The sequence below is a fragment of the Girardinichthys multiradiatus genome, chromosome 3 (genome assembly GCF_021462225.1).
Source record: "Girardinichthys multiradiatus isolate DD_20200921_A chromosome 3, DD_fGirMul_XY1, whole genome shotgun sequence".
NCBI classification, from domain to species: domain Eukaryota; kingdom Metazoa; phylum Chordata; class Actinopteri; order Cyprinodontiformes; family Goodeidae; genus Girardinichthys; species Girardinichthys multiradiatus.
Window position 1 is genome coordinate 40,563,513 of NC_061796.1, and position 144,179 is coordinate 40,707,691.

The window sequence follows — 144,179 nt, forward strand, 5'->3', positions numbered from 1 at the left end:
TCTGCCATCCATAAAGATGTTACGTTGACATGCAAGTGCGCCCTTTCATGGAGATGGTATTACCTGATGGCCGTGGCCTCTTTGGGAAGGATAATGCAATCTGTTACAAAAATGGTTCAGGACTGGTTGAGAAGAAGCTCGAACTTCCAGGTCAGGAAGTACCTGCTGCTGACATATGATGCCAGGTGCCACAGCATTCCTTCAGAGGTCTAGTGACAGTACATACACTATTAGGCAGTTGGTCATAATGTTATGCCTGATCAGTGTACATGGCAAGACATGAAGCAATGTGACAGCAGCATTGGTTTCACTTTGTGTTGCCTGGCAATATTGCATGATTGGCCGACTGGTTGTGCTTGTAGATGCTATTTGTAGGAGACATGCAATAAAGGTTAAATTGTGTAAGCAAATTAGCTAAACTTAGACGGGAATATTTAGCTCAATTCTTATGCAAGTCACAACTAAGTTAAGCTTAAATGTAGCCTAGATGTTGAAATCATGACTGATGCCTACTGGGGTGAGAAATGTCAGGAAACAACCCAAAGAAAAAGAAAAAACCATAATGCTCAGTATTTTTTTCCTTTTCTGTGTAATTTTTTATTGAAACAAACAAATAGAAATTAAGAGTCCACTGCAACTATCAGACACAAAAGTCCAAAACGTCTAACCTAGTTGGAAAAAATATTCACATTCATTTAGATCAGAGAAACAGAAATCAGCTCACTGTGATGTCCTCCTTTCAACTGCAACAATCACTGGTTTCCTGCCAGAGAGCCTAGTGAGCTGAAATTCCCACCAATGCCTGCTGGCACATCAAAAAGCCGGTGGTAATTTCTAACTTGGTTAATAATAGAAGAGGAAGTGATCTGATCCCGAACTCTCAGATCTGAGCTTCATCTTTTTCATGTCAGCCCCCAACCCCCTCAGGTTCAGCCCTGAGTTAATGTTGTTTCTTGCTGTACACTCATCACATAATCATTGTGAAACTCTGGGGGATTCGCAGTCTAGATGGTTGGCAGAACATTTAGAAAACACAGTAAGTGCACGTCATTAAAATCATATTTTCTCTAAAACAGCAAATCCGTATTTAGGGGGAGATATTCAGAGCTGCTGCTGCTGCTGATTCCTGTCGTTTAGATCTGGCACCAAGACAGACGTAATGATGCCAAATAGGACGTCTGAACCTGCATCAAACAGCATTTGATTTATGTTTTCAGACATTTCAGTGTGACTCCAAGACGAGCACCATATCATGATTTATAAGTGTCAATGAGTTGGACAGTCACAGTTTAACGTGCAATAACAAAAATTTATATTTTAAACTACAAATCTGTCAGATACTTAGAACTACATTGATTTGGAGACAGGTCAGTTTGCAGCACCGGTGGAGCAGAACTTATAATTTATATTAGCCATTCACTGTGGTCCCCAAACTCACCTGTGTATGAATTAGTCAGAGCAGCCTATCTGAGATCACAGAGATGAGGACAGATTAGAATTAATCCATTATGGGTATAATTTGATGTTTGCTACTGGGCTTTAATGACCATGTTGTTTATAATAGTCACCGGGCTCACTGTTGTCGACTGATGATTTCACTCATGGCTGCACAGCGCCATCATCTGGATGATCGAGTACACGCCCAAACATTGCTGATGACCTGATAAAATCAGGAGAATAATATGGTATTTGATGACTTTCTTGTTGGATTTACATATACAGTGCAGGCCACACTCATTGATAAAGGCAGTAAAAAGTTCAAAATTAAATTAAGGTTTGGTTCCCATAGCATAATCTCACACTGTAAATTTTTGAAAAATCTTTTTTATGCATTTATTGAGTAGGGAATACCAATTCAATTTTAAGAAATGGCTTTTAACCATATTAACTGTGGCATAATTACTGCTACACTTGCTGTTAATACTTTGTATCTCATTTTGCCAACAGGACAACATTTAGTTTTTTCAAACATTTCACAAGGGTGGAGCATGCAGAGAGGGGAATCTTTGACCATTCTTCTTTACACAATCCTACTAGCTCACCCAAAGTCCTGGATCCTCTCTTATAGTCTATTCTTCAGTGAATTGTATTTTTGGATAGGATTTAGGCATATTGACAGAGATGGCCATGGAAGAAGGTTGATTTTGTGTATAATGAACCCTTTCTGTGTTGTTTGGTATAATGTGGATCATTATCCTGCTGAAAGACCAGATGATGACCCTTTTTTTAGTTTTCTGGTAGAGTTCACAGGTTTTCTATTTAAAATCTCCTGGTATTTCAAAGAGTTTATAATGTCATACACTCAATAACATTGTTCCTATGGCCTTTTGAAAATCAACAGGTCCACAGCAGGCCCATTAGGCATGTTTTATCCGCATCAAGGAATATGTCTTTGTTATTTTAAGGTATTTGGTTACAGTTAATTGTAAAGTATATGATGAATCTAATGCATTGGTTACAATTTCTACATTTGACTTAATTTATTTACTTTTACATTTAGTCATATTTATATTCAACAAATGCATCTTCATGTTTTCCTTTTTTTTTTTTTTACATTTTATCTACCTTTCTTTAACATTTAACATTGAAAAGTATAGTCTTTCATGCCAGCTGACCATGCTAACGTTGTGCCAGAGTCACTGTAAAGTCAAACATCCACACTGCAGCTGTTCCTGGAATAAGAGACATTGGGTGTTTTTTTTTACCCTGAGAATGACATCAGCAGTTTTTTCAGCTCTCACAAAGTGAACTTTTATGCATAAAATCACCAAATACAGTGTTTTCGTAGTAATATTAATTTTTTTTTAGAAATGTATACAGTACCTATGCTCCACAGTATCAATGCCCCACCATTATAGGTTGTACAGCCTATAATGGCTGAGGTTAATGTATTTCATCTTTTACGACACTTTTACACATTTTGAGACCTATGTGATCATTTCCAAAAGTCTAACGTTTTTATTGGGCAGAAAAAAACATCCATCCAGCTGCTGTAAAAGTGCAGCAGCTTGACAGAAAGCTAGCCAGTTCACAGGGTTCCTTTAACCACTTGTGTTGGCCGGAGTCGGTAAAAAAAACGCAATTACAGCTGTCATCCATCACAAGCCTGAGTACATATTGTTGGGACCACAGCCATGGTTACAACATGAAAGGCCATTACAGACTTTCCTGGAACTGTCAAAATAAATTGCATTAACCTACTTCCGGCACAACCAGGAATCGGGGTAACTGCGGAGTTCCTGTCCAAATAAAAGCACCACTCTTGCTACATCCTGCCTCTTCCATCCGGACTCCACTGCGAGGCTGACTGGAGAGACAGCACGCTAATGTCTCTTTGCTGGCAAACAGACATAACTCTTGAACTGGATCCAAGGGTGTCATACGATCATAAAGTTAAGTTCGGATGAATTGCTGTATGTGTATCCGGTATTCATTCAAGAACGGGAATAATTCAGGTACAAGCGTTGCCTGATTTTCTCTCTGAGGCCTGCAGAAGCAAACTGTGTTCCAGAGAATTCCCTGCAGAGACGCTGTCTCTACGAAGCCGAGTGGAGCGGTTTTCCCAGTATGAAGGAAGGACACCGGCACCGCATCACCGTGGATACAGTAACTGTGCAGTTGGTTGGTGGACAGAGCGAGCCGTCTTTCACCCACAGCTACGGAGATTAGCTGAAGCTAACCCTTTGTTCACAGAGCTTTCTTCAAACATCGTCATCGCCCGGACAACTCCTCCTCAACACAATTCAAACGAGGTTACGGTTTGGGCAGAGAAAGATTTAGGATGAAATGCTCTGAACGTTTTACATTTTATGAAGTTTGGTTTTGTTTGTGTTGAACTCAGTTATCTTGGTGCTAGCAGGCTATCTGCTCACCACGTGCTCAGTTTTGTGTTCTGTGTGTGTGTTTTTAAAGTTAAGACAAACTTTATTTAAAGGGTGATTTTAAACACAGAAGATTGATCATAATGTGCCGTCCGCGCTTATGCATTTCAACCCTTTTATTAACGGTATTTTAAAGTGTGTGTTTGATTCTGGTGCTAAGCTATAAGCTTCTTTTGTTACCTTTAACTACTAACAAGTAAGAACACGTGCTTGCTGCTAAAGAATATTTACCCAGAAAGGTTGTTAGTTTTCAATCCAATGAATAATATTTTCCTGAACATCATTTTGCTAGACTTGACAACTAAGTAAACACCATTAAGCCCATTTCTCCAGAAAGATTTGGCTTTTTTCCAAAATATTTCCTTTATAATATTTCTTCAAATATTATTTTAATAAAAAAAGGCAGCTAATGAGACACTGTTGAGAATTAGTCATCCAGAAGGTCGGTTTTATTCAGCAGATCATTATTTAAAATATTATTTTATTAAAATAATATTTTATCTGATCTTGCATTGTGAATGGTTGTCTAGAGGTATGCTGATTATTGCCTAAGTTGGTTCCAAGACTAACTTAACTTCATTTCCAGATTCTTCAAGATAATCCTTGGTTCACAAACATAAATAACATTGCATGGTAATGTTGCATCACTCTTTTGGTCATCTTTAATCCACTTGTTTATATTGTACATAGCTTATTAGTCTTCGTTATTCTTTAATTCTGCTTGGTAGTTTAGTTGGATTGTTTTAGCATAGTAAAGAGTTTGTTGATTGAAATATGTTTGACTTTGAGTTGAGTTATTTTTGTTTGTTAATAAAGTCTTGTATTTTAAGAAATTGTGTGAATTCATTCCATGTGTGTGCAGAGTTTATGCTGTTCAATAATGTCAGAGCTTTGCTCACTCTTTTCGATCTTGTCCTGATGCCACCGCCTTACTGGGCTGGTATTCACAGGACAACCCTTAACAGACTGAAATATTATTTGTAAAATATTAAATTATTAATATTAAATATTAAATAATATTTTCCGACTCATAGTCACAACAATATCAATACATTGTTTTGTCTAAAAACCAAGATATGACTGGGCATTTTATATTTCAGTGGAAGCAGAGCAATATACTATAACAATGCAAAGCCCAGCACCAGTCAGTGCAGCTGGTGTTTAGCACTGTGTACAATGCCATTTACTTCTGCCCACTAAACATTGTTTTACATGTGGTAGTATTATTTTAATCACCCCTACAATAAATACTCATATGTATTCATCTTAAAAACGCCAAACACACTCACGTGGAGGACAGCGGCTGTCATGCCCTCAATGCTAGCACGTTGGCATTGAAAATGTCAACAGCAGAAGCAGTTTGCTGCAAAAACAACATAAGCCTCACCTTTTCATAGCATCAACACCCATCTCTACGTGAGTTTAAATCATTTTGAGAAACTGGTTAGGAGAAACCACGCCTCCTCTATCAATATTAAGTGTTAAATAGGCTGACGTCCCACTCCTTGAACCGCCACCTTAACGTGGTGGAAGGGTTTGAGTGCTCAAATGATCCTAGAGGCTTTGTTGTCTGGGGCCTAAATGCCCCTGGTAGGGTCTCCCATGGCAAACAGGCTCTAGGTGATGGGTCAGACAAAGAGTGGTTCAAGAATCCCTCATGAAGACCAAAATATCGAGGCACGTGACGTCGCCCGGTACGGCGGAGCCGGGGTCCCACCCTGGAGCCAGGCCTGGGGTCGGGACTCGTCGGAGAGCGCCTGGTGGCCGGGTTGCTCCTCGCGGGACCCGGCCGGGCCACCCCGAACGAGAAACGCGAGGCCATCCCCCAGTGGGCCCACCACCTGCAGGGGGAACCGGGAGGGACCGGTGCAAAGAGGATTGGGTGGCGGACAAAGGTGGAGACCTCAGCGGCCCGATCCCCGGATGCTTAGGCTGGCTCTAGGGATGTGGAATGTCACCTCGCTGGGGGGGAAGGAGCCTGAGCTTGTGCGGGAGGTCGAGAGATATCGACTAGAAATAGTCGGGCTCGCCTCCACGCACAGCGTGGGCTCTGGAACCCATCTCCTTGATAGGGGTTGGACTCTCTTCTACTCTGGAGTGGCCCACGGGGAGAGGCGGCGGGCTGGTGTGGGTTTGCTTGTTGCCCCCCAGCTCAGCCGTCTCATGTTGGGGTTTACCCCAGTGGATGAGAGGGTCGTATCCCTGCGCCTTCGGGTTGGGAAGAGGTCTCTGACTATCATTTCAGCCTACGGGCCGAGTGGTAGTGCAGAGTACCCGGCCTTCTTGGCATCCCTGTCGGGGGTGCTGGATAGTGCCCCTCCCGGGGACTCCATTATTCTGCTGGGGGACTTCAACGCCCACGTGGGGAACGACAGTGACACCTGGAGAGGCGTGATTGGGAGGAATGGCCTCCCCGATCTGAATCCGATTGGTGTTTTGTTATTGGACTTCTGTGCTAGTCACGGATTGTCCATAACGAACACCATGTTCAAACATAAGGGTGTCCATCAGTGCGCTTGGCACCAGAACACCCTAGGCCGGAGGTCGATGATCGACTTTGTTGTCATATCATCAGACCTTCGGCCGCATGTTTTGGACACTCGGGTGAAGAGAGGGGCTGAGCTGTCCACTGATCACCACCTGGTGGTGAGTTGGATCCATTGGAGGAGGAGAAAGCCGGACAGACTTGGCAGGCCCAAAGCGCATAGTGAGGGTCTGCTGGGAACGCCTGGTGGAGCCCTCGGACAGGAATGTATCCAACTCCCACCTCTGGGAAAGCTTCGACCAGATCCCGGGGGATGTTGGAGACATAGAGTCCGAGTGGACCATGTTATCCGCATCTATTGTCGATGCTGCTGCCCGTAGCTGCGGCCGTAAGGTCTGCGGTGCCTGTCGCGGCGGCAATCCCAGAACCCGGTGGTGGACACAGGCAGTAAGGGATGCTGTCAAGCTGAAGAAGGAGTCCTATCGGCTGTGGTTGGCTTGTGGGACTCCTGAGGCGGCTGACGGGTACCTTGAGGACAAGCGTGCTGTGGCCCGGGATGTGGAAGAGGCAAAAACCCGGGCCTGGGAGGAATTCGGTGAGGCCATGGAGAAGGACTACCGGTTGGCCTCGAAGCGATTCTGGCAAACCGTCCGGCGCCTCAGGAGGGGGAAGCAGTGCTTTGCCAACACTGTTTATAGTGGGGGTGGCGAGCTGCTGACCTCGACTGAGGACATTATCGGGCGGTGGAAGGAGTACTTCGAGGATCTCCTCAATCCTGCCATCACGCATTCCATGGTGGAAACAGAGGCTGGGGACTCAGGGCTGGACTCTTTCATCACCTAGGCTGAAGTCACCGAGGTGGTTAAAAAGCTCCGCGGTGGCAAGGCTTCGGGGGTGGATGAGATCCGCCCTGAGTACCTCAAGTCTCTGGATGTTGTAGGGCTGTCATGGTTGACACGCCTCTTCAACATTGCGTGGTGGTCGGGGACAGTGCCTCTGGACTGGCAGACTGGGGTGGTGGTGTGTTCCAACTACAGGGGGATCACACTCCTCAGCCTCCCTGGTAAGGCCTACGCCAGGGTATTGGAGAGGAGAGTCCGACCGATAGTCGAACCTCGGCTTCAGGAGGAGCAGTGTGGTTTTCGTCCGTGGAACACTGGACCAGCTCTATACCCTCTACAGGGTGCTCGAGGGTTCATGGGAGTTGGCCCAACCGGTTCACATGTGTTTTGTGGACCTGGAGAAGGCATTCGACTGTGTCCCTCGTGATGCCCTGTGGGGGCTGCTCCAGGAGTATGGAATCAGGTCCCTTTATTAGGGGCCATCCAGTCCCTGTACAAGCGGAGCAGGAGTTTGGTCCGCATTGCCGACACTAAGTCGGACCTGTTCCCGGTGCATGTTGGACTCCGGCAGGGCTGCCCTTTGTCCTGTTCATAACTTTTATGGACAGGATTTCTAGACGCAGCCAAGGGCCGGAGGGGGTCTGGTTTGGGGACCGGTGGATTTCGTCTCTTCTTTTTGCAGATGACGTGGTCCTGCTGGCCCCCTCTAGCCAAGACCTACAGCGTGCGCTGTGGCGGTTCGCAGCCGAGTGTGAAGCGGCTCCTCCAAGTCCGAGGCCATGGTACTCGACCGGAAAAGGGTGGCTTGTCCTCTTCAGGTTGGAGGGGAGTTCCTGCCTCAAGTGGAGAAGTTTAAGTATCCTGGGGTCTTGTTCACGAGTGAGGGAAGAATGGAGCGGGAGATCGACAGACGGATCGGTGCGGCTGCCACAGTAATGGGGGCACTGTGCCGGTCCGTTGTGGTGAAGAGAGAGCTGAGCTGAAAAGCGAAGCTCTCAATTTACCGGTTGGTCTATGTTCCTACCCTCACCTATGGCCATGAACTTTGGGTCATGACCGAAAGAACGAGATCCCGGATACAAGCGGCTGAAATGAGCTTCCTCCGTAGGGTGGCCGGGCACTCCCTTAGAGATAGGGTGAGGAGCTCTACCATCCGGGAAGGGCTCGGCGTAGAGCCGCTGCTCCTCCACATCGAGAGGAGCCAGTTGAGGTGGCTCGGGCATCTATACCGGATGCCTCCTGGACGCCTTCCTCGGGAGGTGTTCCAGGCACGTCCCACCGGGAGGAGGTCCAGGGGACGGTCCAGGACACGCTGGAGGGACTATGTCTCTCGGCTGGCCTGGGAATGCCTTGGGCTCCCCCTGGAGGAGCTGGAGGAGGTGTCTGGAAAGAGGGACGTCTGGGCGTCTCTGCTGAGTCTGCTGCCCCCGCGACCCGGTCCCGGATAAGCGAAAAATGACGAGTACGAGTACGAGCAGGCTGACGTCCAGCAGCAGAGTCCCAACACAACTCTTGAGTCACCATAGTCCTCACAGCGGCAGTATTTGTAATTCCGGTTGGTATATACTTAGTGAGTCTGGAGCAGGCAGCTACCTTTTCTGTATGGCTGATCGTTTTGCTCCATTGTCTGCGGTACGTCTGGGGCAAAAGTGAAAGGGCACCAAAAAGAATGTGTGACTTGTAGAGCAGCCTTTATGACTCGCAGTACCAGATTTGTCCAGCTGTATTCAAAGATTTGTGTTTGAGTTAAGGAAAAAAATATGATAAAAAAATTGTTTGTGGAAAGATGTTAATGCAGGAATGTGAATTTGTTTTGCACCATTTGCTTTCGATCAGAACTGTGTATGTAAGGTTGTTGATGTGTGACTGAAAGAATACAATTTGCACACTTGTACTTAAGAATCTGAAGAGGTGTTACTGTTGTTACTGATTTGTTTCTAATTCTAGAAAAAAATCTAGAATTACAAAACTCCTGTAGCATTTCTCTCTGAGACTTAAAGTTCAAAGTTACAATGTACAAATACTTATGCCCCAGATTCACCTTCATACCTTTGTGTCAAATCATATTTATACCACAGATAAACAGGAAGCCATTGGTTATTAACAAGAATAACCTATAAACTCTAATCAATTAAAAAATTAAATCACACAAAGGGAGTAAGTACCAATACTTGTTGCACCTGTAATTTTTTTTGGAAACAAATTAATTAACTACTAATTAGCAATTAATTTCCTCCACAAATAAATGTACTCAAAATAAAAGTTGGATTTTTCACAATTCTTCAGTGAGGGATTATGCTCCTGCAATTAAAGATGAATTAAGCTGTGTATGTACGTGTGTTTTATTTATTTATTTATTTTTTGCCTTTCACTTTCTGCTTTATTCTGCAGGTTTAGAAATGTTTTTCACAATTACTCCTTAGTAGACAAATTAATCAAATAATAGGGTAGATCAGATTAAGAGTAACAATGGAAGCGCTTGTTGCAAAGATTCCTTAAGACAAACCCTGATTCTGGCTGACTGACTGTCAGCTGACTCGGATTTTCAGGAACTGCAACTACCCTCATGCAGAATGCAGTCCGGTTTATTACAAACAGCACAAAGTAACCAAACATGGCCTGAGGAATATTTGGAATTCCATGCCTGCTAACTTTAACATGAAACTGCTACTGCTCTCAGTAGTTTGACTTCATAAAGCCAGCTTATTGGTACTTTACAATTTAAGATTGATATCGGTCTAAATTTTAAACTTGCCCCAGTTCTCATCAGAAATTATTTTTATCAGCCCTTTATTTTTGGCGATTTGTTTTACATGAATGTGTGTTTACGGTCAGTCAACATGTAGGGGCACTTTGCTTTTAAATGTCACTTTAAATGATAAAATTCAGCTAAAGTCCCACTGCATTCTTCTATAGTTTACAGTGTTCATGTATATTTAGACAATATTAAATACTGGTAATTATCACAATTTTCCATACCCGTAAATTTACAATTCACTGCATTTCAGAGGCAATTATTGGACCAGTTACATTTAATGCTCACCTGTGGTTCATTAGAGCACACTGTAAATGAAGGGGTCAATTCAGGGGATGTTTGGATAAAAATGATCTATGCTCTGTCTATATGTCCATGTACTATGCAATTAATCATGCACATTGATTATAAATGGAAAAACTAAATTGTCTGTCTAAAGAAAACTAGTGCTATGCATCAAGTTGAATTTTTTCATCCTCTACATTCATACTGAGGCATTATGACATGTATGCCTCTATCTTATCCAATATTCTGACTTTTAAATATACAACTATGGGCTAAAGTTTGGCAGTGACCTTCTGGACCTAATCCTGAATGATTCTTTGAGCTGATCACAGCTTTTGTTGGCTTCTGTTTCTCCACCTTTTTTTTAACAAACTGACAACAGGTTCTCAAGATCCTGGGAGTTTATTTGCCAAAGGTTGAACATTTCAAAGCAACAGTGCTCCATCAAGCTGGAAAATATGCAGATAATCACCAAATTGGTCCTAGATTGCTGAACTTTAATCCCATTCTTTAAATATGAGCATTTTGGGGCAGAACTGGGAAGAATCCCACTCCCAAGGATGGACTGTATCCTTGTGCTTTGCTTTCAGTAGAAAACAGAACCCATCTCAGGACCAATGCTTTTGCAGAACTCAGTTATTGTACTTGCCTTTCCATCAAGGTGATAATTTAAGTCGATGTTTTTCAATGACAACTCGTTTCTTTTTTAATGCTTCTTCTAACCACAAGGCAGGTAACCAAGTCTCACTGTGCATGGAAATTTACCCAAAATCTCTTTCTGCTGATGATGAGCAAGCTCTGTATTGGTGTCATAATACTTATGCAACACACTTCTCAGGAGAAGGCCCGTCCTGGATCTTGCAGGACTCTCTTGGATATTCTGAAGGCTCCTTTGCTGCAGCTGAACGTCTCGCCTTGAAGTCTTTGATCAGGAAAATATCTTATTTGTTGTTTTTAGTAAATGTTTCCTGCATGTGAGGAAATGTTGATGGAAATTTTGATGCAAATCAGTGATGGTTGCAGTTTTCTTTGGTGGTAAAAGAATATAACAGAAACAGAAATATCCTTTATTGTCCCACAGTGGATTTTGTCAGCAGCATTTCACAGGCATCTAAATTAACAGTTTCTGATCATGAACACTTTATATTATAACAATCCCAGATGCATGATGTGCAGCATAAAATGTAATGCCAGCTCAACATAATGTCAAGATTAAAGCCTTTTGCACAAGCCTTGGTGGAATGTGCAAAAAATAAACAAACAAATAAATAAATAAAGCTAATACTGAAATAAATGTAAAAAAAAAAAAAGAAAACTGAACCCAGAAAACTGCACAAGTATAAATATATGCAAAGCAAAATTTTTGGAAGCAGTGATAGAAACATTTAATCTCTCTTTAAGGCTAGCGTTTGTGGGTTTATCCCTTCCCCTGCAGTACAGCTCTGAAAACTTTAGTTCATGGCCACCAGTTGGATGGACCTCACCCCGGTCTGTATAAATTGTGCTTTGACTGGATAATCGGCTTCCAAATAGTGCATAAAACGTCCCGCAGGTAAAACCTAAACAATGAGCACAGAGATGACCAGGAAGCTGCCATGCAAATGTCCTCTACTGTTATTCCTGCTTGCAGAGCTGTGGAGGTTGAACTCCCCTGATGGAGTAAGTTCTGAGCTTCTCTGGAGGATCCAGCTTATACTGGAAGTCCAGTATACGCTTTGTGAAAAAATACTGTGCTGGGTTCAAATATGAAAATAAGCAGGCATCAGACATGGATCAGCTTCCATTACCTTTTACTTCTATCTTGTTCTTCTTCTCCCCTTCCCAACATAGAGCATCTTCCAACATACAAAGTCAGAGCTCCCCCTTATGGGCTTTTCATGTAATAGCACAACACAACATTTTCCTTTTTCCTGAAGCAATTTCTTACATGTTGCATTTACACTGCAAAACTCACTGCAGAAAACTAAGTTTGTATTTCAATGAACCAACAGTAATATGAAAAGTACACGAACCGTTAATCATCATAGTAAGAACTATTTGTTTTACTGTTGTTGTGGAATTTTCTTATCAAAGTGGGTAGAAGTTGACTCATAACAAGAGAAAATCCGGACTTTGTCTTTATAAGTTTTATTCAAAGGCATTCAGCATTTGAAGACCCTGACACTGAGGTTAGTCAGTGAAACAGAGCCCCGATCAACATTTACACACAGTATTTATACTAGAACATGACAGTGTCATCTCAACTTCAAAGAGTCTGTTTTATGACCCCAGACCTTTCTCGAGTTCAGAGGTGACAAAGTTATCTGGGAACCCATCTGTCCTTCCCAACACATCATCCTAACTGTGGGTTTTAACCATTAAACTTCTGATAATGGCTTTTACAGCTTACTCCCTAACACAGATGTTCACAGAAGTGAGGTAACCCAAAGGTCACACACTTTGGAACACTTAATAAAAGAATTTCCATCACACTGTATCGTACATTAGCAGAACAGTAGTACCTCTTTACTGGTCTTAAAGAACACTTATGTCAGTCTTAGTATCAGTGGTTTTCACTTTATCTTACAAAACCTGTTAACCATCTTGGTGCATTTCTAGATCTCTGACTTCTTCTAAGTGCAGCAGTCGATTCATTAATGTTTCCAGGAAGTACAAAGGTATCAAATACAGTGTCATTGTTTTCGTCTGAATCTGTTAAGTCTTGTTTTGGAAAGTGTGCAAGTTTTGAAGCATTCCACTTGCGTCCATCGTTTAGCATGTAAGTGTTTTGTCCAACTTTCTTCATGACAGTCCGTGGTTCCGTAAATCTTGAAGATCCTTTGGGAATGTCACCCACTTTGACTGTTGGTGTTTTAGCTCTCATTTTCTTGTCTGTATATGCCTTCATTTTATTTTGCTTTTGTTTCAAGCTCTTTTTGATTTCAGCATGTGTTTTGCTTTTAATGCTACTGGAAGTATGTTCAACTTGGTGCACATTTTCCTATTTCTCAGTAGCTCAAATGGGGTTACTCCAGTTGTTGCATGAGGAGTAGCTCGGTAGTTGTGTAGGAATTCTGTTACAGCTTCTTTCCATGAGTTCTGACTTCTTTCAGAGGTCTGTATATAGTCCTTAAGTACTCTGTTAAATCTCTCTACAGCAACATTTGCTTTAGGGTAGTATACATTGGACTTTAAGTGCTGTATTTCTCTCTCCCTCAGAAAAGTGCGTAATGCATGAGAAGTAAACTGAGAACTATTATCTGAGACAAGGTACAGTACAGACCAAAAGTTTGGACACACCTTCTCATTCAAAGAGTTTTCTTTATTTTCATGACTATGAATATTGTAGCTTCACACTGAAGGCATCAAAACTATGAATTAACACATGTGGAATTATATACTGAACAAAAAAGTGTGAAACAACTGAAAATATGTCTTATATTCTAGGTTCTTCAAAGTAGCCACCTTTTGCTTTGATTACTGCTCCGCACACTCTTGACATTCTGTTGATGAGCTTCAAGAAGTAGTCATCTGAAATGGTTTTCACTTCACAGGTGTGCCCTGTCAGGTGTAATAAGGAGGATTTCAAGCCTCATAAATGGGGTTGGGGCCATCAGTTGTGTTGTGCAGGAGGTGGATACAGTACACAGCTGATAGTCCTACTAAATAGACTGTTAGAATTTGTATTATGGCAAGAAAAAAGCAGCTAAGTAAAGAAAAAACGAGTGGCCATCATTACTTTAAGAAATGAAGGTCTGTCAGTCCGAACAACTGGGAAACCTTTGAAAGTGTCCCCAAGTGCAGTCGCAAAAACCATCAAATGCTACAAAGAAACTGGCTCACATGAGGACCGCCCCAGGAAAGGAAGACCAAGAGTCACCTCTGCTGCGGACGATAAGTTAATCCGAGTCACCGGCCTCAGAAATCGCAAGTTAACAGCAGCTCAGATTAGAGAACAGGTCAATGCCACACAGAGTTCTAGCATCAGACACATCTCTAGAACAACTGTTAAGAGTCGACTGTGAATCAGGCCTTCATGGTAAAATAGCTTCTACGAAACCACTGCTGAGGACAGGCAATGAGCACAAGAAACTTGTTTGGGTTAAAGAACACAAGGAATGGACATTAGACCAGTGGAAATCTGTGCTTTGGTCTGATGAGTCCAAGTTTGAGATCTTTGGTTCCAACCACCGTGTCTTTGTGCAGTGCAGAAGAGGTGAACGGATGGACTCTACATGCCTGGTTCCCACCGTGAAGCATGGAGGAGGAAGTGTGATGGTGTGGGGGTGCTTTGCTGGTGACACAGTTGGGGATGTAATCAAAATTGAAGGCATACTAAACCAGCATGGCTACCACAGCATGTGCAAAAAGAGGCTCCAAAAAACAGACAAGACACAGAGCTGAAGCAGGGCAGATATGGGAGGGGTGCGGGAGACAGAGAAAAAGCGTCCACCTCCACCGAGAGCAGGAAAAGAAGATGACCTGGCCTCCACAGTAACCGGACATGAACCCAATCGAGATGGTTTGGGGTGAGCCGGACCGCAGAGTGAAGGCAAAAGGGCCAACAAGTGCTAAGCATCTCTGGGAACTCCTTCAAGACTGTTGGAAAACCATTTCAGGTGACTACCTCTTGAAGCTCATCAACAGAATGCCAAGAGTGTGCGGAGCAGTAATCAAAGCAAAAGGTGGCTACTTTGAAGAACCTAGAATATAAGACATATTTTCAGTTGTTTCACACTTTTTTGTTCAGTATATAATTCCACATGGTATGATTCATAGTTTTGATGCCTTCAGTGTGAAGCTACAATATTCATACTCATGAAAATAAAGAAAACTCTTTGAATGAGAAGGTGTGTCCAAACCTTTGGTCTGTACTGTACATCGGATTACCTTCCCTACTGAACACAGTGGCTAAAAAGCGAATAACATCTGTAGTGACAGTAGAGGTGAATGCAACCACAGGCCATTTGCTGTAGTGATCTGTAAGAACAATAGCATAGCGGCAATCCCATGCAGCATTGTCAAATGGACCCGTAATGTCAGTCAGTCAGTCATTTTCTACCGCTTATTCCATAGTGTGTCGCGGGGAAGCTGGTGCCTAACCCGTAATGTCTATCGCAATTTTTTCCCATGGTTTGCTGGGCAATTCAACTGGTGTAAGTGAAGCAGGAGTAGTTATGGCTATCTTATCACTGAACTGGCAGTTAACACAAGAAGCAATGACAGAATGTACACGTTTGTCCAATTGTGGCCACCAGAACAGTTCACGCAGTCTCTGCTTGGTACGGACTATGCCTTGGTGTCCCTCATGTGCCAAGTAAACCACTCTGGCACGTAATGAAACAGGAACAAATAGTTGATCTGTCCCTCTCAATATCAGTGAGCCATGAACTGACATCTCATGTCGTACCTGAAAGTATGGAACAAGGTTCTCAGGCAGACCTTGTTTGCATTTGGGCCAACCTTTTTGAATATGGTTGCACAGTGGTGACAGTTCTGGGCAGGTTTCACTGGCAGACGTGAACTCTGGAAGAGAAATGGCACATAGTGATTCTCTGAAAACAGCTGCAATCATGTCAGGTTCCTCTGTTGCTTCATTTGCAGCAGCTATTGGCAATCTGGACAGGCAGTCAGCAGTGACGTTTTGGTGTCCTGGACGGTATGTGACATCATATGTGAAGCAGAGCAGTCGAGCAGACCATCTGGCGATCCTCAGTCCAGCACGGCGAGAACCTGTAGAAGCAAGTAAGGTCGTAAGTGCCTGATGATCTGTACGAAGGACAAAGTGATGACCCCCCAGAGGCAGGTTCTCCACCTTTCCACATCCCAAAAGTAGGCAAGAGCTTCAGGTTCAACCGTAGAGTACTTGTGCTCAGCAGAAGAGAGTGTTCTAGACGCAAAAGCGACAACTCTCTCATTTTGATCTGAATGCAACTGAGTTAAAACTGCACCCAGTCCATAATCCAAGGCATCAGTAGTGACATAGATTGGTAACTCAGGGTCATGCAGAGCTAAGGCAGGACTATTGACTATCAGTTCTTTAAGCAAGGTAAAGCTAGATTGTGCTTCTGTTGTTATTTGAAGTTTAAATCTGTGGAGTCTCTGAGCACTGCACGTAGTGGTTCAATGACAGTCACAAAGTCTGGAATGAACTTATTGTACCACAATGCAAGACCAAGGAAAGATCTCAGAGAAGACGTATCGTGTGGAGCTGGATCATGAATCACAGCAGTGATCCTGTCCTGGTCCTGTTGAAGACCTTCTTTTGAAATGGTGTGACCCAGATACTTGAGTGAAGATTGATTGAACTTGCATTTATGCATATTTAGTCCAGCATCAGTCAGGGCTTGGAGAACTCTCCGCACGTTTTCATCATGTTCTCTTTGTGTAGCGCCATAGCAGATGATGTCATCCAGGTATGCTTGTACGCCTGGCAAATCTGCAAGGATGATTGAGATCATTTTTTTAAAGGCAGACGGGGCAGAAGCTAAGCCAAATGGAACTCTCCAGAAACAAAAAAGTGTCCATCATGAGTAATAAATGCAGTAATATCACGACGGTAGGCAGAGGCTAAATCAATTGTGGAAAAAACAGTAGCCCCACGTAGATTCAAGAATAATTCGTCCATGTGTGGTAATGGATGGCAATCAGCAACAATGACTTTATTTGGCTCCCTTAAATCAACACACATGCATGGTTTTCCACCGTCTCTTCTTTGTGTCACGACTATGGGAGAAACCCAAGGAGAAGCATCAATCCTTTCAATAATGCCCTTATCCTGGAGATCTTTGAGCTCCTCTGAAACAGCTCGTCTTACTGAAAATTGAATTCTCCTGAGTTTTTGTTGAACTGGAACAGCATTTGGCAATATATGTAGTTTATGAACGAAGTTTTTAGCATAGCCTACTTCCTGAACTGACATTTCTGGGGCACTTTCAGGTACACTCTTTGGTACAGCTGGTTGAACTGTAAAAGTAGGAGGAGTAATAGTAGTAACGATTTTTCATCCTTCAAGTTTCATTTGTAATGCTTGAAACAAATCTAAGCCAAGGAGAGCAGCACCTGACTCAACCACAACTAGAGTGCCTGCAGTAGAATAATTATCATGAGAAACTGTAGCTTTTAAGCACCCTTTTACAGCAATTTTCTCTTTCGCATAGGTGACAAGAGCAAATGTAGGTTCAGTTAGTGCACATTCTGAAAAGTAGGTGTGGTAAATATTCTCTCTGGCATAATGGACATGAATGAGCCTGTATCCACAATCAGCTCAACATCTTTGCATTGTCCCTTAACAATCACTTGAACTGTGCAGAGGACCTTGTCTTGTACAGTACTGTTCATGTAAAGAACTGTGGGCTCATTAATAACCACTTCACGTACTGCCTTTTGCGTTAAACGACATACTCGTGAAAAATGTCCAACTTTACCACACTTATTGCAGGTCATTTTAGCAGCAGGACATGTAGGGTTGTTAGCAAGGTGGTTGGAAGATCCACAGCGAAAGCAGGAACGGCGGTCACTTGCAGCTTGAATCGTGGCAGAAGCAGAATCCGGCGGCATCTTCTTCGTGTCCCAGCGGTGGCTTTACTTTGATTGTTTTTGTATGGCCCTCACTGGAGCGGAAGAGCCAGCAGCAGAAGCATCAGACAGAACGTTAGCATCTCTTAATCCACTTGCAATTTTCAACGCTAATGTAGTAGCTTTAGCAAGTGTTAGGTCCAGTTCAAGTAATAGCCTGTCTCTTATGCGAGCATTAGCAACACGCTCAATCAGCTGATCACATAGCATTTGTTCCTCCATGTTGCCAAAATCACATGTAGCGGCCAACTCCCGTAAAGAAGCCAAGAATTGATTTACCGTTTCATCCGGTCTGTGCGCTCTTTGTCGAAACTTGTGACATTCAGCAATGACGTTCACCTTTGGCACAAAATGTTCTTTTAAGGCAGAAATAGCAGCAGCAAACGTATTTCTCCGGTATTCGGCAGGGTGTAGAAACGCCTTTGGCCCTCCGTTCCCAGAGCATGAAGTAGAACCGCTTTCTGGCGTCAGGCCAGCCATCCCCCGACGCAGCTATAACCAACATGTAGTTTTCGAACATTTTTAACCATGTTGTAAATGGTATCGCTGGTTCCCCCAGGCATGGCATGAATGGAGCAGGTAAAGGCACAGAAATAGACATCCTCATTGCCAATGTTGAGGTGTGCTGCGTTCAAATATGAAAATAAGCAGGCATCAGACATAGATCAGCTTCCATTACCCTTTACATCTACCTTGTTCTTCTTCTCCCCTTCTCAACATAGAGCATCTTCCAACATACACAGTCAGAGCTCCCCCTTATGGGCTTTTCATGTAATAGCACAACACAACACATGTCTAGGGAGGTCCGCTGTTCGGATGGAGAGCATGTTCATGCATGCCCAGCATAGCAGCTGTTTGGCGATGTATAACAGCTAAGCTGATCGCATGCCCCATTGTCAGTTTATGTAGGCTGCTGCAACTCTGTTGTCCGAGTGGATTAGAACATGCTGATCACGCAAGAGAGGAGCAAAATGCTGTGTTACCTTCGACACAGTAAGGAGCTCCTGCACATTTATGTGGAGAGAAGTGTGATCTGGCCACTTTCCTCCTACTCCCTGGGACAGACACATCCCTCCACATACTGCGCATGATGCCAGTGTCCTCATCTGCACAGCTGGTAGCTCACTGGATTGCGTTAATAAAAGCAAGTCGTCCAGATAAAAGAGGATTGAGGATTCGGCGCACTGATGGGAGTGATCAGTGAGCCTAGCTTTGATCTGATTGCTGGTGCATGTATTTAATTGAATGCCTATTTATTTATTGAGCATTTATTTATTGAGTATATAGTCTTAATTAGGGCAGGATTGGTCCTCCATACTCTGATTCCTTTAACTTAAATGGAGCGAGAAGAATAGCAGCATCACCATCCGCCTGTGCCCCGCATGTCAGACAAGCTACATTATGGGATATGACCTGCATGCCATCTGCGAGGTCTGCCTCGGACCTGACCACGCAGGTCTGACCCTATCCCTGCAAACCTTCTGCCCTTCCTGGAGATGCCTCGCTCTGGAGGAGAAGCATGGGTGGCTTTCCATCTTCTCCCACTAGAAGGGGAATTTCCCATAGCGGACCGCTATCCGCTAGACAAAGCGTTAGATATCTTTGATGCTAGGAATCGGGTAATTGCGCCTCTGAGGCAGGAACTGGTAGCACCTCTGCTCCCCCTCCTCCAGACAGAGGAACTGGCGATAGATGCACAATCAGCCTTATCTAGTGCCACCTGATGTAGGCAAGCACCCCACTCCTGGCAATGGGCTGCCGCACATCATAGCAAAGCTAGCTAGGACTAAAGATGTCCTTGTCTCTGTGCCGCAAGGCCTGCCTCCCACAGATGGCCTTCCGGGCAAATTCGCCCTGGTGTATCTCAGCCGACGAAACCTGGTCTGGCTCCGCTTACTGGCGGTAACAGCATACCTGGGAGGGCGGCCAAGCCCCTGCAGCCGAAGACGCCAGTCACCCACACATTATGAGGGTGGAGTTCCTCTCGGATCAGGGCTTCCCTCTGGTTCCTACACTGGAGCCCTGCCTGACCGCAGTGTTTGGGGTCAGGTCGGCCGCACGTCAGAAGACGGCTCGTACTTCAGCGATTCCTCCGATGGTGTCCGAACTCAAGGGTGTCCGACCTCTTAAGGTAAGCTGCTAATAGACTGGAGGAAATTGAACGCTGTGAAGAGGTCGGACACCGAACGTCTGCCTGCCGAGTTCGCGATGGCTAAACAACGGCTTTTGGTTGGGAAAAGCCATGCAGATTCGAGTTATGCAGCCTGTAGGCAGAAATTGCACATGAAGACACAGCCCCTCCTCATTCGCATAATGAGACAGAAATCTAGACAGAAAAGGATAACTCCACTAGTGACTGCCTTAAAGGGCTGCGCCTGCGCCTATACTCAGAATATAGGGTTATTATACGTAACCAGCGCTCTGAATGCAGGTTTTTCAGGCTAATAATACTCTCCATCCACATGCTTCAACATGTGGCAGTCTGTATTAACATGAGTGTTTCGTTTTTAATGAAAATATTAATGTCACAGTATATGATTCGCATTAAACAACTGTTGTAGACCGAGACCAATAAGAGGCTCCGCTGCTCTGTTCTGTCCAATCAGGAGAGGAGAGGGGCGTTCCTGGCTTCATTCTGCTCTGTTGCGTGAGCCGCAACAAACACTGAGCATTTATTTACGGCCGATGGGAAACACGTCGGGATAAAACTCATCAAAGGTAAGACCTTACCTAATATATGCAGAAGTATTTGTCTGTGTAGTTTCTATTTATTCATATTTAATGGTCTGGATGAGACGCTAATCTTGCGCGATATGCGTCGTCGAGCAAACCGTTTAATGTAAATGTTAGCGAGCGATTAACGCCTCTGACGAAGTGAGTCTGTTTCTTCTAAATGTGGCGAAATAAACCCAATGCATTACCAATCGCGTTTAATGGTGAGAATAAAGCAGTTTTAGCTGTTTTTCTGACCGATGTGATGTGTTCTTTGTTTGCTCCAGCAGCAGCGGCATGGCGGAGGCCTTTTTCGTTTGTTTTAATATCCAAACAGCACAGAAGAGACACAGCAGTCTGTTTCTAGCATTTATTAATAGATATGTTGGGTTGCTCGTAGTTTAAACCCTGCTGAGCTCAGCTAATGAGGATAATGAAGGCTGTTGTTGCCGAATGATCAACACACAAAAAGACTAAACCTATTTAACTATTGGCTGTAACCTGGTTTACAGCCTTATCTGCCAAATAGAAATGGTCTAAAGTCCAGGGCCGTGTCCACAACGTTTGCAAAGGGTGGGCAGTTAAGGGCAATTATATAATATAATCTTGAGGTGGCACACCAAAGCCATAACGGACTCGTAGGAGTTTTAATGGTGACGGGGTGATACTGGAAATTTACTTGCAATAAAAAGAAGATCCTTAGTTTTTATAGTTTTTATTTTCCTGTAATAATCTGCAAGTTTTCAAGTACATGTATACCAAAAATTACTTCAGCTTATTTGAAGTAATAAAACGTCAATTTTTACCCCAGATAATATTTTGTTCTTTCTTTTAAGTGTTGACCCATATTTGTGATGTTATCATTTGACGGTGGGGCCAGGAGTGGAATGACACATTTTAAATTGTCACTATAAAGGGGACAAAAAGGAAAGTATGCAAATAAGCGTTTCAGGTCAGTGGGTGAGCTATAAATGTAAAGATGCAACTGCTAGAGCCACAAATAACCCTTAAAGTAAAAAGTAAACAGCTTACACAATATTATATATGCAATATTTATAAAACACAATAAAAGTTCAATTCAGTTTAGCTTATTTATGTAGCACCATCTCACAAGAACTTTATCTGTCTAAAGAACATTGTTCCTGAAGTGTTGCAGTTCATTTAGCTGGAAGTTTGCAAACCAAGATGCTGCCATATTGTTTTTAGGGAGAAGAGACTTTCTTCTTAGACCCGTTTGGACAAGCCAAAGTTGTTTGGTCTTTTTCTAACCGTCCTGTCATGAACTTCAGCATTTAACATGCTAACTGAGCCAGGTCTTAAATGGAGCTTGGATTTATTGGAGCATTGTTCGGTATTCTCTTAGGGTGAATTTGCTGGGACTTGCTGTTGAAAAGTCATTGAAATGCATTTCATTAGCGACACCTTGGCTGACTTTCTTCCTGTCTTAAATCTGGTAAAGCCAGTTTTGTTGTTCCTGGCTAATGTTGACAACGTGGAACCTATGGAGCTAAATTGGGGCCATAAAGTTTGTTCAACAGAAAAAAAATGTGAACCTGAAAAATAAGTTTGTTCAAAAGTAAAAAATTTGAACCTGAAAAATTATTTTGAACCTGCCCCCAAAAAATGTGAAAAGTGGAAAAAAAGTTTTGCAACTGAAAAAAAAAAAAAACAGAAGTGAAACTGGGGGGAAAAAAAAGTTCAAAACTACTTTTCAGATTCAAGATTTTTTTTTCGAACTTGCAGATTAATTTTTTTTTTTTAGCTTCAAACTTCTGGCCCTGTTTTGGGGTGGGGAACGGGTCTCAGATCACGGGGGTGCGAAATCATGACTGACAGCTCAACACGGCGGCTGAACAACATGTTCCCAGCTGTTTCATTCAGTTTTCACATTTTTTGGGGGGAGGTTCAAAATAATTTTTAAGGTTCAAATGTTTTTCTTTTGAACAAACTTTTATTTTTTAGGTTTACATTTTTTTTTGTTTGAACAGACTTTATGGCCCCAATTTAGCTCCATAGAAACCGCAGTGTTTTGTACACTCGTGGTTAGATTTAAAGTATTTTTAAACCTGGTTCACGACCAGGTCATTGTTGCGCCCTGATGAATAAAGTCTTGAAATGAAAGAGCACACTTTTCTGGGAAAATATGTCAAGCAGAAATGAATATAGTGTAGTTGCTTAAAGTTTGCAAATTATTGATCAGTGGGGAAACAATGACCACCAAGAAATTCCCCAGTCAGTAAAAACAAACTGATTGGGACCTAGCTGATTAAAATAACAAAGACATGTACCTTGTACTGTGTTCAATGCATGCAATGCAAACCAAAGAATACTGATGAAGCCAGATGGGATGCGTGTTGAGAACATACACTCCCACCAACAGAAGCTTACTATTAATAAAGGGCAGTTATTTATGGATTAATTATCCCTGTTAACAGATTAGCTACTGTGGAGGGAGTGCAAAACAATAAAAATACTCACACAATAAAGAAATATATGGTGTTATAATGAGATTTGTGTTTAGTGGTACAAAGTATCATTTCATTTGAACCAGCTGCAACTTCTTCTCCTGGGAAATATTTCCTGGACTCTGTCCAGGGTCCAATTTCACATTCAAATGGTTCCCTGGCATGTTGTTAGTCAGCAATCATGCTCTTCTGTGTCAGTTCCTCTTGCTCCATGTTATCGTTTCTGTTTCTCCAGCAGCAGCAGCAGCCATGGGCAAGGCCCAGTCACACTTGGCCAAGAACAAAGACGAGAGTCATGATGCGTTGACGACTGCTGGCGAGTTCAGAGACAGTCACACGGACGAGGATGGGAAGCACGGAGATGTGTCTCAGTTCCCATATGTGGAGTTTACCGGACGGGACAGCGTCACGTGCCCGACATGCCAGGGTACTGGTAGAATCCCTCGAGGTAAACACTGAGTTTTATAGAAGTCTAGATTTATTACATATTTAAAGTCTGCCTAAGGAGCTGAGTCATTAAAGCCCCAACAGTTACGACAGTTTTATATCAGAAACGCTGACTCTCAGGCTTTATTCAGAGGTTTGTCATTTTAAATGTATGCAAATGCATTTCAGTGGCAAATTAAATTTGAAGCAGCATCATTTTTATATTGTGTAGCTATATTCAGCACGAAGGCCTTGACCAGCAACTCCTAAATTGGATAGTGCACACTTGTGTAATCTTGTGCAGCAAAGTGCTGGTGTCTGCAAGTTAGAGTCTCAGATACTACGTGTATGGATGCATGCTAAGGTTTACATGTTATGTTTACTTTTTCTCTTTTCCTTTTTTCTGAATGAGAAACCGTACTGATTCGGATCTGAACTCACTATTTATCTTTGTACTAGGGTTCATCTTTAAATAATCTGCTAGAGGGAATTTAATTGCATTTGCCAGGCCCAAACATTTTTATATTCTATACTTATGTGGAAATGGTAGTCAAGAGTGGTTATGAGGATGACTCAAGCACTTAAAATTGGCTTTAATCAATCTCAAGTGTGTATTTTAACTTTTAAAAAGAGCTTTTCCTCAAGATAAAGTATTTAAGTCTAGGGGTTCAGTTGTCATCATTTTCAGTGTCTTGAGTAAAAAGTCGGTGCCATGGAGGGTTCGGTGTGAACTTCATTGTTTACCAGTGTGTCTCCTGTGTGCAGGAGGATCTTTTCTGAAATGTTGTCAGAGAACAATTTAAACCTTTCAGCTGGAGTTACGTTCACTGTTGCTCCCACATGCATGGTTACTGCATTATATCACATTGTAACTGTCAACAAATCATTATTCTTGTCAGCCCAGGTTAAAATACAAAGGATGAAAACATTTCATCCATTAGGTGCTTTTTGCTTAAAGATTTAATTATGAACAATGATGATTAAATCAACAGAGAAACTCAGATGCAAATAAACAACAACAAACTTTGTTAAAGGTTGAGAATTTGTCTGAAAGGATCTGAAGGGTTACATGTAACTTTGTGCAGACAACAAACATGCCCCTTACACATTTCTTAGGATATAAAGATAAAGTTATCTTTTTTCCTACTCAATCTGTTGCAGGACACCCAGTCACTTTTTTTGTTTGTTCAACAGGTCAGGAGAACCAGCTGGTGGCTCTGATCCCGTACAGCGACCAAAGGCTCAGGCCGAGCAGGACGTACGTCTGCACTTTGTCCTCATTTTATGGATTAGCTGTTTTAGCTAACAGTCTGAACACAAACAAGCTCAGCAGCTGCAGTAGGAAAGGCTTTAAAGCTATCAGCTGGTTTCAGGTTCCCACTTATTTTCCCTCCTCTTCTGCAGAAAGCTGTATGTCACCATATCTGTGGCCCTCTGCCTGTTGCTTTCTGGCCTCGCTGTCTTCTTCCTGTTCCCTCGGTCCATTGATGTCACCTATGTTGGGGTGAAGTCATCCTATGTTTCCTATGATCAGCAGCAGCGGATTGTCTATCTCACTATTACGGTAAGAATGACCTTGTCGATCTTACAGTACAATCGTGAGGCTGCTGCAGATAATATTCTTGCATTGACACATTAGTTTCAGGCTTGTTGAGCTCATCAAAGCTTTTAAACATTGATGTTTTTTCATTCAAACTCTCTACAAATCTAACAGCAGAACTCATGCTGACAGAAAAAAGCAACTACATGATGAACACTAGGTGGTGTAACGGTGCATGTATTCATACCGCACTCAGCAATGTACAAGCAGTAAGACAAAGAATACGATCATTGCAAGTGACCACCATCCTTCAGAAAAGCGCTTATAAAGATGTTTTGTTAAGTGCCTCAGCAGAAAATGAGTAAATTAGGCTATCTAAAGCACTCCACACCAAACTAATGCAAGCATGTTTGGTAATAATTACACACATGATAAAGCAACTAATAAAGTTTCTTATAAAGCATTAAATACACCAACAGGCACCACAATAGAACTAAGTTCTTAATAAGTACCACCTGGTGTTAAATGCACCCCAGGTCAATGAGTGTCCATTTCTTAGCTTTTACATTATATTTTCTTGTTGCGAGAAGTTTTTTAGAGATTGCACTGGCTGTTTTGCTTGAAGATAATTTTGTCCTTATTTCCTAAAATGGAAGATATTTCAATTTTGGAATTTAACAAATAACTTGTATGATATTGTTTAGTCCAAACTGAATGAAAACCTTTGAATCCTTTTTTTAATTTTAAAGCTTATACTTCAGTATTATTATTCAACTTAGCATTTGTTTATTGTTTTATTGCCATACTCGTACCAAACCATGTCCTTAAACATCACGTACCCAACTAATTTATGTGTACTGTTAACATTTAATAAAAACTGTTGTCAGTGTATGGTCGGTAATGGATTTAGAATTTAAAAGAAAAAATGTACGTAATGTTTACCTCATAAGATTACAATGTCAAAATACTGTTTGCTGTGTGAAAAGTTCCACCAACAAACGTTATGGCAAAATTAGCTTTTAAAGCGGTGTTTTATATAACTCTAGTGCAAAGCTTTTGTTAAACCCTACTTTTTTAATTTTATTTCACTAGAATCTCTTCCATCTTCCCAACAGAACACTCTGAACATCACTAACAACAACTACTATGCCATATCTGTGACCAACATAACGGCACAAGTGCAGTTCTCCAAGACGGTGATAGGCAAGACTAAGTTCAACAACACCACGGTGATTATGCCTCTGGATGAACGGCAGGTAGGTTCCACATGAAGAGCTACACTTAGTGCTACGTCGAAACCGGACCTAACGTTTCTTCTGCCTGGATTGGATACAAATAGTGATGGGATTTATTGTTCTATGAAGGGAACCAAATCTTCAGGAGCCGTTCACTTTAAAGAGCCGTTAAAATGTTCAATTTTTTAAAATGTATATATTTTTAAGAACAGGCCCTCTAATATAATATTAAATACATACATTTTGGGAAACCTGGCATATGTTGGTGAAATTTACAAAAAAGTTCAACCATCTGTATTAAGTGAGATTAATATTTGTGTTTAAAAGGTTCAAAATATCCAAGGTACAAAATGAATATGTTCTTTATTTATATATTTTCATAAAATTGAGTATAATATATCAGAATATCAAACACCAATGTAGTTCTTTACTACAAGTGTTGTGCGCAATAATAGTATTTTAGTACTAATTGTAATATAGAAATAGTAAAGTGCAAAAAGTAACAAAGTAGATGCAATAAAAGTTCATTTGAGAAACAGAAATCACCAACTGCACCATTAAATATAATGATTAAGGCAACACACTAATGGTACACAACACTTAACTGGGAAGATTAACCAAATAAAAAATGCAGTATCTTGCTTAAAGGTTTTTTCTGTTTCACCTTGTTATCATCTGGAAAGTTTGCGTTGAGATAGAAGAGTTTCTTCCTCCTCCTCCCCTCCTCTCTTGCAGTGAGGTCACACAGCGCCACACGTGTCTGCCGCCATGACACATATGGCGAAAACTAACAGTGAGCAATGAGCATGCTCTCTGTATGCTCATACCACCCCTCCTTTTCTGTTTCTGTATTTAGTCACCTAAGTAATAAATATATGATTTAAAGTGAAATTGAAAAAAGCAGGGAGTGCAGTGCATGCAGAGCATTATAAGCAAGCAAAGTAGTAACTCATTGCAAGTTATAATAAACACTTGATTGCAGTTGTTGTCGCCAAGGGTGGCCCAACCAGTTATTAGGTTTAGGGGGCAATCACCTTTACACACAGGGCCAGGTGGGTTTGGATTTTTTCCTCCCATAATAACAAAAACATTGACTTATATTTAAATGTGTTTGATGATCTGAAACTGTTAAGTGTGACAAACATGGGGAAAAAAAAATCAGAATTCAGGAAGGGGGCAAACACTTTTTTACATCACTACAACTTGTGTTTTACAGCTTGATTACACAGTTCCCACCACCATCGCAGATGAGATGAGCTACATGTTGTAAGTAACCGTACCTTTTTAAATATTTAAAAATTTTTTATACATATGTTTCATACTAAGTTGTTTTTTTTCCCTCCTCAGTGATTACTGCACCTTGCCAACTATTAAAGTCCACAACATAGTGCTCATGATGCAGTAAGTATGGTTTAATTTGAATTTCTTCTGATAGTTATCATTACTTTGAGGCATCTCTTGGAGCCTCATTAGTCAGTGAACAAGCCCCTGTTTTTCTCCTCCACTCTGACATTGTTTCACCCACACATGTTGAAGAGCTGCCTGGAGCAAACACTGCTCTCTGCCGTGGAACCAGAGCCCAGAGACTTTTCTGTTCCTTGCTAATTTATCAACGCTGACATGCAAACTGACTGTAACTTTATCAAAGCAAACGTTTCTCCAGAGTTTAATTAGCTCAGCTAATTTATTCTGCTCACAGTCCTGTAGCTGGTTTCTACCATGATATCATATTGAAATGCTGTGAAAATGAAGGAATGAAGCAGAGAAGACCAGAACGTCTTCTGCTGCGTTTGTTTGTTTCGCATTTAAACCATGAAACTCATTCGGACAACTTGTTTAAAAATGTTGTTTAATGGATTTAACAAGATGAAAAATAATGGATTCATCCATCCCTCTGAAAACACACTTTTACTGCATTAGACTTTCCAATCTGCATGTCTTTTATTAGGCAAATTGTTTGCATAGTGCATAAAGAGATTAACATAAAATGAATAAATATAAGTAATTTCTAACTCTGAATAGGTTTTTGGAGTGCTATGGAACTGCTGTTTTTCTTAATGGAATAAGGCTGCTGCGACTAGTCATTTCATTTTTAGGATTTTGTTTTTTTTACAATTTCTAATCTTTTCAACTAAACTTTAAAAACTTTCTTTGCATGTGCAAAGAATGAGCAGCATCAGAGATTCAAGTTCGGTTTCAGTCTCTCTTCGGCTCAGTCCAAACCAGTGATAGTGGAGATACCGAGCTGGGTTATAAAAGCTGAAAGGGTTTGAAGTTAGAAGCTAGATGAAGTTTGGGCTAGATGACCAGGAACCTGTGGTCCGACCACTCTCCACAGCAGCAGAACTGACTAACTTTTTTAATTTTTAAACTACTGAATGCACTTGATGATTTCAGACACATTGTTTGATCATTTTTATACTAAATAAACTTTTAGACAACCTGCGCCCACGTTTGATTTAACGCTGTGCCTTGTGCATCCAATCATCAGGTTTTTTGTCTCCTTGTTTTTAGTGCTTTTACCTGTGTAGGTAATAAGTCAAATGTAAACAAGGCAAACTTAGAATTATATACAGCTAATCGATGCAATTAATATGAAATGTTTCAATCTCTATTAATATATTTTTAAATACTTGAGGTTTAATAGAAAACTTTTTTTTACCTTTTGAATTGTTCTCATGAGTCTAATCTTATTTAATATTTACAACATGCTGACTATTCTGACTGTTTATTTACTATTCATTTAATAATAGGGGCATCATTTTGTTGATGGTTGTCATGTTGGAGATGGGACTTTATACCTACTAGCTTTTTTCTTTGAGTTCTTTGAGGAAAATGAGTTGCATACATTTGTTGAAAAACTAGTTGAAAGATAAATCCTAAAAATTGTCCTTAGTGGCTGCATAGAATAGAATTGGATTCAGGTACTTTTCTGATTTCGACATCCAATGGTATCGTCCATCCATCCATTGTAAAATATTTGTCTTTGATTCACAATTAATTTTCTGTATTTATACTTTAAAACTGTCTGAAAAATGGTGTTGTTTTTTTATTACAAAAAGTAGGAAGCCTAGCTATTGAACCGTCATTAGAAATAAGCTGGTTTTGAAAACAGTTTTGAACTCCAAAAACATTTCATTTGCCAAAGTGATTTTAATTTCACCTGTGTACCACAAGAGGGAGCTCACACACCACTGGTTGAGAACTACTGACATAAGACAATTAAGCAAGCCTAAACTTGAAGACCGGTTCATCAGTCTCCACTAGTAGATGACCGTTTTTCACTTCACCATCTGTTTTTGTTTCAGGGTGACGGTAACGACGTCATACTTCGGTCACGCGGAGCAGGTCTCTCAGGAAATGTACCAGTACGTGGACTGTGGGGGGAACACAACCTCCATGCACGGGCATGTGCAGGTCTACCAATAAAAGGGACAACCCTGAAAGTCTCCATCAACATCCTCTACATATGAACACAAAGCTCAGCGAAAATGGATTAATGTTTCTCTTAAAATGCTCCAAAAGGTTTTACCTCCTTTTTATTCCTTCACAATCACTTCCTTCACGGTATTTGGCAGAAAACGCTTTGAGGTTTCCCCAACCAGACTACAGACAGACTAACCAGTTGAAGGAAGGCGTTCCTGACATCGCTCCTCCATGCTAAACATCCTGGAAAGCAATAGATTTGATGCACTTTAGTTTTACCTTTATCTAGGAGAAAGTAATGAGTGTTTCAGAAGAGTTATACCCTAACCCTCTAATTATAAACCACTTTCTCTGTCAGTAAGGTCAGACAGAAAACAACTGAGCACTTCTCGACTGCATTCCTTCACATAGGTAACCTTTTTTTTGTTGTATTATTTCTCATTTATGGACTTTTGGTGTGAATTAGTGCAATAGTAACAACAGCTATCTCGTGTCATTATGTGCTTTTCTCCGTTATCAGACACCATTAAGAGAAATGTAAAGACTTTTAAGCTAAACTTATTTTATGTAATGATTAAAAAGAAGAATAAGTGTGTAAAAGGGAAGATATTAAGATCCAAACCAACAGCGGAGCATTACAGAAATCTAAAAATACAGTTATGTGTAAATGTTTGTGCTCTCTTTCATTTATTATTATTATTTTTTTTAAAGATCCAATCCGAATTAACCTTGTGCCCATTTAATGGGATCTTTGTGGGGAGTGGTGTCATTTGCAGCAATGTTTGCTTATTTTTTTTAATCCACTCTGCACTGTGTAACTTTAATACTCCATTACGAGTTCCTCCTGTTTGTTCTTATCCTTTTTTTTCCCCCCACTTTATTACTTTCATATATTGTGTTCTGAAATTATTTGCTTTTTCAACTAAAAAAAGTTTTTTTCCATCTAACTTGGCTTGTGATCATCCAGGTTTATTGTTTAAACCTTAATGGGACTTTTCTGACAATTTTTACACCCTAAACCTAACTCTTCTTCTTCATGATAACAACATAGATGTGCATAGTTTTTAACATCAGAATTTTGGTTTTTGTGGCTTTCATGCATGAAGTTGAAAATAAAATTATAACTCAATTCTACAAGTTTCTTTGTGTTATTGTGGGGGAATTGGGTTGTAATTGTTTTTCCGGGTGCCACTGGGTGGCGCCAAGTCCATGCTGCTGTGACTGCACATTAGTAAACATTGGATCCTGTAAATATGCCACATTTAGCCAGTAAATAGACATAGTCGAAGACAATGTTTGGGCAATGATGTCCTCACTGGAAGCTATGGTGTTTCCAGCTGTAATAAAAAATGTGTACCAATTTTGATAAATATTCATATAGTAATGGTGAATTTGACAAGCTGCACAAATTTAAAACGGCTGTTATGGACAGATCTGCTTATCTGCTTTAATAGCTTAAAACCCCATATCCATATTACTAGAGGTTCAAAAATGACTGCTCTGAAAAATCTGTCAAATAGAGGTACAAAAGTAGCTTCTGTCAAGCAGAAGTGGATGAGCATGCTTAATGGTGTATTACTATGAGACAAAGCTATTTTTTACAAATAAGTCTCAGGTTAACCAGTCCAGTAAGTCTACAGATTAATTACAAAGATTGTGGTTTCATTTTGTCGCTTGTTTAATAAAAAAGTTCCACGTCTGAACATCAGGAATCTTGCATTCTCTCATGTTTTTGCTTTTCTAACTACAGGTCCTTCTCAAAAAATTAGCATATTGTGATAAAGTTCATTATTTTCCATAATGTCATGATGAAAATTTAACATTCATATATTTTAGATTCATTGCACACTAACTGAAATATTTCAGGTCTTTTATTGTCTTAATACGGATGATTTTGGCATACAGCTCATAGAAACCCAAAATTCCTATCTCACAAAATTAGCATATCATTAAAAGGGTCTCTAAACGAGCTATGAACCTAATCATCTGAATCAACGAGTTAACTCTAAACACCTGCAAAAGATTCCTGAGGCCTTTAAAATTCCCAGCCTGGTTCATCACTCAAAACCCCAATCATGGGTAAGACTGCCGACCTGACTGCTGTCCAGAAGGCCACTATTGACACCCTCAAGCAAGAGGGTAAGACACAGAAAGAAATTTCTGAACGAATAGGCTGTTCCCAGAGTGCTGTATCAAGGCACCTCAGTGGGAAGTCTGTGGGAAGGAAAAAGTGTGGCAGAAAACGCTGCACAACGAGAAGAGGTGACCGGACCCTGAGGAAGATTGTGGAGAAGGGCCGATTCTAGACCTTGGGGGACCTGCGGAAGCAGTGGACTGAGTCTGGAGTAGAAACATCCAGAGCCACCGTGAACAGGTGTGTGCAGGAAATGGGCTACAGGTGCCGTATTCCCCAGGTCAAGCCACTTTTGAACCAGAAACAGCGGCAGAAGCGCCTGACCTGGGCTACAGAGAAGCAGCACTGGACTGTTGCTCAGTGGTCCAAAGTACTTTTTTCAGATGAAAGCAAATTCAGCATGTCATTCGGAAATCAAGGTGCCAGAGTCTGGAGGAAGACTGGGGAGAAGGAAATGCCAAAATGCCAGAAGTCCAGTGTCAAGTACCCACAGTCAGTGATGGTCTGGGGTGCCGTGTCAGCTGCTGGTGTTGGTCCACTGTGTTTTATCAAGGGCAGGGTCAATGCAGCTAGCTATCAGGAGATTTTGGAGCACTTCATGCTTCCATCTGCTAAAAAGCTTTATGGAGATGAAGATTTCATTTTTCAGCACGACCTGGCACCTGCTCACAGTGCCAAAACCACTGGTAAATGGTTTACTGACCATGGTATCACTGTGCTCAATTGGCCTGCCAACTCTCCTGACCTGAACCCCATAGAGAATCTGTGGGATATTGTGAAGAGAACGTTGAGAGACTCAAGACCCAACACTCTGGATGAGCTAAAGGCCGCTATCGAAGCATCCTGGGCCTCCATAAGACCTCAGCAGTGCCACAGGCTGATTGCCTCCATGCCACGCCGCATTGAAGCAGTCATTTCTGCAAAAGGATTCCCGACCAAGTATTGAGTGCATAACTGTACATGATTATTTGAAGGTTGATGTTTTTTGTATTAAAACACTTTTCTTTTATTGGTCGGATGAAATATGCTAATTTTGTGAGATAGGAATTTTGGGTTTTCATGAGCTGTATGCCAAAATCATCCGTATTAAGACAATAAAAGACCTAAAATATTTCAGTTAGTGTGCAATGAATCTAAAATATATGAATGTTAAATTTTCATCATGACATTATGGAAAATAATGAACTTTATCACAATATGCTAATTTTTTGAGAAGGACCTGTATATTCTATATTCTGTGCCAGTGATAAATGTGCTCTGGTTCTCCTTAACCTTCTAAAAACAGTCTCCAGAGGATCTTGGTATGTTCACATCTGTTCAAATCATCAAAACGCCAGTTCGCCTTCTGCCTGGGACCCAGGTCAGCAGTCAGATCCGGAGCCCCACTAGAGTATATGTGTCAAAGAAGAAAAATATGCTAAGTGAAATTATACATTCTTTTAGTAAAAGATTAATCCTTTATTCATCCCTCTACATTATGTTGCAGAATGGATGGTGTTCTGTTTGTTCCCTCCATGTGGTGAAGGCTTAAAGATGTGCTGGGTTTTGAGACAACTCACATTTCAGATTTTGTTTCTATATATATATATATATATATGTAAATATATATATATATATATATGTATATATATATATATATATATATATATATATATATATGCAAATATATATATATATGCATATATATATATATATATATATATATATATATATATATATATATATATATACATATATATATATATATATATATATATATATATATATATATATATATATATATATATATATATATATGTATATATATATATATATATATATATATATATATATATGCAAATATATATATATGCATATATATATATATATATATATATATATATATATATATATATATATATATATATATATATATATATATATATATATATATATATATATATATATATATGTATATATATATATATATATATATATATATATGCATATATATATATATTTGCATATATATATATATATATATATATGTAAATATATATATATGTAAATTGCCAGCTGGAGCAGATGCCTACATCCTCTCTAGACTTATGTTATTGTCATTAGAACAGACCTTCCTCCAACTTCCATAGTTCATACATATATCCAGCATTTCTCTTTAACAACCTAAAAGGAAATGACTTTTCCACATGTGCTCTTCCTGAACCAGCAGCAACATGTTGGTGGAAATCCAAACACAGATGCCTTTTTACCTACTAGTAGTTTTGCTTGAAACTGTAGCAACTTTGAATTTGCAGTTAAGATAGGTTTTCTCTTGAGGGTTAATCAAACTAGGAAACAAAATGTCATATTGTTCAAATCTGTCCATTAGTTTCCTGTAAATTCTGGCATATATCTGGAAAGAAACTGATTGTTTTTTTGTTTTTTTTTGCTGTAAAAAAAAGCTGTAAAATGAAACTCTTCAACAGAAAACTGTTTTTTGTGCACAGCATTGTAACTTACTGCAGCAGCATTAAAGCTTGTTATTTCCCACTCCTTCCTATAAATATCCTATAGAAATTCAGATTCAAATTCAATTTTGTTCCATCTCGGGCAATTTCAACCTCCCAATAATTAAAAGAATGTGGCATTACAATTTGCACAGGCCCTAATGACCATTAGTAGTCATTGTAATTTTTAAAGCAGCAGAAAGGTTTAAAATGTTCAGACTATGATTCTGTGACACACCAGGTTTAGGTTTTCCAGTTGCAAGTTCCTGTATCTGTTGCCCTCAGTGACCGTGCTTACTGAAGTTGGCATTAGCAGCCATTAACAACATATTTCTCAGCATTTCGTGCATTCGAACAATGTAGAAACATGCTCACTAATAAGAGAATATAAACAGAAGTACATTTTCTACTATTTCAATGACACAAATCATCAGAAGTGTAAATAAACAATGTTTTTGCAGCTATAACTGTTTATACACTCACCTGGCCCGTTTATTAGGTACACCTGTCCAACTGCCCGTTAACGCAAATTTCTAATCAGCAAATCGCATGGCAGCAACTCAATAAATTTAGGCATGTAGACATGGTTCAAGACGATCTGCTGCAGTTCAAACCGAGCATCAGAATGGGGAAGAAAGGTAATTTAAGTGACTTTGAACGTGGCATGGTTGTTGGTGCCAGACGGGCTGGTCTGAGTATTTCAGAAACTGCTGATCTACTGGGATTTTCACGCACTACCATCTCTAGGGTTTACAGAGAATGGTCCGAAAAAGTTAAAATATCCACTGAGCGGCAGTTCTGTGGTCGCAAATGCCCTGTTGATGCCAGAGGTCAGAGGAGAATGGCCAGACTGGTTCGAGCTGATAGAAAGGCAACAGTAACTCAAATAACCACTCATTACAACCAAGGCATGCAGAAGAGCATCTCTGAACCCATAACACATCGAACCTTGAGGTGGATGGGCTACAGCAGCAGAAGACCACACGGAGTGCCACTCCTGTCAGCTAAGAACAGGAAACTGAGGCTACAATTTTCAGCTGTACAAAATAAAATAGCTGTACAATTGCATTAATAAATAGCAGAATGAAGAAAAATATTTTCCATTGTAGGATATTTCAAAAATATTCCTTTACATTCTTATATTTTGAGAGAGGCCTGTCTTATTTCCTGCCAGAAACAAACCATGTGGTTGAATGAAAATAAATTTAAATCTAAATTTGCTAGCGGCATGAATAATTTGGGATTAACTGTAAATACTCAGTGGTATTTCTCCTTGCCTGCCACATATGCCTGCCCATTTGACCCCATATCTCACCACACGTCAGCAGGTAACAGGTCAGCACACCAGCCATAACAATATGTACAAACCCACTGTAATGATACATTATGCACTCTACAACAAAGCCAATGACCTAATTTAGTAAAATGTTCATTATTAAATGGAATGCTGCATTTTAAATGTTGTAATTAATGACATACCTTGGTGTTATGGTTTACTTGATATTGGACCCCAGAATGCAGACGAGCAGGCAGCGTGATGGTAAGTGAAAAAAAAGGTTTAGTAACAAAAACTCACACTCAGCAGGTGGCAGGAACAAAACAAACGGGCAGGCAAGACAGGCATGATCAAAAAGACAAGACTTGGTTTGAGAACAAGACATGAGCATGAGAAATGTCTCCGCGACGACTAACAGAACAGGTGTGAATATATGGCGTGAAAACTAGGTGGAGTAAGGAGACAGATTTACTTGAAGCAGGTGAACTGAATAAACTTAATTAACAGAACAAAACGTGACTGGAGCAAAACAGAGACTCTTGAAACACAAACTAGAAAAACATGAAGCAAAAGCACAACCAGATCCGAAAACCAAACTTGACAAAACATAAACAAGACGACAAAACAAAAGCATGACCAGGAAAATAAACAGAAACATGATTCAAAACTTGAACAGTGAAAAACATAAGGAAAAAACCTGAAACCAAAAACCAAACAACCCCAAATCATGACACCTTGGTTCCTGTTTGCTGTTTAGAGCACCTTATTTTGAACTAATGGAGATGGTATAGGCTGCACTGCTGGTTGAGGCATGGCGGGGCTAACTAGTTCCACTTGACCCAATGTCAGTCTGCTTGTCTGATGATCATGCTTGGCAGTTCTGGTGGATGATGTACAGCAGGAATATATAGATGGTTCTTGAAAATCAAATATGGTCCTTCCAGTCTTCATGAATTACTTAATGTGTTTTTATTTCTTGATTTATCCAGAAACTTGTGCAGTTTTAACACTTATGGCTCAGGGGAGTTTCTCTGGCTGTGAAGAATAGAGAAAAACTCATCAGATGTACGCTTTATCATTCTGCTTCATCTGTGGATTTCACAAATGAGCAGAGAGTAATTTAGATCAATATTATGCCAGACTTTCTGGGATTTATCAAAAAGGTTTTTTGGAATTTGACAGTTTTTAATTTTTTTAACTGAAATTTGAAATAAAAAAACGACGTGCAACCAATAAGCAGAACCCGAGAGTAGCCCGTTGTCTTAAAGAAATGAAAAAGAGTCTCTAAGAACTCACCGTAATTTGACGTCTTCTACGGCAGGTAAAGGAACTATTACTGATATCTTCACAGAATCTCCCTTCAGAATATCTGAACTAACCCTTTACAGCAGGGTTTCTCCAGATCCAGCCCCTGAGAGCCGCTGTGCCCCTGTAACCTCCTCCAACACACCTGATTCGGGTGTTTTAAGGCAGGGATAAATCTAAATATGGTTGAATAGCGGCTCATGTGGCAGCCATATTGGATTTTGACGTTGGGGTTTGCAAGAAACCCGTCTTTCCCGCTCGGAATTGTAACTTCAGAGGACTTTTAGTTTATTTTTCCAACTTAGACATTTTGACTTCTGAATAAAAGTGAGGCACACAAATAAACATCTATAAACCAAACTGTAGCTTATTTGTTGTTAATTACTTCTTACAGTAATACAGATGGAGATAACGACAATGGCTTCTAATAATATCTACCAAGCCTATTATAGTTTCCTCTTACTGTCCATCTTCCCACCAACCTAACATGTCATCATGGTCAGCCAGCCCCTCTGAAGGCGCGCTCTCCCCGCCCAGACTGCAGTCTGCCGGCCCGCTTAGACTAAAGCCTCTCTGTGTGAAAGAGCCGGAGCGTCGCGGAGAAGTCTCCGTCCACCGCTCCGTCGCTCCATTTTCTGCAGCCAAACAAACGAATAAAACCAACCATGAGCTTTTTTGTTCATAAATCTGCGTTTTCTCTTTTTAGCTTCTTGCTCGCTCTTGCCGGTGTTTGTTCTGGAGGTTCGGACGCGCCGCGGGGAGTCGCGGTCGGGTTCGTTTTCGATCTCAAAGCGAAGTGCGACCCGCCGTGCGAACACGGAGGAGTCTGCATCCGAAACAACACCTGTTTCTGCTCCAAGGGGTACGAAGGAGAGACGTGCCAGTACGGTGAGGCGGCAAACAGCGCACTTTGGTTCGGACATGTTGGAAGAGCCGTTTGGTTCGGCTTGGTAACGTTTCTGCATCTAGGAAAACATTGATTTTGTTTTTGTTTGTTTTTTTGGCAAATTTGTTGAGTCATCTTTTTAGCCTATGTAAACCAGTTTTGCTTTAAATTAATAAGGCTGTTATTCATTTTAGTTGAGACTGAAATAGTTTAATTGCGCTTTACCCTTTCTATTCTCAAATGATGGGTTGAACAGAGCTCTGGCAATTGTTCAAAATTTGGCATATTGTTTTATAACCTAACCCTGCTTTAAACTTGCCCATGACTTCCTCCCTGACCTGTCAGCTGTTGTTTGGTCTTCATGATGCCGTTTGGTAACTCAACCTGTGAGGCCTTCAGCTGCATTTATACTGACAAGTGAACTCGACTAATTAGATGACCTCTGACACGATCGTTTTCATTGGTGATGTTTTGGGGTATCACAATAAAGGGGGGGTGAGTGCAGGTGTATGCCACACTTTTCAGACCACCATCTGTTCTATCACATAAAATCACAAACATCGAAGTTTGTGGCTGTAAAATGACAAGTTGTAGGTGAAGTTTATGAGGTATCAATGAGAAAAATCTTCGTGAAGCAGAAAATAGCCCTTTAGCACCAATACACTGAAACTAAAGACCTACTTGTTGTAGACGTGTTGTGCAGTAGATGAACAATTAAAGAATGGGTCAGGTTTTTGTTTTTTTTCTTTGTTTCTTAAAGACATGACTTGCAGATGCTGTTCATCTGCTGTAAATAGTTTCTGGGCCTTCATCCTCTTTTTTTTTTTCCTTACACAAAGCATTTATACTTTTAGTCTTTTATGTATTTTACAATTGAAAACAGCCAAAGTCCAAAGAAAACGTAGAAAAATCTTCAGATAACCTGAAGAACTATTGTTCAAAACTGCTTTTAAAAGTCTAGCTCATTTATTCTAACCCAATATAATTCATTGACTTATTGTTTAAGACCGTCTCAAATTCAGAATAGATATATTGAAAAGGATTAATGATTAATGGTTCTGTTGCAGCCAACTGTTTTCCCAAATGTAAAAATGGTGGAGCGTGTCTTCGTCCAGGAAAATGCAGGTGCCTGCCAGGCTATGAAGGAAGATACTGTCACAAAGGTTAGAGGGTTTAAACTACCTGTCCATCCATCCATCCATCCATCCATCCATCCATCCATCCAGTTGGTGATATACAGAAGCTCTCAAAGTGTTCACGCTAACTGTTAACATGCCAGGTATTTATCATTTAATTCAAGAAATGTGTCTTTCCACAGTGACGTGTGCCGGTGGATGTTGGAACGGAGGGGAATGCACCGCCGTCAACGGAGTGGCCAAATGCATCTGCCCTTCCAGCTGGACTGGATCAAAATGCCAGGATGGTGCGTTTTATGGCTGCATCTAATCATGTGATTAACACAGAAAGGTCAAAGCTGCCACATAGAGCTGCTCCATCTGCTATTTTCAAGGCTTTCCCACATCCAAGCTGACATCTGAAGCTACACTCAAACATGTAATGGTGGTGAAGATGTCTTTGGAAGTTAACTTTAGCACTCAGAAAAGGCAAAATGTTAATTTCTTGCAAAGAGCTCAAAGAAAACTAGATAAAGTTTTTCATAAGAAGTGTAAACAAGGACTCTGTGTGAGTTTAAAAAAAAGAAAATCCCCTCCACAGCTTGCAAAATATCTGAGTCCATTACACTTTAAAATCTGCAAAACGAACAAGTGGTACAAACTCTAGAAAATACATTGATCGTCATTGTGTTGCTCTACTTGAATGAATAGAACTAAACCAACAAATAGCATTGAGTCTTCTTCTACAGGTTGTTTCACCACAGATGATGCAGTAAAGGTTCAGTTGGAGAAATTTAACGTGAAATTTTGTTTTCTTTATAGTATAATATAATATAGTAACTGTGCTGTTTCTATCCTCGTTTCCCTCCTTTTACTTTTCTTTTTTTTAGTAAAGATATTTTTGTGGCCCTAGTGGTCTTTTTTTTTTAAGTAAGCAGACAGGAACTGGAGAGGGGGAAGACCTGCAGCACAGCTCTCTGGGGCCAGAACTCAAACCCGGGACAGCTGCGTTGAGGACTGAAGCCTCACTAAATGTGTTGCGTTCTTTGCCGCTACCCGATGACCCCTTCTTTCACTCTTCTTCAACACTTTGGTTTGTTTGTGGGTTTTTTCTCCGAACAGCAATTTGTCCCCAAGGCTGCAGGAATGGGGGGAACTGTGTGTCTCCAGGAATCTGCAGCTGTCCAGAGGGATGGGTCGGTGGTGCGTGCCACACTGGTGAGTTCAACACACTTGCATAAAGCGTTCACCCTCTATATCTTCTTCTGCATTAAATTCTCATCACTTCTTCTTTTTTTGTGGTCTTTTCAGCCCAGTTCATTTCCAGACTTGACATTTTTCTTCCTTTTTGAGTCAAGCTGCTGGGTTTATGGTGTCAGCCAAGCTTATCTCAGCCTCTTGAGATTATACAGAAAAAACTAACACATTTGCTTTTGTTTCCATTGTCTCGGCTTCAGCCGTCTGCAGTCAGACCTGCCTGAACGGAGGGAAGTGCATTTCTCCCAACAAATGCCGCTGTCGGCCGCTTTTCTCCGGTCCTCGCTGTGAGGAGAGGAAAAAATCCCACTAATCATTTCCAGACTCCACTGCACGAATTATTCATTTGTGACTCAAACGTTGTTCTGTGTATCGTTTTTTTTACATTTCTGGAAAATATGCATTACATTTTTTTATAAATCAAATGGTTGTGCTTTGTTTTGTAAAAATACTGTAATTTGTCATTAAATAATAAAAACTAATGGTGTCAAGCATTTATTTAGCACACAGACAAAAGCAGTAAGTCTGGTGCATATGATTTCCAAAACATTTATGGAGCTTGTAATTAGAATTTCAGCTATCTCTGCTGTTGATGTAAATAATTGCAACATATTTATGTCAGTGTCTTTATGTCTATTAATGATGCCTTCTGTAGGAATCAGCCAAAATCAAGGTAAAAAAATTATCAAGAATTTTGGTAAAAGGTAAATCAAGACATTTTCATGTCAAAAAATCTTAAAACTAACATTGTATTTAAATTCAGTCCTCGAATAGTTGCTGAAAGTCAATGTTTGTAAATTGTAAAATTTTATAATTCTAAACAATTAAAACCTCACATAATGGCTTTCCCCCCAAATGATTTGATAGGGAACTGGAAAAAGAAAATCCTATAAAATGTAAAATAGAGGACATGCGACTTGTCAACGCCTCATTGCAAAAAAAGACTTGGCTTCAAACTCCTGCATCATGTTGTTTATTAGTTAAAGGTTTAGTTAAAAACGAATAGCTATTGATATTCACCAAATAGATTTGTTTTTCTGTTGGATTGTACAGGTCATTCAGCATGTCAAATTAAGAAAAGGTTGACATTTTGACAGGGGTGTGTACATATCCACTGTACATATACATCTGAGGAAGTGAAATGCAGGCACAAAAACACAAATGCAACAAATCTTGTCCCTCAGTCAGAGTTTAAATGTGGACGTGTAAGTACATGTTGCTCTCTATCGTACACTGAGACAAACACTTAAAAACACAGAATTTGGAGCGTTCCTCTTGTTTTGTCATCATAATTCTCCTTGTTTTCTCATACAGGTGATGCCTGTGAAGAGAACAAATGATTTGAAGAAAATCAGATTCAAACAGAACAGTTATTACATATCCGGTGTGCCTCTGTAAACGACTCTAGAACCACGGCCCCACGTCTCACCTTTACAGCACAAGTGAGGCCTTTGAAGCCTCTCCGACAGTGGCAGTGGTCGGGTAAAACACATCGCCCCCCATTCAGGCACGGCCATTTACAGATCGCTGAGGAGGAACACAGAATGAATGAAGTTATCATAGAAGATACACAAAGAAAAATAAGGCCTGAGGAGCATCTCCACAAGGTCTCCACAAGTTCTCCCAGCACTGCACTTTTTCCACATTTGCCACATTTGATCTTCAAGCCTTTGTTATGGAAAAATTCGTATTTACCAAGAGGAGAGATTGAACCTGATACTCCCACGTGGAAAAACAGCACAATCAGTAGTAATTCCTGGAACTGAAGCCCTGATACAGCGGCATGCTTATCTGGGACTCTTGGAACCTGGAACCCTCTCTGGGACAAAAAGAGCATTCTGTAGCTCCATTGTTCTGGGCCCTGATTATAAATTAGGCCATAGATTAAATGACAGGGAGAGGGGGTGATTACTATTTTAGGTCAAGAAGATTATCAGGTTATGACAAGGGCTCACCTTATTCCAAAATTTATTATATTTATTTTTTCCCTCAAATTTCTATACACAACACCACATAATAAAAAAATACAAATGTTTATCTAGAATTTTTTCAAATGAATAAAACAAAGAAAAATGTGTGCAGAAGTATTCACAGCCTGTGCGTAATATCTTGTTGAAGCAACAGTTGTCTCTACACCCTCACCTGTTTTTGGGTATTGTCTCCCATTTTTCTCTGCAGAACGTTTGAAGTGCAGTCAGGCTGTAAGGAGATTGATTTTTAATTGGATTTAAGTCAAGGCTTTGACTGGGCCACTCAAAGACTTTGACTGCTCCTTTCTTTTAAAGAATCTATAATTATTTGCCGTCATCCTGCTCTCTATCTGACCAGCCACCCAGCTTCTGTACCAGAAAAACATTGCCACTGCCATGCTTTACAGTGCTAGCCAGGTGTTAGCCAGGCAATGAATAGTCTGTTTTTCTCCAGATGCTTGGAGTTCAGTCCAAAAAGTCCTGTTTTGGTTTTATCCTACCAGAGAATTCTGTTTCTCCTGGTCTGACAATCTGAGGTGTTTCTTGGCTAAATTCAAGCAGGCTGCCATGTACATCTGGCCACTCCACCATAATAACCCCAACAGATGGAGGATATTATCAATGGACGACCTTCTCCATGGTTCTTCTTTCTCCACAAGCGAACACCGAGACTATGCCTTTGTGACCATTGGGTTCTTGGTCACCTCTCTGACCAAGGTCTTTCTTCCATGATTACTCAGTTTGGTTTTGCAGCCAAATCTAGGGAGGGTCCTGAGGGTTCCACACTTCTTCCATTTCTGTTGAGCATCATGGCAGTGGGTGTGAATACTTATGTAAGTCCAATGGGATGTTTTTTATTTTTTTTTTATCTTTTATTTCTTTTCAGAAATCTGAAACACATTTTTATTTCATCATGATAGGATATTGTGTGTAGGAGTTTTAGGAAAAAATGTATTTAATTCATTTGGAGTAAAGCTTTAATATAAAACAAAAGTGAAAACCTGCAAGTGATGTCTGGAAGCACTGTACATGTGTGATTTATGGACTCACGTGTTTGACAGTGCAGACCTTCCCAGCCCGCAGGACAGTGACAAGTGTTCGGTCCGACACATTCGCCTCCATTTTTACACTTTTGCAAACAAACAGCTGCAACGAAAACACAGACAGAAAGTAATTTTGTAGGAGCCACACTTTGCTTGTCTTTTCGTTTGGTAGTTGTCCTTTTCTGTGCTGCTGTGTGTGCGTTGTGATGTCTGATTGTGGGCAGCACTGTGGGTGCAGTGTCGGTATTAGTTTGGGTGCGTATGGGATGGCACTTGTGCGCTTTAATTCTCATGGTGGGGTGAGCAACTTTCTTTTGACCGTTGAAATCCAATGCTGACTGACGTACTACTGCATAGCATATGAAACACAGCGATACAAGTAAGTGTCTGCTATTTCTCAAGCCTGTTAAATGGAGAAATAAAGAATACTCAGTAAGTAATGATTCAACGCGTCTTCAGTACACACTCAGGTCTTAGCCCGCTGCGGCGTTTGGTTGGAGATGATAAGTTGCTATAGCATTGCAACACGGTATAATAAACAGTACAGTTGTCTATTAACTATAACCAGCATTACACTATATTCTTAAACTATTTGGCAAACAGATGGGACTCTGAGCAACACAGAAGACAGATCTAAGCTCCTATTTTCTCAGTCTTTGCAAGGTAGAAGTAAAATGATTTTCATTGGAAGATTCTGACCTCCACAAGGAATGGGATGAGTTTTTCTTCTGATAAATTATTGCAGATTAAAATCAAACATGTTTAACTGCCATAGTTATTGTTCCTTGTGCTGTTTAATCTATGATTATAACTAAAGAGTTAGATCACTCACGCATGTTACACCTCTTCCCCCTCCAGCCGGAAGCACAAGAGCATGTGTTCGTTCCAACACACTTGCCTCCGTTCATGCACATCGGCTCACAAACACCTGGAACAAACATTCATTTAAGTCTTCAAAACCCTTTACTTTGCTTCCAAGAAGCCGAACACGCGTGTAATCATTTAGGTGGTGTTGATTGAGAATACTTCAGTGTTTCAGAAGGTCTTTCTAAGTTTTTCTTGGAACTTCGGCTGCTTTTAAACACATTTTCAGAAGTGTCACGTTAGAAAATTGTCTTAAAGCTTCAAATGAATAAAGATTCATCAGAAAATGTTCATCCGCTGTGGGTACATGAAAGATCAACCAAAGTCCGAAGAAAAATTGAGAAATTGTTGCTGATGAAAGAGTTCAGAAGATTTTAGAAGTTAGACATCTTGAGGTAAATTTTAGGAAATAAGGGATGCCCCTGGACCTTTGCACAGAACTGAATTTCTAAAATAAGCTGAATCAACAACCCAGCTGATTACTTACTGTTTTGGCACCTTCTCCCTGTGGAACCTTCAGGGCAGGAGCACACGTTGTTTCTCATACACTGTCCTCCGTTTTTACAGGGTGGACTGCAAACAGCTGAAAACACAAAGGTTGAACTTCTCTAATATGGAGATCCAAACAATTTGAATTTTTGTACAGCTTTAGAGCAAAAATCACACTAGAGGTGACAACTAAGCAAGGAGACATGTGCCTGTGGTATTTGAACAGGCTCAATTGAAGATAAATTACCAATTTGGCACTGAGAGCCAAAAAAGCCACTGGGGCAGGCACAGATGTTGGGCTTTGCACATGATCCTCCATTCAGACAGACGGGGTTACACAGAGCTGTGGGTCATGCACAGGACAGAAAACAACCGTTAGTTCACAGTTTGTCTCTGAGGTGTAGTCTGATCCGGTTTCTTTCCCCACCTGAGCTGCATGTTGGTCCGTACCAGCCAGGTTTACATCTGCAGACATCTGGAGAAACACACTCGCCTCCGTTTTCACAGTGCCTGTTACACACCACTAGGAGAAAAATTAGCTTAATTAGCTCTCCTGAATGGAAACAGCATACAGCTAATGAACTGAATCCTTCTCTGAAGAACCAGCATGCTCTGTCAGGATAAACAACAGCCATGCTGCTGAATGGAGGTCATCTTGAAGATGTATTAGAACTTGCTTGGTCTCTCCACTTTGAACTTGAGCTAATCAGTGAGTGCAGCTGGCAGCTTTAACTGTGTTTATTCACATTCTTACATGTGGAATGGATATTTGTTATAAAGTATACATAAGAGCGTCCTCCACACTTATCGGCACTCCTGGTAAACTGTCATTGGATTGGGAAACTCCAATCCAATGACATTTCTCATGGTGGGAGAAGAGAGGAATCTTGGACCATTCCTGTTTGCTCAATCTCTCTAGATCATCCAGGATCCTTTGCCCTCTCATGTACTCTCTTCCCTTTAGCTCAGCCCACAATTTTAGATTTAGGTCAGAGGACAAAGATAACCATGGAAGAAGGTGAATTTGTGTCTGGTGATTTATTTATGTGTTGGTTTGGTCATACGTTTGAGATCCTTTTCCTGCTGAAAGACCCAATGATTATCATTTGTAGTTTTCTGGCAGAGGTCCCCAGATTTTCATTTAAAATTACTTGTTAATTCAGAGTTGATGATACTATGCACTCTGACAAGGGTCCTAGAGCATTTGGAGGAGAAACAAGCCCAAGGCATCATAGATCCTTCACTGTGCTCAACGGTACTACTTAACATGCTTTTCTACATATTCAGTGTTTAAAACAAGACCCATCTGGAGTGTTTGTAGCTGAAAAGGTCAACCTTAATCTCATCTGACCAAAAGCACATGATACCAGTTAAAGGCCCAGTAGAATTCACCAAACTCCACTTATGATGCTGGGATAAAATGGGCTTTTTCCTAGCAGGCCCCTAAACATCCAGTTGTCATACATAGCGTCCAATGGTTATGGAGACTCAGTGAGTGCAAAATACCATTCTTTGTTGCAGTTTACCACTCCTTATGATGACCATATTTGGTTTATTCATCTTAAAAATGTTTTTCTTTCTGACATCTCCCAGTTACTATCTACCATCGATAAGTTGTTTTTTTTGACACACCCATAGTACAACAATATTGGTGCTTGAAAACTAGATGAAAAACACAACTGAAACTTTTGCAAACAGTGTAACACAGGCTCAGATGATGGTTTCTGGGATCTTTTGCAGGGTTTATAGTCTTGGGCTGTTACTTATATGTTGTCCTTTATCTATGAGTTCTAAAAATGTAGTTGCACAAACAAAAATGAACATTCACAAAGCTAAAATTAGCAGCCTGGCTGGAAATATTGTTTATTTTTCTGTATTATTATTTTTTTTTACTGTGTCCTGTCCAGCAGGGAACCACTTAGAATTGTTGTCTTAGTGCCAGGAAAAAGCCCAACAGATTTACTTTCACAAGTGGAGCATTATAGCTAACGCTTTAAAGCTCTGCTTGATATTCATAAAAATAAACTTTCTTAGAAGCTGCTTTGGGATTATTTCAGTTGTTACAGACACAGAGACAGAAATGAAAAGGAAAAAAAGAAGCACGAAAGAGAGAAAGGGGGGCAAAAAGGAAAAGGGTAGATATTGGAAATATTGTTTAAAATAGTTAAGGTGCATCTCACTGATTTCACATCTGGGCCCAACGTAGCCATAGGCGCAGGTACAAAGGTTTCTGGCCAGACAAGTGCCTCCCTGCTGACACGGCGGCTCGCAGCTCACTGCACAACAAACACAAAGACACTCAGCAGTAATTAATAAGAATTGTGTTTCTCAGCAGGTGGGATTGGTGTCAGGACGAGTTCAAATCACCTTCCTCGCAGGAAGGGCCGCTGTAGCCCACAGGACATTCACACACGTTGGGTTTCACACACCTCCCCTGGTTCTGACAGTCAGGTCGACACACGGCTGAGAACAGACACAATCAGACACTGAGATAAATGGAACAAATCTTGAGAGGTGCTGATGTGTTAATGAGCTTGTTTCGCTGCACATATAAGCAGTGAGAAAGCTCCATTGCTCGCACCTATCTGACAGCTGTATCCGGTGTAACCCTCTTTGCAGGTGCAGAGGTTGGGCACAGAGCACTCCATGTTCTGCCCACACTGATATCTGCAAACAGCTGAAACAAAACTCCTTTTCAACAAAAATACTATGTCAAAGGAAACAATTCAGCACCCTGCAAACATATTCAGAACACTTCAACTTGTTCACATTTTGTCACATCATAACCACAAACGTATCAAATTTATTTACAAAAAATCTGAAATGTTAGGTGTGAATTTTTATTCAGCCCCTTTTTACTCTGGAACCCCTAAATAAAATCCAGTATAACCCACTGTTTTCAAAAAGTCACCTAATAGTCCATCAGTGCATGATTTAATCTTAGTTTGAATCCATCTGTTCTGTGAATGCCTCAGAGGTTTGTTAGAGAACATTGATGAACAAACAGCATCATGAAGACCAAAATACACAGCAGACAGGTCAGAGATAAAGTTGTTGAGAGGTTTAAAGCTGTGTTAGGTTATGAAACAATATACCAAACTTTGAACATATCACAGAGTACTGTTTAACCCACCATCTGCAAACAGAAAGAGTAGGGCCCTACTGCCAACAAACCAAAAAATGGCCCTCACCTACATGACAGAGAGGGCAAGGAGAGCATTAATCAGAGAGGTCAAGAGGCTCATGGTAAATATGGAGGAGCTGAAGAAATCCACAGCTCAGGTGAATAAATCTGGCAACAGTACAACTATAAGTTCACTCCACAAATGTGGCTTTCCTTAACAATAACAAAAGAAAGTCTGAATAGTTGAAAGAAAGGCATACGATGACAACAAGTCATGTAGGGGGCACGGCAAATGTGGATAAAAGTGCTCTTGTCAGATGTGAACCAAATCAACCTTTTTCACATGTATCCAAAACAGGCAGGAAACTAACACAACACATCACCCTGAACACAACATCCCCATGGTGAAACATGGTGGCAGCAGCATCAAGAAAGCTGGTTAGACTTTGATGGGAAGATGGATGGAGCTAAGTACAGGGCAACAAGGGGAGAAATCAGTTTGAAGCTGCGAAAACAGGAGTCTGAGGCAGAGGTTCACCGTCCAGCAGGATGATAACCCTAAACACACAAGCGGTCTAGATTAAACCACAGTCATGTGTCACAATGGTCCAGTGAAAACCAAAAGCTGGGTCTAATTAAGAATCTGTAGTAAGACATGAACATTTAAGTTCACAGATGCTCATCATCCAAGTTGAATGAGGTTAAGCTATTTTGCAAAGAAGAATGGGTAAAACCTTTAATTTTTAGATGTGCCAAGCTGGTAGAGAAATATCCTGAAACACTTGCAGCTGCAATTGCAGCAAATGGTGGTTCAAGAAAATACTTCTTAGATTTTTATTATGAAAACCTTGTATCATTTTCCTTCCATTTTTAAACACAATTATACACAAGTGTGTTGCTCCATCACATTAAACATCAAAGAAACACATTGAAGATTATGACTGTTAAGTGACAAAATATGAATAAGTTCAAAAGGTTTCAAAACCTTTGCAAGGCACTGTAGATGACGAGCTTTACTAATAAAGAGACCATTCTGAGATGGCGATATAAACTGAGATGTTGGGTAACAGCAGTTCTGGTAACTTCAGCACCGCAAAATTAAAACAACCTTAACATGGGAGGGATAAAAACGCTACTTAAACTACCAAACAGTACTTAAATATGCAATTTCTTGTAAAAAAAATCTTTTTTAAAGCATGACATCAACAGCATCACCTTTACATATGACTCCATCTCCGGTATAGCCGTACGGGCAGCGTCCACACCTGAAGGATCCTGAGCACGTGGGCTCACAGGAAACACCAGGAAAGCAGGGAGAGTCAGCACAGGTTACATGATGGCGGTCTGACATCCATCTGACTCCAGAAGAGAGCTCGGAGGACAGCCTCAGCCTGCTGTGCTGCCCCCTGTGGACAGTGGGAGCAAACACTTGAGTTGCTGTTTTGTTCTGAGGAGTACCAGTGGGCTCTTTGTCTTTGAAAGAAGCTCTCCTGGAGCCAGAGCTGGTCGCCTCTGGTCTCCACTTCCGGTCAAGTGGTTGGTTGTGTGAGGCAGGAGACGAAGGAGAAGAAGAGGTGTGGATCCTTTCATGGGTGGAATTAGATAGAGGATTGTGAGTCCAACGATTTGCTCCACTGTTGAGTGTTGCCTGACCTGTAAGACACGGGAAGTTAGAGGACATGACTTAAAAATCAACAAAACATAGCCCCGCTTTTTATTAATATATGAATCTAGATTTCTTCTTTTTTTTTTTTATTCACATATATCTTTTTTCATCTAGATGCGTTTTTATTTAAGAGTTTTTTTGTTGTGTAATATTTTAAAAAGTGTCACAGTCACAATCTTTCTAGCTTTGTGGGAAAATAAAAGTATAATTGGTTTTTGGGGGTTGTAATCATGGCCGTAGCTACCATTAAGGACCCCGCAGTCTGGACCTCAGTATTTTTCTGCTGTGTATATAATAAAAAATGTATCAAAACAATGCTTTCTAACGAAGTGGTTCTCTGAGTAGCTCCACTGGGTTACGCTACAACTGTGTAAGGTAGCCAAACTCAATGTTTACGAAGAAGAGTGCAGCTTTGCATACCGCTAAAATAAAGACCAGAAGAAGAAGAGTGCAGCTGGAAGTGAAACTAAACAGAGGAAACATGCTAAAAATATTCTACTTCAATTTCGTTCTTCTCCAGATAACAGTTCACTGGTCTTCACCCTTTATAACACTGTTTAAGTTTAGTTAGAATTGTTAATGCCAATTAACGACGTTATTTGATTTGTATTGGCACATTGTGAGCAGCTGTGACAGACTAATGTTTCTATTTCAAGAGCTAATGTTTGCATCCATTAAATTAAGACAAAGGTTTTTTTTTTCTTTTTTTCAGTTAGACCTTTTTTTACTGGTTTCATAAATAAACACGGATCCTTTGTTTATTTAATCCAGACGATAAAAAGAGAATAAATAGATGGATGCTGTCCATCCGCTCCAGCCAGGATACGTTGCTGAGACCCACGTCCCTGTGTTCAAAACAAACAAAAACTCAATGGCCTTTATTATATTCACTCTAGACTACTGCTGACCACAGATAGAAATTTGACTGCAAAGAATACAGTACAAGATTACAGTTTCACTATAAAATATGTGTATTACTTAATAAAGCACACTTTATTTATTTTTGTGTTCTTTAAGAAAAATATTTCAGTGACTCAAATCTAAAATGAATTCATACTTAAAGACAGACAAGGCAGGTGGATAACTTTAGTCTATGTTTTTGATTTGTCATGAGAGACAGGTGAGAGTGTGAGTACAGAGGTAAGAAGTATGCTCAAATCTTGTGTTGAATGTGTTTGTGTGAACAATCAACATTCATATAAATGAATTCATGTCATTTCAGTTAGCCATCATGGTTGTGCCCTGAGTCCCCTGTTGCCTCAGATGAAATCGTTCCCCATTGATTCACATATACACACACACACAAACATGTCACATTCAAGTCACTTACGTTTAAATAAATGTTTCCATTTTGATTAAGTTTTGGTCTTCATTGTCACTGATGTGCAGAGGGATAATGAGTGGTGGACCTCAGTATTTTTTAAAGTCTGGTTACGTCCCTGGTTGTAATGGAATATTTTCAAATTACTGGCCGAAATGCTATTCTAAACCATCATACATCATCCACCACAATGTTTTAAAGGTGCCTGTACTTACTCACTGTTGAACCGCTTGGTAAAAAGTGTCATTTTGAACCAGATGTTTCTAATTTTTAAACATTAGTTCATAAAACCAGAAAAATTTGTTTTCCAGAGAGCCTTCACAGAGATCACATCTGAGAAGGTTCAAGATTAATCAGCTGAAGGATCATGCATCTCTCAAGTCCCAACTATGGTCTTTTCTGGTATTTCTTCTCCCGCCTGTGAACTTTATCTTGACCTGCAGACCCCTTTTTTTATTTATACTGCACAATAGATAATAGCATAGATCAGGTACAAGAACTGGACTGAAAAACCAGCTAAAATCTAAAGCAAAGCTTTCAAAGGTCACCAGAGGCCAGAGTAACAACTGATCCAAAACATGTTAAAAGATTCAGCGGATGTGCAACTCCTTTGAATACAGAAAAAAAAAAAGTGGATTGACTTCATTTTTTCATCAAGGTCTAAGTTCACCAGATTAGATGAAATTGCTTGAATTCTCACCTGTTTTTGTGCACGTTTGTCCGTTTCCTTGGAGACCAGGAGGACAGGGTCCACAGGCGAAACCAGCTGAAACAAGAACGCTCTCAAAACACAGAACCCCCGGGTAACACGGCGCTCTGCTGCACGGCGAAAGACCTGATGGTATGGGTCTCCGGGAAACCTGCAGCACCCTCACTGGCGTTGCCTCTGGAGAGCCTGTGATATTTAGGAATAATTTTAGACACCCAGCCACATTTTAAAAATCATGTCAAAAAATTTGCAAAGCTGTTAAATCGAACATTATTGCCTTAAAATAATAAGAAAGGGTCTGACCTTTGACTGTGCAGAGATGTTTTTAAACTCAATGATTCTGTCACACCTGTCTTATGGAGCTAATGTCTGGTCACAGACTCACCAAACTACTCTCAAACCACACAGCCTTTACTATTAACCTGTTAAGCCCTAAGGGGTTTTAGAGCAATTTCTGCCTTAAATAAATCAAGTATAGCGCCACAGTTATAAGGCCTACATGTAAACATTTGGTACCTGTGTAAAGGTAAGATTTAAAAGAATATTTTTCCAGTGGAACCACTATTGTAACTGTTCTAATGTCTGATTTGTTTGTGATTAAACAAAGAAAAAAATAAAACATTTTGAGCCTCGCCAAAGATTTTTTCTAAATGAACATTGTAAAATACTATGGAAATCCTTTGAAATTTCTAGAACCCCCAGGTTACATTCATCCACATCTTCACTATAACTGCAGCAAATTTGGATTGAATAAGTTGAAGCATATATGTTCCACAAACGTTTTAGAGGTCAATGTGCCAGGTGGAAATGGCAGTTAGGGAAAGGGTGCCAAAACTTTCCCAAATGTGTTTTTCACCTCATAAAAAGGAAATAAAAGGGAATCTGGTCAAATAAAAGTGCTGATTTCCATTGTAGGAGTCCTTCTGCATATGATACAGCCTTTGGTTATGACATTGACCCTGTGTATCATCAAAATCTACAGTTGCAAACATAACTGGAAGCTAACAGTAGCGCGCAAGCTAGCAGCCGGTGGACAGCAACCAGCAGACTGTAATGTTCAAGCAAATTACATCACCAGAGAAGGTGCTAGAAAGACAAGCTATGTCTTGTTAGAAAGGTGAGTGTCTCTAGTTTGTAATCATATGAGACATGTGGGGGTGCTGCAAAGAGAAAGGTGCTTTTTGGACCGTTTTGTTTACAGAATCAGCTATGCCTGAGGGACCTTAAAATGTCATTGCCTGTGTTTAAGTTGCTGTAAAACTAAAGGGTATTTGTGCAAAACCCAATTGGGGAATTGTTTTGTGAAGATTAAAATCTCCTCTTGCTATATATTTAAGAAAAAAATAAACTGGTGGAGTTTTACCTACTTTTATAGACCGCTACAAAGGGATGTGGCCTAGCATGCCCATTGGGCTTAAGAGGGACTTGGTTTTGCACCAAAAGCCTGTCAGATTTCATCACTGTAATATTTTAGCTAGGTTCATTATCTTAGATTTAGCTAATTTTATTAAGTTCAACCTTTCAAAAGTGACTTTTAAATGTCTCAGTGCACTTGCACCCAAACCACTAAATGACTAATCAACTGCAGGGCTGTAGCAGACTTTCTCTGGTACCTTCTCTGTGAGAGGTACCAGACCCTGGATCTCACTTCCTGTCAACTTAAAGTCTATGACCAGATAAGTTAAAAAAAAAAAAAAAAAAAAAATTCTAGCTGTGACAAAAGCAGCACTGTAATCAACAGTAACAGTTTATTATGTTTTAGTCCCCCTGCTGTATTTGGTTGTATATGAATATGTTGCTTGTATTACTGTGTACTTTTTAAATCCTATTAACTGTAGAATCATAGATATTTTGTTCATAAAATTCTTCCAGGGACATCATTATGCACGTGTGGGCCTGCTGTTTGTTTATGTTACAGTGTATCTGTCCCTATCAAATTCTCATTTAATAAATAAATATTATTATATCTATATATATATATCTATTATATATTATATCTGCGTAAAAGGCATAAATTATAGAGCAATGGGTCAAAGAATAAGTGACATTATATTAGGTCGCTAACATATACTTGGTAGTATTTTATTAGTAAAACATTTGCATTGTGCTTACCTTGGCAGATTTTCCCGTCACCACTGAATCCTTGTGGACAGGATCCACAGATGAAGGAGCCCATTGTGTTGCTGCAGCTCACTGCAGGGAAGCATGGCTGGAGAAGGCACTCGTCAATATCTTCTCTACATGTTCGTCCTGGCACCACATGAAACATTACAAAAACTAACGATGCAACACTTTCAAAACCACCAAACATACATGCATGTTATTCATTTATAAATATTCTGAAAGCAATACATTTTTTATGTATACTTTTTAGTATTTGACCATTTTTGTATTTCACGTTGCTGTAGTGGAAAATTTTATAAGCACCCTTGTTCCCTTGTTTTATGACCTAATACGCTGCATGTCCTGATGAAAGTATTCACTCCCTCTCCTGCTGCAGACCTAATTTATATCAGTGTTCATGGCAGCTGGCTCTGTTTAGTCTGGTTCCAGGGCTGTATGAGTAGGAGATAAGGAACCACTCTGTGCCTTGAGTTCTTTCAACATGTCTGGGGAAGAATTACTCAGTTCCTCCTGTAGGGGCAAAGACCTCAAGAGAGTTACTATGGAATTATGTTATAGGAGGGTTTCTTTCCTTTGTCTAGTCAGAACTGATTTTGAAAACCTCTTGAACACGTGATGCTTTGCAGAACTAGCAATAAGAAAGTTGATAGAGTGACATTTATAGATCTCTTTCTTTGTTAAATACTACTTTTTCCACAACCCCAGAGTGGACTCCTTGATTGATTTCTTTCGAGGACAACCTAGGAAGAGCATCCTTGCCTAAAACTCTGACAAAAGTCATGGGGAAGGAGGACTTCTGCACCAAGGTTCTTGGCGACTTAACACTAGATTCCTGAAATAGCCCAAATTTTCAGAAACGGTGAGGATTTCCTCAATAAGCATACCTAAAGCTATTTTATACAGATTTATAATTAACATAAAAATATAAAATATAGAGTATTTTAAAATTACTAGTTAAACCCGGTGGTGGAGACCGCTGTCAAGCTGAAGAAGGAGTCCTATTGGCTGTGGTTGGCTTGTGGGACTCCTGAGGCGGCTGATGGGTACCGTGAGGCCAAGCGTGCCGCGGCCCCGCCTGTGACAGTAGCAAAAACTCGGACATAGGAGGAGTTCGGTGAGGCCATGGAGAAGGACTACCAGTTGGCCTCGAAGGGATTCTGACAAACCGTCAGCACCTCAGGAGGGGGAAGCAGTGCTTCGCCAACACTGTTTACAGTGGGGGTGGGAGGCTGCTGACCTCGACTGGGGACATTATCGGGCGGTGGAAGGAGTACTTCGAGGATCTCCTCAATCCTGCCATCACGCATTCCCTGGTGGAAACAGAGGCTGGGGACTCGGGGTTAGACTCTTTCATCCCACAGGCTGAAGTCACTGAGGTGGTTAAAAAGCTCCGCAGTGGCAGGACTTCGGGGGTGGATGAGATCCGCCCTGAGTCCCTCAAGTCTCTAGATGTTGTGGGGCTGTCATGGTTGACACGCCTCTTCAACATTGCGTGGTGGTCGAGGACAGTGCCTCTGGACTGGTAGACTGGGGTGGTGGTTCCCTGTCCACCAGTCCTGTTCATAAGTTTTGTGGACAGGATTTCAAGGCGCAGCCATGGGCCGGAGGGGGTCTGGTTTGGGGACCAGAGGATTTCGTCTCTTCTTTTTGCAGATGACGTGGTCCTGCTGGCCCCCTCTAGCCAAGACCTACAGCATGCGCTGGGGCGGTTCACAGCCGATTGTGAAGCGGCTGGGATGAAGATCAGCTCCTCCAAGTCTGAGGCCATGGTTCTCGACCGGAAAAGGGTGGCTTGTCCTCTTCAGGTCGGAGGGGAGTTCCTGCCTCAAGTGGAGGACATTAAGTATCTCAGAGCTCTCGATTTACCGGTCGATCTACGTTCCTACCCTCACCTATGGCCATGAACTTTGGGTCATGACCGAAAGAACGAGATCCCGGATACAAGCGGCTGAAATTAGCTTCCTCCGTAGGGTGGCCAGGCACTCCCTTAGAGATAGGGTGAGGAGCTCGGCCATCCGGGAGGGGCTCGGAGTAGAGCCGCTGCTCCTCCACATCGAGAGGAGCCAGTTGAGGTGGCTCGGGCATCTATACCGGATGCCTCCTGGATGCCTTCTCCGGGAGGTGTTCCAGGCACGTCCCACCAGGGGACGGCCTGGTCCTTCCAAATCACTGCCTTAACCAAGTTCCAGCTCCCCATCTATGCATACCAGACAGAAGAGTCCTGGACTCACTACACTTTACCCATGATGGAAGTAGTGGGACCAACTGGACCTTACCTAGTTTTCAGACCCTGGACTTCTCTAGACATTGATTAAAATGCAAAACACTTCCCTGACCCAGTTCAGTCATGTGATGTGTTCTACACCAATTTTGTAGACTTTTGCAGAGAATGTTTTCCCACTGGTGCTGAAATTCGCAAGATTTTAGCAAGGAAAATGACTTTTTCTGATTGTGCTAAGATCCTCGACAAACTCCCAGATGTGAACAAAGGCTTGATAGACCCAGACTGGGAAAGCCCCAGTAATGACACTTACAAAACTGCCATTACTAGCCATAAAGAAAAAGTTTCCCACAAAAGTCGACATGACTAGGAGCTATACCTGCAAGCAGAGGCCTGTTGAGACCACAGACTCTTTCACAGACACACACACGCGCGCGCACGCACGCACGCACACACACTCTTGTTTTGCTATATGTAGTGAGGACCATGTGTTGACTCCCATTGACTTCCATTGATTTTCAGTCATTTTCAACCCTTTCTATGCCCTAACCCTGACAATAACCCTAAACCTAACTATTACCAGTGCATGCCTAACCCTAACCTTAACCTAAAGTCAATTCACACCTTAGTCCTAAACCTAACCATTAGCAAAATAGGTTGTGAGGACCAGCAAAATGTCCTTACTTTGGTACAAACAGTCCTCAATTTGATGGTGAAATCGGTAAAATGGTTCTCACTGTGATGCCAAGACAGGAACACACACACACACACACACACACACACAAATACACATCTGTCCAACCTACTCTCTCTACCTCTTTTCTTTCACACACAAACACGCACGTTTATTTCTTCTATTTCCTGCAATGAAGATCTGCTTTGCGACGACTGTGATGACTTGAGTAAATTCAAACATGTTATTTCCATCTTAGAACAGATGTTTGAGAGTTTCATTCCAACTTATGCTCAGTTTGCCTCCAAAGCTTTAACAATGTTTGATCTCACAGTTTCAAACCAGACAATATCATTCATGGTAGATTAAGGAGAGACGTCGTCTGTTGCTAAAGAGGATGAATTTTCAATACCTCCAGGACCTAGCGGAAGCTATGTTTTACAGTATACAGAACTGACAAAGACTTTCAGCAGCAGAAAATTGGGATCCATGTAAGAGGAACCTGTTGCTGTGCTTCTAAATTATATTTGAGATCTCTTTGGACTGTGACCCATCCCTACATCAGCCCAAGGTGAAAACAGGCTACCACTGTGGCTGCAAAATTTGGCTTATTGATTACCACAGCTTTGTCTTGCATTGATTCCCCTAAACCTTACCAGATGCCCCAGATGACTGTTGTCCCTCCAAGAAATCGGATGATTCTGACAGCTTCATTAACTCTCATGGTGATGATTTTGATTATTTTACTACTGTATACTTTTCATTTAATCACATGATGACTTTCTTGTTTTCTCAATATGATATTCCTCATTTATTCATGTAATGTTTCTTGAATCTAAGGATGTTTCTGTAGAGGGGTAATAAATGTTGATGATTTCCGTAGGTTTTTTGCTCACACGGGATGACAACTTTGTAACTTTTCTTTTATTATTGTAGGTAGTTTTCAATTTTATTATTCACTTTTACTATTCAAATTGATTCTACTTTTCATGATTGTCACTCAGTTGCTTACCTATTTTCTGATCATTGTGGACCACACATGAAACAAGTTTCACTTATGACTAAATTAGTCAATCCCCCCTGTAGGGGGCCAGACCTCAAGGAAGGTACATTGTAATGATGTTATAAGAGGGTTTCTTTACTTTGTCATGTCAGAAAAGGTGATGAACACTGCTTGAACACGTGATGCTTTGCAAGGCTAACAATAAAAAAGGTGAATGAGTGACGTTCATCGATGTCTTTCTTTGTTTAATACGATATTTTCTACGACAGCTGCTCACAATGTTTTTGACTTTTCTTTCTATAAAGAAGTGTCTGGCTGATGTAAGATGAAAATTTGTTTTACTATAAATTAAAATAAGAGAAGTGAATAAGAGCTCTCCAGGTGCTGTAATTATTTACTCATAATCCAATAATACTAAAGCTCCTCGGTATGAAACCTGGATAATAAATGGAAAATCTGATCAAAATGGAAGAATTGGTACAAATTTAATTTACCTGTAAATGTGCCTTTATTACAAACGTGGATAATAAAGTATTATGTGTTGTATTGTAGGGACTGACCAACAGTATGACTATTACAGACATATCTGAGAGAGTTTGTTAGCCTTTGGTAATCCAACGTGTTTTTTCCACGTGTTGTTTTTGTGTTTTGGATTGTTCTTGTTATCATTCAAAATGTCACATTTATTGATAAAAATGCAATCAATTCAACCATTTTGCATGTATTAATCAACGCTTGGATGGTTTTCTAATACAGTAGAATATAAAACAAAATGTAGAAGAACAACTCTAATGTCTGTGGTAAAGAGAACAATTCTTCCTCCTATCACCACTAAATTTAAATACCAACAAACCAGAGCAGAAATATTCATCTTCCTGTTCTCTGTATTTAGGCAGACTAAAGCCCAGCTCCTCCTACCCGTCATTCCAGGAGGGCAGACGCAGGAAAAAGAGTTGGGTCCATCGATGCAGCGGCCCAGTCTGCAGGGGTTTGGTTTGCAGTCATCTATGTCGACCTCACATCTCTGTCCCGTGAATCCATCAGGACAAACGCAGACATATTCCCCACTTCCAATGGGGAAGTTCACATCGGTGATGCAGGACGCCTTGTTTAGACATTCGCAGGACCGAACGGAAACCTGAGGGCAAAATAAAGTCATCAAAGTCTTTGTGCCTGGTCATTCTCCAACTGGGTGAGATTTTACATCCACCTGTAACATCTACAGACTTGTTCCACAAATACAAGAAAGAAATGGAAAAAAAACAACATTGTGCTTGTACTTGAAATGAATAAATACAAAATATGCTTTAAATATAAGCTTTACCAGAAACATTGTTTGTACTAAAATAAATAAATGTAAAATAAGCTTTAAATAATACCAGAAACATTGTGTTTGTATTTAAAATGAATAAATATATCCATAGGCTCTAAATAATACCAAGAAAGCAGGATTACTTTTGACAAAATCATAGAAATGTATTTATTTCAGTTAGCTCAAAAAACTAATCTAAAAATACATAAAAATTGAACCACATATGTTTAAATAATGGGTTAATTATAAATACATTAGGACAAAAGCTAATTAAAAAAACAAAAAAAAATACAAGTTCCGCTGGTGGACAAAACATATGTCTGCAAATCCTTATTCTTCTTTCTGTTTTTGATTGTTTTTGGCTTTCCACTCAACACCACTGTTGGAGTTAAAATATATGCTGTTGTCACCCTCTAGTGGTAGGAAGCAGAAACGTTTTTTGGGCCTCAGAGCAGAACACTGCCATATTTTTTATGCCTAATTTATGACCACTGGATCATTTTACGTCCCAGTTTGTCTTAAATAACTTAAACATATATTTCTACTTTAACTTTAAATATTACATTTAGTTTAAATCTCTTTTAATTTCTTACAATGGCCTAAATGAGGAAACAAAATAAAATCTGTAATATTGTAATATATAATCTTCTGTTTGAATGACTCAACTGTAACATCAGATATTCACAGCCAGAAAATAAAATCCTTTATATATATTTATAGACCTGCCCACAGGACATGCTCACCTCGACAGAGGCAGGGGTCTCGAAGCTGCAGGCGTCAGTCACAGTAAACTGGAAAGTGTGGGTGTCTGTGGGTTCAGAGGTAGCCGTCCACATCAGCAGTCCAGCTGAAGTGAGCAAAGCCCCTTTAGGACCTGATACCAGGCTGAAAATAACCGTGGACCCCTCGGGGTCCTGAGCTTGTAGCTGGTAAATGAAATTTTCCTCCTGGAAGGTACGGAGAGTAATCTGTGGTGGCTGGAACAAGGGAGGCTCATTCTCTGAAAGTAAATAAAAAGAGAAGAAGAACTGGTGCAGATCATCTGTGACAAGAGGCAATATGACTCCTAAAACATGTAGAAAATGTAATAATAGCCCAGATGTGGAAGATTACTTTTAAAAAACTAAATTTTCACAATGCTTTGAAAATACTGTTATTCGTACCCACTAACAAATGTTAATAAAAATAATATGCTATTTAAAAATAGGTACATTCTAATTAAAACTCTGCCATCTGAAGATTATCCAGTAACTCCTGTGTGGTTCTTTCTACACATTTCGCCATGTTGTCACCACTCAGCAGAGACCTGCCTAATCTAGTTTGAGCTTCAGAAGTGAAGTTAGCCAAAAAGTGTAACAATGAGGTCTGGGGCCTTAACACCAGCGCCAAAGGACAGAACTGACTTCAATCATCTCTGAGCTGCTGACAAATCACACAAACTGCCTCCAGAGAACAGCAGCAACACCAGCCGTCTGATGGAAGACATGGCTGAGCTGTGAGGCGTTCAGAGCGTCTCTCAGTGGGATTAGTAACTGTCCAATCGGATTCAGATGAAGACAAGGTAGGAGTTTGGATTTTCACACATGCTGCATTCTACACATAGTTTTCTACTTCGTATTCTTGAACAACAAAATGGCTTTTAAATTCCGTCACCCCTTGTGCTGTTTCTCTTTTTATTTTACAGGTAGAATATTATTTTTATACCTTCACAAAGTATGTTTTGTACATTATTAAACTTGAATCTCCCAAAAAAGATTTAACTTGGAGAAAAAACACTCTGTGAAACCATCTGCAAATTTACAAGCTCCAAAATCTAATATCCATTACTAAAGGTCATACTTGAGATGTGACATCTATCTAATAATGCTCTCTGCTCCCATGCCCAGTTACCCGGCAGCCATTCTACACTCTTGCAGTCAAGTAACTCTAATTCAAACTGGTGATTTTTGATACTTGTTGTGGCTATCTAAGCTGGGTTTTGAGCACATACTCTCAGCTGTCATCCATGTGTTTTTGGACAGATCGGGACGACACGTGAAGCAAGGACTGCTGGGACTAGACTCCCCTTCACTGTAACACAAACCCCCAATGATGCAGGTCTTATCCTGAAGAAAAAAGAACATTTAAATCATCATCAGAACAGAACAGTTCATGGTGCACAACATACTGATGTTCCTCTTGTCTGAGATGTGTCTAGACGTTATTACAAGGTTCAGTTATTAATGTAGTACATAATTGTAAAGTGGAAGGAAAATGATATATGATGAAAGTTTTTTTAATTAATAAAGATCTGAAAAATGTGGTGCCCGTTTGTACTGCACCCCCCTGAGCCAACCACTTTTGCTGCGGTTATAGCTGCAAGCCTTTTGGAGTACATCTCTACCAGCTTTGCACATATCAAGACTGACATTTTTGCTCGTGCTCGTACTTGTCATCTTCCGCTTATCCGGGACCGGGTCGCAGGAGCAGCAGACTCAGCAGAGACACCCAGACGTCCCTCTCCCCCCAGACACCTCTTCCAGCTCCTCCGGGGGGAGCCCAAGGCGTTCCCAGGACAGCCGAGAGACATAGTCCCTCCAGCGTGTCCTGGGCCGTCCCCTGGGCCTCCTCCCGGTGGGACGTGCCTGGAACACCTCCCGAGGAAGGCGTCCAGGAGGCATCCGGTATAGATGCCCGAGCCACCTCAACTGGCTCCTCTCGATGTGGAGGAGCAGCAGCTCTACTCCTCACCCTATCTCTATGGAGGAAGCTCATTTCAGCCGCTTGTATCCGGGATCTCGTTCTTTCGGTCATGACCCAAAGTTCATGGCATTAGGTGAGGGTAGGAACGTAGACCGACCGGTAAATTGAGAGCTTCGCTTTTCGGCTCAGCTCTCTCTTCACCACAACGGACCGGCACAGCGCCCACATTACTGTGGCAGCCGCACTGATCCATCTGTCGATCTCCCGCTCCATTCTTCCCTCACTCGTGAACAAGACCCCGAGATACAGAGCCTTGCGAAAGTACTCGGCCCCCTTGAACTTTTCAACCTCTTGCCACATTTCAGGCTTCAAACATAAAGATATAAAATTAAATTTTTTGTGAAGAATCAACAACAAGTGGGACACAATCGTGAAGTGGAATGAAATTTATTGGATCTGTCAAACTTGTTTAACAAATAAAAAACTGAAAAGTGGGGCGTGCAATATTATTCGGCCCCTTTACTTTCAGTGCAGCAAACTCATTCCAGACGAACAGTGAGGATCTCTGAATGATCCAATGTTGTCCCAAATGACTGATGATGATAAATAGAATCCATCTGTGTGTAATCAAGTTTCAGTATAAATGCACCTGCTCTGTGATAGTCTCAGGGTTCTGTTCAAAGCGCAGAGAGCATCATGAAGACCAAGGAACACACCAGGCAGGTCCGAGATACTGTTGTGGAGACGTTTAAAGCTGGATTTGGATACAAAAAGATTTCCCAAGCTTTAAACATCCCAAGGAGCACTGTGCAAGCAATCATACTGAAATGGAAGGAGTATCAGACCACTGCAAATCTACCAAGACCCGGCCGTCCCTCTAAACTTTCATCTTGAACAAGGAGAAGACTGATCAGAGATGCAGCCAAGAGGCCCATGATCACTCTGGATGAACTGCAGAGATCTACAGCTGAGGTGGGAGAGTCTGTCCATAGGACAACAATCAGTCGTACACTGCACAAATCTGACCTTTATGGAAGAGTGGCAAGAAGAAAGCCATTTCTCAAAGATATCCATAAAACGTCTCGTTTAAAGTTTGCAACAAGCCACCTGGGAGACACACCAAACATGTGGAAGAAGGTGCTCTGGTCAGATGAAACCAAAATCAAACTGTTTGGCCACACAGCAAAACGATATGTTTGGAGTAAAAGCAACACAGCTCATCACCCTGAACACACCATCCCCACTGTCAAACATGGTGGCGGCAGCATCATGGTTTGGGCCTGCTTTTCGTCAGGAGGGACAGGGAAGATGTTCAAAATTGATGGGAAGATGGATGGGGCCAAATACAGAACCATTCTGGAAGAAAACCTGTTGGAGTCTGCAAGAGACCTGAGACTGGGACGGAGATTTATCTTCCAACAAGACAATGATCCAAAACATAATGTCAAATCTACAATAGAATGGTTCACAAATAAAAGGTATCCAGGTGTTGGAATGGCCAAGTCAAAGTCCAGACCTGAATCCAATTGAGAATCTGTGGAAAGAGCTGAAGACTGCTGTTCACGAACGCTTTCCAACCTCACTGAGCTCGAGCTGTTTTGCAAGGAAGAATGGGCAAGAATTTCAGTCTCTTGATGTGCAAAACTGATAGAGACAAACCCCAAGAGACTTGCAGCTGTAATTGCAACAAAGGGTGGCGCTACAAAGTATTAACGCAAGGGGGCCGAATAATATTGCACGCCCCACTTTTCAGTTTTTTATTTGTTAAAAAAGTTTGACACATCCAATAAATTTCATTCCACTTCATGATTGTGTCCCACTTGTTGTTGATTCTTCACAAAAAATTTGAATTTTATATCTTTATGTTTGAAGCCTGAAATGTGGCAAGAGGTTGAAAAGTTCAAGGGGGCCCAATACTTTCGCAAGGCTCTGTACTTAAACTCCTCCACTTTGATGCGGGAACTCCCCTCCAACCTGAAGAGGACAAGCCACCCTTTTCCGGTCGAGAACCATGGCCTCGGACTTGGAGGAGCTGATCTTCATCCCAGCCACTTCACACTCGCCCCAGTGCATGCTGTAGGTCTTGGCTAGAGGGGGCCAGCAGGACCACGTCATCTGCAAAAAGAAGAGACAAAATCCTCTGGTCCCCAAACCAGACATAGTGCCGGCAATGCAAACCAAACTCCTGCTCCGCTTGTACAGAGACCGGATGGCCCCTAATAAAGGGCCCCCGACTCCATACTCCTGGAGCATCCGCCACAGGGGGGGTGAGGCGGCGGACGGTTTACTAGAATTGCTTCGAGGCCAACTGGTAGTCCTTCTCCATGGCCTCACCGAACTTCTCCCGGGCCCAAGTTTTTGCTACTGTCACAGCCCGGGCTGCAGCACGCTTGGCCTCACGGTACCCGTCAGCCGCCTCAGGAGTCCCACAAGCCAACCACAGCTGATAGGACTCCTTCTTCAGCTTGACAGCGTCCCTTACTGCCGGTGTCCACCACTGGGTTCTGGGATTGCTGCCGCGACAGGCACCGCAGACCTTACGGCCGCAGCTACGGGCAGCAGCATCGACAATAGATGCGGAGAACATGGTCCACTCGGACTCTGTGTCTCCAACATCCCCCGGGATCTGGTCAAAGCTCTCCTGGAGGTGGGAGTTGAATACATCCCTGGCCGAGGGCTCCCCCAGACGTTCCCAGCAGACCCTCACTATGCGCTTGGGCCTGCCAAGTCTGTCCGGCTTTCTCCTCCTCCAGCGGATCCAACTCCCCACCAGGTGGTGATCAGTGGACAGCTCAGCCCCTCTCTTCACCCGAGTGTCCATAACATGCGGCCGAAGGTCTGATGATACGACTACAAAGTTGATCATTGACCTCCTGCCTAGGGTATCCTGGTGCCAAGTGCACTGATGGACACCCTTATGTGTGAACATGGTGTTCATTATGGACACCATTTTTGCTCATTCTTGTTTGCAAAAAAGCTCAGTCTCGTTCAAACAGATGAATATACGTTGATGTAAAACCTTTCATTGTAGCTCTGGCTGTAGGTTTAGGCTCTTGGTTGGTTGCACTGGATTTTGTTTTTATGTATCCGAGTAAAGGGGGCTTAATATAAAATCAAGTCATACACTGTAAATCTGAAGCAGCATAACTAACCTGACAGGAACAATAAATGAAATCCTCACAGTTTAGTTTGTGAGTACACAACAAAGTTAACCAAAATAATATTTGTAGTCTTCAAGTTTCTGCTTGATGTCCAAAGATCCGGCTCATCCTCAAAAAACCCTCCATCACCGACCAAAACAGACTTGATGAGATTAAAGGTGCAGCTGGTGATGTGTCACGGGTAAAGGATTAAGAAGAAAGATGTCTCACCCTGAGGGTACAAATTATTTCTGTGTCGAGGCTGCAGATCTGACAGGCTCCGTCATACAGAGTCAGGATCTTGCCGTTGCTGTAGCTGTAGCCATCATTTGAAACCTGCCATCAGCAGAAGCCTGATTACTGTGGCTCAATGGGAAAAAGCATCAAAACCCCAAACAACTGCAAACACACATAGGGTCAAAGATTCAGATAGTTTCAGTGTACAGGTTGAGAAAAGTCGTTTGAGCTGACGTAGTTCTCCCAGGGATCTCCCCAGAGACACATTACAGCTGTATTTACAATGTGCAACTACAGTAACAAGGCATTCCCAAGGTTTTGCTTTTTTTATTGGTAAAACATATAAACTGGTGATTTTAATTAAGATTTACCAAATTGTTTTAAATAGCTTCAGTTGTGACTAACTTTGATCTGCCAGCGAGTAACAGCTCTGTTTGTCATCGTTTCCAAGTCCATGTCTGCAGGAGCCTGGTTGTCCTCCACGGGAAGCCGGCACTCGAGACCTGTATCATTCCGAAAAGTGGCCTGAACAAACTGGGGAGCAACCATGACCCACTCCCCATCTTCAATCTTCATGAGAGATTTAAACAGAGAAGTGATAAAATAAGAAGGGACAGAGAAAAAAAAATAAAAAGTCATAATTTAATTCAAATAAATGCACAATGAGGACAGACAAGTTGTGGCTACTGTTTAAATTCAAACACACTTGATTCAAGGACTCTTATCCTCCTTGTTCAGCGATAGGGACAAATCCAATACAACACTATAGGCTGCATGTAAAATGCACCTACAGGTCCTTCTCAAAATATTAGCATATTGTGATAAAGTTCATTATTTTCCATAATGTCATGATGAAAATTTAACATTCATATATTTTAGATTCATTGCACACTAACTGAAATATTTCAGGTCTTTTATTGTCTTAATACGGATGATTTTGGCATACAGCTCATGAAAACCCAAAATTCCTATCTCACAAAATTAGCATATTTCATCCGACCAATAAAAGAAAAGTGTTTTAATACAAAAAACATCAACCTTCAAATAATCATGTACAGTTATGCACTCAATACTTGGTCGGGAATCCTTTTGCAGAAATGACTGCTTCAATGCGGCGTGGCATGGAGGCAATCAGCCTGTGGCACTGCTGAGGTCTTATGGAGGCCCAGGATGCTTCGATAGCGGCCTTTAGCTCATCCAGAGTGTTGGGTCTTGAGTCTCTCAACGTTCTCTTCACAATATCCCACAGATTCTCTATGGGGTTCAGGTCAGGAGAGTTGGCAGGCCAATTGAGCACAGTGATACCATGGTCAGTAAACCATTTACCAGTGGTTTTGGCACTGTGAGCAGGTGTCAGGTCGTGCTGAAAAATGAAATCTTCATCTCCATAAAGCTTTTCAGCAGATGGAAGCATGAAGTGCTCCAAAATCTCCTGATAGCTAGCTGCATTGACCCTGCCCTTGATAAAACACAGTGGACCAACACCAGCAGCTGACACGGAACCCCAGACCATCACTGACTGTGGGTACTTGACACTGGACTTCTGGCATTTTGGCATTTCCTTCTCCCCAGTCTTCCTCCAGACTCTGGCACCTTGATTTCCGAATGACATGCAGAATTTGCTTTCATCCGAAAAAAGTACTTTGGACCACTGAGCAACAGTCCAGTGCTGCTTCTCTGTAGCCCAGGTCAGGCGCTTCTGCCGCTGTTTCTAGTTCAAAAGTGGCTTGACCTGGGGAATGCGGCACCTGTAGCCCATTTCCTGCACACGCCTGTGCACGGTGGCTCTGGATGTTTCTACTCCAGACTCAGTCCACTGCTTCCGCAGGTCCCCCAAGGTCAGGAATCGGCCCTTCTCCACAATCTTCCTCAGGGTCCAGTCACCTCTTCTCGTTGTGCAGCGTTTTCTGCCACACTTTTTCCTTCCCACAGACTTCCCACTGAGGTGCCTTGATACAGCACTCTGGGAACAGCCTATTTGTTCAGAAATTTCTTTCTGTGTCTTACCCTCTTGCTTGAGGGTGTCAATAGTGGCCTTCTGGACAGCAGTCAGGTCGGCAGTCTTACCCATGATTGGGGTTTTGAGTGATGAACCAGGCTGGGAGTTTTAAAGGCCTCAGGAATCTTTTGCAGGTGTTTAGAGTTAACTCGTTGATTCAGATGATTAGGTTCATAGCTCGTTTAGAGACCCTTTTAATGATATGCTAATTTTGTGAGATAGGAATCATGAGCTGTATGCCAAAATAATCCGTATTAAGACAATAAAAGACCTGAAATATTTCAGTTAGTGTGCAATGAATCTAAAATATATGAATGTTAAATTTTCATCATGACATTATGGAAAATAATGAACTTTATCACAATATGCTAATATTTTGAGAAGGACCTGTATGTAATCTGTAAAGCCAATACAGAGAAGACTTAATTTCAGCTCACAGATTTCACCTGAATTAGTTCATGTTCATAGTCGTGCAACATGACCAGACAAGTCCACTTTGGTCTCATCTGTCCAAAGGACATTGTTTCTGAAGTCTTTAGGTTCCCTGAGATAGACCTTTGTTAACCTGCCATGTGGCCATACATGTAGTTGCAGAGACTGAAGAGACTTTTTCCTGCCAACCTTTCCAATCAAGTCATAATTTATTCATTTTTTTCTAACTGTCCTGCCAGGAACTGTAGCATTTAACAAAATAACTGAGAAATGTAGAATCTGAGATGAGGTCTTTTGGTGATTTCTCAGAGCATTCCACAGTCTGACATTGGGGTGAATTTGATGGGAGATCCACTGCTGGGAAAACTGTCATTTGTTTCTAATGTTTCTCTCAGTAAAAGGATGCATTCAAATTGTTTGGAGATAACCAGAGGTGAGTAGTAACTAATTGCATTTACTCAGTTACATTTACTTGATTAACATTTTAAAACAAATGTCCTTCTAGGAGCAGTTTTACTAAATCTTACATTTTACTTCAGTAATACTATTTGAAGTAACACTACTCTTACTTCAGTACAATTTCTGGATACTCAACCTACCTCGAGGTTATTTTACTTAGCAAAGAACAAGCATGTTTTAAGCACCAGACAAAGATTTCTTATACGTTTGCAAACTTAATTGTTTTAATGTTATTTTCTGTCTGCTGAGCCATTTGGAGGTCAGGTAAACATACAGTAAATGGTATATATTGTCACTGGAAGTACTTTGCACTGTTCTAAAATACAACATATATTTTACATACTGTATTTATTGGCTTCAGACTTGACTACATGAAAAGTGCTCTTAAAATATCTTTGAAGCTTTATGTTGTGAAAAACATTTTATTTGGAAATTTTTCTATCTTCTTCCTGAATTTGTTATTTTATAATGGTGTTACTTATTTTTATAAATTTTTTACTTTATTCTTTAAAATACCAGAACCTGCACATGACTTGACAATTTTGAGTGTCTGATTACATCATTTTCACAAATTAAATTAGATGTTATGACCAAACAGTTACTCAGTAGTCTTTTTACCAAACATTTCTTTTACTTTTACTTGAGTAATTATTTGAATGACTACTTTTTATTCTACTCATACTCGTACTCGTACTCGTCGTCTTCCGCTTATCCGGGACCGGGTCGCGGGGGCAGCAGACTCAGCAGAGACGCCCAGACTTCCCACTCTCCAGACACCTCCTCCAGCTCCTCCAGGGGGAGCCCAAGGCGTTCCCAGGCCAGCCGAGAGACATAGTCCCTCCAGCGTGTCCTGGGCCGTCCCCTGGTGGGACGTGACTGGAACACCTCCCGAAGAAGGCATCCAGGAGGCATCCGGTATAGATGCCCGAGCCACCTCAACTGGCTCCTCTCGATGTGGAGGAGCAGCGGCTCTACTCCGAGCCCCTCCCGGATGGCCGAGCTCCTCACCCTATCTCTAAGGGAGTGCCCGGCCACCCTACGGAGGAAGCTCATTTCAGCCGCTTGTATCCGGGATCTTGTTCTTTCGGTCAAGACCCAAAGGCTCAGCTCTCTCTTCAACACAACGGACCGGCACAGTGCCCCCATTACTGTGGCAGCTGCACCGATCCGTCTGTCGATCTCCCGCTCCATTCTTCCCTCACTCGTGAACAAGACCCCGAGATACTTAAACTCCTCCACTTGAGGCAGGAACTCCCCTCCAACCTGAAGAGGACAAGCCACCCTTTTCCGGTCGAGAACCATGGCCTCAGACTTGGAGGAGCTGATCTTTATCCCAGCCGCTTCACACTCGGCTGCGAACCGCCCCAGTGCATGCTGTAGGTCTTGGCTAGAGGGGGCCAGCAGGACCACGTCATCTGCAAAAAGAAGAGACGAAATCCACTGGTCCCCAAACCAGACCCCGTCCGGCCCTTGGCTGCGTCTAGAAATCCTGTCCATAAAAGTTATGAACAGGACCGGTGACAAAGGGCAGCCCTGCCGGAGTCCAACATGCACCGGGAACAGATCCGACTTAGTGCCGGCAATGCGGACCAAACTCCTGCTCCGCTCGTACAGGGACCGGATGGCCCCTAATAAAGGGCCCCCGATTCCATACTCCTGGAGCACCCCCCACAGGGCATCACGAGGGACACAGTCGAATGCCTTCTCCAGGTCCACAAAACACATGTGAACCGGTTGGGCAAACTCCCATGAACCCTCGAGTACCCTGTAGAGGGTATAGAGCTGGTCCAGTGTTCCACGGCCAGGACAAAAACCACACTGCTCCTCCTGAAGACGAGGTTCGACTATCGGCCGGACTCTCCTCTCCAATACCCTGGCGTAGGCCTTACCAGGGAGGCTGAGGAGTGTGATCCCCCTGTAGTTGGAACACACCTTCCGGTCACCCTTCTTATGAAGGGGGACCACAACCCCAGTCTGCCAGTCCAGAGGCACTGTCCCCGACCGCCACACAATGTTGAAGAGGCGTGTCAACCATGACAGCCCTACAACATCCAGAGACTTGAGGTACTCAGGGCAGATCTCATCCACCCCCGAAGCCGTGCCACCGTGGAGCTTTTTAACCACCTCGGTGACTTCAGCCTGGGCGATGAAAGAGTCCAACCCCGAGTCCCCAGCCTCTGTTTCCACCACGGAATGCGTGATGGCAGGATTGAGGAGATCCTCGAAGTACTCCTTCCACCGCCCAATAATGTCCTCAGTCGAGGTCAGCTGTCTCCCACCCCCACTATAAACTTGAGTAAAAATACAGTATACTGAAGTAACGTTACTCCTACTTGAGTACAATTTCTGTAGAAGATAACCCTTCTCTAAGGTCATTGCTGAGGATTTCCAGTTTTTCATTGTGTTTACACACACCTGTATGCTGCTGAGAAACAAACTGACAAAACTCCTGTTTTTACACAGGTGATCATTTTGATGATGATCAGTTAATGAAGTGCTCTTGATCAGCAGCCCCTAACTGCCAATTTTCCTCATAAATCCTAGGTTTCATGTTTAATACATAATGACATTATTGATTTGTTTGTGTTCCTAAACATTTCATTTTAGAACCAGAGACCATAGACCAGGTCATCTTTACAGCCTGATTTATAAAACACCAGAATTGAAACAAATACTCTTTCTGTTTACCATGACTGCATGTTAGCTTAATAGGACGTTTGTGCTTTCATTGCAAATTTTACATGAAGGTGGTAGTATGTAATAGTTCCTCTTACTGGCTCCTCTTTTTCCTGCAGGGAACTTCATGCCATGTGAGGGAACCATGCAGTTGCTACTCATAGAGCAGTAGTAGACTCTGGCCAACAGGGACAACTCCGTATGAGCTTTTAGTTTGGACTGTCAAAGAAACAGTCTCTAGCTTTTAAAATGAAGTTCAAAAGCAGGAAGAATTAATACCAACCCCCCGTGGTTTGCTTTGTTGAAGAAAATTTTAGTCCCTTGTTAAAGTGCCTTGGTTTATGACCTGATACTCTGCATGACCTGATAAGTGTTCAAACATATTCTTTGTTCCTCTGTTGCAGAGTTGATCTGTGGCAAGGTTTAGGTTCCATTTATTCTGAGAGAGATGTCTTCTCAGCCTTCTTCAGAGCTGAAGTGTGAGATAAGATGTATGCTAGATGGTGCAAGGTTCAAATTAAGTTGTCAACATGTCTGGGAATAAATTACCACAGGTTTCACCTCAGTCCCTCCCAGGTCTCTTGGGAATTACCTTGAAGCTGTTATAAGGAGGACTCTTCCTCTCCCTACATAGAAAGGTTTTGGCAGGGCTCCTGAAGACATGTCTGATGCTGTAAAAATGTATTATGACCTTGTCAAGGTCATAATAAAGCTGGTCGGGTGACAATCATCAATCTCTTTCTTTGGTCAATACGAATTTTTCCATTACAGCTTACTTTGCTGATAAAAAGATGACTTTTTAATTTAACTTTATTGACACCTAACCCAGTCCAGAAGACTGCTTTATTTAATTGCTGTCACTTGATGAAGTTTATTTCTTTCTTTATTTATCATGCACTTTGTGAATAGATGTATTTCTTCAGATTTTCTAGAGTTATTATTTTGTTCATTATTAAGATTATTTCACCTGCAAGGGGGGGGGGGGAAGAAAACAAACAAAAAAATGAAGCAAAGTACCTTTTCTTTAACAAACTCACACATGAGTTGGCTGGAGTCTTCAAAACCTTGACCAAAGACCTGGATGGTGGAGCAGTCTTCTTGACGGACGTTACACAGACCCTCCTTCATCAACTTGGTGATCTCTGGAATCTGGTCTTTACAACATCAGCGTAAAGTCAGAAGGACTGTTAGAGCTGGAAGCTCAATCTCACCTTTAGAAGTCTGTCAGTCAAGGCCTAAAAACTAGGTTAGAGTGTATCCACTGCTTCAAGACATATCTGAAAACGTGTATTTTCATAAATGTTAAAATATTTTTCCTGGTTAAATCTCTGGTCTTTGTGTGTATCTGTTATGTGTTTTACCCATCTGCTGGCTGCAGTCATATGAACTGAATCCAGGGAAGCAGACACAGCCCCAATCGGAGCACTGGCCGTTCCAGTTGCACAGGTTCGGACACCTGAGGATGGACGCAGCCTCTCGGTGCTCCCCCGGTCTCCTCTGCTCCTGTACCAGCTTTCGCTCGCACTCGTTCTCCAGCAGCGGTAAGGTCGCATTCAGCCATGACAGCTCATCTTTCAGCTGCAGGTCTGCGACACACATGGCCACAGCTCGGCCGATTATTGAATCCTCTAACAGGAGCCTGCAGCCAACGGCGATGCTCGAGTTTTCCACAGTCTGCTCACACTTAGCCTGAGCCTGCTGCTGAGTTAGACCAGAAGGAGTTGGCCACTCTAATGGAGGGCCTGGTTCAACAGATTTTTCATGGTCCTCTGGGAAAAAGTACGAGAAGCTCTTCAGATCAGACGAGCTCAAGCTTTGGTGCTGAGCTGAAGATGATGTTGCACCTGTGGATGTACCTTGCATATCAGTACTTTGAAACCTTCTGTGCAAGCGACCCAAAGTGAGCTGTTGTCTTTCATTTCCTTTCTGTAGCTCGACTGAACGGATATACTCAGCTGTGACATCTAGAGTGGGGATGAAACTCTGAAAGTGGACAGGTCTATGATTGGTGCAGGTGGAGTCAGAGGAGATCTGAGGGGATCCAGATACGGGAGATGATTTGAGATGATCTGCTTGACAGCTGCAGTAACTGTGGATACTTGGTGTGTTCACATGGGCTGGCACGGAGTCAAACAAACTGCTGCCTGCAGGAAGTCTGACGGAGACATAAAAAGGGTCAAGGAGAAGGGTCCACAGTTACAGAATGCAGAAACTTGTTTCTCAGTCACGCAGTCCCACACAATCATACAGTTTAATCCCAAAACTACTAGAACAGGAAGCTTTTCTTCTTCTGCTTTGGAAAATACTCTATCTATTAAGACAAGAGATCAGAAACTCTGTGGTTATTTCCATACATTCACATCTAGATTTATAGAAAATGTAGAAGATTCACAGTTAACGGTTTTGAGTATGAAGGTGTTTAACAATGAAGTCAGTGTGTAAGACGTTTTTAGAAAGAGACTATATTTCCTCTAACATGTCAGGATCTGTCTGCAGGTCATTTAGTCAGCAACAGAGCAAGAGAGAGAGCAAGACTTACAGGTCCTTCTCAAAATATTAGCATATTGTGATAAAGTTCATTATTTTTCATAATGTCATGATGAAAATTTAACATTCATATATTTTAGATTCATTGCACACTAACTGAAATATTTCAGGTCTTTTATTGTCTTAATACGGATGATTTTGGCATACAGCTCATGAAAACCCAAAATTCCTATCTCACAAAATTAGCATATCATTAAAAGGGTCTCCATAGTGGGTCACAGGGGAGCTGGTGCCTATCTCCAGCAGTCTATGGGTGAGAGGCAGGGTACACCCTGGACAGGTTGCCAGTCCATCGCAGGGCAACACACAAACCTAAGGGCAATTTAGAGTGACCAATTAACCTAACAGGCATGTCTTTGGACTGTGGGAGTAAGCCGGAGTACCCGGTGAGAACCCACGCATGCACAGGGAGAACATGCAAACTCCATGCAGAAAGACCCCCGGCCAGGAATTGAACCCAGGACCTTCTTGCTGCAAGGCAACAGTGCTACCAACTGCACCACCGTCCAAAGACATGCCTGTTAGGTTAATTGGTCACTCTAAATTGCCCATAGGTGTATGAATGAGTGTGTGCATGGTTGTTTGTGTGTTGCCCTGCGATGGACTGGCGGCCTGTCCAGGGTGTACCCTGCCTCTCGCCCATAGACTGCTGGAGATAGGCACCAGCTCCCCCGCGACCCACTATGGAATAAGCGGTAGAAAATGACTGACTGACTAAAAGGGTCTCTAAACGAGCTATGAACCTAATCATCTGAATCAACGAGTTAACTCTAAACACCTGCAAAAGATTCCTGAGGCCTTTAAAACTCCCAGCCTGGTTCATCACTCAAAACCCCAATCATGGGTAAGACTGCCGACCTGACTGCTGTCCAGAAGGCCACTATTGACACCCTCAAGCAAGAGGGTAAGACACAGAAAGAAATTTCTGAACAAATAGGCTGTTCCCAGAGTGCTGTATCAAGGCACCTCAGTGGGACGTCTGTGGGAAGGAAAAAGTGTGGCAGAAAACGCTGCACAACGAGAAGAGGTGACCGGACCCTGAGGAAGATTGTGGAGAAGGGCCGATTCCAGACCTTGGGGGACCTGCGGAAGCAGTGGACTGAGTCTGGAGTAGAAACATCCAGAGCCACCGTGCACAGGTGTGTGCAGGAAATGGGCTACAGGTGCCGCATTCCCCAGGTCAAGCCACTTTTGAACCAGAAACAGCGGCAGAAGCGCCTGACCTGGGCTACAGAGAAGCAGCACTGGACTGTTGCTCAGTGGTCCAAAGTACTTTTCTCGGATGAAAGCAAATTCTGCATGTCATTCAGAAATCAAGGTGCCAGAGTCTGGAGGAAGACTGGGGAGAAGGAAATGCCAAAATGCCAGAAGTCCAGTGTCAAGTACCCACAGTCAGTGATGGTCTGGGGTGCCGTGTCAGCTGCTGGTGTTGGTCCACTGTGTTTTATCAAGGGCAGGGTCAATGCAGCTAGCTATCAGGAGATTTTGGAGCACTTCATGCTTCCATCTGCTGAAAAGCTTTATGGAGATGAAGATTTCATTTTTCAGCACGACCTGGCACCTGATCACAGTGCCAAAACCACTGGTAAATGGTTTACTGACCATGGTATCACTGTGCTCAATTGGCCTGCCAACTCTCCTGACCTGAACCCCATAGAGAATCTGTGGGATATTGTGAAGAGAACGTTGAGAGACTCAAGACCCAACACTCCGGATGAGCTAAAGGCCGCTATCGAAGCATCCTGGGCCTCCATAAGACCTCAGCAGTGCCACAGGCTGATTGCCTCCATGCCACGCCGCATTGAAGCAGTCATTTCTGCAAAAGGATTCCCGACCAAGTATTGAGGGCATAAATGTACATGATTATTTGAAGGTTGACGTTTTTTGTATTAAAAACACTTTTCTTTTATTGGTCGGATGAAATATGCTAATTTTGTGAGATAGGAATTTTGGGTTTTCATGAGCTGTATGCCAAAATCATCCATATTAAGACAATATAAAACCTGAAATATTTCAGTTAGTGTGCAATGAATCTAAAATATATGAATGTTAAATTTTCATCATGACATTATGGAAAATAATGAACTTTATCACAATATGCTAATATTTTGAGAAGGACCTGTATAGCAGACAACAGGAAGGCTGAACCTATTACAGAAAATGTGCTCAGTTTTATCTCTATGAACATGAAACCTCTGTCTGTTATGGAGCATGATGGATTTGGTAATATTTAGGTTTATACATACAGAAAAATTGCTTAAAAAAACTATTTTTGTTTTAAAGGATCCCTAAATAGAGAATCAATTTTCAGTCCTACTCTGTTTTTTAAAACTGCAGCAGTTTTCAAACAGCAACCCAGTTTAAAGTGATCCTAAGCACAACATAGCAATGAAATTGTGCTTTTTTTTTGTTTTTACAAATAAAGCTGTCATAAAGTCACAAACTAAATCTAAATCTCTAATAAGTGTGTAGTTATGCAGTTAAGGCGTGACCCATCTATAACGTTATCTCAATCTAAAGTGGTACTAATGCCAAATAAAAGTGGGAATTTTGTTACAAACAAAATAAGAGTCCAACAATCAAGTTCAGCTTTAATTATTTACTGTATCTTTGATTTTGAATCCCAGATTATCTACTCGAGTTCAGAATCTTTAAAAAAATATTAAAATATCTTCATTTTACGGAAACAGAAGCAACAAATCTGACGCTTACTTCAGCATAATTGTCCAGCCACAGTTTATGGCCATATTTTGTTCCAGTGCTTATTAGTCATTCATGTTTTGTCTGTCACTCTGTGAACCCTGTGTTTCTACCAGGTATTCAAATTGCTTTGATGATGCAAGACACCTGAATGATTTAAAAGTGGAGCGGGGGTGCTGGGTGGTTCTTTAGCCTGATGAAAGCATTCTGACTGCAGCTGAATGGCATTTTGCATGACACCCTTACCCTCAACAAGAAATATGGTAAGATTTTAATATCACAAGATCTTGTTACATTGCTGCCAACTAAAAACTATAAAACTGTCTATAATACAAAGAAATTGGAAGTGAAGTTCCATTTCGTTGAGCAACTGGCTTTCAGACAGAAAATCTCTCTCCCATTAGATTTATTTCCTTGCTAAAATAAATCAGGGGTTGCACTGACTTGCAACTTAAAGTGGGAGTATTAGCCATTTAAAAGCTCATACACACCATAAAAAGGACTTCCTCATCTAATGAGAACTAGTTTGTTGCCTACTGTTGATTAGCCTAATTTGTACATCAGTTTACAGAAATGATGACTTTTAAAACACAATACGGCTTCAACTGAAACCCACTGAAGTCTAAATTGTCCTTTTGCATGTGTGTGTGTGTGTGTGTGTGTGTGTGTGTGTGTGTGTGTGTGTGTGCATGGTTGTTTGTCCTGTGTGTCTCTATGTTGCCCTGTGATGGACTGGCGACCTGTCCAGGGTGTGCTACGCCTTTTGCAATGACCGCTAGGGATAGACAGTCCCCCCGCAACCCTGCAAGGAAAAGCGTGTGTAGACAAAAGATGGATGGATGGATGAACCCCACTGACCTCCACTCAGATATAAAATCCTGAAGGAGCTCCAGTGTAGCGCCCCCTGCTGAGTGGAAGTCATTGTCCGGCTGTCCATCATATGTCCCACACAGACCCTCGGTGTGATTCTGGTCTGAACTCGGGGCCCTCAGAGTCAAACTCATCCCCCAGTTAGAGACATCGGCACGAACAAATGCTCCAGAGGAGAACGTGATCTGCAAAGAGTCAGAGTTTCAAAAGATAAGATTGTGAAATTAAGTTAAAGTTATTTTATTCAATATGTGCAGATATTAAAACCTTTTAAAACTGGTACAATATTTTATTTCTTGAACTGGATATTATTATGCTTTTTACATTATATTATACACAATGAAATGGGGCTGCTGTTGACTCACAGTGACTTTGCGTCCTTGGTAGGACTCACTGATCCGAATGCTGCTCTTACTCCTGTGTCTGCTCTTCACAGACAGATGAGGCTTAGTTTTGTGCATCTCGCCGTTGCACATGTCAAACGCAATAACATCGCCTCCATCTCTCGCCACAAAGCCACACACACAGGAGGCTGCGTGCACCAGGCTGCCACATTCCCACTGACGGACATGGACCTCAAAGGGCCAAAGGTTACTCTTGTAGAGAACAAAGGTGCCTATTTGATAGTTCTCGTAGTATCTGAGAAAGCAATAAAAAATATATGTTTTCAGCTACAGGGTCCTGGCATACTCTAGATTAATAATATTTAAACAATGCTCATCAAGTCAATCACTGCAGAAAGGTCAGTACATAGATGAATCAAGTGCAATTTATTATCATTACAATTATTACACTAGAACATAAAATTAAGTACCTGCCATCAAAAGTGATAATGTGGGGGTCTGTGAAGGAGTAGCAATATGCTGGGGGAACTTCTTTCACGTTTATCTGAAAATGAAGTTATTTGTATTCATTCCTTAAAAGGTTAAAAAAAGGACAAATGCAACCGTCAAAAGTCTGGCATATTTACTTGAACAGGTTCTGGTGAATATCCGTTCCAAAGAAAGTTCTGTGTGATGATGGGATTTACTGAGATGTAACTGGTCCTTTCACCCTCTTTGACAAAGTCCGTGTTGGGGCTGAAGTGAATTAGATCCCGACTACAGACTCCGTCGCTGCAGGGGCCCTGGGACAGATCCACTTTACATGATGACAGAGACAAATCTGCCCCCAACAAATCCTCATCTGTGGCAAAAGCACTGAATATTAATTAAAAGGTTGTAAAACACAAAAAGGAAGTAGAAAGTAGCCTAACTCAGATCTGCCATTGCTGTTTGTTTAAGAAAGAAGCTGATTTAACCACTTTCATTGTTTTAAGGTGAATATTCGAAGAAATAAAATTTTCTTAAACTGTGCAAATGTGTTGCGATTTTCAAATGTATGCTTTACTTAATTAAGTTGATCAATGTCCACAATAATGTAATTAATTAGCAAAGTTTTTTTGTGGAATAAATATGATGTGACACAGAGGCTCGTTTCTCATAGCTACTCATCAAAATGGAAAAGACAGGAGAACATTACATTCAAATAGGGTAGATGAGTGCTGATCTTTGTAAGTCAGGAAATGGCTTCAAGAATCACTCATCTAAACCATTAAAAAGTTTAAACAACTGGAACTAGGGAAGGACCTGAGTTTATCTTGCCACCACACACAGCGAGGAGGATGGTGAGGAAGGAAATAAAAATCTCCTAAGCTCACTGTTAGAGAACTGCAGCAAAGAGCGTCACCTATGGATCGCCAAGTCAAAATAACTACTAGACACTATATACAAGGCCACCGGTTTAAAGTGATGCCTAGAAAAAACCTTCTCTGTGCTAACACCACAAACATGAACATCCTACTGGGACTTAAATGCGTTTTTTGGTCAGAGGACACTAAAACAATCCCAGTGGGCAACGCAGCACTTGGAGTTTTTGTTATGATAGATATCAGTTCACTACTTAACTAGACCGATCTGTCACCGATTCTGTTCATAATTTTATGGACAGAATTTCTAGGCGCAGCCAAGGTGTTGAGGGGATCCGTTTTGGTGGCTTTAAGATTGCGTCTTTGCTTTTTGCAGAGGATGTGGTCCTATCGGCTTCATCAGCTCGTGATCTACAGCTCTCACTGGAGCAATTTGCAGCTGAGTGTGAAGCGGCCGGGATGAGAATCAGTGCCTCCAAGTCCGAGGCCTTGGTCTTGAGCCGGAAAAGGGTAGAGTGCCTTCTCCAGGTCGAGGGGGAGGTCCTACCTCAGGTGGAGGAGCTTGGGGTCTTCACGAATGAGGGAAAAATGGAGCGGGAGATCGATTGACGGATTGGTGCTGCGTCAACAGTGATGCAGGCGCTGTACCGGTCTGTCGTGGTGAAGAGAGCTGAGTCAAAAAGCCAAGGTCTCGATTTACCGGTCGATCTACGTTCCTACCCTCATCTATGGTCATGAGCTTTGGGTCATGACCGAAAGAACGAGATCATGTCTACAAGCGGCCGAAATAAGTTTCCTCCACACGGTGTCTGGGCTCTCCCTTAGAGATAGGGTGAGAAGGTCGGTCAACCGGGAGGGACTCAGAGTGGAGCCGCTGCTTCTCCATGTCGGGAGGAGCTAGTTGAGGTGGCTCGGGCATCTGGTTAGGATGCCTCCTGGACACCTCCCTGGTGAGGTGTTCCGGGCACGTTCCACAGGGAGGAGGCCCAGAGGAAGACACAGGATACGCTGGAGGGACTATGTTTCTCGGCTGGTTTGGGAACGCCTTGGGATTCCCCCGGACGAGCTGGCCCAAGTGGCTGGGGAGAGGGAAGTCTGGGTCTCTGTGCTTGGGCTGCTGCCGCTGCAACTCGACCCCTGATAAGCGGAAGACAATGAATGGATGGATGGATACTTAACTAGACTGAAGGACAATGTTTGGAATTTCATGAATGCCCGATTCCTTTATTGTTCTTTCCACTTTCCCGCATTATTTGTGAGTATGCGTATGGTTATATTTTGTTTGTATATATTGTACGATGTAAATATGTGTGTGATGTAAAAGGACCACTGGAAGAGTAGCTGAAGCACTGCTCTGCTAAAGCTAATGGGGAGGCAAAACAAGCAAACAAACATAACTTTTATCAGACTGCCTGGTGCATCTGGGGATCTGCATTTAAATGTACCCTTCACCAAAAATAAAATTTCCCATAAATTCAGTCAAAGCAGTAATTAAATAGGTTATAACAGGAATTGTGACGAACATGCTTTAGAAGGAGGAAGTTGTGTTTGTAGCTTGACCTTAGTTAAGATGTGTTACAACGAATTATTTTGTGTTAACACCAGGGCTTGTGTCCAAAGACATGCCTGTTAGGTTAATTGGTCTCTCTAAATTGCCCTTAGGTGTATGAATGAGTGTGTGCATGGTTGTTTGTGTGTTGCCCTGTGATGGACAGGCGACCTGTCCAGGGTGTACCCCGCCTCTCGCCCATAGACTGCTGGAGATAGGCACCAGCTCCCCCGCGACCCACTATGGAATAAGCGGTAGAAAATGACTGACTGACCAGGGCTTGTCAGATTGTTAAAAAGAACGATATATAGTCACTATTATAAGTTTTACTGTCTTTACCTTGACTGCTTGTGCTGAGCTGCAGAGACAAAACACACTTTTCCATAGAAGAGAAAGAACCGTCTGGACATGGAACAGGAACCGTGCTCTCAATCAGAAGCTCATACCGCCTCCCAGCCTCAGACACACGGCTCACTTCGGGCTGTAACTGCACAGAGGACAACGGTAAGCCTTTTAATATTGAGACTCTTCTGTTATTTTGTTTGCAATAGATTTGACCCACATACAGAGAACACTCCGGAGAAACAGAATATGTAAAGGATGTTTATTGTGACAAAGATAATCAGGAACGGATGATTTTCCAACTGTATGGGAAGAAGGGAAGAGAACTGGTGAAAATAGGGAACTGAATGATATGGAACTAAGAACTATAAATTAATGCAATCAAGAGAACAGCTTACTAAATAGGTGTGGTCAGGTCGCCAGGGCAAGAGGCATTCAGGATCCAGGTTTGTAGAAGGTTCTTAGGTGCTGTTCAGTATGAGCTCGGAGCTAACAGGAATGAGTTTGGTGTGCAGATGTTTACGTTGGAGGGTGGACAGGGTACGCTTTTGGCTTGGTCCAGGAGGCGAAGGTAGCAGGAAAACTGCCAGCTAGATGCGAATCCAAACGAAGACAGTAGAAAGGAGATGAAATCCTCAGAACGTAGATCGTCTTGGCTTTAGTCACTGGCTTTATCTGAGATACGTGGAATGTAGGATGAATACGAAGAATAGCAGGTAACCGAAGGCGAACAGCAGAGGGACTAATCACAGTCTCAATCTCATAGGGACCAATGAAACGAGGTGAAAGCTTCCTAGACATGGATTTAAGGGGTATATCACGTGCTGACAACCATACCTTCTGTCCAGGCTGGTATTCAGGTGCAGGCCTGCGTTTCTGGTCAGCAAAACGTTTGTTTTGGTCAGCAGTGCGGTGCAAGGTTTGGACAGTCGAGTTCCAGATGGAACTGCAACAGCGGACGTGTTGGTGGACTGATGAAACCATGATATCCTTTTCGTCGGCAGCAAACAGGGGTGGCTGATAACCAAGGGAAGCTTCAAAAGATGAACGTCCACTAGCTAAAGAAACGTGTGAATTTAATGCATACTCAACCCAATGTGGGTATGAGCACCAATCTGAGGGGTTTGTGGATGTGAGACATCATAAGGTTGACTCCAGTTGCTGATTTAATCTTTCGGTTTGACCAATAGACAGAAGGTGATAACCTGAGGTCAATAAAACCTTAGCTCCTAGAGCTAAACAAGACTGTTTCCAAACCTACAAGATGAACTGTGGGTCTCGGTCGGATAAAATGTCCTGAGGGATACCATGAAGACGAAACACAGGTTGTCTGTAGGGCTGACGGGAGCTCCCTGAGGGGAATGAGATGACACGCCTTAGAAAAACGATCCACAATTGTGAGAACTGTTGTCATACCTGAGGAAAGGGGGAGTCCAGTAACGAAATCTAATGCTATGTGATACGAAAGTCGATTTGGGATGCTGAGGGGTTGGAGAAGACCCGCGGGTGACTGGTTACTGGACTTATTTCTGGCACAAATTGCACAAGCCTGCACAAACTCTTTCACATCTTTATGGAGCGAGGGCCACCAAAACCTCCTTTGAACTAGAGCAATAGTTCTACTAACACCAGGATGGGCAGAAAATTTTGCTGTGTGCAACAAATCGATTAGTCGGGAACGTACTTTAGATGGAACATAGATGCGGTTTGGCGGTCCATTGCCCGGGTCAGGTTCTTGTTGTTGGGCCCTAAGAACAGTGTCCTCCATCTCCCACCTGAGTGCTCCAATCGTCCAACTGGGTGGTAGGATGGGAGCTGGTTCCTTCACGGAATCATCAGTGGCAAACTGTCTGGAGAGGGCATCCGGCTTAGTGTTCTTAGGTCTGGGTCTGAAAGAAATGCATAAGTCAAAACAAGAGAAAAATAAAGACCACCGAGACTGGTGTGGGTTAAGTCTTTTATCTGACTGGAGGTAGGCCAAGTTCTTATAATCAGTCCAGACTTGGATGGGATGCTCAGCCCCCTCAAGCCAGTGGCACCACTCCTCAAGGGCCAGTTTAATTCCTAGCAGTTCTCTGTCACCCACGTCATAGTTTCTCTCTGTATTAATGAACCTGCAGGAAAAAAAAGCACAAGGATGAAGTCTCCCATCTTCTGAGTTCTTTGATAACACCGCCCCGACTCCAATGTCAGAGGCGTCGACCTCTAGGACGAACTGTCTTGAGGAATCCGGATGGACTAAGATGGGGGCTTGGGAGAACCTTTCTTTGAGAGCTTGGAGGGCTGCCTCGGCTTCAGATGACCAGAAAAATGAGGACGTAGAGGAGGTTAGTGCAGTCAGAGGTACAGCAATGAGACTATAATCCTTAATGAAACGTCTGTAAAAATTTGCAAAACCCAAAAAACGCTGTAATGATTTGCGAGAGTCAAGCACTGGCCATTCCAGTACTGCCTTTAATTTCTCTGGATCAGAACGTACCTGTCCACCCTCAAGGATGTAGCCCAGAAATGTGATGGAAGACTAATGAAACTCACAGTTCTTGGCTTTAACAAACAAGCAGTTCTTCAAAAGGCGCTGCAGTACTTGGCGAACGTGCCTACGGTGCTCCTGAACGTCCTTCGAGTAGATCAATATGTCATCCAAGTTTACGAAAACAAAAATGTGCAAAAAGTCTCTGAGCACGTCGTTGACTAAAGCCTGGAACACAGCAGGAGCATTACATAGTCCAAAGGTCATGACCAAGTATTCAAAATGGCCTAACAGCGTCTTGAAAGCCGTCTTCCACTCATCCCCCTGGCGGCTCCTGACCAGATGGTAAACATTACGGAGATCTAACTTAGAGAATATAGCGGCACTATAAACCGGTTTGAAAGCTGAGGTGAGAAGAGGGTGGAGAAGTGGGTACTTATTCTTAACGGTGATTTGGTTTAAACCCCTATAATCAATGCAAGGACGTAAAGAACCGTCCTTCTTCCCTACAAAGAAAAAGCCTGCCCCAAGTGGTGAGGATGAGGGCCGAATAATACCTGCAGGCAAGGAGTCATTTATATAATTCTCCATAGACTTTTGCTCTGGACGGGAGATGTTATAAAGTTTGCTAGTGGGCAGGGGCACACCGGGAAGAAGGTTGATCGTGCAATCATAGGGTCTGTGAGGTGGTAGGGACAGGGCCTTATTTTTACAAAAGACTCCCTTAAAATCATGGTATTCAAGGGGCACATGAGTTAGAACAATTACCTTGTCCTCTTTCTTGGCCTGTTGAGGTTGACTAGGGGAATATGCGGATTGGAGACAAGATGAGTGACAATTAGTGGACCAGGATTTAATACGACACGTAGACCAATCTAAATGCGGATCATGTTCTTGCAACCAGGGAAAACCTAAGACTAATGAGCCTTGAGATACAGGAAACACACAAAAAAATGTCTCCTCTCTATGATTGCCAGACAATAAACGTTCTACTGGTTTGGTTCGTTGAGTTATTTGCTGCAACTTCTTACTGTCTAGAGCTAGAACAGAACGTGGGGAATCAACTTCTATACCTGCCTGATTTACCAACTCTGAATCTATCAAATTCTGTTTCCAGCCAGAATCTATCAATGCTGATAAGGTCATGGTATGCTGGTTCACTATGATAGTAGCAGGTAAGCTAAATCTGGGGGCTTTACAAATCTGAGCGTGGTCCACCAAAGCGGGTGGACCCTGCCTTTTAATGGCCCGGGGCAGACAGGACAAGTTGCTACAAAATGGTCAGAAGAACCACAGTAAAAACACTGCTTTGATAATCTGCATCTCTGTCTCTCTTCTGAAGAAAGACAAGTGCAAACATAAACACAACCCAGATCCTGACATCTTCATTGATCAACACATATTTATTAAAAATAGCAGTAAGAGATTTTAAAATATATTTTACATATGTAACTCATAAATTCTATAGTTAAAAATATACTATACATCAAGAGACATCATAAATATATAATAAATTACCTGTACCTTTATACCAGCTAAAAACTCCTGACTTTCCACTGGAGTGCTCCAATTATCTGGTGATTCCAGCAAGAAACTGGAGCTGGAGCAGTAAATCTGAAAGACAGAGACGATCATTTTAGTAAAATTGATTTCCTTTAACATTTTGCTCATTGTATCGTTACCATTGCCCTACCTCTTAGTCCCAAACACAGATTTTATGGAAAGAAAATGTCAGGATCTGGGTTGTGTTTTATGCTTGTTACATGTGTTCAGTGTTTTCAGATGGTGCTGGAGTTCTCAGGTGTGCTGGGTGACAGGTGCGACTTATTCTACTGATTACTTTGAGGAGTACTTAAGCAGGAGGCTGCCAGCACTTCAATGCCAGACTGTTTTGCCCACAGTGGTAACAAGCGCAAGCCAAACACTAAGTCTATGCTTTGTTCTTTGACCTCGTGTAACTTTGTTTATGCTCCTTTGCAGGCTAAGTAAACCTGAACCCAGGATTTATGTCACGTACGAAAGCGTACCCTGTCCACCCTCCAACGTAAACATCTGCACACCGAACTCATTCCTGTTAGCTCCGAGCTCATACTGAACAGCACCTAAGAACCTTCTACAAACCTGGCGACCTGACCACACCTATTTAGTAAGCTGTTCTCTTGATTGCATTAATTCATTGTTCTTAGTTCCATATCATTCAGTTCCCTATTTTCACCAGTTCTCTTCCCTTCTTCCCATACAGTTGGAAAATCATCCGTTCCTGATTATCTTTGTCACAATAAACATCCTTTACATATTCTGTTTCTCCTGAGTGTTCTCTGTATGTGGGTCAGATCTACTGCAAACAAAATGACAGAAAATACATGTCTGAACTTAAAGAAACCCGTTGAATGCCTAAACTAAAAGACAGAATCTGAAGGTTTTATGGGTAAATGGTATAAAATATTTTATATTTATTTATTCAGTTGAACTTGCATGTATTTTCTGCATTAAATGATCCAGGATTGTATGGCTCTGTTCAGTTTGGTTAAGCATGTTAACATTTTTATAATTTTTTGTTTTCCCAAACCCAGTACTTGTAGCTAAATTCCCTAACCCGATTTCTATATTTTTAGACTGGCTTTCTAAGAAGCTGTCATCACAGCTAATTCTTAGAAATATCATTCTGTTATATATATTCCTGACGTATTTGTACTGATAACTCTTTATGTTAAGATGTGTCCATCTTTAATAAAGTTTTTAAGAGTTAACCTATGTGATGAAAATCAAGTTAAAGCAACCAGGCCCAGAATCACACCTTGTTCCCCAACCGGAGGTTGAAGCCATCCAGCTCAATAAAGGCAGAAGTGTGGATGGTGGTCTCCTGTCTGAGCTCCTCCTTCCTGCCCTCAGGTGAGAGGCGTGACCAGGTTACCACATAACCCAGGGAGCTGCTGGAGCTGCTGTCAAAGCTGCACTTCAGGTGGACTGTGTTACCTTTCACTTCTGAGACAATCACAGGCACGGACAAGGCGGGAGGCTGCTTAGCTGAGCAGGGAGAAAAACAAAGGAAACTAGTGAGACTTTTGTTTTAAAACTACATGTTGTGTAGGTTCAGAGTGGTTTGCAGTCATAAACGTTTTTTGTGATAGGAAAATGTTAACTTTAGCTTCAACTCTTGAAACAATAAGCAGCTATGCATTAAGCAGGAGATATCAGAGATCTTCAAGAGATTTATTTAAAACCTGCTTCTAGTACAAGAAATAAAGGACAAACTCAACCAACCCTGAAAAGGCAAAATCTATGATTATTAAATACGATAAAGCTAAAGTTGCCAAATGTTAAAATCTATAAAATCATTCTGTTTTCATTAAGTTACTACGTAATTCAGGCAACCTAGCACAGAAACTGTGATCATGTCTGTAAAAGAACATGCAACATCAGATGAGGACTGTGAAATGTTCCCTCCAGCAGGTATATTTGACCATTGAAGAAGGAGGTCTCATAAAGACCCCTTAGATCTGGAGGAATCCGCATGTCTCAAAAGATTTACTTCAAAAGTATACTGTACCCTGGAAAAGTGATACACAATACACCAGCTTAATAAATACTCCAGAGGACAGAAGCCTCATCATTAATCAGAACATATTCAGCAAGGGTTTGGGGACCAGTGGATTTTGTCTCTTCTTTTTGTGGATGATGTGGTCCTGCTGGCCCCCTCTAGTCAAGACCTACAGCATGCGCTGTGGCGGTTCGCAGCCGAGTGTGAAGCGGCTGGGATGAGGATCAGCTCCTCCAAGTCCGAGGCCATGGTAATCGACCGGAAAAGGGTGGCTTGTCCTCTTCAGGTTGGAGGGGAGTTCCTGCCTCAAGTGGAGGAGTTTAAGTATCTCGGGGTCTTGTTCACGAGTGAGGGAAGAATGGAGCGGGAGATCGACAGACGAATCGGTGCGGCTGCCACAGTAATGGGGGCGCTGTGCCGGTCCGTTGTGGTGAAGAGAGAGCTGAGCCGAAAAGCAAAGCTCTCAATTTACTGGTCGGTCTACGTTCCTACCCTCACTTATGGCCATGAACTTTGGGTCATGACCGAAAGAACGAGATCACGGATACAAGCGGCTGAAATGAGCTTCCTCCGTAGGGTGTCCGGGCACTCCCTTAGAGATAGGGTGAGGAGCTCGGCCATCCGGGAGGGGCTCGGAGTAGAGCCGCTGCTCCTCCACATCGAGAGGAGTCAGTTGAGGTGGCTCGGACATCTATACCGGATGCCTCCTGGAAGCCTTCCTCGAGAGGTGTTCAAGGCACGTCCCACCGGGAGGAGGCCCAGGGGACGGCCCAGGACACGCTGGAGGGACTATGTCTCTCGGCTGACCTGGGAACGCCTTGGGCTCCCCCTGGAGGAGCTGGAGGAGGTGTCTGGAGAGAGGGACATCTGGGCGTCTCTGTTGAGTCTGCTGCCCCCGCGACCCGGTCCAGGATAAAGCGGAAGACGACGAGTACAAGTACGAGTATTCAGCAAGGCTCATTCTTAGAACATTAACAGAATAGGAGATTCTGGAATTGATGGGAGTCAATACTAAATGTGTTACATATTATATGTAATTAATCATCATCAGGGCACCTGGGTCTGCATCCCAGAACTTGGCTTGGCATAGGTTACAAAATAATGAAGGGAATCATGATGGAGATTAGGCTTAAGAAATACAAAGACAGTTCAGCTCATCAAGAGAGGCAAGGAAGAGATTGTTCATTCATTGCTGTCCACACTGCTGCTACTCCTGAATTGTTTTGGTGTTTGACGAAACAAAAACAGACAACCGCAATGCGGGCACCTTACTTTTACATAATCCACCAACATTCACCTCGTCAGGACCACACAGGGGAGACATTGTGGGCAACGTTTCCGACATCTCTGCAAAACAGAATTTCATGAATATATATGAAACTTTTTTAACTCCTTCTTGAAATCTGTGTCTCATTGAATTTCCCCCAGTCCCCAGATTAACAAATAGGATATATTCACAGCATTACTTTTTAATTTATGTTTAAAATTTATATTTATTAGGCTTAAGAAGGTATTTATTCAAATAAAGGGCACAAACACAGTCTGAGTCAACATTTGAAGTGCCTGTGACACATCTTTCCCACGAATGCAGAAAGCAAAAGAAAACATCTTAATATTTAAGGGATTGAGCAGTAACTGGTATGATTTTAGGATTAAAGATGTGATTAAAGACAATTGTGACACAAAATAGGTATCTTTTTTTAGATGTTTTTTGCAGCATTAGTGTTCTTTATTTTTCCGGTATTTTTGTTGAAAGTAGGCAGACAGGAAATGGGGGTGAAGAGAGGGGAAAGCATGTGGCAAATGTCGCAGGGGCCATGACTCGAACCTGGGATGGCTGCGTCAAGGACTAATGACTCTGTGCATGGGTCGTGAGCGTAATCCCCTGCACCACCAGCACCGCTCCCAAAATAAGCATATTTTAATGTTAAGTTTTGCAAGTCCAAAGTCGCACAGAAATGACGTCAAAGGGGAAGTCTCCGGTCATTCATTGTGTGAGTGTAAATGATAAATGGATCAGGTAGAAGCCAAGTTATGTCAGAACCCCACATCTCAGATGTTAGGTTATCTTCCCGAGGAAGGAGGACGTTGAAGTAGAGTCTATAGCCACGCTGTTCAGAGCATCTGATTGGAAAAGATCACCAAAGAAAAGGTTGTTGTTGCTGTTGCTAAACGGATCAAGACTCGGCAGGTAAGAACACTTCTATGTTGCAAAAGTACATTTAGATATAAGCAGTTATTGTTGATAATTAAAAACCTGAAATTATTTTTATTGTTACTAATAATCCAAAATTATTATTAAAATAAAATAAACTATACACGCGTATGATATATTTACATAAATGTTTCTCTAAGGATTCTAATATTAAGTTTAAACAAATGACAGACCAGGTAGTGTCTTCAGATCGTGGATCATTCCTTGTGTCTGCAGCTGCTGCTCTATGCTGCTCACTTCGCCTCCGGCTGTTTCACTCAGTGCCGTATTTACTGTAACCCTGGATTTACACTGTATATGCTCCGGTCCAGTCGAGTCCGGTCCGGTCCGGTGCGAAGCCTGGAGGAGCTCCAAGAACCATACGCAGATCGCCCAATACGAGCCAGTGTTAATGCGGTAGCAAGTCCAAAACAACTCACTCTGTGGAAGAACTGCTTCATTTTTTTGTTTTATGCATCCAGATATTTTCATGTGTTTTGTTCTACAATGAGTAAGTTCACTAAGGTGCATTTAATGTTTAATTGTTCGGTTTATAATACTTTAGTTAACCCAGTAACTGGTCTAATTAATCTATTACAACTGCTAACATATACAGGTGTGTATATCTAAATATATGTGTGTATTTATTAATATAGCGAGATCTAGGTATAATTCATGCATATTGACTCCTTCTGTGCTCCAACATCCGGCTAAAATAAACTCTGGTGGAATAAGATGGCCGCTCTGCACGCCGCAAAACGTGTGCTCTGCCATCTGATGAAAGCTGACTTTGCGTCTCTCTCTGATAGTGACTAAAATATATCAAAAGAAATATCAGATTCTTCGCTGCCGTCTGTGTTGCTGGCTATTGTAGCAGCAGTCAGTTTACCTGCGGGGTTCCCCTCTGACGCCTTAAAAGAGCGCAACAAAATCACAAAGGAGTAGTCTGGAAGTGCCTGTTTAATGAAATTTATGACCATATATCTCAACAACTGTTGATATTCAGTGGCATGAATTTACTTTTTAAAATATTTGATCAATGTTCTTTTCCATAAATGTAATTAGATTTTTCATAAAAATTTGATGTCACAGGCATTTTATGTTCAGTGTGAAAAAGAAATGGTTAAACATAGTGCAATTAAACAGTTGTTTTGTCATATATTTTCCCATATCTCACAGACACACCAAGCCTTGCACTCAACACGAGGCATCCGTGTTGATTGGATTTGAATTATTTCAAGATATCACTGTAGACTGTGATGCATTCATGTAACATGCAAATAAAACAGACTGCAGCCTCTCAAGGTGTGAGTGATAATGATAATTATTGTTATTCCTATTTATTTTGACATTGCTTGTTTGTTTCCTGATTTAAACATCATGTGGGCAAAAAAGCTGTAAGCACAACGCTGTTATACCAATTAAACAACATGTTATGAAAAGTGTGCCAGTGAACCTCTTTTTTTACTGATTTCAGCTAATTTATTGGCACCCCCAGAAGTGCAAAAACCCTTGTAAGTTTGGAGGCTGCAGCACGCATCCAAACACTGGAGTAACAAGTTCAATAATACAAGTGTAGTGTGTGACTGATTTAATGAGATACACAAAGATTCAGATAAATGCATTGACAACTGCTTTTTAACAATTTTTGCACCTTCTACCTGCTCCTGATGGGTTTATTGAAGCATCCCTTTCTGGTATTTACAGCTTTAAAGGCAAATATCCAAAACTATCCTTTTCCACATCGAGATGCATGTCTGTGCACATGTCTGTGCAACTAGAAGTCTACTCTAAATCTGCTTCTGCTTATGATGACTTTTTTCACGAAAACCCATGAAAAACATTCTGTATTTATTTACCTTGTGCACAGTAGCCCATGCATCCCGCTGTGGGCTGCAGGAGGTAAACATAGAAATCTCCACAGTTCCGGACGGTGATCGGGATGCGGAACATGCAGCAGTCTTTGCTGTTGCTCTGAAAGATCTGCCAGGCAGCGCAGGCTCTCAGCTGCCTTACCTCCAGCGGTCCTGGAAGGGTCTGACCGTCATCCAGAGATAGCCACACCGGAGCCTGGGTCCCACAATGGTTTACCTAGATCACATAGGTGTGAAAAAATACATCTTTAAGGTGCCGCTACAGTGCACACATTTTAGGCAACATGCTAACATGCTGTCCTCATAAACCAGTATAGTGATAGGCTCATAAGTTTAGAAAATAGATTCCTGTGTTTAAAGACTACAGCAGCAATGTTACTTTTTCAAAAATGCACACTTGATATTGTTCATAATTAGTCAAGTTTTCTGAGAGTAATTTTCATTTATTATTTCCCTTCATATTTATAGTTTGTTGGGGCTCAGAAGCTACAAATCATGATGCCTTTACAAAACATCTCACCACTAAAAAGAGCTTTTACCTCCACACACTGTGTGGGCATACTGGCCCGCTTGTCAAAAATCTGAAACTGGTACCACCCTGGTGTGAGAGAGTGGTCGCAGATGAAGTCCTGCAGCTCTGACTGCTGCAGGCTGCTGGAGCTGAAGGTGGTGCTGCGGTAGGGGTTCTGCAGAACCAAGTGGCCACCAGGCACACACTCTGGAGGAAGAACTGCAAAGACAGCCAGAGACTACCTATAAACAGTGGATATTTACCAAGACTGCAAGTACAAATGATAAAGTATTAATGGAAAGCTTCTGACAGCCCAAATATTGCTTCTTGGATATGCACTTAAATTTCAATCAAAATTTCAAAGCTCATTTAATGTAACAGAACTTACATGTGGTGAGGTTTAAACACACACACCTCAGAAATAAAACTTTATGAACAAAATATGATATTTTCTCCTCTAATAGGGCTGAATTGGACAATAATTTTACTATTAACTTTAATAAATACACCAAGCCCAACTAAAAAGAGAAACTTGTGAAACGTGTTGTTCTTCAATTAGCTTTTTCACAGCCTGGAGTCTGATACTTGAAACTATGAGATGTTAAGTTTTACCCACTCTATAAACTGTTTTCATGAAAACGTGAAAGCTAAATCCAGAGGGAGACAATTGGGCAGGACATGGAAGGTGAGCAGGATCTTTCCTCATTGAAAAATGTTTTGATGAAACCACAAAACATAGAAACATCACATGGAGGAAAAAAATGTTTAATACTTGGCGGTATTAAATAAAATTCCTGAATCTTGTACATTTCTCTCTGCATTTAGGGCAGCTTTTACATCATAGGGACATTTCAGCTAACGTGCCCAGAACGTTTCTCCTCTGGAACTTATTTTCCTCAAACCTTCAGATTTACCATGGTTGTTTCCTTTTAAATGTGGGGTCCCAAACAGTGCCTTTATGTAGATTATGTTTTATGTTGGCATTGAGCAGTTATGTCCTACTACTACAGGCGTGTTGACCAAAGCCTCTTTCAGCAGCTGAATGTGAGGAATAAGAAGCTACCATCCCAAAAAACAAAAGGTAGTGATTTTCAGTAATAAAACTATAATTTTTCTGTCACATTGAATACCCTTTGTAACTTATATAAACTCACTACAAACTCCACTGAAAGATGATGTAGTAAACTTTAAAATGATCATGCTGTCTTGCTTTTTAAGTGAAAGGTGTGGAAAGAAAAAGAGAGTCTTATTCAGGATTATTTTACAGGGGTTACATTCTGAAACTGACTTAAAACAGCTTCAAACTCAGGGAACGTTTATAACTTTCACAGTGTTTAAATTAAAGTCTGTGTAATATGTCACTGAAAAGCATTAACAACACACATGGTGCAGCTTAATATCTGTGAAGGATTTAGGGGGCTTTCTTATCTTTTTTACCTGTGACTCAGAAAAAAATAAAAATAAAATTAACTTATCTAATGCCAGCAACATACATTTTCAAATTATCAAGAGATACAGTTAAGCCTGAAATTATTCGTACCCCTGGCAAATTTAGGTTTTAAGTAATGTTTCTAGAGAGACCCAGCCAGAGTCTTAACTTGAATCTAGTAGAGAATCTGTAGAGGGAGGTAAAGATTAGGGTGATGAGAAGGAGGCCTTCAAACTTTAAAGACTTGGAGCTAATTACCAAAGATACACTATCCATGTACCAGTGGGAACAAGCAAAAAGCTGGTCAGCAATTATAAGAATGGTTTGATTAATGCCAATAAAGTTCTAATTACGGAGAAGGGCATAAATAATTGTAGACATGCCATGTTTATTTAAGGGTAAATAAAAACAGATCTTTTTTAAAATGTATAATCATTCACACTTATCATTAACATACAATGTATTGAAAACTGAGGAGAGAAAGAGAAAACACACAAGCTCTAACTGAGCAGAAGCAGCCTCTCCTGTTCTCAGGGGAAAGCTTTTCAACCCTGACTTGAGAGGTCAAGTGAAAACCAATTTCCGGCCAATCCTTCCCAACAGTGACAATCAGATAAACTGTTGATAAAGAGAGGATAGCGGCTGTCTCAGCTTCACACACATCCTTCACTAACTACCTACACAGGAAGTCTGAGAAGCTATTTCCTGGTCTGTTTCTGTGAGGGCTTTCTGACAGTCAGTTAGGCCCATCATAAATGGATGTATCATAGATGATGGGATGCGTTGACCTAGATGACAGCCACATAAAAATACACGTGGAAAAGCATATGCTAAATGAATGCCTTTCTACAACAGATCAATTGATTTTTAGAGTAAAAATATAGATTTAAAATCCATCTAGGGGATTCTAGACAAAACAGCTGCCAGGTTTAGTACTCTGTGGAGGCATACAGAATACTGCTGATGAGTTAATCAGACTCAGAGCGCTTTAAAAAGGTGAGAGCCTACCTGTTTCAGCGTGCATTGCGTTGGGGAGTGAGAACACAACGCAGAGAAGATGTCTGAGGAGAAACCACAGCCTCATCCTTCTGTCGAGGGTCACCGCGCGACTTTACCACCGAACAGCGCGAGGACAGAGCGCGAGGATCGGAAGTCCTCCCAGCGCGGCACGAGCTCTGCCTTGTTTTCTCCCGCGTCTCTTTTAGTTTGTTTAAATCGATTTTTATCCTCAAGTACAGAAGCTGTCCAACGAGTCGCGCTTCAGCGCTGCTGTAGGCTTCAGCATCACAGCGCGTTAGGAGGAGCATTACCTTCAAATTACCCAAACCCCCATAACTCGAGCACAGCTGAGCTTCCATCCGCTCTGATGTTCTTTTTAATAACATTACTGCAAGAAATGTCCTTATTGAAGAAACCGTTTAACCCGTTAAATGACATCAACAGACTTTCAGGCAAAATTCGTATAAACAATCAAAACGTAAAGGTGATTAACAAGTGTTAAGCTATACTGCCGATTTTGTAGGTTTTCCCACTTGCAAAGCGTGTAGAAGTCTTAAAAATTACACAACGTGATTTTCTGGATTTTTGCTTTAGATTCCGTCACTCACAGTTAAAGAGTATCATAAAAAAAATAAAGATTTCTCATGCTTTGTAAGTGGGGCAGCCTGCAAAATCAGCAGTGTGTCAAATACTTGTTCTTCCTACTGTGTGTGTGTGTGTGTGTGTGTGTGTATGCATACACACAGATGTGTTTGCAATCTTCCTAAACAGAGCAGAAGTTTGGCTAAGGGTTTAACCATAAAAAACACTACAGGCCATCCACTGCTGTTTCATTAGTCACTACTCCAAACCACTTAAACAGATGGTGCTTCATTTTTTTAGGGAAACAGCCAAACAGCGGGATTTTGGATGAAACAGGAATAACATTAACAGCTTTTTCCAAACTGCTTTACCATTCTTTCTCACACTTTAATTTCTGCTTTGCTCCTCAGAGTTTATCAGTCACCCACTTTAAGAAACTGTGAAATAGTTAAATTAAAATAGTGAAATTAATATACCAAAACATATCGAGAAATAATTCAGAGGAAACTTTGGATGAAATCAGTATTCATCGCTTTTGTTAAGGCTGTGATTACAGTTAGGTAAACAAAAAATGTACTCTTTACATCCCTTTTCATTCTGTACACCTCAGACTTCCAGCACAAGACAGACTCCTATCATCTGCAGAAATACTTAAGATGACTCAGCAGTTGCTGGGTGGATCAGAGATGGACAAGAGGGTGAAAACAGAGAGCTGGTGGACTGATTTGTGGTATGATGTGGAAACAATCATCTCAACTTGAATTTGAACAAAACAAATGAGATGACCCTAGACTTCAAGAGAAAGAGAAAAAGGTCAAACACTATTTCCATAATGGGAGAAGAAGTAGAAGTGGTGGAGGAGTATAAGTACCTTGGTGTACACCTGGACAACAGACTTGACTGGAGAACCAACATTGAAGCCTTCTACAAGAAAAGACAGAGCAGACTGTACTTTTTGAGGAAGCCTAGGTCATTCAGTGTTTTCAGCAAGATGCTGCATATCTACTATAGGTGTGTTATGGAGAGTGCAATCTCTTCTGCCATCATCTGTTGGGAAAGCAGCATCAAGCTAATAAAGAAGGCTGGCTCTGTTCTGGGGACTCCTCTGGAACCTCTGGAGATCATTGTGCAAAGAAAGATTCTTCATAAAATGAAGAATATTATGGAGAACCCCGGGCATCCTCTTCATGAGATTGTCCTACAACAAGAGAGTGTTTTCAGTCAGACGCTACTACAGAAGTGCTGTAATACAGATCGCTACAGTAGATCATTCCTGCCCACAGCCATCAGCATCTACAATGGCTCTTTGAAGAAACCTGCATAATTTTAGTTAGAACATTTAATTTCCATTTGGGATTCATTTAAATATTTTTTTATTGAGTTATATTGAATAAAATGGTAAATAGTACACTTAATAATTAAACAATTAAAAGAGAAAAAAAATATGTTTAGACATTTGATTAGGCGAGCTCACTAGTGTGGTGTCCTTTGTTTTCAAATGTTGACTTAAGGCATTAGACATCAGTTACAGGATCATTACTAAAACTCAACTGTTTAAATAGACCCAAGTTTTAGAATAACCTCTGAGAGAATGCTTTAAGAAACCTTATGCAGATCTAGAAGGAATCAGTTTGAAACAGACAGCTGCACACATCTCTTTCTCCCTGTGCTGCATGAAGGTGCCTGACTCTTAATTTTGAATCTCAGGCTGAGGTAGGATACAAATTCTCCTTCATAAATCTCCTGAACCATCAGCCTGGTAAAGGTCTGGAATAGCCATCAGGAACAACCCCACTTTCTTTGATTCTCCTCATTCATCTTAGACGACCAGCAATCATGAATCACATGTATAAAACGCATGCTCAAGTTAAACCCAAGGAGCAAAGGAGAGACTAAACAAAATCAAATAGCTGCTTTAATAGTGTAATCTTCACCCAAGCTAATGTTGTCCAATTCTCTCTGATTGTAATCAGATACAGAGGTGAGAGAGGTGGCAGCCCTGCACTGTCCTCCAGCAAAATGGACCAGTGAATTCAAACCATGCATAATTATCTTAAACTCCCCCTCCGAGAAGAAAACAGATTGGTTGTGCAATCTGTGGAGTAATGGAGCATAAGAATCCGTGAAATAAACAAGCACAAAAAAAGAAGTCAAACTGAATTTGTTTTTCATAGCCAAAAGAATTTCACAAATTGCATCTTTATTTATTTTAAAATTACTCAAAAAAGAAGTATTATGCTTTTATGGAAGCTGTGATTTGCAACACAGCTGAATGGCGAAAGTTCTTATTTTGGTGTTGAGGTAATAAGTTTCTCCCTTTGTTGGGCACCTGAAAAGTTTTGACAACACCAGCAGAATGCTGTAACGTCTGAGCTTGGTCATCAAGTACGTAATGTTTGGATTAAAGTATGAAATGGCAAGTGTCTTGTTGCGTATGACAGCAGATTTGCTTACTTTAACCATGACATCAGGTTTCTAAAAACACATCCAAAACTCAATACTGTTAAATGGTCTCATGTGCACAAAATCATATTAATCCTCACCAATGGACTTTTTGCTGTTTTGGGGCATTCCAGAAAGCCCCAGTATTTGAGTCCATTCCCATGTGAATTCTGGCCTCAACAAAAATGTTTGAGCCTAACTTCAGATGTAAAACACTCACCTCAGTTCTAATTTTAAACAGTAGATGTCACTACAGAAAAAAATCTGCCTTTCTTCATCAAGAGGTAGTAGAAAAAGAGTGGCACAAACAGTAAACGTCTTACACGCATCCTTCAAATCGGGCAAAATAAGGACACAGCATTTGCTCGGAATGATTCATGAATTGGGACAGCCTTTGTCGCCGCGCTGTAACGTAATCGGCCTACAAATACGGCCTTCGAAGTACATTCCCTTTCCGGTTGATTTTCTGAAATGTAAATTTGTTTTCTGAAATGTAAATTTGTTTTCTGAGATGTAAATTTGTTTCGCATCTTGTTAAATTGTTTTCTGAAATGTAAATTTGTTTTCTGAAATGTAAAAGTGTTTTCTGAAATGTAAATTTGTTTTCTGAAATGTAAATTTGTTTTCTGAAATGTAAAAGTGTTTTCTGAAATGTAAATTTGTTTTCTGAAATGTAAATTTGTTTCGGTACTTGTAAAAGTGTTTTGCACCCCACGGCCACCGTACAAACCTGAGAGTCTGTGTGACGTTGTCCTGCTGTCACCGGATCATCACACCGAGGAGCTGAAATTCAGTTTCCTTATCCCTCAATGGATCCTGAAAAGGTTAGTGGCTTTTATTTTCAGTTTGTCACCATTCTCAGTATTCTGCTCAGCCACTAACACATCTGTCTGCCCTCAGAGGTTCCTGAGCCACCCGCTAATGGTTTCCTGCCGATCGTCTTCCAGGGTTTTCAATAAACCTTTTGACTCTTACCTGCTGTGTCCTGCTAAACTTTCAGGTCCTCTGAGTTATTCATTACAAGAGGTTTGGAGTTGTTTTGTTTGCTTCATAATTCTGTATACTTTTGATGTCTTTACTATGTATTTACAATGTTGAAAGTAATAAATACGGGAAAGCCACTGAATGACAAAACTGTGTCCAAACTTTTCACTGCTGGTGTATATCTTTTTACATCTAAGGCATATTCTCGTTCAAAACAAACATATGGCTGAATCTACCCTGCTGCTATTTTGCATGTTCCAAGGTACAAACTTACCAAACTGCACAAATGGGCTAATGGATCACTCCTGACAGGGTTTTATGTCGTTTATTGCACAAGAGGCCATTTTTGAGGCCAGTAACTGCAAGCATAGCCTAATTTTTACTCTTTAAAATAGATCTTCAGCCTACCAATGCTATTCCAAGTTTCCATTAGAGCTAATTACGTAATACTGTAATGGTATCAATGCCTTTATAATACAAGCTGAAGATCTGGCTTCATACTGCCCAACTAATGTTGTGCTAGCTCAACCTCATCTAAATATTAAGTTCAGTGTCAATATGAACTAATAAAGAGATATAAATAATGATGCCATTGTGACTTACCGTTATTGATTAGTTTTACCATCTTTACATCTGTTCATTTCTGTCCTGTTTTTTTTGCTCAAACTGTAGTTCAATGTGGCTGAACTCAAACCCACTGCCTCTTTTTGAAATGCAGACACCCTTAAATATTACAAGGTTGGCGGTCATATTCTGTAAAACCATGACAGTTGATAACATGTTTCACATATTAAAGAGATAAATCTGTGCTTCTTCGGATATTTTTAACTCTATAACCGCTACAGAGCAAAGTTAGAAATGAATGCATTAAACCGAGACTTTATTCTTCTGATTGTCTCTGCTAAACCTGAAAGCTCTCCATCCTTGCCTGCATTAGGCTTCTGTGGAATAACAGAATCATGTTGCAGTTTAGATGGCTAGGTACAAGCCTTAAATTTATGTTACATTTAAGATGTAGAGGAAAGTGTTATAGTCAAGGTTAAATTGGGGGGAGAGGCTTACACTATTGATAAGAGGTATCCACAGAGACAGGTAAATGTGTATGCTGAAAACACAGCAGTCACCAAGCTCTTACCTTTAAGGGTAAATGTCATTACTCCTCTGCATGAAGAAACAAGTTTGTCATAAAACTTTCTCAGTTTACATCTTTGGTTTCCAAATGCTATTCCGAGTGCTATGGAAAGATGGGAGGGAGAGCTGCACTCAGTTTGAGTTTCGGATTTAAAAAGCAGGATAGGAAAGTTCTCCCTGAAAATATTAACTTCACTCATGAACGTACCATCCACAACCTACCCAACTTGCCAAGAACATGGCTGCCCTGCTTCAAATTTGGAAAACATCCTGTTGTAGAGATGCCACCATTATGCTCTTAGTATTTGATGACTAGGTTTGTCATTAATGAGATGCTCTTTCCCTTATATTCCACACACAAGTCCCCCAGACCCCTTGTGGCAGGCTTGTGTTAGATCATGTCACCTGGCATGACGATCTTGGGAAATGGTATGGTATCCCAGCCATGAAGACAGCATAGAGTCCTGCTTCAAATTTCCAATGACAAAGCCAGGTGGCACACACAACCCATTGTCTTTGATACCCCGACACTACAGTGAATACCAAGGCCCATGGATGCTGATGTTGGGATTATGAATCTGAGAATATTTAATATTAATATTTTAATATTATCAAATAAAATTTCGGTCTGTTAAGGGTTGTCCTGTGAATACCAGTCCTGTAAGGCAATGGTATTGGGACAAAATAGAAAGGTGTGAGACGAGCTCTGACATTATTGAACAGCATAAACTCTGCACACACATGGAATGAATTCACACAATTTCTTAAAATACAAGAATTTATTAACAAAAATGAGTCAACTCAAAGTCAAACATATTTCAATCAACAAACTCTTTACTATGCTAAAACAATCCAATTAAACTACCAAGCAGATCCACAGCTACGGAGGTTAGCTGGAAGTTAACCCTTTTGTTCACACAGTGACCGCACCCCCCCCCCCCCCCCCCCCCCCCCCACTCAAAGGGCTGGCTGCTTCTTTCTATTGTTTTGCAGTGATTAATATTCAGTCCTGCTCTCTATCTGTGCCAAGATGAAATAACTAAAAAAGAAGGGAGGATCTGATGACAAAAGCCAAAAACCATTTCCTACCACATCCTTTCAGCAACAGTAAAAACAGGTGGACGTCCTAAAACATGTTCAGATATTGAAATAAATAAAGAAAAATTTGTTTTGCTAAAACAAAGCCCTTACACTTTCTTTACACTTTATGCTGTTCTCATAATAAAGAGGAAACATCTTTGCCATTACTCAGAGATTGTAAAGCAGGATTGTCAGGAAAATCACAGGCTGTTGACTCCTGCAGTCACTTTTGAGCAATTGATCACACAGTGGCTGTAAATGTCACTGAATACAAGGTTAGGAGGTTTCACACATGCGAAGAGCCAAAGGTCAAGACAAGCCCCAGAAGGTGGCAGCTCCCTGTTTGCCCGGGTCAGAGAGGTCAGGTCCTTCAGAGACGCTTGCTTAGTTTCAGCTCAGGTTTCCTGTTGTCTTTGTTTCTTTGTGTCAAATGTTCAGGTCAACACAAAGTGAAGGCTGCAACAACTCGTCTGGACAACAGGCACGTACAAATCAGTGTTTACACATCGGAGTCTCCTTTGTTTACTGTCTTGTCACGGCTCTGGCCTTGTATCCTGCTGAAACAACAACTATTCTGCTTAGAGTTTACAAATTGACTTTGATCATGATTAAATAATAAAATAAAAGTTAGATATTTTACCATTTTAGGTTTAGTAAACAGCACATAAATCTGGTAAGCAATGCACTCAAAATGCTGGAAAAACGTACACCATATGAGAAGTTCAGTCAGTAAAGTTTCATGTTGTAGTGTGTAGACAGCAAATAGCTCGCTCTGTCCTTGACTTTATAGCAGAAATCTGGAAGAAACATAATCTCTGCAGACCATGGCTGGGCTCACCTCCTAAAACTTGCTGTAAATGTAACCCTTCACTGATGTTGGGCAGTTAAAACAATAAAGTAGATTACTTTAATGGTATTTGGCCAGCACACAAAATTGTATTTCTCTCAGTGTGATCTCAGTGTGTACAACGCTTACAGGCTTGTACTTTCCATAGTTCAATGTTGAGCCTGAATTAATAATTAAGAGGCATTAAAATATATGCAAACTGTCTTGTCCTCATATAGAATTATAACAACAACAAAAAAACACTTCATACTATTGTGCTTTAAACAGCCAGCCCAGTGTATAAGGACACTTTGTGGCAGCTTAAAGCCCATTGATGGCCAAAAGAGAAATTAAATTCAGTCACAACTGGTAAAAAAGGCACATTTAATTCTTGAATTCTAATTCTATCCAATTCTAGAATTGTGCCACTCAAGGTGGCAGCCGGTTGGAGTAGCTCTGTTACATTTCATTCTGATTAATTCATTTTAAGAACTCAAATTCCTGTTGTGGTGGAAAAAACATGATTGTTTTTGGACGATTATCCTCTCCGGTATCAGATGCTGTGCAGCTGGAAGGGGTTTTTTGATACTTTTTTACTTTTGGATACTTGTTTTGATGCGTCACCATGGCGACAGGGTAGTTTTTGTTTCAACTGGGAGCAGCTCCTTAATATCTCAACAGCTCAAATAATACTTCAACTACAACTCCAAATCCCTGCTGAGTTGAAAAGAAGGTGCAGTGGATGCAGAAAAGGAGCAAAGGGAAGAGAGAGGAGGAGGAAGTTCAAACCATCTCTTCCATCGATTCGAATGGGGGAACAAGTTGGATGAACTCCAAACCCTACAAAGGACCTAGGCAGGCAGAGTATCGGGAATGCAGTATTATGTGTTTTACTGAGACATGGCTGCAGGATCATATCCCTGACTCCAGCGTCTCTCTGCCTGGCTTTCTGACCATATGAGCAGACAGAGATTTAAAGAGGAGCGGCAAACGCAAAGGAGGTGGACTGGCAGTACCTGTGAACAAAAGATGATGGACGGATTGCTGTGAAGTGTCGTCTCTGCAGTCAAGGTATTGAACTGTTAGCAGTAAGTTTTTGTCCTCATTATTTACCCACAGAGTTCACTAGTGTGATTTTGGCAATAGTTTACGTTCCACCTTTAGCTATTGCGATCAGGTCACACTTAAGATGCTAATATTCTAAAGCAAACCTTTGTAGTTTGTAAACTTATTGCTAATTAGCTATCATTTGCTGGAAATTGTTGAAATTAATATCTAATGTTATTGCTTTCATCTGTATACACGTTTCTTATCAAATCTGTGGGAAGAGTAGTCATCTTGCAAAGTTGGGCAAGACACTTAACCCCAAGTTGCCTGCCACTTTGCAATTGGTGTATGAATATGTGCAGGTTTGTGAGTGTGATTGGGTGCATGTGGCCCTCGCATAAAGTGCTTTGGGTGGTCAGTATGACAAGAAAAGCAATATATAAATTCAGTCCATGTAACATTTAAAGTAGTTGTAGAAATTAAGAACAAACTATTTAAAACTTTAACATCAGCAGATAAAAAAAACAATTTAACAAACCCCAAAATTACTTTAATTCACTAATTTGGTAAAGGACAAACGGCCCTGAAGGTAATATGATCTCTGGTAATTCTTTCTTGGTGTTAAGCATTTTATGAAATCAAGAAAACTTTATAGAATTGCAAAGTAAAGTTACGCTTTATACAGAGTTCTCTTCATTTTAGAAAACATTGATAAAAAGTGATTGTCAAGTAAACTTTTCACATAGTTTAATTCAGTTTAATTTGTTGTTTGCTCACTAGTTAATTGCAAAACAATTTTTGTAAATGCACTTGGGCACCTGAATGTGTAGGATTTTCTTTCATATGCTGCCCTCCGGTGGTTATTTAGGCACAACACACATTTATCTTTGTATACAAATTGAGGAAGATCTTTTAAGAGATTTCATAGCTTTTCATGTAGTGCCATGTGATTTAAAAAAAAGAAACATGACAGTTCTGGTTGTAAATAAGTCATATGTATAAACCTATGTAATATTGCTTGTTTCCTTGATCAACCTTTGACAAACTACATAATGTGTTTATTTGTTTTGTAAAATTAGAACTGAAATGTCTTAAAAACAGTTTTCCACAACTTACCAGTACTTAGAAATAGACTTTATTTACAAAAGAATTTGCCCCATTGTTTTTTCTTTAGTGCACATGTTTAGTTTGTTCTATTATATTTTAACATTGGGAATTAAAATAAAACATACATCTAGGTGGTAAGGAATGGAGGATCTTACATTCACAATCAAATAAAACAAAAATATCCTAAAAAATAAATATATATTTTCAAATTGCGAGTTCCATGCAAAATAGATTTTTTTCCAACAGCTTCATGTGAAGGTAGAAGTGAACACTGGGTGAGCTCCAAGTTTACTTCAACCGAAGAATATTCTTGAAATCAGAAAAACTGGTCCAAATGCTAATTTTACTAAAGGGTATCAGTTGGGAGTGTAGCGGATATCAAGTGCCAAAGGACAGATTTTTATGTGCTGTTGCTAAGTTCCTGGCATTTTGTTTAGCCCAGTCTCTTGCCGAGCTAAGCCCATTTAAGCCCCATTCTTTTGTTAACAAGGTTAAAGCCTTTTGTAACTAAGCAGCACTTTTTATGAGTCCCACTTTCACTTTTGTTCTCAAATGAATACCCTCCAACATCACCACGCTCAAACTCTGTGGATTTAAATTTCAATTAGTTTCCTTCTTCAAATTTAAGGTAAACATTTATAAAATGGCTATACAAGATTTGCTACATCAAATGTCTTCTATAACATTTGAAATGAAAAATACGTTCTCTGCAAGTCAGGACCTCTTGTCAACAAGACGCAAAGCTCTTAAGCTGCCAGAAACTGGGAGTCAACGCGCAGTTTTCAGCATCAAACCAACAGATTTCTCAATGAAGCTTTACAGCCATCTGACCATTTCTCAGAAGAACAAAAAGACTCTTTCAGATGCAGTAAACTTTATAAAACAAAGAGGAGAAGTGGGATTTTTCCACCAAACATCATAAATCAGAGTCCGAAGAAGACAGACGCTCAAGAGTTCAACACATCACACAGACGTCCTGATGCTCTTCAGTCTCAGCTGATGTTTGTAAGGATGGGAAAGTTTCCTTCTGATCCGAAGAGAAACCCCAAACCTCAAAACTTTACACCGATGAGTTTCAAGAAATACAACGTATTTTCCAATGTATTTCCAATGTATTTAAGGCCTCTTCCAGAATGAAAGCACTAATATAAGACAGGTCTTTGGGTTACACACTTGTAGTTCTTTGGTTTCAACACAAGGTGATGATATTTTGAAAAATATGAACCTATATGCTTAACTCTCCACAGCTCGATGAAGACCTTCAGGAATTAAAACTGCGTTTCAGAGAGATCCAGGCAACCTGAATTTTAAACTAAAGCATTTAGACTCCTGTAGGTGTATTCATGTGATCCGCTTTGTCATTATTTAGACGTGTCAATAACTTGCAGCATATTTTTCCTTAGTGCGGACCAGCAGATCAGAACTGAACCCAAGTTTCAGGCACATGAAGACACAACCGGACACCTATAAACCAGCAGAGCCTAAATGGGGTCCGAAACTCTGTCTTCCTCCCCTGCCTTGGCCTCCAAAATCCGCTTCTTTTACTGTCAGTATTTATACTTTATGTTTGAATGAATTTGGGATCATTTGGATTTGCAGGAATGATATCTGAAAGCAGACCGAACAACATGCAGTGGTGACCTCATAAAACATAATGTACTGTTACAGATTTAACAGCAACACATGAAATGTCTTCTACCCTAATCAACTGGGAAGAACAGGTTTATACCAGAGGACACTGTAACCAGATAGCACTGACTATTTTTCCCGTTGTTGAAGTACATTGTGTTGTTGATGTTGACCTCATATGTTTAATATTCATCATGCATTGTAAGCACATAAGAGAACAGCATTGTTCTCTTTGAGGTTTTAAACGAATGAATAACATCTTTCTTTGAACATATGAACAACAGAGACATGTTTACCTCTTTAAAACAGCTTTAGCCTTAACCAATGATGAACACTTCTCCACACAGACACAGAAGAAGAGGAGCATACAGCACATTTTTAGACCGTGTTGAGAAGAAAGTTGGTGAATTCTGGAAAAATGAACACTAAAGTTTTTCTTTTTAAAGTAATTTTCAAAGTATATGTTAAGAAAGGCATCTAAGAAAAATCAACGGTCCTTGAAAATACATTGTCATCCTGCATTTTTTTGTATTTCAGTTTAAGAGAAAAGATATAGCAAAGCATTAAGTCTTTGTTGGATCTTTGATATAGTTCATCACCTCGCCTAAATTCTTCTTGGACCTCAGCGAGTTCTGTGTTTAAATAAACCAGAACATGCCATGTAACCGCCCATATGGGGTTCCACAGGGTTCTGTTTTAGAGCCAATCCTGTTCTTGTTCTATATGCTACCTCTACCACAAACTATTAGAGAATATTAAGACATCTCTCATCACATTTATGAGCATGATGTTCAATAATGTTTTTTTCAAGGTTGGAATTTTCAGTCTTGCCATACTTACTAAAATCCTAGTTGGTAAACAGCCATTAAAGATGCAGCAGGCTCTCCACCCCACTCTTGGATAAAATATGTCTGAAAAGCATTAAAGAAATGATTTCATTGGAGTAGCATAATTTCAAACCAAACCTTTTAAACCAAACCGGGCCTGGATGGTGGCGCAGTTGGCAGCACTTTTGCCTTGCAGCAAGAAGATCCTGGGTTTGACTCCTGGCCAGGGAGACACGTGAATGAGTGTGTCTGTGTTGCCCCTGTGATGGACTGGTGACCTGTCCAGCTTTACCCCTCTTCCCCCCATAGACTGCTGGATATAGACACCAGCTTCCCTGCGACCCACTATGGAAGAAGCGGTAGAAAGTTTTAAAATTTTAACCATAAATTTTAAAATTCAACCTACATTTCTATCATATATTGTGATAGCAAATTCTGTTTTTTTTTTCATGAGTCTTATTTGAACCAATTTCATGACTTTATTGTGAAGCTCTTTCATTTCATACGTGAAAAGTGCTTTACAAAAAAATCTAATTAATAGAGCAGATTACTTTAATACTAAGCTGGGAAACTGATTTTTGTCAACATCATACAGTTTGAGAAGTCTAAAATTTTAATTTTAATTTTACTTTTATCTGAGCACCTCTAAACAAAGCTTTAAAATGAACACAGATGCAGCACAACTTGTGTAGGGAAATCTTTGACTATTCAAACTCTGGTAATACTCAGTGGAAATAAGTTTCAGGTTGCTTTCTGACCAGTTTGTTTCTTCTTCAAGTGCATAGATTAAATTCAATAACCTGATTTATATATTTATATATATTTATATGCTTGGCATCGTATGTAGAACTACACTGTGCGCTTCAGAAATATTTCTTTTCATATATACTTTGAAATTACTTAATTTGGTCCTACTTTTACAAACCAATTTCTTTATACTGCTATAGTTGATGACATCTACTACCATAGTGCATGTTTCTACATGGAGGTTTTAGGGAAAAACCAAAAAGACTGAAAAGTTTAAAGTGCATCATAAAGTGGAAATGGCCGGCCTGAAGTGGCGGTTTCCTACAACATTCACTTACTACGAGATGGGGAACTGAATTCACAGCTGTTCACAGCTGTTCATTCGCCACACAAAGAATTACAAACCCGTGAATCCATCACTTGCTTGAAGCATGTCTGAAATAGCTCCATGTATGTGTTTAAAGGGTCGTCTGTGACTATGCACATAACTGACTGGCTATATATAAAATAAGAGTCTCGGTTACTGCAGAACACCGCTTGAGCTTTATGCTGCCATGTGTGCATCTTTAAAATCCTTCATAAATATAGAAACTCTGAGCAATGATAACAAAGGTTTTATTGTCATTTATCACTGATGTGGACACTAGCTTTAGGCCAAATCAGAACAACAAAACTGAAACAAAAACTATTTTAAAAATCAATAAAATTTACAAAACTGCTGATAACAGCTTAGGAAATTCTTTATTGATCATTGAGCCCTTTTTGTCATAGAAGCTCTGGCATGTTTGGCAACCCGGGCAAACCCTCTTTATCTCTCTGACACAAATAGATAAGCCATATCAAGAGGAGAAACCTGTTGTTAACAAGCTTATGCAACATCGGCTTTGTCCTGTGTTGGGTAGCGTAATACAGTCATAATGCTTTTTAATGCAGAAATACCCTTGTTGTCTGTAGGTTTGTTAAATCGATTCTTAGGGAAGAAATCTTCTCAACTTGCACTTAATCCATCTTTGTATTTGCTTGTAAAATATGTAAGAACAAAATAATGAATTTATTGCTTTTCTCATGTATAGCACACATCTAATAAATACAGTTGGTCATATAACTCAAAATAACTGTATTACTTGCACAGTCATGTCATAATAAATGGAATTAGTACTAGAAAATAAAAAATAGATTTCCAAATGATGCTATTGGTCTATAAAGCACTACGTAGTCTGCATTTTCATACCCAATTGGACCTCCTCAGGTCTTCAGAGATCTGTGTTCCCAGGACCAGAACTAAAGGTTCTAAACAGCATTTAACGTCTATGCTCCTCAGCTGAGAAATGTAAACCTACAACCTGAAATATGCACTAACTGTTGGTTCCTATAAAGCACTGAAAACATTTTGGTTGACTGCAGCTTTCGATCTGACTTATTAAACGCTTGAAAGATTTGTTTCTTTTATGTCTTTATTATCTGTATTTTATCATCTTTTTCTTTTATACAATGCTTGTATGCTTTGCTGTGTCCTGTCTGACTTTCCTTTAATGGTACATGTAGCATTTTGGATTATCCTTGTGTATAAATGAAGTTATATAAATAAACTTGCCTTGGAAAGAACACTGAATTGTACATAACTGATATGAATTGGATCGGTTGTGAACTCTAAAGTATCTTGGGGTGGTTTTTGTTGTTATTAGGCACAATATAAATGAAAGATTTGTATTAAACTGAGTTTAAGCCATCCTCTGTTAAAATACCACGGCAGCTATAGAGGATGGCAAAATTAAGAGCAAAATAACTGAACAAAAATTAAAAAAGTCCACATTTGTTATGTTAGATAATATTTAACAGGTAGCAAGATATCCACAGTCATGATTAAATGAACATGAACCCTTTTTCAGCTCTAGCTTTTACTTGTTAGTACATAAAACTCACAACACACACTCCACACAATCACTAATTATTAAACATAAATAAAACCAAAATGGAGAAGCTGTGTAGAACAACAAACAGTTGTTTTCTTTATGACTTTCATTCTTTTTCATTGTTGTGGAATAACCCTGGCCCACTCTTCCTTATGCATCATTGCTTCTCTGCTTGCAAGACCCAGTTTGGGCCAATCTTCAGCTGTCAGACAGATGGCCTCACATTTGACAGTAGATTAATTTGGTATACAGAGATCAGGGTGCACTCAGTGACTGCAAGCTGTCGGGGTCCAGTTGCTGAGAAACAAATAAAGAATCATCACCTCTCCACCACCATACTTGAAAGTGGAAAGGAGATTTTTGAACTATCTCGCTTTCTTTGGTTTTCAAGAAACACAGTGCTGTGAATTATGACCAAACAGCTTAACTACCGTTTTATATGTCTGAAGGACATCGTTCCAGAAGTCTCGAGGTTTATTCAGATGCAAGATTGCAAATCTAAATTGTGCTGCCATATTCATTTCAGAGAGAAGAGGCCTTCTCCTTTCAACCCTTCCAAACAAGATATACTTCAGTCTTCTAATTCTATGGCCATGAACTTAAACATTTTATATGCTAATTCATGTCTATAGATTCTAATTTGGAGCTCTTGGATTTCTTTTGTGATTTCTCTTTGCAAAGCCTAACGCTGGGATGAATTTGGCGAGATGTCCACTGGTGGGAAGATGGGCATCTTAAATGTTTTACACAGTTCATATAGTTAAAAATTGGCATCCGTATGCTCCAGAGCAGCAAACTGCTAAAAACCCTACTTTTGTAGAGTTGATCAGTAGGAACACCTGGCATCCCTCTTAAATACTGTAGATATAGGAGGGGTGTGCTTCATTTTCACACATAACTTTTCCACTTTAGTGGCTTTTGTTTTATGAAAAATGACAGTGTGGGATATGTGTTTTTGTACATCAGAGGTTAGATTTCAATTACTCCTATGGTCCTCATATTCCGTATACACCCATGTCCTCTGGGTCATAATGACCCGGCTTCAATAAACCCCCAATATAATGCAGCTTCATAGAATATTAAACACCAAATATATTTTGCCTGAAGGAACAACTTGCCATTTACCACAAATTGAGTGAATTTCCAAACTTCTCCTCTTCACATGGCAAAAAGACCGCATTTATTCAAGAGATAGCTCTTGCTTCTATAACAGTTATTTGTATTATTTTCGTATAGGTGGTGAGCAATATTTGTATTGTATTTCTATTTAGTAAAGTAGGATAAATATGCATCAAGTAGTTTTTAATGCATTTGTATTCCTCCCCATCTTCTTCTGATACCTCCTGCTCTCCTGAATCAGAGTGGTCTTGCTGGTCATTTGAAGAAATCTTTTCTAGAACCTGTTCAACAGTGAAACTGACACTCATGGCTGCAGCAGAGAGGATTCAGGATACTGTCATCTGCAGCACCTTTATAGGCTCTGAGCAGCCTCAAAGACTATCAGTATTGTTACATTTCGTTTACGAGAACCTGTACTGTCCCGCACTGCTTTCAGGGGCTCTTTGCCCTCTGTAGGATGGGAAACAGCACACATACTGACCAGGTGGCATTATTGTTACATTTCAATCATGAGATTCTGTACATTCCCGCATTTCTAGACACCCTCATCTATAGTGCCACCCCCTTGGCTGCCAAATCCAGGAGGTGTACAGGCAGTGTATTCTGCTGAAGGAGACCAGGTCTTGTCATGTTTTTGTCGGCCACTAATAAATCTTACACAGAACTAAAGCATTTTCACATCTTTGTGGTGTGTAATATTTATACCTTTATTCGTACATCTTACCTGGGAATATGAATGAAGGTAATATTTTAGTTTTTCTAATGCTGGAGTCAATCTAGGAAAAGTCATCAAGTTTCAAGATGAAAAGATCCAATTTTATTTTATTTTTTTTCTGTGCTTTTAAACTTGGTTTTGGGTCATTATGACCCAAAGGCAACAGGAGGGTTTTAAGAACCTGGTGAAGGCCAAATTGATTCGGTTATGCCTCGATATGTAAACCCCTGGGATTTATTTTTTATTATCATGACTGTAATGAAAATAAATAATAGGAAAAATAATACCTTCAGAAATATTCACATTCGCGCCTCAAATCATCTCCTCCACATCCCATTCAGGAACAAATTCCTCCCATAAAGTAACCAACCCCCTACCTTCAGATCCTCCGCCTGCACTAAAGATCTCCGAGAAAGATGTAAACAGGCTCTTTCAGCTCATGAAAACAAAGAAAGCTGGAGGACCTGATTACGTCTCCCCATCATGCCTGAAAACCTGTGCAAATCAACTCGCTCTGATCTTCACCCGGATCTTCAACAAGTCACTGGAGACGTGTGAGGTCCCCTCCTACCTCAAACGATCCACCATCATCCCAGTGCCCAAGAAACCCACCATCGTAGGATTAAATGACTACAGGCCTGTAGCCCTGACGTCTGTGGTCATGAAATCCTTTGAGCGGCTGGTGTTGAAGCACCTGAAAGACATCACAGGCCCCCTGCTGGACCCCCTGCAATTTGCTTATCGAGCAAACAGGTCGGCAGATGATGCTGTTAACTTAGGTCTACACTTCATCCTGCAACACCTCGACCACCCAGGGACGTACGCCAGGATCCTGTTTATAGACTTCAGCTTGGCCTTCAACACCATCATACCAGACATCCTCCACCAGAAGCTCACCCAGCTCAACGTCCCAGCCTCCACCTGTCAGTGGATCAACAGCTTCCTGACAGACCGACAGCAGCAGGAGAGACTGGGGAGCATCTTCTCCCGCAGCAGATCAATAAGTACTGGTGCCTCCCAGGGGTGTGTTCTATCCCCACTCCTCTTACCGTGTACACAGATGACTGCACCTCAGCGGACTCGTCCGTGAAACTCCTGAAGTTTGCAGACGACACCACTGTCATTGGTCTGATCCAGGACGGTGATGAGTCTGCATACAGACAGGAGGTGGTTCGGCTGATACACTGGTGTTGTCAGAACTACCTGGAACTCAACCCACTCAAGACTGTGGAAATGGTGGTGGACTTTCAGAGAACACCACCCCCATACACCCCCCTCACCATCCTCAACAACACCGTGTCAGCTGTGGATCACTTCAGGTTCCTAGGAACCACCATCTCTGAGGACCTGAGATGGTCTTCACACATAGACACTGTTCAGAAGAAGGCCCAGCAGAGACTGTACTTCCTGAGGCAATTCAAGAAGTTCAACCTTCCACAGGAGCTGCTGGTCATCTTCTACACTGCCATCATTCAGTCTGTCCTGTCTTCATCCATCTCAGTGTGGTTTGGCTCATCCACAAAACAGGACAGGTCCAGACTGCAACGAATAATCAGGACTGCAGAGAGAATAATCAGGGCTGACCTTCCCTCCATCCAGGCCTTATACAGGTCTAGGGTCAAGAAAAGAACTGCAAAAATTTCTGCAGACCCCACACACCCTGCACATAAACTGTTTAGAGTTTTACCCTCAGGCCGCCGCTACAGAGCACTGTTCACTAAAACCAGCCGCCACAGAGACAGTTTCTTCCCCCAGGCTGTTTCTCTGTTGAACATTCAATAGAGTACAGAACAACAGCATACAGATGTTGCAAATGCACCTTTTTATTTATATATGTGTATATTTTTATATTGTATATATGTATATTCTGTAATGCAAAAACAAAAACCAGAGAGCAAAGTGTATCGGAGTCAAATTCCTTGTTTGTATGTACGAACTTGGCAATGAAGCTGATTCTGATTATTAAGGTGCATGGCTACACAGGTGGATCTCAATAAATAGGATTTTATTTTTTATATTTTTTATACACACACACACACTACCGGTCAACAGTTTTAGAACGCCTTTCTCGTTTAATTGTTTTCTTTATGTTTATGACTATTTACATTATATGTAGATTCTCTACAGGACTGAAAACATCAAAACTGTGAATAAACACATATGCAACTATGCAGAAAACAAAAAATTTTGAAGGAACTTTAAATATGTCATACTTTAGATTCCTTAAAGTAGCCGCCCTTTGCTGTGATGACTGAAGTATTAACCTTTGGCCGTCTCTCAATGAACCTCTGGGAAGTTCTTTCAAGACTCTTTTCAGGTGACCCTCATGAAGCTCATGGAGAGAATTCCAAGACAGCAAAGCAGTAATCAAAGAAAACGGTGGCTATTTTGAAGAATCTGAAAAATAAAAATGTTTAGTTATTTCACACTTTTTGTTTACTATATAATTCCATTTGTGTTCATTCCCAGTTGTGTTGCCTTTGGTGAGAATCTACAATTTAAATAGTCATGAAAATAAAGAGACCCATTAAGTGAGAAAGTGTAAAACTGAACGGTAGTGTTAACCGTTCAAAGGCCACTTGAAAATGCCCCAACTTTATAAATTTGTAAGTTAAAGCTACATTTTGAGGTGTGATGAAGCCTCATCTTATCCTCCACCTCTCCTAGCGCCGCATGTGGACCAGATGGTATAACCCTTAGCTTGTGCAGTTCTTATATTATGTGTGGAAGAAAGGAGACGCAGATGCAGCTTATGTAAGCCGGTGGCGAGTAGCCAGGTACTGTTTTGTTGTCTGTAGGGCTTCAGGGAGTGTGGCGCTGTTTCCTGCTCTCTGACCAATCATTTTAAACAAAAACATGCGGGGATAAGCGGGGCGGCGCTGTTCCTCCGAACAACACGCAGAATTTGGCTTCTCCCCTCACTAGCCACAGCTTCTCACACACATGCAGACAAAGCTAAGCAGGAAAAACACGAAGAGTCTCCACGCTAAACCCAACGGTAGGTCTTCTCTCACGCGGCAGCTAGCTTAACTGTCCGGTAGCATTCTGCGTTTGACATCTTTTTATTTTTTTTTTGTCTGAAACGTTTACAAAACACCCCAATATGTTGACTTGAATGTCGTGAATGAATATATTTTAGCAATCTTGTGGCCATGGTTACATTTTTATCAACATTAATATAAAGAGTGGCACATTATCAGGAGATATGTTTCAGTTAAAAATATTTAAACAACATAATGAATGATCCTTTTATCATGAGCTACACTCACTCGTTTGTCTTTAAATGGCGTTAAACAGTAACAGGCTTCGTATTTTGTTGGAAAAGTCTTAAAACTGGGCTTGGTGTGCCACGCATTCTGGGCAACAGGTGATCTCTTATTCCCAGACGGAGAACGTGAGTGGCAGCTGTTTTAGCTAATCAGCGGATGGAAAGAGGAACACAGGAGCCAATCAGATTTGTCCGCAGTGCCGGTGTGGGTGTTACTCAAAGCCCGACAGGATACACAAGCAGCAGCAGCAGTGTCATCAGCCGTAGATGCACACGGGGCACGTAGGAGAATCATCCGGACAGGGTGGTGTTTTGCTGCTGTTAGGAGTGTTTTTTTTCCGCCTTCGTTGCTCTGAAATTAAGAGGAAGTACGCCGACGTTTGCTCTTGTAGACGAGGGAAGAATCACATCTCAGTTCGGACAGGATTGGATTAAATGTTTTCGCCACACAGGACACTGAGCGGTAAGGGATTGCTACATCACAATAAAAAAGCTTTTCATTTTTTTGTGAATTTCCTGTAATCCGGGGTATGTTATGTACACATGTAAGTCTAATGACACCGAGATTTGTTACGAATTGTACAGAACATTTCCAAACAAACGGCAGGTGGTAACTTCATAGTTTCACCTTAAACATATTACAAGGACGAAGTGAACTAATTACACTGAGATTTATGTCATTTTATTACGATTAATGTTTGTTACAGCATTCCAAACAGGCAGGGAAATAAACAACATTTAGTAAAAAATCTCACGTTACAATTTCTTTCCAACATACCTTTGTGTAATATTTGGCCTGGTTACAAATAAAAAAAATAATATTGTTTATTTAAAAATATTGGGTATCTAGGCTTTGTTGGGTAAAAAGACCTGCACTGTAAAATAAATGTAACAAATATGTGTTTGTGATATTGATGCTGGAGGGAGCTGCAAACAGCTCTGGGTCAAATGACTAACTATTTCATATTTCTTTATTGATCTTGTTATTTATTTCTGAATAAATTAGGAAGCTTCATAATCATAACAATGCTGAACCATTACATAGAATATTTTTTAATTCAATGAAAAAGGATTGTGCATTACTTTCAAAAGATTGTATACTGCAACATGTTATCATTGATTGTCGTACTGAACCCTGTTTGCTCCGGATAATTCTGATCAAATAAGACCGATTATGACCCCTGATCTAACCAAAATAACTGCCAGTGATCTCCTGCTGACATAAATCATTTTGTGGTCACATTTCCTTACAGTAGACATGAATAGATTGTGGGAAATTGCTTTGAATCAACAGATGTCGAAGCATGTAGGAACTGTCTGAAAAAGTTGGGTACAACAAGACCAAAAGTATGAGATGACGAAACATCGAAGGTCAACTTTAGGTTTCATTACTTGGCTCCTTGTGAAAAAGTTTGTTGGTTTCTGCCATATGCTTTACATCAGTGCTGTTAAGCACATTAATGTTACATTCCTATTGATACTGGATTTTCTAGTTGCAGCTTAAGAGCAGTGCTGCCCCCAACAGGCCAATTGCAGAAGTATAACGATATTCTATTGATATTGCAAATCCACCAATGTAGCTTATAAACTGATCATATTTACCCTCTACCTCATACGTTTACTGCTTTTCGCTAGTAGCGGGTGCTAATTTTCATCCATGTCCCTTATCTGGCTACTCAACATAGCATTTAGCTCAAATGTCTTCTGAGGATCTTTAAATCTACATCATTACTAATAAAACTTTTTTGCAATGTTGTTGAAAATCTTTGGTGATTCATGATTTTGAAAAGCAAACTCCAGTTTTGGAAGCCATCAACAGGCTCATTGTCCTATATTTCCTTTTTATGATATTGAAGAGATATTTAGGGAGAAGTATGTAAGCGATTACATTGTAAATAAAGATTTTGTGAAACTCTGGTCTGCCGATACCAGTGTTGGCTGATTCTGATTTCCCTTGAAGAACTGATATTACCAAGATTCAAAATAACATTTTCTACTTTCTAGTTAAATTGAAAATGTGTTCACAATGAAGTGTTTCTAGTTAAAAAAAAAAAAAAAAAAAGTTTTTCTCAAAAACCTCACCAGGTTAAACACCCGTCTGCACCAGTGGAGAACTTCTAATATAGTACATATTTCATCTTATTGGACGGAGCAATTTCTGTACAAAATATGATCTTTAAATAGCTTCTTAGATCTTTTTTACTTTATCTTTGTGTTTTTAAATGCCTCGCTGACACTAAATCTAGTTACATTGACTTATTTCCTCAGTCGCACCTTCACACCAAAGAGTCTTGTTTTGGGTGTGTTCAAAATCCATTTTTCTTTTTTTCTCCACCGAGCGAATCATTTGTCATGCTTTTCAAGTAAAATCTGACAAATTCGGTCACATGACCTTTTTTTTTTTTAATGCATCTCTATAATGAAGGCATGCTTGCTTGTTCTTGCTAGACTAGACATGCTTAGTTTCCCTGGCAAAATAAATACAATTAACAATATCAGAGTTCAGTGAAGTTGCAAATTTATTGTGATTTGTTTGTAAATGTTGCTTCTCCTCTCTGTTGTTGTTCAATGAAAATGAGTTTTTGAATTCTGTCGTTCGCACCAAAATAACACAAAAAATTTGTTTTTAGGTGATTCCTGCTGCCTTTTTGGGCTATAAGGACCTGTGAGGAATATTTCTGGTTATCCACCTGAAACCTTGTTCGATTTTGTTCTTCCCGATGTGGAACAATGGGGAATGGACTCTCTGAACAGCCGACGTTCTGCTCCAACATGTCGTTCTTCCAGTCCTTTCACATTGCCATTCTTGGACTAGATGCTGCTGGAAAGACAACAGTGCTGTATAGACTGCAGTTCAATGAGTTTGTGAACACAGTGCCCACCAAAGGTTTTAACTCGGAGAAGGTCAAAGTGTCCCTGGGGGCCAACCGAACTGCTAACTTCCACTTCTGGGATGTCGGTGGTCAGGAAAAGCTCCGCCCCCTGTGGAAGTCGTACACTCGGTGCACGGACGGCATCATATTCGTGGTGGACTCTGTAGACACGGAGCGTATGGAGGAGGCCAAGACTGAGCTGCATAAGATCACCAAGACCTCTGAGAACCAGGGAGTTCCTGTGCTGGTGGTGGCCAACAAGCAGGACTTGAGGCTCTCTCTGGGACTGGATGAAATTGAGAAGCTGCTGGCACTGAAGGAACTGGGCCCCACCACGCCCTGGCACCTACAGCCATCCTGTGCTATCATCGGGGAAGGACTCAGGGAGGGCCTGGACAAACTCTATGAGATGATCCAGAAAAGGAGAAAGATGCTTCGACAGCAGAAGAAAAAGAAATAAATTAATGATCAAATTGGATTTTCTGCTTTTTATTTTTTTATTTTTATGAAGGAACAAATTTTTCCCCTGGGTGGATTTCCAGTTCCACTGCAGGTTCTTTTTCACTGCGCTAAGTTTTCAGACCAGAAGTGAGCTTTATGATTCCTGGTCATAGTCGGATGTTAAAATGCTGTTGATCAGGAAGTGATGGTAAAGGATTGCAGTAGAAAGGGGTGAAGGTTTCAGGCATGTGTGGATGTGTTTTAAAGAGGAACTACGCAGCACTGAGGGTTTGGGGTCTGGAAGGGTGAGTGGAGGAGGTTAAAAGGATGCTACATGACTTCAAATGGCTGTTTTTTGTAACAATGTTACCAAAAATAATTCAAGGCTTTGACTAGCTGAAAGTCCATTTGGTGAATAACAGGTTTAAACAATGTTGCACATTAGAGGCAGTTGTATTTAATTGTTTAAAATTTTATATAGAGTTCATTTTTCCACACTGGATTCCTTTGTTGTTTTGTAAAAGAAAAGTATTATGAGTTATTACAGTATCATCTGATTGTTTGCTGTCTTCATCTAGTTTTTTTTGGAAAATGCACTTTAGATCATCACCTTTTCTGGAGTTTACAGATTAAAATGGATCATATTATGTTTGATTTCTATAGATATATTTGGACAGAAAATGCTAATGTACAGTGGTTTTTCCACACTGGCTGACATCAGACAATATATGTGTTATGTTTTGTTAAATAAAGTATGTTTCAAACAATGTTGCAGTTTTTGGTAATGCTTTAATCCAAGATTTGTTTGCTGCTAAACCCGAGCTTCAAGACCTTGGAATGTGTTGCCAGGGAAAGATGAAAAATGAAAACAGACGAGCAACTAAACCAGTTTCTGTAGAGGAGCGGCTGACGTTGTGGGAGAGGTTGTTCTGCAGCTCATTTACGTGACGCTTAAAAACAAAATGCATGCTCAGTCTGCTATAACCTTTGATGGTCACTTTGCAAATATGCCTTTTGTTTCATTTAATGCAGCCTGCGCAATAATTGCACTGACAGATGAACACACTCAAAAATGAGTGTCCGATTTAATGACTGCAGGAAACTTACCGCATGTCTAGCTGCTGGTTTTCAGTGAAAATAATCACAGACTGCAGTGGAAGAGGCTTCATATTAACCAAAACAAAATAAAATGCTGATGTGTTATGGCTGCTGTGGAGCTGAAAGGAACAGATGTTGAACTACAGTAGTAGTAGTTTGATCATTAATTTATTGAACTACATTGTGCAGAGTCTGCCCAACTTTTATTTTTGTAATGTAAGAAATAAGACTGAATAATTTCTAACCTTGTTAACCAAGGATACCTTGTGAAATTAATGTGTGTGTACACACTCCTAAACTAATACTTTGTTGCAGCAGGTTTTGATTTTATTACAACGCTTCTATGTACTAGCATGGCACCTCTTGACTTTGAAATACTTGCCCACTCTTTTTTCAATATTTTGTATTTGCGGCACTAGTGGCCTTTTATTTTTTTCTGAAAGTTGGCGGGCAGGAAATGGGGTGGAGAGAGGGGCAAGACATGCGGCAAACATCACCAGACTGGGAAAGCCTCGTTAAGGACCGAGGAATCCGTACATGAGTTGGGCGCTCTACCGCTGCGCCACAAGCCACGGTCTTGCTCAAAAAACTCCACTTTGGCCACATCTGTTCACAGCCTTCTGAAGAATTTCTACCGGATTCAGGCCTGGGCTCTGGTCTGGCATGTACGCAGTGGGTTGTTTTCTGTCCCAAAGATGAAGTTCCTTTTCATCCTCTGCTTTCAAGCACAAGCCTACTTCTCCTAAATCCAACCAACATGACTGTGGCCCCAGTTCCAGTGACAAAGCATGATCCAGCCACCCCCATGCATCACTATGGTTATTGTTGTGTTTAGGTAATGTGCGCTACTGTTTTTGATCAGACTGGTTCACAGATCTTATGCAGTTTGGTCTTGGCATCCTCCATGCACTCTGTGTCTACAGTCCACAATGAAAGCATTTTAGGCCACGTCAGATGTGGTTTTGCAGTTTGATCAGCTTTGGATGATCTCCATGGCTTTTACTAAAATCCAACTAAGAAATTGTCAGGAAAACTAAACTGTATTTAGGGGTTAATCAGAGGCACTTTAAATGATGACAAGTTTGTTCTTCTGTTTAACATTAGTTTAAATGTGATGGTAAATGCTGAACAGAGCCATTTACAGTTTTAAGAAAAGGTGCAGACCAATGCAACAAAAAAGATTTAAGTTTCTTCTAATTGAAGTGAACAGGTTGTTACCCAAATTAAAGATGCAAAAGGTTCTGAAATGATTTCCTTTTGTGCTATTTACATTACTGAAATCTGACATTTGTACAGGGCTGTTAGGGTGTTGTTAAAGTCTAGAGGCCAAACCCAGTGAAACAGGCTGGGACAGGAAACTGCGTAGAAGTCAGCATGTCTGAGTATTTTTGGATTACAGTTGGATATGCAGCTCTGTGCATTAACACCATTTGTTTTCCCATTCCTTTGAAATAATTAAGCCCAACAAAGCTGCTGCAGCAGCTGCGTTTCTAAAATAACACTGTGATGCAGACAGATAATTCACTGTAAATATCTGAGACAATTAAATGCTATGATTAAGATCTTAATTATGTGAAACTGTCTCTAAAGGGGATGGTTAAACTTCAACACAGTATGCCCTCCTATTTGATTATGCACTGGTGAGAGTCCTAAACATGAAAAATACCCTGACCCGGTGCATCTTACCCAACTTTTTTTCCAAGGCAGGAAACTTTTAAGAGCAAAAATATTCCCGCACTTTTCCCGATTCTGTTTCCCTCTCTCTGACCGCTACACCGGCTCTTTCCTTTCGTGTGTCCTGTCCTGCTTTGTACACAAGGTGCCCCAGCTCATTGGTTTTCTGCCAAAGCACTCACTGGGGGATCATTGTCAGAGAGCACAGTTCCTCCCCTGGGTTTTGTTTTTGCTGACATGGTTTAGTTTAATGCAGCTTAAATCACATTTTACTTACGTTTGATTGTCTTTCCTGACCTTTTACCCCCTCTTGTTATTCTTGAACAGTACAGGAAATGTTTCTTTAAGTAAATAAATCCCTCAACTTCAGGTTGTTTCTTTCTGAAGTGATATAAAAGGAGCACCATAATGTGCTTTTCAGAATTTCCTCACACCTTTTTACTGCAATTTTATTGAGTTATGTCACTTGTTCTCATAGTGAAAAGCCTGCGGCATAATTGACTTTGGCAGTTATTGTTTTCGGTTGCATTGCAGTACAACTCACTGCATTGAGTACAAAATGTTCTGATACAGAGTTGCAAGATGGGAGGAGCTTATGGGTCCTTCAGGTTTCTCAGAACCTTTAGAGTTTCCTCTTAAAGATATCTTGGTTGTGTTGCTCAGCATGGTCACACCCTTGAAACGGTTAAACATAGACACCCTTTATCAAGCAGTCCATCCTATATGTCACTGCTCATTTATTTACTTGTGTCTTTATTTTAAAGTTTGTTTATAGGAAACTAGGTTTGTTCCCCTTATTATAAATTAGGAAATGGTGGTAAAACCTATTAGCCCTCAGAGCCACAGCTTCTGTTGTTATTAAGAAAAGGTTAATAATAAACAGCCATTAAATCAGAATGCATTCTTGTTGCAGTTAAAGAAGAAAAACCCACACCGTAACATTTATGCATGACATTTATTTTCAACTACAGAGTTGTTGGTCTTTTGGGTTTCATGTTGATTTAAACTGCATTTAAAATAATAGTTGGCAAAGCTCTTGAATGTTTTTAGTTTGGATACATACAGATTTACTTTTGCCAGGATGCTAAAACACCACAATATTTCTATTTGGAGACCGTCTTGCGAAGACCTATCCAGCTGCTGTCAATTGAAAAAAACAACAACTCAATTTCAGTTCAATTCAATTCAGTTTATTTATATAGTAGCAATTCACAATACATGTCGTCTCAAGGCACATTACGAAGCCAATTCAGTCGAATCTTACAAATTCAAAGTCAAGTACATACATGCATTCCAACTGATCCTAATTATCAAACAGTGAGATCAAATTCCAATTGGTTAAAAAAGTTTTCTAATTAAAGGAAACCCAGCTGATTGCATCAAGTCAGTGACTTGCAACATTCACTCCTCCTGAATGTGCATGTAGCGACAGTAGGCAGTCGCTTACATTGACTTTGCAACAATCCCTCATACTGAGCATGCATGTAGCTACAGTGAAAAGGAAAACTCCCTTTTAACAGTAGGAAATCTCCAGCAGAACCAGGCTCATTGTGAGCGGCCATCTGCCACAACCAGCATTAATGCTGCAGTGCTGCAGATATGTGCCACTGCTACAGCATTTACTCCAATGATAAACCATTACTTAATCTCATGGAACACTATGCAAATGACCTGTCTGTGCTGATGACTATAACCTCATCTCAGGATGCTGAATGCTTGAAGGTAAAAGTGGAACTGATGGCTTTCCCTGCTTTCTGATTCATTTTTCTAATATTTGTTTGACCACATTGGAACACTCAGAGTATGTAAATGTCATCCATGGAAAATTCATGGTCAGTTCAGTCTGAAATATGTAAAAACAAAAACAAGATGTAAACATCCCAGCAAATGTAACGTAACCCAGTGTCATAGTTAAACACTGTGAATTTCACGCTGTTGATCCTAATACAAAAACACTATTCAAACCAGAAGGGCTTCAAAAATGACAAACACACACACACACACAGTACACAGATGTGACAGGATTTGATTTTCCACAAAATCTGCTTTATAATCAGACCAGAGTTAATAAATATTTTGTATTGGTAACCTTTGGATAGGTATATAGTTTCTCACACAGTAATTTGCCCTGTTAACATTGAAGTGGCTTTGATAAAACCTTGAGGCTAACCCATTTGGGGCTTTAAATCGAACTTCAAGTGAGATGAGAAATTAAAATGACCAATAATGGCTAAGAAATTAGGTCAAAATACAAGAACAAGTCCAGGAATCTGAAGGTGTTCCTGAGTATTAAAGCCTGTTTTCTCTCTAAACCCTTTGGATGGACATTTAATAGTACTCTCAGCTTCACTGCATGTTACCAAGTACAGACTAACAAAGACATGTATGAAATATCTTCTTCTGGAACCAGAGTTTGTGCACATATGGGACTATCCAAAAAACATGCTTGTAAAAGATGCAGACATCATTTTTTTAATGCATACCATGAGGATTTTGTTTTGCCTGCGTGTCCCTCTGCTCCTCATTTCCATATAAACCCGTCTCCAGGGGTTCTCTTAATCTGCTGGGTTTTCAGATTTTATCCCATCTTGTAAAAAGGGAACATTGCAGTATATGTGCACTTGAAGCGTGATTATTATGCAAGGTTATCATGATGGGATTCATTTTTTCCCTGCAGTCTATTGAGAGCTGGTGGCCTATTTACATGTGAATTCCTCCCGCAGCCCTGCTGAATGTAGAGGACGGGGCCACCTGCAAGGGGAGAGGGGGAGGACGAGGAGGGAGACACCAAAGAAGTGTACTCCTGTTTCTTTAGTGTGTGGAGGACGAGCCTCAGGCTACAGGAGGCAGCTCAAAGCAAAGCTCTGCTATAGTGAATACATGTGAAATAGGTTTAAATATATATTAAAAACTTTTAGTAGCAGTAACAGTAGTAACACACAGGTACTACTGTACAGCATTAGCTTTTTGTTGTCTGAATTGAAGAGGGATGTAACAGTAAGGTTCTACTAATTAAATGCACTGGATTAACTTAAATGCGACTATTTCTATAAAGCCTGGAATTGTGCATTTGCTGCACAATATATAGCATATAGACGTATGTCAAGAAGGAAAGACACCTGCAATGACCTTACAGAATAAATTGTTTCTTCCCATCAATCTTTAAAGACAATTTTCAAATGATTATCCATTATTCCATCATTCAACAGTGATAAAGGACTACACAAAAGTGAAAAACATTTAAGATGTGAGTAGATGTCAGGGGATGTTAGGGAAGACATTTGGCAAAGGTCTCCGGGTCCGGGACTTGAACCGGGGATGACTGCTTTGTGGACTGTAACCTCTATACATAGGTCACGTGCTTACCCCCCAACACCAGCACCACGTGCCGCAAAACTTAGTTTTGATAAAAACAAATGTCTAATAAGTCTCTTCAAAACACTTTTATTCTATTCATAGCAAACATTGAAGTTGTTCTGGAAAACAACTCGGGATCATTCTGCACCAGGATATCACAATAACAGCATGTAAGAAACACTTTATGCTGTATGATAGAGAAGCAATGTCCTAAAGCCTTCATCGTTTACAAAATAAAATTTTCCCTTGACGTAATCTTTGCTCCTGGTGAAATTTTCTTTCTGAAGTACAAACAGTATAGAAAATGTGTTTTCTAGAAGTTGTTTTTGCAATGTATTCTGGTGGAGTTCATGTACTGGTATTCTCTGTCCAGCCCTGTTGAAAGCCTCTTTGTTGAGGTGGTGGCTGCTTTTTACCTCCAAGTCTTCATCCTGAGATAGATTGACTGTCGACAGCTGGAGTACCACCATTTGCTACTAAGATATTGCTAAAATAGCTTTTTTATTTTCTCTACCATGTTGACCTGGAGCCTCACAGTCACACAGCATCCATGAAGCACCAGTGTTCAAACACAAATCTGGTTCACAAAGAGCTGTGTCCCCCTCCAGCGTGGGCATTGTGAGGCAGAAGCCTGTGAAATCAGTCTTTGGTTTTGTTTGGGTAATGGATTTTGGTTGTGGTCCCCAGTGCTTTCTGTTTGTACACGGAGCAACAGGAAAAAATGTGTGGTGAACAGATGATTCAGAGATGTTTGGCAGTACATCAGTAGATGAAAGGGTCCATAACCTAAAATCGGAAAAGAATTTAGCATTTGTCTTTTTTGTGACTGTAAAAGAAAGAAACAGTGTCTGTGATTGACAGATTTTATGTGGAATAAAAACAAGTAATGGAAATAAGCAATCACAGAACTGAAAGCATCTCTTTTACATGTATTCACATCATAACCTGTTCGTGGACACAGAAGACAGTTTTGTTGTCTAGACGCTGTGCCCTCTGTGTGCTAATTGAAATTCAAATCGGAAACTGTCTGTGATTCACCCAAAATCCTCTCAGCCGTGTCAGCGCTAAAATGAATTCCCAAACCGAGCAGGAAAAAAGGAAGCAGTTGCATGGGTTCACACAGAGGTCACAGCTTCTCTCCTCAGATATTTAATTACACGGCTGTGTTATGAGATAAACTGCATTGAAGAAGATGGAAACAGATAAACTGTAGCTGAGGCCTAAACTGATATTTTACAAGCAACCATGATTGGTCTACTGAGCCATTTTGATGCCACACAGGGTTGTCTTTTAAACACTTGTAAGGGAAACCTTTATACATTTCGTTTGTGGTTTTGCAGTAAAGCCTCACTAACTCTGGTTGAACCTATAAAAAACAGATTCTGAAGAAAATCGAAGAGAAGCATAAAGAAAACTTCCCTAAGCAAAGGACACCAAAATACATTTAGAGCTAATAGCCTTTCACACTTCATTAAAATCAAATTACAGAGTTAATAAGAAAAGCCTGGACTTGGAAGATTGTTGCAGGGTCTTAGTGAGGTCTTACACTAAAGTGATAGTTTTATGTATTTTTATCACAGTGAGATTGTAGAAAAGTTAAGAAATCAACACCAACACTCCAGTAGGTTGTGGTGTCTAAACGATGCTCAATTGGTACTAAGGCCGAACGTATGCCAAGAAAATATCCCTGATACCATTGTACCACTACCAGCAACCTGAGCTGATACAAGGCAGGATGGATCCATGCTTAATCTCGTTTACACCAAATTCTAACCCTAAGCAGCTGAAATTGAGACTAATTAAACAAGGCAACAGTTTTTGCAATCAGATTGTGTCCAATTTTTGTGACCTAGTTTTGTGTTTTTAGCTGACAGGAGTGGCACTTTGTAGACCGTCTGTTTCATGGTTCAACGTGTGTGTTCAGAGATAGCGTTCTGCATACCTTTGTTGCAACAAGTGGTTATTTGAGCAATTGTTATCTTTCTATCATCTTGAACTAGTCTGCCTATTCTTTTTTGACCTCTGACATCAACAAGGCAGTTTTGTCCGCACAACTGCCACTCACTGAGTATTTTCTGTCTTTTGGCCGATTTATTGTTGTGCATGAAACCCAAAATAGATCAACACTTTCTGAAGTGTCGGACCAATCTGGCAGCCACTAGCAACAATGCTAACCGGATTACTAATCTCTTAAATCCCATTTTTTCCCTATTCTGATGCTTGGTTAGAAGTCACGTTGAGTGTCCAGATGTCTAAATACATTGAGTTGCTACCATGTGATTGACCAGTTTGCTCTTTGTATTAAAAAGCCATTAAACATGTGTATCTGATAAAGAGGTGGGTGAGTGTTTGTTGTTTTTAAAGCCAACTTTGAAAAATCTCATTTTAATCTTAGTAAAACTTGTATTACAAGACACCAAAGTATTTAGACTCTTGAATGTTCCTCTTTAGCCAGTTTGTGTGCGAAATATAGCAGCTCTCACTTCACATTATGTCAAAATTCAATTTTTCTTTTTGGAATCACATTGGATTGTAATCAAATCTGCAGCGAAACTACACTGTTTCATTCCAGAGCTGAATGAGAGGTGCTGACATCCCAGCTGGTCTGTTGTTATTCTCCTCTCTGTGTAATGAAGCGAGCCGCTGCCGGCCCCCTCGTTATAAACAGCGTGACTACCCTGGTGTTGACATTACCACTAACTGAGGTATTGAAAGAGTCACAACATGAGTTTGTACCAAGGTTTCAATAAATACAAGAAAGACAAAGTTGAATATTGAGCTAGACCCCTTTTAGCTGGATAAAGGGGAAGATGGGGGTCAGCAATATTGATGTTACTCAGTGATTAACAGTTTTCACTCTGGCCAGAACTCTGCAGTCTTCCTGGATTTACACAGCAGTCAGAGATGGCCCTTTACTAATGAAGCTTCTAAGTTATTAAGCTGCAGGTTTCTGCCTGGTTACATTGATCTGAGATATTCAAAAGGTGGTGCAGTCATGGATCATCTCTAAAGTGGAGAAGATTTAAAGGTTTGTTGCGTTCTGTCTCTTGTTTTGTCGTAGAAAACCTATTTCATCTCTGAATGTGCAGGCTGTACTTGTCTTATATGACAAGACAGATTAGGTCATTATCTTAAAAAAAAACACAAGTCAAGGTTTGGGTCCACCAGTAATCTTATCAATTGTCCCCTGCTGCCGTGTCAGAGGCTTGGTGTGGAGTGGAACAATCAGGTTGAGAGTTTTCTGTGAGAACCAGACTTCAGCGCTGTGGGTGAGGGGATGTGGGTTACATCCCTCTGCCCCCACAGCCATAAATCAACATTAATTAAAGTCTTGCCAACCAGCACATATGTGAGATCCAGTGACAAGGTTCTTAAAAACCAAGATCAGGTCTCCAGTGATACTCTGTACAACTTGGTTGAGTTCTGAGGAGGTAATTTACCCATTGGATTCCAGCATGTTGGCCCAGGCACACGTCTAAAAGCTGCAGGACACCGGCCCTGGAGGACTTGAATTTTACACCTCTGCCCTAGGGTAATATGTGTTGACCAAAAACATAAATATGGCAAGAGTTATCCCCTGCAGGTAAGATACTGACTACTCATAACTTCGTCATAGAACTGATAAGCTGCAGGTGATTCAACAAGCTCCCAGACTTTCCTCTTGAAGTTTTTAGGAAACAGTTGGAACCTTAATTTATTCCACTTCTGAAGGAAATGCTTTCTTCATATGTGCTGAAATATTTTTTTCATTAAAAAGAAGCCTTCATTCAGTGAAAAACAACTGTTTATTTATTGTACATTCACTAACTAAGGGGGTTTGTTATTTATATCTGATGCTTAATAGCGTAACGTGTATGAGAAGCTCTCTGCACCACTACATTGCTCAACTCCCTCTTCTTCTGCTGCTTTTATACATTGGCTATAAATTCACTGTACAAGGTGTGCACCGCCTCTAAGCCGGTGATAAGCCTCTTATCACCTTCACTCCCACAGCTCTCTTTCTTTTCTGATCTCAGTCAGGTCTTTGATCTTAGACTTTATGAGTAATTTTCCGCCTTGCCACATAGCCCATGTTAACATATTATAACACAGGAAATATATTTTTGTTTTTAAATTCTCTCAGCTTGTTGAGTTTTAACATAATTAATTGAGTCGAATCATTTTAAAGTCCATTTAAAAGTCTACCCACACCAGTCCAGCTGTACCATGTTTACAAGGACACCATTGTACACATGGTATAGCTGTGCTTTTTTTCTTAATTGGACAATTGTTTGTTTATTTTTTTGTTTTTTCAGCATGGGATTTAGTTAAAATACCCAGATTTACTACCTGAAATGAGCTCATAGTTTGGGATAAGTCCAGTATCATCCGTTAAGTATTACTGGAAACTCCCAAATTAATTAATTAAAGATGTTTCAGGTCAAGTCAGAAGTTTACATACATGTTTTTATTTGGTGGAAGTGACTTTTAAAGTGTACAACTGCTTTAACTTGATCATTTTCGGTGTCCTTCCACAAGCCTCTCACAGTTTACTGAAAATCTGGCCCATTCCTTTTTGATAGAACTGGTCGGATTTTTTTATTACCTTTTTTGAAGTCAGAAGCTTACATACACCAAGATTACTATGCAGTTCAACAATCTGGCAAAGCCAATCTGATGAACAAAAAAAAACATTACTCCAAAATAAAATACAAAATAAAATACATGGCATCAGGAGTAAAAAGGTTATGTGACATTTTTGAAGCAACGTCTTAAGACATCAGCCAAGTTAAAACTTAGGCACCTTTCAAATCGACATTGACCCTAAGCATACCCCCGAGTTAGTTACAAAATGGACAAAATAAGTCAATGTTTTGGATTGGTCATTTCAAAGGCCAGATCTCAGTCACACAGACAAATTATGGGCAAAGCTGAAAAGGGGTATGCGAGCAGGGCGGCCTACATACCTGACCCAGTTAAACCAGTTCGGTCAAGAGTAATTGGCCAAAATTCCAGCAACCTGTTGGAAGATGCTTCTGGAAGAAAACCTGAAATGTTTGACCCAAGTCATACAGTTTTTAAGGCATCAGTGTAAACTGCTAGATTTGAGGAAAGTAGTAAATAATTAAAATAAAAAATATTCTCTCTCATTAGTCTGGCATTTAGCAAAGATAACAAATTTATTAATGATGATAAGACAATGTCATCCTTCACATATCAATTTAAATGATCAACAACTTAACTCTGATTCATGCTCTGTTACTCTTACATTTAATCCTGAACAACAAGTGGCTAAGAAATTGCGTTGCAAACATACAGTTCTTCTACCTTTATGAGGGTTAAACAAATGCTGTCAGTTGTGGCAATACGTTTTACATTATCTGGCATGGCTGCTGCCCAACACAAAATGTATGCCTTGCCACTACAGTTTTAAACCTAAATAGCAACACATCTGCATTTTTGGAGACTTTTAGAGTTTTTTTTTGCCAATGTAAGCAAACCTTCCTCAGATCCATTTTAAATCATCTAGTATGTTTGATTATTAGAATGCACTGCTAAATGAGGCCAGGTGACTATACAGGTCCTTCTCAAAATATTAGCATATTGTGATAAAGTTCATTATTTTCCATAATGTCATGATGAAAATTTAACATTCATATATTTTAGATTCATTGCACAATAACTGAAATATTTCAGGTCTTTTATTGTCTTAATACGGATGATTTTGGCATACAGCTCATGAAAACCCAAAATTCCTATCTCACAAAATTAGCATATCATTAAAAGGGTCTCTAAACAAGCTATGAACCTAATCATCTGAATCAACGAGTTAACTCTAAACACCTGCAAAAGATTCCTGAGGCCTTCAAAACTCCCAGCCTGGTTCATCACTCAAAACCCCAATCATGGGTAAGACTGCCGACCTGACTGCTGTCCAGAAGACCACTATTGACACCCTCAAGCAAGAGGGTAAGACACAGAAATAAATTTCTGAACAAATAGGCTGTTCCCAGAGTGCTGTATCAAGGCACTTCAGTGGGAAGTCTGTGGGAAGGAAAAAGTGTGGCAGAAAACGCTGCACAACGAGAAGAGGTGACCGGACCCTGAGGAAGATTGTGGAGAAGGGCCGATTCCAGACCTTGGGGGACCTGCGGAAGCAGTGGACTGAGTCTGGAGTAGAAACATCCAGAGCCACCGTGCACAGGCGTGTGCAAGAAATGGGCTACAGGTGCCGCATTCCCCAGGTCAAGCCACTTTTGAACCAGAAACAGCGGCAGAAGCGCCTGACCTGGGCTACAGAGAAGCAGCACTGGACTGTTGCTCAGTGGTCCAAAGTACTTTTTTCGGATGAAAGCAAATTCTGCATGTCATTCGGAAATCAAGGTGCCAGAGTCTGGAGGAAGACTGGGGAGAAGGAAATGCCAAAATGCCAGAAGTCCAGTGTCAAGTACCCACAGTCAGTGATGGTCTGGGGTGCCGTGTCAGCTGCTGGTGTTGGTCCACTGTGTTTTATCAAGGGCAGGGTCAATGCAGCTAGCTATCAGGAGATTTTGGAGCACTTCATGCTTCCATCTGCTGAAAAGCTTTATGGAGATGAAGATTTCATTTTTCAGCACGACCTGACACCTGCTCACAGTGCCAAAACCACTGGTAAATGGTTTACTGACCATGGTATCACTGTGCTCAATTGGCCTGCCAACTCTCCTGACCTGAAACCCATAGAGAATCTGTGGGATATTGTGAAGAGAACGTTGAGAGACTCAAGACCCAACACTCTGGATGAGCTAAAGGCCGCTATCGAAGCATCCTGGGCCTCCATAAGACCTCAGCAGTGCCACAGGCTGATTGCCTCCATGCCACGCCGCATTGAAGCAGTCATTTCTGCAAAAGGATTCCCGACCAAGTATTGAGTGCATAACCGTACATGATTATTTGAAGGTTGACGTTTTTTGTATTAAAAACACTTTTCTTTTATTGGTCGGATGAAATATGCAAATTTTGTGAGATAGGAATTTTGGGTTTTCATGAGCTGTATGCCAAAATCATTTGTATTAAGACAATAAAAGACCTGAAATATTTCAGTTAGTGTGCAATGAATCTAAAATATATGAATGTTAAATTTTCATCATGACATTATGAAAAATAATGAACTTTATCAAAATATGCTAATATTTTGAGAAGGACCTGTATTGTGCAAGTGTCACACTGGCCCAATGCTGAAATTAATTGTTACCCAAGGGCTCGCTGACAGCGGGCCTTTGACAACATTTGAAATAAAATGTTAGTCAAAGAGTAAATGACTTCAATTACTTTATGGCATAAAAACTGTAATAATTATCATAATATTGGTAGGGGAAACTTGGAAATGAAATGGGTCTTCATCCAACAAATCAGACTATAATATGACTGTAAGCTAATATTTCCAAATTTCACAATCAGGATCTCTTTTGAATTAACTTTAACATTAAAAACTCTTTTAAAAAGCAGAAGATCTAAGGCTAAATAAATTATGGTTTTTAGTTTTACTGAAGAGTAAAATGGATTAAGACTGGATATGCTGCTGATTCTAGGAATCATCAATGAAGTGCTTTTAGGTAATGGGGAAGATGGGGGCTGCAGTAGAATATGCTTATCCAGGGCTCCATTCATCCCAGAACTACCACTGGGTTAAGCTTTTTTTATTGAAAATGCAATAAACCTTTAAACATTTTGCTGTGTTTACCAATTAAGAGGATAAAGATAGTTTAAATCTGACCATGAATCAAGAATACTTTGTAAATATATAAAAAGTGTTTGTAGAGACATTAAAAAAGATCCAAAACTGATGGTTACCTTCTTTTTGCAGAGAGTGTGTTATAATAGTGTTTTATCAAATTCTCATTTTAATTTATTGGGTTTGCATTGCAGCAACAGGCTATGTCAAGTCATTTAAATGTGGAAGTTTATTTCAGCTGAATGAATACAGTGACACACTTCACATCACATCCCCTTTTTGTACTTGTGTTCAAGGGTGTCTGAATCATAAAATCTTAATTTTAAGCTGGAAAACCTGTGCACCACGACTTTTCACATTGTTGCAAGAAGCTGAACACGGCGTAGGTTAGGTTTCACTTGATAAAGATCTCCTGTCTATTACAAAAGCATGTTGCTGGACCTACGGCTCTTATGTGGAAAATCAATGTAGGCGCCTATGGGTGGATGAGTCAGCTCTCTTTTAAAATAATGGAAACAACATTTCCACATCCTTGATTTTCGTAACTAAAAGCGAGAAAAGACGGCTTGGCTTACCAAATCTGATCCATATTGGATCAGTTAGTCATATTTTACTAATTAAATGTGCTAGAATAATGACAATTACTTTTAAAGATTTTGCAGTTCATACACATTCACACTCTGACAGTGGTAAGCTACATTGTAGCCACAGCTCCCTTGGGGTAGACAGACTGAAATGGGATTGCCATACAATCGGCACCAGTAGGCCCTCTGAAATAAATAAATAATCTGTATTATTTACCATTGGTTCACTTGCTGTGAGTCTGTCTAATAAAGTTTGAGTCAAAAAAATTGAAATGATTGAAGATTAGTACACATTGGTAAAAAAGTTACCTTTTTGTATTTTCTTCTTTTTCCTTTCCTACAGAATGTACACCTGTCTCAGTGCTTGTGCTTAGTGGTCTTATTGCTGGACAGAGACATACACTAAAATGTCTGCGCCCTTAATATTGTATATCCTGTTTGTTTTTCTTTCCCATGGAAAGCACACCTGGCTCAGTGTTTCTGAGTTTAGCTGTGTCTTTTTCTTAGAAGCTATTAGCTATCATAAGCTATTAGCGCCAGTAACGTTGTAAATTTTCTTTGTTTTTTGCCACAGGAAGTACTCCTTGGTTAGTACCTTGTGTTTAGCGGTGTTTTGATCCCTGACAGAGCCACTGACAAAGTTATCGCTGCCAGTAACTTTCTACTCCCTCTGGTTTTCTTATCCATAGAAACTATTCCTGAACCATGTGAAAGTCCAAAGTTTGTGAAAAGGGATAGCAGGTAAAAACTAATCCACCCAAACTAAGGTGGTAGAACACCTTCCTGTTGTTCTATGAAAACAAACTTCTTGTTTTGAGCTACAGTCTCAAATCCAGATCTAAGCTTAGACACTGGTGCCTCATTAGCTATCTGTCTTTGTAGCAAAGGAAAAAAAAAAAACTTCAAACAAAGCATCTTTGTCTCTGAGCTGCGTTTGAAATGCTGCAGAGAGGCCCCAGAGCTCAAAGGACTGAAAGCAGAGACTTCAAAAGTACCCAGTGTCTACCTTTGGTGGAGACAGATAATGCCTTGTTCAATATGAAGGCCAGTTGGTGAATTCTTACTGATGCCCCTTACATTACCATACTAATTATATGGGCCACCTTGCGTCACAAGGTGCATTATGTTGTAAGTAAAGTATCTATGCGATTTTTGGAAAAACTCCAAAGTATATGGGCACTTTATCCACTCGTTAAATGTGCTGCAGGATCTTTCGTATGGGAATTTTAGGAGGAACTTGTTCCTTTCTCCAACAGCAGTAATTGTCTCAGATGACAACAAAGAGTTAAATCAGCAAGAAAGAATGAGAAACAAGTTTGAGGCAGATTAGATATGTTTTGCAGCACTGAATATGCTTCATAGATTCTTTGTTGTTGGCCAGATTCCTTTGTTAATAAGACAATGTGGTGACAGTAATCATCAGAATGTATCACTCCTGGTATTTGCTGAGTTGTATCTGCTTCTTGGAATGAACTCTGACAGAGATAACAGAGAGACAGACATGTGCTGTTTGTGCTAAACTGTCTGAACTGTGATCAGGTGCTTTAAAGGGATACATATCAGCCTTCTGTGGATATTCTTAGGTTTTATCTTATCGCAACAGCTATTTTCAGCGACCTGGTTTTGGACCACCAAGGCTTTAATACTTCAGTTAATACTGTCAGGTTTAGGTAGCTCATTCAGCCTGTAACTGAGTCTATAATATCTGACTGCAATTAATAAAGGTTTCCTTCTGGTTCACGCATTCTCAAGCACTTATACATTTTCTTAAAGTTCATGTATCATCAACGGGAAAACTGTTGGAAGGTTAATAATGACAAATTTTAGTTTGTGTTTATGGTACCAGGCCAAATGGTCAAAGCTGGTGAGGAACTGCTCACCAGAGAACCTGTTCCTGAGGTCTGGCTCCAGGATGAGGCCCTTGCAGCCCTTTTCACAGCAAGGTATCGCCACTCCAAACGCTGGAAGTAAGTAGACATCTTTTCAAAGGCTATTTAAGATTGGCTACTGCTCATCTTTGCTGAAAATGGGTATTTATTAGCCCAAGCTCCCATCCAAACTTAGCCTAATACCTTTCAAAATGTGACCTGGCTTATTAGTCAAACCAGTCCTATGAAAGGGGTGCTGAAAATGTCTCGCATCTCTCCTAAAATGTCAAAAATAAATTGTTTGCAATCCTATAAAAGACCAACTTCTTATATTATATTAATATTGTATATTTACAGAAATACATAAAACAAACTAATAAATGTATAATTAACATTAGTCAAAATTAAACAAATAATTTAAATTCATTATATGTTAACAACATTTGTGTTTTTTCAGTATTCATTTAACTATTTCATTGTTTTTTTTAATAAATTAAACTCTTATTGTTTCTCATCAAATAGATCCTGATTGGTTAACCTGCACAGACCAATCACCTTGACTAGAGCAGTGCAAGCCCCGCCTACTGACTGTAAGATGTAAAACCTACAGGTAAAAGACTTTTAGTAGGTGCTGTAGCACACGAATTGAAAATCAATTAGTAAATAGTCAAGTTAATCAGTCCGTCAGTCATTTTCTACCGCTTATTCCATAGTGGGTTGCGGGGAAGCTGGTGCCTATCTCCAGCAGTCTATGGGCGAGAGGCGGGGTACACCCTGGACAGGTCACCAGTCCATCGCAGGGCAACACAAAAACAACCATGCACACACTCATTCATACACCTAAGGGCAATTTAGAGTGACCAATTAACCTAACAGGCATGTCTTTGGACTGTGGGAGGAAGCCGGAGTACCCGGTGAGAACCCACGCATGCACGGGGAGAACATGCAAACTCCATGCAGAAAGACACCCCAGCTGGGAATCGATCCCAGGACCTTCTTGCTGCAGGGCAACAGTGCAACAAACTGCACCACTGTGCACATTAATGTATTTTATAAAGGAAAATAATTAGTTTTATGAATGACAGATTAAGTTATTTCTAATGTATTTCTTAATTTGTTTTAGAGTTTAAGTCTTCAGTGGTTCATTTAAAATAATTATTTAAATATTTCTTTATTTGTTGAATTATAGCACTCTTGGGTCTTTCATTTATGAGAGGTCAGTTTGTGGGTGGGGCTAACATTTCTCCTCTCAAGGTGATTGGCTTAAAGTTAACTTACTGTTCACCAATTAGATCTTAGGGTCAATTTGACATGGTACATTGACAGTTTCATTTATTTTAATAGTTCACTACTGCAAAGAGACTGTACAATAATTAAATAAATACTGAAATAATAATTATAGTGAATTATACATTATACAAGATATTTATGGATTTATGCATTTTTGCCATTTTCTTATGATGTTTCTTCCTGGCAATGTGTCCCCGGGACCTCTTAGTAAAATAAAATAAAACAAAATGGTCAGGTTTGAGGTCTGCTGCAGCAACATATTGTTCGGTTTGCATTTGGAGACAGATTTTAGGATTCAAATCAATAATTCAGCCTTTAAACTCAGCTGCACAAAATGAAATGTCCTGATAATGACAAGAAAACTGTTGCTAAGTAAGGTTTGTTTGGGAACTTTCAGTAAGCCCCTAACAAAACTGCAACAAAACAGAACAGCACGCCTGTGTTCTGGGGCAAACTGTTCTACAAGTTCAGCAGCTTTTCATACAATAGGCTCTCCCCCACAGGGAGTAGCCATGACGTGTTTGGAAAACTCAAGACTCGTCGAACCAGAGCAGGTGCATCCTGAGCCTGCAGGAAGTCTTTAGCGCTCTCTGATAGACAAACATGTGGGCACAGGCAGTGCTGAGGAAAAGCCTTATCAGCTGTTTTATTTTCTTGCCCAACCCTAATTTAATTTAAGGATAACACACACCACCTTATGGCTTGTCACAGAATGTGACGTTTTCAAGGCCTTCTCTTTATTTTTTTGTTTAATCCACTGCTTTAAACCTTAATCTGGGAATGCTGACAAGATTTTCCCTTTAGTTGAATTCCTTTTGTCTTCTATCGTGTAGGCGGTTTTACATATGATTTAGCATAAGTCTTTTGATGATATCTACCTTTAAAGGGTGACAACAACCTTTGCTTAAACACTGATAAATGATCAAATGAACTTTGGAACCCTTAGGATGATACACTGCCATTATAAACAGAAGATAAGGAGGAAGGATGTTGTAAAATGCAGAGTTAAAAGGTAAGTATGGCAGTATATGTTGGCAGGAAGTAAACATATCACTTCCTTTCAGCTTCAGTGAAATAAGGCCACTGGGATGACAATGACAGGAGTTGTACTCTTGATTCATCACAGATCCAACTAATAATGACTTCATTGATATTTAAAAATATTTCTCCATTCAGACGCTAATTTCTTATCATTTACTATTGCAAGTTCTTTTGATTAATTTACATCCAAAGAATGGAGTGAAGCAGTTGTTGCTGTGCAAACACATCTATAATCTCCATGACAAACTGGTTTGTACATGACCTGCATCTGTGTTTCAGGACAGGAGCTTTATGGTCTCTTACTTTCCCACACTGAACGTGCTCATTACAGTGTTTAGATAACTGATTTTTGTTTTTAAGTAAGCACAGATGAATGGAAAAATTCACTATTCCTTGGCAAGCATTACCTTTTAACGCCTAAATTAAAAGGTAATGATAATATACAATATAAAGAGTCCATGTTGTGTAGATTATGTTATGTTGTGTAGATAGATGTACATTATTTTGGAAACCCCTGCATTCTTCACATTACAACCAAACTTTTGTGTATTTTATTTGGATTTATGTGATAGACCAAAACAAATTAAGCATAACGGAGAAGGGGAAGAAAATTTCTTAAAATTTCCACAAATATCTGAAAAATGTGGCATACATATATATTCTGCATCCCAGAGTCAATCCTTTGTGGAACTATCTTTCACTGCAATTACTGCTGCAGTACTGTTGGGCTGTGTCTCTCATTTTTAAGCATTCTTCTTTTCAAAATAGCTCAAGATCAGTCAGATTGGAAGAAGAGGTTAATATGCTCTGATTTAAATAATTGCATTGTAGCTCTGGCTGAATGTTTAGGGTTGCTGTCCTGCTGGAAGTTGAACATCTGCTCAAACCTCAAGTCTTTTGCAGCCTCAGATTCTCAGCCTCGGAAGCCAACGAGTTTTCTTGTGGGATATTTCCATTAACAATATTTCCATTAACGTGGTACATGTCACATTAAAGGGTGAATGCTTCCATCATGGTTTCTGTTCATAATGTCACAAACATTTTGCATTTAAAGGGGATGTGGAGACTTTAGAGAGTAAAACACCATCTTGTTGGATTATTTGCACATTCACAACAACACCATGAGGAGTCATGAGTACTCATGACAACCAAACAATGAATCTAGTTTAGTATGATAATTGGGTCTGTATAACAAAAATGTGTCCATTTTTATATCCATCCAATCAGCTGCGGTTTTAGCTAGTTAGTGCTCATTACCCAGGGCACTACAACCTAGTGGCATGTCATAAGCACTCACATTAAAAACTTCTCAAGTTATTAACATCCCAAAATTATTTTATATGGTTCCTGTGCATCGGTTTAACAGGGAGTGGCTGCTCCTCTGTAAATATGGCTTTACGTCACAGGGCTACTTCATTGTTTTCAACTAATGTTGACTGCATTTAATCAAATTTAGTTCAAAATCTGAAATTCTTTGACTGGTCAAACGTAAACTGGATTATTCTTCTCTAAACATAAATTATTTTAGCAAAGTAATAATTTATTGAGTGGGGTTGAAAGTAGGGGTGATCCAGGGCACCATTCATTCAAGAACTGCCACTGCACTGAATGATTGCTTTACAAAAAGTAATTATTTTGAGACTAAATGGTCTAGTGTCCTCAAATTTTCTCAGATAGATTCATAAGAGGTTCATTGTATCTCAGCTAAGAGCTAAAACAGGCTTCAATGAGCAAAGTTTCATATTTCTTAGGTTGTATTTTTAAGGGAATCGTTGTTGGTTATTTCATCATTCACTGTAATTAGCAGCATCAGTTGTTGCACATGCCTACACGCATGCAGCGGTTCTATTTATGAAATGAGAACAGGGAGAATATGTGGGTTGGTTTTGTTGCCACACTAGTATCCCAAACTGTCCCATTTCTCAACAGGGGAAGGGGAGATAGGCATTCTGCTGCCTTACCCCCAACCCAACCACCTCCTTCTCTTTTACCCTTCATATCTGTATTTCTCTCCCAAATGCTCACTGAGGCAAGAGAACACAGACTAGACAAGGCAACTGGGTCAGCCTCTAGTTAAACCCCTGCATGCCTGTTGAAACAGGAAGAAAGACGGGCTCTACTTTAGCTGGGATCCAAACAAAGGCCTTCACATCCATAGAGGAACAAAGTCCTAATGAAGCAATAGAGGAAGGACACACATTTCCCAGTTAGTTTGCTTATTGACCAGGAAATACAGTGGGTTCCACCATTACATAATGGGAGTCCAACTAAAATAGGGATGGAAAGTAACTCTACTTACAGCTGCTGTTTTTGCATTTCTGTGATTTCAGCAATCATGTTATAAAATAAATATTCTAAGAATTCGCGTCCTGTCATGGGGTTTCCCTACCCCACCCAAGACATTTTTTTTAGAATTGGTTAAGTGGAAAATTTGTATCATTGGGGCCCAACATGGGAGCTGAAGTTAGATAGACTGTTGATTAGAGATTTACACTTTGTTGCTGTTTGTCTTTGTTGACTTTAGTTCCTGTTTTAGGCTGTTTTCACATCTATAGTTTGTTTAATTTGGTCCAGATCAGTCAATGAGTTTGTTAACCTGTAACGTTTCCCAGTGGTTCGCTTTCTTTTTCCACAGAAAAAAACTGCAAGCAACCCAAACCCTGTCACAAACCATTCAGTCATTTTCTGTCAAAGGTGCCTGGGGCACTCAATGTAAATGCAGGAAGCAGATGCAGTTGTTCTAAAGTTCGTTTGGAATCATACCAAGACCACCTCTTCCAAACGGTATTGGTAGGGTTGTTTTGGTCTGCACATCTACACAAAACACATCTACAGATCTACACAACTGTTCACACCTACACAAAACAAACCGCACCACAGGGGGAGGGATGGGACACTAACCAGAGTATTAAACAGATTAAACACCTCAGGTGAGAAAACACCTTTATTTTGGTGATCTTCTGTATCTTGTGCGCTTCTTACCTTCTGTTATACATGTTCTAAGTTTTTTAGTCATTTTTTGTCTAGTATAAGGTCAGTGTTTTGTTTGGTTGTTCCCATGTTTCCATTTAGTGTTGATCAGTCATCCCTTTCATAGTTTACACTCAATTCTCTCCACCTCCACGCTTTCACCACAGCTGCAGCCTGTTGTTCATTAGACTCCCTATTTTTGCATCGAGCAATCAACCCCCCAGGAGTTCAGTCACCCCCTTTGTCAGATCCTTCTGTCTATGAACTGTCGCTCCCAGGTTTTTTTCTGCATCATAATTTTTGGCTCCACTTGATTTTGTGCTCTGGACTCCGTTTTTGAGTCTTTTTATATTCTTTAGGTCTCCACAACCACATGCTGTCTATGCAGCAAGTTTCCATGACAACAATGAGACAACAGTTAGCTAAGCTGATGGAAAATGAGTTGCAGTTTTGTTCCTCTTTTACTTTCAGGTCAAGAGGAACAGATGTTTATTAGACACTCGTAGATTTTGTATGTTTCTTTTTTATTTATATGAATCAGTCTGGAGGTGACTGTCGGTAACAGATAACACCGTTGCTGCACTTGTGCTTTCTGATCCCAATTCTGTACATCCCAGCTTCTTACTTTCTTTAATGCTGCAGATGTTAACCAAACCTTTGGCTTAAAGATTGCAACAACTGTTTGGCAAATATAACCTCTGAGTATCCTCTGGAGACCTAACTAAAAATAGTTCATGACACAGTTACAATTTCTCAGGATGAGGAAAAAAAACTTTGATCTGCCCCAACCAGATCTATGATCACAGACAGGATCTGTGCTAAATTACAGCATCCATTTTAGTCTGGTGGATCTACAACCGCAGCACCTAAAAGTCACATTGTGCTTCTCCCTGCTGATGTGCCTACTCTGCAAACAAACATCCATTATGAGGGTGATAACCTGCAATGATGTCACTGAGCAAATGCATAAGCCAGCAGACTTTATGGCGAAGCTCTTCTTGCTCCCCTGCAGTTTGCTGATGTTCTCTGAGCAAGTGCATTGAGTTTACTCTGCAGGAACGAAGGTGCAGCTCAAAACCTCAAATTATGGCCTGTGAAGTCAAGCAACAGCAGCCATTAAGACTGGCTTTATCTAGTGACCATATCAAAAAGAGAAGATTGGTTATATATATTCATTGTTTAAAAGACATCGGTATTCCAACCACATTAGAGCCACATAAATGGATGAAAGGTTGTAAAATTTCAGTTGTTTTCAGTTGTTTGCAACCCATGTGTTTAGAGCAATGGCTTTAATCTCTGAGATCCCTTTCAGATGGATTTTAGCACAAAAGCTAAATTGGCTTCATTAGAAACAATCGCTTATGAGAGACTTGTAAGACTCCACATTTGCCAACCATCAGTTTGAAACATAATATGCGATTACATTGGCCTTTTAAAATAATTTACTTAACATAAATTGATGTTTTGCTTCCAGTTATGGTCTAAACATCCAAAACTGCAAAGATGTTTAATTGAAGGGATTATTTTATTTTTCCGAGTGGATAAACATAATTTAAAAACAAGTAAAACTGCATATTTCCTGTTAAATTCAAATGTTACATAGATTTCACATAATCCAAGGACATTTTTGAGAAACACTGCATCCTTTATGTCTTCCTGAAACATTCTGATTCAGGTTATTTGTGATCTGCTTTGCAAAACGGATATAAAAAGTGTACATACCCCTGATAAAATGCAAGCAATTTATGGTGTAAAAAAAAATCTAGACCGAGACAAATTTGTAGTTTATGTAGTTAAAGAAGCAGCCCGCAAATACAGAAGGAAAACAAAAGACAAAGGGATGAAGGACCATCTTTACTGACTAGATGAATGGAGCTGAAAAACTGAAACAATGGTCAGGGAAGGTCGACTGTGAAAATCAGGAACTGAAAACAAGATAATCTCATTGTGACACTGAGATAAGAACAACTGAGATAAGAACAATGTAACTGTAAACTGTGATAACTAAAGAACAAATCTACTGGCAAGGAGGAGGTCAACATGTGATACTTAACAGCCAATCAGGGAACCAAGCATATGTAAAGAAGTAAAAAAAAAAAAAAAAAGGAAACCCTAGAGAAAATAGGAAATAAGTCTTACAATAACGTGCAGGTGAAAACCGGATGTAAAACTAATATACAATGAGCAGGCTACACAATGTGTACCCAATTAGAATTGTAAAACTAAAGAAATGAATAAAACATAACAGCACATCAATAAATAAATAAATAAATAAGCCAAAATCCGAGTACTAACCCAGGGCTGGTGGCCTTTCTTAATTAGGTTTCCACTAAAAACAGCAAAGAACCAGTTTGGCTGTCCTGAGTTAGAGAACCAGAACTATCTCAGATCATCTCTAGAAATTATGTATCTTCCAGTAAATGCTAGATCTGCTAGGATACATTGTCTCATTATCCCCTAAATAGATGTTTTACTGTCACCAGTCTAATTTGTATCTTCTGTTTTTCATTTTCTTTTACTCTTTTTAATCTGTTGGGACAAAAATCAATAAAAGCACAAGTTTTCTTTGGTTGCAGGTTTTCACCATGCTCCCCTCAGCCATTCTGGCTCATCAAAGAGTTGGTTCTGAGATTCTGAGCTTTGCAAATGTTGGGACCCACAGCCATGGATTTCAACATTAAAGTCCGGTACGGACTTTTCTGGAACTTTCAAAATAAAGTGCATTAACCTTCCTCTGGCACAGCCAGGAAATGGGATAACTGCGGACTACCCAAATAAAAGCACAGCTGTTGCTACATCCGCCCTCTTCCACCGGTGATCAACGGGATAGGAGGGGACAAAGCGCGCTGATGTCTCTTTGCTGGCAAACAGAAATAAACTCTTCAAACTGGATCCAAGAGTGTCATAAGATCACGCGATCATATGCACAAGTTAAGTATGAGTGAAGCAAGTTTGTGTACCTGGTGATTTCATTCATAAAGAGGGGGAATTAAGGTATAAGCATTGCTTACTTTCTCTCTGAGGCCTGCCAAAACTGTGTCGCAGAGAAATCCCCAGTAGAGAACCTGTTTCTACAAGCCGAGTCTGAAGGGAGGACAACGGCCTGCACCACCGTGTTTACGGTAATGAACAGCTGGTTGACGGACAGGACGGGCCGCCCAGCTACAGCTCCGGAGCTAACCTTTTTGTTCACAGAGCGAACGCACCTTCAACAGGGGAAGAGGGCGGATGTAGCAACAGCTGTGCTTTTATTTGGGTAGTCCGTAATTATCCCGTTTCCTGGCTGTGCCAGAGGAAGGTTAATGCACTTTATTTTGAAAGTTCCAGAAAAGTCCGTACCGGACTTTAATGTTGAAATCCATGGCTGTGGGTCCCAACATTTGCAAAGCTCAGAATCTCAGAACCAACTCTTTGATGAGCCAGAATGGCTGAGGGGAGCATCGTGAAAACCTGCAACCAAAGAAAACTTGTGCTTTTATTGATTTTTGTCCCAGCAGATTAAACAGATTAAAAGAAAATGAAAAACAGAAGATACAAATTAGACTGGTGACAGTAAAACATCTGTTTAGGGGATAATGAGACAATGTATCCTAGCAGATCTAGCATTTACTGGAAGATACATAATTTCTAGAGATGATCTGAGATAGTTCTGGTTCTCTAACTCAGGAAAGCCAAACTGGTTCTTTGCTGTTTTTAGTGGAAACCTAATTAAGAAAGGCTGAAAGCTAACTGCATGTTGACTGTGGATGTTTCTTCAAGCTTCGCCCCTTGGACAACGTTTCCTCACCACAGTTCATGAGGTTAGGTGTTTTGGGCAGAGACAGATTTAGAATGAAATGATCTAAACGTTTTTCATTTTATGAAGTTTTGTTTGTGTTGAACTCAGCTATCTTGGTGCTAGCTGGCTATCTGCAGCACACGTGCCCTGTTTGTGTTCTTTGTGTGTTTTTAAAGTTAAGACAAACTTTATTTAAAGGTTCATTTTAAACAGAACATTGATCATAACGTGCCATCTGCGCTTATGCATTTTAACCCTTTTATTAACGGTATTGTTTTTAAGGTGTGTGTTTGTTTCCAGTGCTAAGCTATTAGCTTCTTTGTTAGCTTAACTGCTAACCGGTAAGAACACGTGCTTGCTACTAAAGAGTATTTAACAGAAAGGTTGTTAGTTTTCAAGCTAGTGAGTAATAGTCCCTGCTCATCATTTACTAGATTCGATAAGTAAGTAAACACCATTAAGCCCCATTTCTCCAGAAAGATTTGACTCTTTTCCAAAATACTCCCTTAATAATATTTCTTCAAATATTATTTCAATAAATAAGAGCAGCTAATTAGACACTGTTGAGAATTAGTCATCCAGAAGGTTGGTTTTATTCAGCAGATCATTATTTAAAACATTATTTTATTAAAATAATATTTTATCTGATCTTGCATTGTGAATGGTTGTCTAAACGTTTGCTGATTATTGCCTAAGTTAGTTCCAAGACTAACTTAACTTCACTTCCAGATTCTTCAAGATAACCCTTGGTTCTCAAACATAAACATTGCATGGTAATGTTGCATCACTCTTTTGGTCATGGTTTCAATCATCTTTAATCAACTTGTTTATATTGTACATATCCCATTAGTCTTCCTTATTCTTTAATTCTGCTTAGTAGTTTAGTTGGATTGTTTTAGCATAGTAAAGAGTTTAATTGAAATATGTTTGACTTTGAGTTGACTTATTTTTGTTAATAAATTCTTGTATTTTAAGAAATTGTGAGTTAATTCCATCTATGTGCAGAGTTTATGCTGTTCAATAATGTCAGAGCTCGTCTCACACCTTTCCAATTTGTCCTAATACCATCGCCTTACTGGGCTGGTATTCACAGGACAACCCTTAACAGACTGAAATATTATTTGATAAAATATTAATATTAAATATTAAATAATATTCTCAGATTAATAATCCCAACACAAACTATTCCTAACCTTTGAACGTTTACATAAATTCATGTTACAACCATAAACCTGAATTTTATTAGGACTTTAGGAGACCCATGAAGCATAAAATAGTTGATAATTTTAAAGTCAAATGAAAATGATAAAGCGTTTGTAAACAATCTCAGGTTTTTTATGCCATTGCATTAAAGCCCCCTCTTAACAAAACCGTGTGCAACCAACTGCCCTCACAAGTCATCTAATCAGAACTCAAACTCACTAGAGGTTTGTCAGAAAATATTAATTAATAAACACCATCATAAAGACCAAGCAGCACAGTAGCCACATCAGGGATCAAATATAGTTTAAAGCAAGACTATGCTAAAAAACCTAATCCCAGACATGTTTTAAAAGTTATTTTGGTCAAAGCAGAGCAAAATGTAACTTTTTGGCCAACATTCAAAATGTTTTGTGCAGTTCAAAACCAACACTTCACATCATCCTGAACACACCATCCCCACAGTGAAAATTGGTGGTTGCAGTATCATGCTGTGGGCATGATTTTCTTCAGCACAGACAGGGAAGCTGGCCTGGTGGATGAGAAGATGGGTGGAGCTAATTACAGTGCAATCCTGGGAAAAGATCTGTAAGAGGCGAAAAAAGATTTTGGACTGGGGGGAGGTTCACCTTCCAGCAGGACAATGGCCCCAAACACAGCAGAGCTATGAAATAGTTTAGATTAGGAGTGTCAAACTGCAGTCTTCAAGGGCTGGTGTCCTGCAACGTTTAGATGTGTCCCTGGTCCGATTTACTTGAAGCAAATCGCTGAATTACCTCCTCGACATGCAGAGAATTTCTACAGTCCTATTAATGGTCCAATTATTTAAGTGAGGTGTGCTGAAGCAGAGAAAGTGGTAGGACACTGGCTTTCAAGGACTGGAGTTTGACACGTGTTCAAAGCATATGCATGTGTTAGAATGACTGAGTCAAAGTCTTGACCTAAATCCAATTCAGAATCTGAGGCAAGACTTGAAAACTGATGTTCACAGATGCTCTCCATCCAATCTGACTGAGCTTGAGCTATTTTAGAAATATAAATATGAATGGTCAAAAATGTTACTCTTTAGACCTGCAAAGGTGGTAGATGCAAAAGATTTGCGGCTATAAATGCAGCAAAAGGTGGCTTAATACGCCACTTCTCAGATTTCTATTGGTAAAAAGATAGGAAAAACCAAGTATCATTTCCCTTTTCGCTACACAGCTTTGCACTACTTTCTGTTGGTCTCATAAAAGCCCTGTACAATATATTCAAGTTTGTGACTAACATGATAAAATGAAAATGCTCAAGGGCTATGGACACTATAGCATCACCTGTTTTCTACAGAGGAAAGAAAAACAACCTGTGATAACACTAGCACCAATCCGTGGGAAAAAAGAGCTAAAGGCAGTAATTTCAACAGCTGCTAATGTAAAACTATTATGTAGTAGAAACTGTAAAAACCTGGTGCCTGAATGTTTGCATATATAGGTAGAGAAACCTATGAAGAGAAACTCTCATGTCAAACCCAAACCCCCTACTCTGGTGTGATTGCATCAGTATCTCTGTGCAGGTCCCATTTTCTTCTGGTTCCAGTAGTTTGTTGTTTTAAAACAACTGATCATGTGAAGAAAACTTTACAATCTGCAGGGTTTTTGATATTTTGAGATCGACAACAGCATCACTTTTTCACCCTTTTCATCCAGTCTGTGAGACTGGCGCTTTTTTGGCTCCAGGAAGTGAGTTAAACTCGCTTTAGCAGCAGTCGGTCAAACGTGAAGCCTTCCCGTGACCTCATGGTGTAATTGGTTTAAAGGAAAATCCCACATGGTGGCTTGCTCACTGCACTCACTGTGAGGAAGAGAGGTGCCGGGGTGGACCGGGTAACACCCTGTGGTTGGTGCAGTCAGGATTGATCTGTTTAATGGGAAAGAAAAACATGTCGGTAAGCAGGAATTGCAATAGCATTAAAGGTGTCTCTTTTTCAGAAT

General features: G+C 40.5%; 5 protein-coding genes and 2 long non-coding RNA genes across 12 annotated transcripts; 6 read left to right on the forward strand and 1 right to left on the reverse strand.

Annotated features, from left to right (window-relative positions):
* The first annotated feature begins 20,411 nt into the window (after positions 1-20,411).
* Positions 20,412-30,738, forward strand: tmem106ba (transmembrane protein 106Ba). Of its 2 annotated transcripts, none has more exons than XM_047361888.1 (8): positions 20,412-20,523; positions 23,218-23,430; positions 24,603-24,666; positions 24,813-24,972; positions 26,064-26,204; positions 27,400-27,449; positions 27,531-27,584; positions 29,492-30,738. In XM_047361888.1, exons 2-8 carry the CDS (start codon positions 23,232-23,234, stop codon positions 29,610-29,612), a joined length of 789 nt encoding a protein of 262 aa, XP_047217844.1. In that variant the 5' UTR covers positions 20,412-20,523; positions 23,218-23,231; the 3' UTR covers positions 29,613-30,738. The 2 variants fall into 2 exon arrangements, with proteins under 2 accessions (XP_047217844.1, XP_047217845.1); XM_047361889.1 differs by having other exon boundaries at positions 23,221-23,430.
* A 6,614-nt stretch (positions 30,739-37,352) lies between these two features.
* vwde (von Willebrand factor D and EGF domains) lies at positions 37,353-40,550 on the forward strand. The gene is made up of 5 exons (XM_047361369.1): positions 37,353-37,698; positions 38,764-38,859; positions 39,015-39,119; positions 39,934-40,029; positions 40,269-40,550. The coding sequence occupies exons 1-5, from the start codon at positions 37,476-37,478 to the stop codon at positions 40,379-40,381; spliced, it is 633 nt and encodes a 210-aa protein (XP_047217325.1). The 5' UTR covers positions 37,353-37,475; the 3' UTR covers positions 40,382-40,550.
* A 477-nt stretch (positions 40,551-41,027) lies between these two features.
* Positions 41,028-93,319, reverse strand: vwdel (von Willebrand factor D and EGF domains-like). 3 transcript variants are annotated; one of them, XM_047358263.1, is made up of 32 exons: positions 92,935-93,293; positions 90,526-90,716; positions 89,972-90,203; positions 87,191-87,265; positions 85,175-85,404; positions 83,902-83,991; positions 79,905-80,052; positions 77,300-77,514; positions 77,144-77,217; positions 76,695-76,968; positions 76,318-76,514; positions 72,069-72,367; positions 71,574-71,981; positions 71,230-71,366; positions 65,052-65,216; positions 64,641-64,745; positions 60,578-60,692; positions 59,331-59,587; positions 58,194-58,413; positions 53,367-53,504; positions 51,246-51,440; positions 48,774-49,211; positions 47,016-47,111; positions 46,802-46,897; positions 46,615-46,710; positions 44,862-44,957; positions 44,682-44,777; positions 44,433-44,528; positions 43,914-44,009; positions 43,089-43,184; positions 41,498-41,595; positions 41,028-41,389 (listed from the first exon to the last, which is right to left on the reverse strand). In XM_047358263.1, the coding sequence occupies exons 1-32, from the start codon at positions 93,008-93,010 to the stop codon at positions 41,375-41,377; spliced, it is 5,160 nt and encodes a 1,719-aa protein (XP_047214219.1). In that variant the 5' UTR covers positions 93,011-93,293; the 3' UTR covers positions 41,028-41,374. The 3 variants fall into 3 exon arrangements, with proteins under 3 accessions (XP_047214219.1, XP_047214210.1, XP_047214227.1); XM_047358254.1 differs by having other exon boundaries at positions 71,574-72,367; positions 92,935-93,294; XM_047358271.1 differs by lacking the exons at positions 41,028-41,389; positions 41,498-41,595; positions 43,089-43,184; ... (3 more) ...; positions 44,862-44,957; positions 46,615-46,710 and having other exon boundaries at positions 46,853-46,897; positions 47,016-47,101; positions 71,574-72,367; positions 92,935-93,319.
* Positions 52,249-58,298, forward strand: LOC124863791. The gene is made up of 3 exons (XR_007037200.1): positions 52,249-52,371; positions 53,375-53,497; positions 58,168-58,298. It is a non-coding gene; the product is annotated as an uncharacterized LOC124863791 (long non-coding RNA).
* A 3,249-nt stretch (positions 93,320-96,568) lies between the features above and the next one.
* On the forward strand, positions 96,569-97,070 carry LOC124863743. The gene is made up of 2 exons (XR_007037193.1): positions 96,569-96,773; positions 96,850-97,070. It is a non-coding gene; the product is annotated as an uncharacterized LOC124863743 (long non-coding RNA).
* A 5,745-nt stretch (positions 97,071-102,815) lies between these two features.
* Positions 102,816-104,821, forward strand: si:dkey-30e9.6 (uncharacterized protein LOC564083 homolog). Its single transcript, XM_047361826.1, has 5 exons — positions 102,816-102,992; positions 103,115-103,236; positions 103,382-103,455; positions 103,528-103,669; positions 104,098-104,821. The coding sequence occupies exons 1-5, from the start codon at positions 102,816-102,818 to the stop codon at positions 104,180-104,182; spliced, it is 600 nt and encodes a 199-aa protein (XP_047217782.1). The 3' UTR covers positions 104,183-104,821.
* A 7,011-nt stretch (positions 104,822-111,832) lies between these two features.
* Positions 111,833-116,423, forward strand: arl4aa (ADP-ribosylation factor-like 4aa). 3 transcript variants are annotated; one of them, XM_047362176.1, is made up of 3 exons: positions 111,834-112,072; positions 112,442-112,805; positions 114,973-116,423. In XM_047362176.1, exon 3 carries the CDS (start codon positions 115,073-115,075, stop codon positions 115,673-115,675), a length of 603 nt encoding a protein of 200 aa, XP_047218132.1. In that variant the 5' UTR covers positions 111,834-112,072; positions 112,442-112,805; positions 114,973-115,072; the 3' UTR covers positions 115,676-116,423. The 3 variants fall into 3 exon arrangements, with proteins under 3 accessions (XP_047218134.1, XP_047218132.1, XP_047218133.1); XM_047362177.1 differs by having other exon boundaries at positions 112,460-112,805; XM_047362178.1 differs by lacking the exon at positions 112,442-112,805 and having other exon boundaries at positions 111,833-112,072.
* The last annotated feature ends 27,756 nt before the right edge of the window (positions 116,424-144,179 follow it).

What these genes read in the sequence shown, in the direction of transcription:
- tmem106ba (XM_047361888.1), top strand. Translation starts at nt 23,232, where the DNA reads ATGGGCAAGGCCCAGTCACACTTGGCCAAGAACAAAGACGAGAGTCAT. An exon ending in AGGCTCAGGCCGAGCAGGAC is followed by an intron (nt 24,667 to 24,812) that starts GTACGTCTGCAC and finishes CCTCTTCTGCAG; the next exon opens with AAAGCTGTATGTCACCATAT. An exon ending in TGCCTCTGGATGAACGGCAG is followed by an intron (nt 26,205 to 27,399) that starts GTAGGTTCCACA and finishes TGTGTTTTACAG; the next exon opens with CTTGATTACACAGTTCCCAC.
- vwde (XM_047361369.1), top strand. Translation starts at nt 37,476, where the DNA reads ATGAGCTTTTTTGTTCATAAATCTGCGTTTTCTCTTTTTAGCTTCTTG. An exon ending in AGGAGAGACGTGCCAGTACG is followed by an intron (nt 37,699 to 38,763) that starts GTGAGGCGGCAA and finishes GTTCTGTTGCAG; the next exon opens with CCAACTGTTTTCCCAAATGT. An exon ending in TGGATCAAAATGCCAGGATG is followed by an intron (nt 39,120 to 39,933) that starts GTGCGTTTTATG and finishes TTCTCCGAACAG; the next exon opens with CAATTTGTCCCCAAGGCTGC.
- vwdel (XM_047358254.1), bottom strand. Translation starts at nt 93,010, where the DNA reads ATGAGGCTGTGGTTTCTCCTCAGACATCTTCTCTGCGTTGTGTTCTCA. An exon ending in CGCAATGCACGCTGAAACAG is followed by an intron (nt 90,717 to 92,934) that starts GTAGGCTCTCAC and finishes CTGTCTTTGCAG; the next exon opens with TTCTTCCTCCAGAGTGTGTG. An exon ending in TGTTGGTGGATTATGTAAAA is followed by an intron (nt 85,405 to 87,190) that starts GTAAGGTGCCCG and finishes CTCCCTGCTCAG; the next exon opens with CTAAGCAGCCTCCCGCCTTG.
- si:dkey-30e9.6 (XM_047361826.1), top strand. Translation starts at nt 102,816, where the DNA reads ATGAAAAATACGTTCTCTGCAAGTCAGGACCTCTTGTCAACAAGACGC. An exon ending in AAAAGACTCTTTCAGATGCA is followed by an intron (nt 102,993 to 103,114) that starts GTAAACTTTATA and finishes GATGCTCTTCAG; the next exon opens with TCTCAGCTGATGTTTGTAAG. An exon ending in CCAAAATCCGCTTCTTTTAC is followed by an intron (nt 103,670 to 104,097) that starts TGTCAGTATTTA and finishes CACTTCTCCACA; the next exon opens with CAGACACAGAAGAAGAGGAG.
- arl4aa (XM_047362178.1), top strand. Translation starts at nt 115,073, where the DNA reads ATGGGGAATGGACTCTCTGAACAGCCGACGTTCTGCTCCAACATGTCG.